At 45.0% G+C, this 140008-nt stretch overlaps 2 protein-coding genes across 2 annotated transcripts; both read left to right on the forward strand.

The window, feature by feature from the left end:
• The first annotated feature begins 62846 nt into the window (after positions 1-62846).
• On the forward strand, positions 62847-103271 carry LPCAT4 (lysophosphatidylcholine acyltransferase 4). The gene is made up of 14 exons (XM_075829011.1): positions 62847-63143; positions 79575-79717; positions 79856-80073; positions 81214-81326; positions 81476-81536; positions 81625-81683; positions 82423-82457; positions 82785-82839; positions 86154-86236; positions 87233-87358; positions 89530-89671; positions 101034-101132; positions 101945-102095; positions 102544-103271. Exons 1-14 carry the CDS (start codon positions 63030-63032, stop codon positions 102702-102704), a joined length of 1560 nt encoding a protein of 519 aa, XP_075685126.1. The 5' UTR covers positions 62847-63029; the 3' UTR covers positions 102705-103271.
• Positions 103272-119093: 15822 nt separating this feature from the next.
• NOP10 (NOP10 ribonucleoprotein) lies at positions 119094-120424 on the forward strand. Its single transcript, XM_075853190.1, has 2 exons — positions 119094-119274; positions 120106-120424. The coding sequence occupies exons 1-2, from the start codon at positions 119221-119223 to the stop codon at positions 120244-120246; spliced, it is 195 nt and encodes a 64-aa protein (XP_075709305.1). The 5' UTR covers positions 119094-119220; the 3' UTR covers positions 120247-120424.
• Positions 120425-140008: the final 19584 nt, after the last annotated feature.

Raw genomic sequence — 140008 nt, forward strand, 5'->3', positions numbered from 1 at the left:
CCCATATGTCTACTTTAGATTGGCATCGTTTTTTGAACATTCTTTTATTTTTCTTGGACGTTACAAGACTTAGAACATAAACAGCAATTTCTCATATTTTTAAGAAAATCCTTTTTTTTAAGCTACCTGTTCAGTACTGAAGTGGCTTTGAGCGGCATATGTATTAGAAACCCCCGTAAAACACCCCATTTTAAAAACTAGACCCCTCAAAGTATTCAAAACAGCATTTAGAAAGGATTTTTGTAACCCTTTAGGCATTTCACAGGAATTAAAGCAAAGTGGAGGTGAAATTAGCAAATTTCATTTTTCTTGCTTAATTTCAATTTTATTCTATTTTTTTCTGTAACACTGAAGGTTTTACCAGAGAAACACTACTAATTATGTATTGTCCATATTCTGTAGTTTTTAGAAATGTCCCACATGTGGCTCTAGTGTGCTTGTGAACTAAAACACAAGCCCCGGAAGCAAAGAAGCATGTAGTGCATTTTGGGGCCTCTTTTTTTATTAGAATATATTTTAGGCAGCATGCCAGGTTTGTTGTTACCATTTTGACTCCACAGTATTTTTCACAGCGCGTATTTAAATTGGGCTGGGAAATTAAAAAAATTAAATGTTTCCAATAAGATGTCATTTTTGATCAAAATTTCTTATTTTCACAGGGAATAAAATGCCCCATTTTGTTGCCCAATTTGTCCTGAGTGCGGCAATACCACATTTGTGGAATCCCCCAAAAGTGACCCCATTTTGGAAGCTACACCCCTCAAGGAATTCATTTATGGGTGTTTTGACCATTTAGACCACACAGTTTTTTCACAGAATTTATTTGAATTGGGCTGTGAATTAAAAAAAAAAAAAATTCCAATAAGATGTAGTTTTGGCTCAAAATTTCTTATTTTCACAAGGAATAAAATACCCCATTATGTTGCCTAATTTGTCCTGAGTGCGGCAATACCCCATTTGTGGTGATAAACTGCCGTTTGGGCCCATGGGAGGGCTCAGAGGGAAAAGAACGCTATGTGTTTGTAATGTCCGTGGCTGCGGGCTGTCAGCTCCAGCCTCCCGCTGACAGCCGCAGCCACGAGTCGGCAAGCGCTGGCCCCAGCCTCCTCCTCAGGAGACGCCAGCGCTTGCATCCACTCACCTCCGCCGGAGCCCGCAGGGTGCGCGCGCACGCTCGTCCCCGATCTTAAAGGGGCAGCGCGCGCACCGGACATCTTGAACGACCTTTGACCCGTGAGTACCCTGGGCTATAAGAGGGGTCCAGCCCCCTAGTTCGATGCCTGAGCTTTGTTAGTTTTCCCAGTCTGTCTTGCAAATGGTCCCTTAGTGTTTCCCGTTCCTGTTGTTACCCGTACCTTGTTCCCCATTCCTGTTTCCCGTGCTTTGCCCTAGCATCAAGTCGTGCCACATCCTGTGTCATCTGCCACGTCCAGAGAAATCTGCCACGTCCTGTGTCATCTGCCACGTCCAGAGGAATCTGCCACGTCCTGTGTCATCTGCCACGTCTGGAGGAATCCGCAACGTCCTGTGTCATCTGCCACGTCTGGAGGAATCCGCCAGTTCGATGCCTGAGCTTTGTTAGTTTTCCCAGTCTGTCTTGCAAATGGTCCCTTAGTGTTTCCCGTTCCTGTTGTTACCCGTACCTTGTTCCCCGTTCCTGTTTCCCGTGCTTTGCCCTATTATCAAGTCGTGCCACGTCCTGTGTCATCTGCCACATCCAGAGGAATCTGCCACGTCCTGTGTCATCTGCCACGTCCAGAGGAATCCGCCACGTCCTGTGTCATCTGCCACGTCTGAAAGGAATCCGCCACGTCCTGTGTCATCTGCCACGTCCTGTGTTATCAGCCACGTCCGGAGGAATCCGCCACGTCCTGTGTTATCTGCCACGTCTGGAGGAATCCGCCACGTCGGGCACAACTTGCGGCTCCTGTGTCATCCGCCACATTTGGCGCTATCTGCTGCACCCATCTCATCTGTGCCAGAGCTGCGGCCACCATCTGGACTATTCAAGTACCCTTGTGCGGGACATTGTATTTCTGGGGTGTCCTGTTGTTTGGCCAGCTGCCTCCCCGCTGCGGCGGTATGGCCTAGTGGGTCCACTAACCAGCTCCGTGACAGTACGTTCAGGCCATAGACCCCGCTGGTCAACCTGAGACGTTGACTACACAAGCCATGCTGGCTGAGATAGAGGATCTCTAGTCACGACAAGACCAGCTCCTCCTGTCGGTGAACGCCATAGCCCATCGGCTGCTTGCTCCAACCACAGTCATCACCGCACCCGTTCCTGCGGTTCCGCCTGCTACACTTCCTGTCTGTACCGGTACCAACCCCCTGTGTTTCTTGCTGCTACCTCCATGCTATGACGGAGATCCGAGGTCCTGCAGGGGATTTTTGAATCAGTGCCTGATCCATTTCAGACTACATGCCAGGTCCTTCTGTTCGGATGACGTCAGGATCACCTTCATCATCTCTCTCCTTACCGGCAAAGCCCTGGCATGAATCCTCTGTGGGAACATCAGAGACCAGAGACCCGGGACTTGCAGTGCTTCTTACAGACCTTCCGCTCGATCTTTGAGGAACCTGGGAGAGTTTCTTCGGCTGCTGCATCCTTGCTGACCCTACACCAGGGAGACCTCTCCGTGGGCGAGTATGCCATTCAGTTCCGTATACTGGCTGCTGAATTGACCTGGAACAACGAGGCTTTGGTGGCTACATTCTGGCAGGGACTGTCTTCAGGGATCAAGGACGAGCTGGCTGCTCGCGATCTGCCATCTACCCTGGACGATCTTATCCTACTCGCCTCCCGTGTCGACATGAGGATCCGGGAACGTTCCCAAGAGGTTTTCCGGGGGAGAGAACTTCCCAGGCTGGATTCTGCTGTCCCGCAATCCTCCTCAGTCGTCCCACCAGAGGACCCGATGCAGAGGTAATTATGTTAACTTGTCTACCCAGGAGAAACAACGCAGACGCACTTCTGGACTTTGTTTGTATTGCGGCCATGGAGGCCATATTGTGCATCTGTGCCCCCAGAGGCCGGAGAGACCCCATTGCCTAGGATTGGTTGGAGAGACAACCCTAGGTGGAACGGAATCTAACAGAGGATTCGCTTCCAAATTGACTATTCCTGTGACCCTGGTATCCGGCGACAGGACGCATCAAGTCTCTGCCTATCTTGACTCAAATTTCATCCAGAAAGAGCTTGTGGATCATCTTCAGCTGCCCACAGTTCCCCTGGAGACATCTTTGGCTGTTGCCTCAGTTAATGGACTGCCTCTGCCTGATCCCATTATCTCTAAAACCAAGCCGTTGAAGCTCCAGGTTGGAGTACTTCATTCTGAATTTATTTCGTTCCTTGTTTTGCCCAAGGCCATCAATCCTGTTCTGCTGGGCCTGCCTTGGCTTCGACTACATGCCCCAGTCCTGGACTGTAATTCTGGAGAGGTTCTCCAATGGGGCTCCAAGTGCCATGGTCGTTGTCTGTTGCAGATCCATCCTGTCAAGCCTTCTCTGCCTCAGTCGCTGTCGGGACTGCCTCCCCATTTTGCTCAGTATGCAGATGTTTTCAGCAAAAAGGAGGCTGAGACGCTGCCTCCACATCGCACCTATGACTGCCCCATTGAACTGGTTCCTAATGCCTCTCTTCCCCGTGGATGGGTATATCCTCTCTCCTTGCCTGAGTCTCTATCCATGTCGGCCTATATCAAGGAGAATCTGGAGAGGGGTTTTATACGAAAATCTTCCTCCCCGGCCGGGGCTGGATTCTTCTTCGTTAAAAAGAAGGATGGATCCCTTCGTCCCTGCATTGACTACAGGGGCCTCAACCTGATCACAGTCAAGAACAAATACCCGTTGCCACTCATCTCTGAGCTATTTGATCGCATACGAGGGGACAAAATTTTTTCTAAGCTAGACCTGCGTGGGGCTTACAATCTAGTCCAGATTCGCCGGGGTGACTGATGGAAGACGGCATTTAACACCCGGGACGGGCACTACGAATACCTGGTGATGCCCTTCGGACTGTGTAACGCTCCCGCAGTGTTTCAGGAGTTCGTTAACGACATCTTCCGAGATCTACTCTATGTCTGTGTTGTTGTTTATCTCGATGATATTTTGATTTTCTCCCGAGATCAGACGACTCATCGGAGGCATGTCTGTCAGGTTCTACTACGATTGAGGGAGAATCATTTATACGCCAAGCTGGAAAAGTGCGTCTTTGAGAAGAGTTCTCTGCCATTCCTGGGCTACATCATCTCGGATCAAGGCCTCAAGATGGATCCTGAAAAAAGTAAAGGCTGTCCTGGAGTGGCCACGTCCCCAAGGCTTAAGGGCCATACACCGGTTCCTGGGATTCGCCAATTTCTACCGGCAGTTTATTCCTAACTTCTCTTCTCTGACGTCTCCCATCTTGACCCTTACCAAGAAGGGTGTGAACGCCAAAGTGTGGACTCCAGAAGCAGAGTCTGCATTTAATAGCCTGAAGAGTGCCTTCACTTCAGCCTCGATCCTCCATCATCCTGACGTATCTCGGCAGTTCTCACTGGAAGTGGACGCTTCCTCTGTCGGTGCAGGTGCACTTCTGTTATAGAGGAGCTCCAAAGGAAAGGCAGTAGTATGTGGCTAATAATCTAGACTGTTTTCTTCTGCTGAGCGCAATTACTCCATTGGAGATCGGGAGCTGCTGGCCATCAAATTGGCTCTGGAGGAGTGGAGACATCTTCTGGAGGGCGCTGCTCACCCCATCCTGATCTTCACCAACCACAAGAACCTCACTTACCTTCAGTCCGCTCAAAGACTTAATCCTCGTCAAGCCAGGTGGTCGCTGTTCTTCACCCGTTTTCTGTTTGTGCTACACTACCGTCCCGCTGACAAGAATGTGAGGGCCGATGCCCTGTCCAGATCGTTTGAGACAGAAGACACGGTGGAGTCTCTTCAGACGATCATAGACCCGTCCTGCATTGTCACTGCCAATCCTCTACAGGTTAGAGACATCCCTCCTGGGAGGACTTTTGTTCGGTTAGCAGACAGGAGAAGAATTCTCCGCTGGGGACATAGTTCTAAGTTTGCTGGGCACGCCGGTGTCCGTAAAACCCGAGACCTGATTGCTCGTCACTTTTGGTGGTACACGCTACCTAAGGATGTTCTGGACTTTGTCTCTTTTTGCATGGTGTGTGCCTCTAACAAAGTGACTCACTCCAAGCCTGCCGGTCTGCTTCAACCTCTGCCTGTACCCAATGCCCCCTGGCAGCCCATTGCGATGGACTTCGTCACATACCTCCCCCCCTCAGCAGGATGTAACACTGTCTGGGTGGTGGTGGACCGGTTCTCTAAGATAGCTCATTTTATCCCGCTGACCGGCCTACCTTCTGCTCCTCGTCTGGCAAGTCTCTTCATTCAGCACATCTTCCGCTTGCATGGCTTGCCTCTTCACATTGTGTCCGACCGGGGGGTTCAGTTTACCTCAAGGTTCTGGAGAGCCTTCTGTAAACTCCTGGATGCGAGATTGGACTTTTCCTCTGCCTATCACCCCCAGTCCAATGGGCAAGTTGAGAGAATCAACCAGATCATGGAGAATTATCTCCGCCACTTCATCTCTTCACAGCACGATAACTGGGTACAGCTTCTACCATGGGCCGAATTTTCTTACAACAACCACACAAGTGAGTCCACCACTTCCACTCCGTGTAATGGCAGGAAGGAGGTGAAGGGAAAGTGAGCCCTAATCTACCCACCGCCCTGTCCCTGCCTACTTGCAACGACCCGCCCTAGGCGACGAGGTACAACTGGGCGGCGGTCCCTACGCTGGCTAAGTGCACAGGAAGACAAACAGGGAACACGCAAGGGAAGGGGCAGTAGCCACGGAACGCCACGAGGAAACGGGGCGGCGAACGAACAGTCAGGACCAGGACGAAGTGAGTACACCCGAGCAGGCACGGAGACAGAAGCAAGCCAGGGCAAGCAAGCAGGTCAAGCAGAACTGCAGCAAGGCAGAAGCACGGCAGAAGCAGGCTGGAGCAAGCAGCAGTGGGGCCAGGAATCCAAAAGAATTACAAGCACTGAGGGAGAGCACAGGGCAGGTAATAAAGGGCAGGGGGCGGAGCTAACTCCGAGAGACCAGGCCGCGATAGGCTCTCCCACTCCTGAGCCTGCCACCCTGGTTGGTGGGAGATGGTGTCAGTCGAGCAGGTCTGGCCTCAGGTGTGGATTGATTAATCCCAGGAGTATAGCTAGATGAAGTACCTGGCAGATCCCTAACAGTACTCCCCCTTTTATGAGGGGCCACCGGACCCTTACTAAGGGGACCCGGTTTAGTGGGGAAGAGGAGGTGGAACCTCCTGATCAATACCCCAGCGTGAACATCACGGGCAGGTACCCAAGTCCTCTCCTCCGGCCCGTATCCTCTCCAATGGACCAGGTACTGGAGGGAGCCCTGGACCATCCTACTGTCCATAATCTTGGCCACCTCGAATTCCACCCCCTCAGGGGTGAGAACGGGAACAGGAGGTATCCTCGAGGGGGACCAGGACGGGGAGCAGCGTTTAAGGAGGGAGGCATGGAAGACGTCATGTATGCGAAAGGATGGGGGGAGCTCCAGACGGAAGGATACAGGGTTGAGGACTTCAATGATCTTATAAGGTCCAATAAATCGGGGAGCAAACTTCCTGGACGGGACCTTAAGGCGCAAGTTCCTGGACGACAACCAGACCAAATCCCCGACGACAAACCGGGGGTTAGCAGAACGTCTACTATCCGCCTGAATCTTTTGTGCGCTCTGGGACGCCTCTAGGTTCTTCTGAACCTGGGCCCAGACAGTGCACAGTTCCCGATGAACCTCCTCTACCTCAGGATTATTGGAACAACCAGGGGAGACGGAGGAGAACCTTGGGTTAAACCCGAAATTACAGAAAAACGGGGAGACCCCTGACGAGTTACTGACCCGGTTATTCAGGGAAAATTCAGCAAGGGGAAGGAATGAGACCCAATCGAATTGACAGTCAGAGATGAAACACCTTAAATATTGTTCCAGGGATTGGTTGGTCCTTTCCGTTTGGCCATTAGTTTCGGGATGGAAGGCGGAGGAGAAGGACAGATCAATCTCCAACTTTTTACAAAAAGCTCTCCAAAATAAGGAAACAAATTGTACCCCTCTGTCAGAAACGATATTGACTGGGGCCCCATGGAGACGCAGGATGTGTTTCACAAACAAAGAAGCTAACGTCTTGGCGTTAGGTAGCTTCTTAAGGGGCACAAAGTGGCACATCTTGCTGAAGCGGTCGACTACCACCCACACCACCGACTTGCCCTGAGATGGAGGCAAATCGGTGATAAAATCCATGGAGATATGGGTCCAAGGTCTCTGGGGAATGGGCAAGGAACGTAGTAGGCCCGCAGGTCGGGACCTAGGGGTTTTGGACCTAGCGCAAACCTCACAAGCGGCGACGTAAGCCCTAACATCTTTAGGCAACCCAGGCCACCAATAGTTTCTGGTAATGAGGTGTTTGGTGCCCAAGATGCCAGGATGACCAGATAGAGCGGAGTCATGGTTTTCCCTGAGTACCCTCAGCCGGTATTGCAGGGGAACAAACAGTTTGTCCCCAGGGACGTTCCCGGGAGCTGCACCCTGATCAGCCGCGATATCAGAAGCTAAATCAGAATCCGTGGCAGAGACGATTATACCAGGGGGTAAAATACAAGCGGGATCCTTCTCGGAAGGAGGATTGGCCATGAAACTACGTGACAGAGCGTCAGCCTTAATATTCTTGGACCCAGCCCTATAGGTAACCAAGAAATTAAATCTGGTAAAGAATAGTGCCCACCGAGCTTGTCTAGGATTAAGCCTCCGGGCCGATTCTAGGAAAACCAGATTCTTGTGATCCGTAAGGACCGTTACCTGGTGTCTGGCCCCCTCCAGGAAGTGCCGCCACTCCTCAAAAGCCCATTTAATGGCTAGAAGTTCGCGGTTACCAATATCATAGTTACTCTCCGTGGGCGAAAACTTCCTAGAGAAGTAAGCACAGGGGCGGAGATGGGTGAGGGAGCTGGTACCCTGGGACAAGACGGCCCCCACTCCCACCTCGGAAGCGTCAACCTCCACAATAAATGGCTCCTCTTGGTTGGGCTGAATCAGCACGGGGGCCGAGATAAAGCACTTCTTGAGAGTCTCAAAGGCCTGGACGGCCTCAGGGGGCCAATGGAGGACATCGGCACCCTTGCGGGTAAGGTCCGTAAGAGGCTTAGCGACGACCGAGAAGTTGGCAATAAATCTCCTGTAATAGTTGGCGAACCCTAAAAAACACTGTAACGCCTTAAGGGAGGCAGGTTGGACCCATTCCGCCACAGCTTGAACCTTGGCAGGGTCCATGCGGAATTCATGAGGAGTGAGGATTTGCCCTAAAAATGGTATCTCCTGTACCCCAAAGACACATTTTTCAGTCTTAGCAAACAGATTATTCTCCCGAAGGACCTGGAGCACCTTCCTGACATGCTCCACGTGGGAGGACCAGTCCTTGGAAAACACCAGTATGTCATCAAGGTACACAACAAGAAAATTACCCAGGTACTCTCTCAGGATTTCATTAATAAAATTCTGGAAGACAGCAGGGGCATTACACAACCCAAAGGGCATGACCAGGTATTCGAAATGACCCTCGGGTGTGTTGAACGCAGTTTTCCACTCATCCCCCTCTTTGATGCGGATAAGGTTATATGCCCCCCGTAGATCGAACTTAGAAAACCATTGGGCTCCCTGAACCTGATTAAAAAGATCCGGAATCAAAGGAAGTGGGTACTGGTTCCTTACGGTGACCTTATTCAGGTTACGATAATCAATGCACGGCCTAAGACCACCATCCTTCTTCCCCACGAAGAAGAAGCCAGCACCTACAGGAGAAGTCGAGGGGCGAATGAAACCCTTGGCCAGGCATTCTTGGATATACACCCTCATCGCTTCACGTTCAGGACATGAAAGATTAAATATCCTACCCTTAGGAAGCTTGGCACCAGGCACCAAATCGATAGCGCAATCGTAATCTCTATGGGGGGGCAACACCTCGGAGGCCTCCTTAGAAAACACATCGGCGAAGTCCTGAACAAACTCAGGAAGCGTGTTTACCTCCTCCCGGGGAGAAATAGAGTTAACAGAAAGACATGACATAAGACATTCATTACCCCATTTGGTGAGATCCCCAGTATTCCAATCAAATGTGGGATTATGCAACTGCAACCAGGGAAGACCTAATACCAGATCAGACGATAATCCCTGCATCACCAGTACAGAGCACTGCTCCAAATGCATGGAGCCAACCAGGAGTTCAAAAACAGGAGTATGCTGAGTAAAATAACCATTAGCAAGGGGGGTTGAGTCGATTCCTACTACAGGGATGGGATAAGGTAAATCAATACAAGGCATCTTTAGAGACATAGCAAATTCCACAGACATGATATTAGCAGATGAGCCAGAATCCACGAAAGCACTGCCCGTGGCAGACCGGCCAGCAAACGAGACCTGAAAGGGAAGCAAAATTTTATTGCGTTTCACATTAACGGGAAATACCTGTGCGCCCAAGTGACCTCCCCGATGATCACTTAGGCGCGGAAGTTTTCCGGCTTCTTATTCTTGCGCCTGGGACAGGTGTTCAGTAGATGCTTGTCGTCCCCACAGTAGAAGCAGAGACCATTCATTCTGCGAAACTCCCTACGTTGTCGAGGGGACATGGAGGCCCCGAGTTGCATAGGTACCTCCGAGTCCTCCGTGGAGGGGCGAGGAGACGGGACCTCGGGGGGAATCGCAGAAAAGTCAGAGGGGAGCACACTGAAGCGTTCTAGCTGACGTTCCCTGAGACGTCGGTCAAGTCGTACTGCTAGGGCCATAACCTGGTCAAGGGAGTCAGGCGAGGGGTAGCTAACCAGCAGATCCTTCAGGGCGTCAGATAATCCTAACCTAAACTGGCACCTTAGGGCCGGATCGTTCCACTGAGAAGCTACGCACCACTTCCTAAAATCAGAACAATATTCCTCAACCGGTCTCCTACCCTGACGTAAGGTCACCAGCTGACTCTCGGCTAAAGCAGTCCTGTCAGTCTCGTCGTAAATGAGTCCGAGGGCAGAGAAAAAACGATCAACAGAGGAAAGTTCAGGGGCGTCAGGAGCCAAGGAGAAGGCCCACTCTTGGGGCCCTTCCTGGAGTCGGGATATGATGATACCCACCCGCTGGTTCTCGGAACCTGAGGAGTGGGGCTTTAGGCGGAAATACAGTCTGCAACTCTCCCGGAAGGAGAGAAACGTCTTACGGTCCCCTGAAAACCGGTCAGGTAACTTGAGGTCGGGTTCTAGAGGTGAGGTGAGGGGTACTACTAAAGCAGCGTCACCCTGATTGACCCTTTGGGCCAGGGCCTGGACCTGTAGGGAGAGGCCCTGCATCTGCTGGGTCAGGGTCTCAAGGGGGTCCATGATAGCGTCAGCGTAGGAGAAATGGTAGACTAGGTAAGGGCTTGTAATTATGTAATGGCAGGAAGGAGGTGAAGGGAAAGTGAGCCCTAATCTACCCACCGCCCTGTCCCTGCCTACTTGCAACGACCCGCCCTAGGCGACGAGGTACAACTGGGCGGCGGTCCCTACGCTGGCTAAGTGCACAGGAAGACAAACAGGGAACACGCAAGGGAAGGGGCAGTAGCCACGGAACGCCACGAGGAAACGGGGCGGCGAACGAACAGTCAGGACCAGGACGAAGTGAGTACACCCGAGCAGGCACGGAGACAGAAGCAAGCCAGGGCAAGCAAGCAGGTCAAGCAGAACTGCAGCAAGGCAGAAGCACGGCAGAAGCAGGCTGGAGCAAGCAGCAGTGGGGCCAGGAATCCAAAAGAATTACAAGCACTGAGGGAGAGCACAGGGCAGGTAATAAAGGGCAGGGGGCGGAGCTAACTCCGAGAGACCAGGCCGCGATAGGCTCTCCCACTCCTGAGCCTGCCACCCTGGTTGGTGGGAGATGGTGTCAGTCGAGCAGGTCTGGCCTCAGGTGTGGATTGATTAATCCCAGGAGTATAGCTAGATGAAGTACCTGGCAGATCCCTAACACTCCGTTTCACATTGTGTACAGTCAACATCCCAGAGTCCCTCTTCCTGTGTCGACTTCATCTCAGGTTCCCGCTGCTGACTCTGCATATGGGGACTTCCTGCAAATCTGGCAACAGACCCGGTCCTCTATTTTGCTGGCAGTAGATCGCATGAAGCGAAAGGCAGATACTAAGAGAAGAGAGCCGCCTCAGTATCTTCCGGGGACTAAAGTCTGGCTGTCCTCTCGGAACATTTGCTTGAAGGTGCCCTCATACAAGTTCGCTCCCAGGTTGCTTGGACCATTCGAAGTCCGGCAGCAGATCAACCCTGTCGCCTACAAGCTGCGGCTGCCTCCTACCCTCAGGATTCCCAACTCCTTCCACGTCTCCCTCCTGAAGCCTGTGATCCTAAACCGCTATTCCAAGACTCCCAGCTCTGCGGTTGCTCCCAGCGGCTCCTCGGACATCTTTGAGGTCAAGGAGTTCTTGGACACCAAGAGAGTGAGAGGAAAGACCTTTTATTTGGTGGATTGGAGGGGGTTTGGTCCCGAAGAGAGGTCCTGGGAGCCAGAGGAGAACCTCAATGCCCCTACTCTTCTAAAGAAGTTTCTCTCTCGCTCCGGTCCCAAGAAGAGGGGGCGTAAGAGGGGGGATACTGTAATGTACGTGGCTGCGGGCTGTCAGCTCCAGCCTCCCGCCGACAGCCAGAGCGACGAGTCGGCAAGCGCTGGCCCCAGCCACTTCCTCAGGAGACACCAGCGCTTGCATCCACTCACCTCCGCTGTAGCCCGCAGGGTGCGCGCGCACGCTCGTCCCCGCTCTTAAAGGGGCAGCGCGCGCACCGGACATCTTGAACGACCTTTGACCCGTGAGTACCCTGGGCTATAAGAGGGGTCCAGCCCCCTAGTTCGATGCCTGAGCTTTGTTAGTTTTCCCAGTCTGTCTTGCAAATGGTCCCTTAGTGTTTCCCGTTCCTGTTGTTACCCGTACCTTGTTCCCCGTTCCTGTTTCCCGTGCTTTGCCCTAGCATCAAGTCGTGCCACATCCTGTGTCATCTGCCACGTCCAGAGAAATCTGCCACGTCCTGTGTCATCTGCCACGTCCAGAGGAATCTGCCACGTCCTGTGTCATCTGCTACGTCTGGAGGAATCCGCAACGTCCTGTGTCATCTGCCACGTCTGGAGGAATCCGCCACGTCCTGTGTCATCTGCCACGTCCAGAGGAATCTGCCACAACCTGTGTCATCTGCCACGTCTGGAGGAATCCGCCACGTCCTGTGTCATCTGCCACGTCCAGAGGAATCTGCCACGTCCTGTGTCATCTGCCACGTCTGGAGGAATCCGCCACGTCCTGTGTCATCTGCCACGTCTGGAGGAATCCGCCATGTCCTGTGTCATCTGCCACGTCTGGAGGAATCCGCCTCGTCCTGTGTCATCTGCCACGTCTGGAGGAATCCGCCACGTCCTGTGTCATCTGCCACATCTGGAGGAATCCGCCACGTCCTGTGTCATTTGCCACGTCTGGAGGAATCCGCCTCGTCCTGTGTCATCTGCCACGTCCTGTGTTATCTGCCACGTCTGGAGGAATCCACCACGTCCTGTGTTATCTGCCACGTCTGGTGGGATCCGCCACGTCTGGTGCAACTTGTGGCTCCTGTGTCATCCGCCACGTTTGGCGCCATCTGCTGCACCCATCTCATCTGTGCCAGAGCTGCGGCCACCATCTGGGCTATTCAGGTACCCTTGTGCAGGACATTGTATTTCTGGGGTGTCCTGTTGTTTGGCCAGCTGCCTCCCCGCTGCGGCGGTACGGCCTAGTGGGTCCACTAACCCGCTCCGTGACAGTGTTCTTTGGAGTCCAGATTTTGCTGGATTGGTTTTCGGGTGCCATGTCACATTTGCAGAGCCCCAGAGGTATCAAACCAATGGAAACCCAACAGAAGTGACCCCATTTTGGAAACTACAACCCTCAAGGAATTAATTTATGGGTGTTGTGACTATTTAGACCCCACAGTTTTTTCACAGAATTTATTTGAGTTGGGCTGTGAATTTTAAAAAAAATGAAATTTTTTCCGACAAGATGTCGTTTTCTCAAAATTTCTTATTTTCACAAGAAATAAAATACCCCATTTTGTTGCCTAATTTGTCCTGAGTGTGGCAATACTGGTGCTAAGTCATTTATGCAGAAGACCCTGAGGTACCAGTACAGTTGAAACCCCCGAGAAGTGACCCCGTTTTAAAAACTACACCCCTTAAGACATTCATCTAGAGGTGTAGTGAGCATTTTGATCCCACAGGTATTGTGTAAAAGATAATGCGCAGCAGATGGTGCAGAGTGAGATTTACAAATTTCTATACATATATGCCATTTCAGTGTCCGATATATTGTGCCCAGCATGCGCTACCGGAGACATACACCCCATAAATTGTAATGTGGGTTCTCCCAGGTACGGCAATACCCTACATGTGGCTGTTAACAGCTGCCTGGGCACACAGCAGGGCCCAGAGCGGAAAGATGAAGGGGATAAGCTGTGCGGAGTGCATCAGCGTAAGTAAAACTGGGGTAGATTGAAAATCAAGGGATGTATGATAAATTTTAAAACACTTTCATACAGAGCCCTGTTTTTTCAGAACACGTGTCACATTGATATATTGTGTTTTTCCTTATCTCCCTCTTATAGCAGACTCTGCACCTCTTTTGACTTTTTCCCTTCTTGCCAATTTGGGGAATTTCTCCTGGAAAGTGTTGCCCTGGTACGATGCGTGTGGCCTCGCTTCCAGAAGTACTGGGTGCCCCCCTTCCAGGTCCCTAAAGATTAGGTTCTTGATAACCACCTCTTGAAATTTCTGGAAAGTTCCCGTCTGGCCTGTACATCGACGTAGCACTTACGCATTTTACAATGCCATCTGTATGATGTGCACGGCCAGCTTCTTATACCACACCGCATGGCGCTGTAGGGCTTCAGGACTTGATCTGACAAGTCCACCCCTCCCATGTACCTATTGTAGTCCAGGATGCAGTCTGATTTGGGGGTCTCTGTACTGGTACCTCGTACAGATACATGGGTACTGGTGTGGCCATGTATTGTTTTCAATACAAGGACATCTCTCTTGTCCTTGTACTTGAAACACAATATGTTGCTGCTGGAATGTGCCCTGCTCTCACCCCTTCTTGTTTGCCCAAGCAGAGTCTTAGGGAGGCCTCTCAGACTTTTTCTAGCAGTGCCGCATGCCGCAGTACTTCTGGAAGCGAGGCACTTGAAGAGTGGGACGCTGGTATAAAAATTATCCAGGTAGAGGTGGTATCCCTGGTCCAGCAGTGGGTGCACCAAAACCCACACAATTTTTGCGTTAATTCCCAGTAAGGGGGGGGCATTCTGGAGGCTGAATACTGGTGTCCTTCCCTTCATATATCCTAAATTTGTAAGTATACCCTGATGCACTCTCGCACAGCTTATACTTATACTATATACTATATCTTCACGCCACACCTTGCCCTCTTACTCGGCAGGTACTGGCGGAATTGAAGCCACCCATTAAAATGTACCAAGGACTCATCAATAGAAATACACTTCTCGGGGGTATATGCTTGGGAAAACCGGGCACTGAAATGGTGTAATAGGGGTCTCCGTTTATACAAACGGTCAAAACTGGGGTCATCTCGGGGTGGGCACTACTCATGCCCTGCATGCATTAGGATTAAATCAAAAAACTTCCCTGCTCTTAGTCTATGCCCCGCGGTGGACCTCTTCATTAAATCAGTAACTCAAGAATTTCATAACATCCCAAGATATATCAAATGCGATAATCTAACTTTGCTAGAGAGAAACAGCTTAAAACAATTGAAAAAAATCAAAGATGTGGTATTCAAGGCAGCAGATAAAGGGGGTAATGTGGTAGTGTGGCCATGTGCCATGTATGAGGCGGAGGCAAACAGACAGCTGAGAGACAAACATTGCTACAAGAGGTTGACCTTCAACCCTCTGTCGGCCTTTAAACGGGAGTTGCAGGCCAAACTTCTCCAGGCAGTGGAAGATAATGTCATCTCCAAAGAACTTAACTTGGCACTCTCAATTGATGAACCCACAATTCCCACCCTTTATCTGCTGCCTAAGATCCACAAAAATGAGAGGATTCCACCAGGGAGACCTATCATCTCAGGTAGGGGCAGTCTCACTGAAGGGATATGCAGATTCATTGACCACCATTTAAAAAACCTGGTGGTCAATTTACCATCGTATATTCGCGATACTGCTGATCTTTTGCAGAAGATCAGCGGTATCAGCATTGATGGTGACATGCTCCTAGTTACCATCGATGTAGAGTCTCTCTATACATGCATTAAGCATGAAGATGGTCTGAGAGCAGTCCAGTACTTTTTGTCAATATCAGAACTTGACAAATCACTATGTGCATTTATTGCACAGATGCTTGAATACATCCTAACACACAATTTCTTTGTGTTCAATGATTACTTCTACCTACAGCTCCAGGGAACAGCCATGGGGGCAGCGTGTGCACCATCTTACGCTAACCTTTTCCTGGGGCTGTGGGAGAGGACTCTTTTCTCAGATGACCGGGAGGAATCAATGGCGCGGGTCCTCTTTTGGGCCCGCTACATTGATGACATTCTGGTCATCTGGAAGGGCACACATGCAGACCTGGATTCCTTCATGGTTGGGCTCAACATGAATGATATAAATCTTAAATTCACCCATAAAGCACATCCTAGTTGTGCGGACTTTTTGGATGTTAAGATTTTTACTGATGAAAAGGGCTTCATACATAGTGACGTTTTCCGCAAGGAAACCTCTGTGAATGCACTGCTCCACTCTTCTTCATCTCATCCCCCACAGACCATTTCAGCGGTCCCCATTGGACAATTTTTACGGATCAAGAGGATATGTTCCTCTGACTCGTTATTTGAGAAACAGGCGGCAGATCTGAAACATCGTTTCCTAGAGCGAGGATATAGTGCTAGATCAATCAAAAAAGCCTATCGTAGGGCAAAAGGGACCTCTAGGGATGATCTGCTTTTCCCTAAAAAGAAGGTAGAGAAACAGAACCAGGTCAGGTTCATTACAGGATACCATTCTCGATGGCCTCAAATGAAGGAAATCCTTAAAAGATACTGGCCGATCCTCCTGACCGATCCCTCCCTAAACAGATTCATCACAAAATATCCCTCCGTGACTGCAAGACGATCTAAAAATTTAAAAGATCATCTTGTAAGAAGTTTCTATGACCCAATAAAAACTAAATATCCATTCGGGACCAAGGGTCCAAGATGGGGATGTAAGCCTTGCGGAAGATGCGTAGCGTGCCCCAATGTAGAAGATGTCACTACTTTCACCGATGTATCTGGCAGTAAAACTTTTAATATCACTCATTCCATCACATGTACTACCAAAGCCGTTATATATTACGCTGTATGTCCGTGCCCGAAGATTTACATTGGTCTCACTTCCAGAGAGCTGAAGGTGCGGGTACGTGAACATATGGCCGATATAAAGCGAGCAGCAGGGGCAGAAACTTTGGAGATGTTGAAACCTGTGGCCCGACATTTTAGAACACACCACGCATGTGATCCCTCTAAGCTGAAGGTGAGAGGGATTGATCATATTATATGCGGTACGAGAGGCGGGGCCACTAAACAAAAACTCGCACAATGTGAGTCTCGTTGGATCTGGACCCTTGGGACAATGTCTCCACATGGATTAAACGAATCTTTGAGCTTTGTTTCGTTTTTGTAACCATTGACTCCTTGTGGGTCTTGGCTTTTATCTTTTCCTCATCCCTGTTGTCATTTTTTTAAAAATTAACTACCTTCTCTTGTTGTGTTTTCCTTATATACAGAATTATGATATTCTTCCATTGAGTTCATCTGAGGAGGTGTCTTGCGGTCCATTCTTCGCTTCTTCTAAGAGGAAACTAGATACACTATACTGCGCTTTATATATATTTTCTGCATTGGTCATTATATATATATGGTATCATTTGTATCACATATTACTTATCTACTATTTATTTCCATCTTGTATGGATCATTCCGATCTTTTATTTTGTATAATTCACTTCCAATACGTTATTTTTGTACGTTGCTATAATATGTTCTTGTGTATGTGTTCCTTATTAATTTATTTAGTGCTACTAGTAGCATTTATTAGGTACAATTATATATGTTTTAGTCTTTACAAACATAGAGAACTTAAAGTGATATATATACTGCCTGCTGTATGTATAGATATTGGTTTGTATTGTATTTTTGTACCAATACATGTGGCTTCAATATTATGGTTTTTCTAGACTTAATATTTAGGTGTTACCCAGTATTGATTTTTATAGTATAATCGTGTGTCCACTACACTTGTATCTTTACACACACATTAACCGGATTTTCTTATTTTCACCATGTCTCATCACGTTCCCAGTACAATTCACCAGTATCACATTTCACATTTGTCATCTCATTCATAATTTCATCAGCATTCACATTCATCATTTTTTACATTCACAAATTTTCATTTTCAAGTTTCCACATTCACATTCTGTATTATATCTTTTCATCTCACTATTGCCAGTGGTGTATTCATTTATTGCTTTACATCACAACTAACCCCCTCTTCCCTCCCCCCCCCCCCTTCTTCTTCATGTTACACATCACACAATTTACACCATAGGAAGCCGTTTTTATGCTACTTTTTATTTCCAACTATACATAATACCCTGCAAACCATTCGTATCGTAAGTTATTTTCCTTGTTTCCTTCTGGCACATATCGCTGATGGATTGCGCGCTGGTGTTCATAACATCCTGATCAGATGTTTATGTCCGAGGGGGGAGTGGCCCTGGCCTCTTCCGACCGCTGTCTAGACTCGGAGTAGGATGTGTGGGGGGCGTGGTTAGTCCGCGCCGCCCCACATCCTCTCTGATGACGCGGACCGGAAGTGGGGCAGCGCCATCTTGGTACCCCGCACCAGACGCCGTTTTTTGTCACTTGATTCTGCCTCCTCCTCTTCTTATATTGCAAACACCTGAGCTACGCCCCATATATAGGTAGATTTTAGCAGTTTGACCCTAACCCCGGACGAAGGCAGTTGCCGAAACGCGCGTCGGGTCCAGACATCCTCATCATGTCCACTGGTATGTTGTACAGCTATCACTGACTTTCTTGCTTGGTATTGGCCTGGTACCTTTTTGTGCGTTTATGCACATTGCTGTATGTTACCTGCAGCACTGATCCTGTAATACACACTATGGCGTACATTAGGCTATCATGCATGTACAGACAATCACTGGATTCAGGTATCTGCATATAATTATTGCCACACATATACTCTCGTGGAGGCAACTCAGGCAGTACATACATGCATTTTATCCCTTGTTGACCTTCTTTTTGCCATCATTTACTAGGCTTCATTAGCTACAGGTCCGCATAGGCACGTATACCATCCTATTTTGCTGCATTAACGAATAAACAAGCTTGTATAGATTTATGTCACATCTACATCTAGTACATGATTGTTTTCGATGTCTTTTTATTGAGTGACTCATCCCCTGTTCCAGTTTTAACCTTTGTCATGGTTTCATGTTAATAAAATTTTGTATTTTTTGCTATCAATTTGTTGTGCTTTAGTCGATCATTTTCTTTGTTGGATTCAACTACTCATTATCAGTATAATGTAAGAAGAGAAGTATTGCCTCATAACGCATCCTGGACACGGCCATGCAGTATATCGGGGTGTGGTATAAGAAAAAGCCTCTGTTAAGGATCTGCCAGGCACAGCTTCTGTATCCACGCCCATAGGTAATCAGTCTGCACCTGCTTCTATGTCTGTGAGACTGACTCCATCTTCCACCACTCAGGATGGCAGGCTTAGGAGTGGGAGAGCCTATCACAGCCTGGCCAGACGGAGCTAACTCCCGCCTTCTGTCTATTTATACCTGCCTTTCCTGTTCCTCCTTGCTTGTGATTCTTCTCGTTAGGTTTCCTGACCCTGCTGCAGCTTCTTGAACCATTTGACCCTGCTTCATATTGACCCTGGCTTACTGACTACTCTCCTGCTCTGCATTTGGTACCTCGTACACTCCTGGTTTGACTCGGCTTGTTCACTACTCTCCTGCTCTGCGTTTGGTACCTCGTACACTCCTGGTTTGACTAGGCTCGTTCACCACTCTGTTGCTCACGGTGTTGCCGTGGGCAACTGCCCCTCTTCCCTTGCTTCTGTGTACCCTTTTCAGTTTGTCTGTCGTGCACTTATTGAGCGAAGGGACCGTCGCCCAGTTGTACCCCGTCGCCTAGGGCGGGTCGTTGCAAGTAGGCAGGGACTGAGTGACGGGTAGATTAGGGCTCACTTGTCTGTTTCCTTACCCCCATCATTACAGCCTCTTTTTTTTTTTTCAAGTTCCAGTTCTGAAGTGGCTTTGAGGGGCTTGTATATTAGAAACCCCTATCAAACATCCCATTTTAGAAACTAGGCCCCTCAATGTCTTCAAAACAGCATTTAGAAAGTTTAGTACGTGTTTCACAGGAATTTAAAGCAAAGTAGAGGTGAAATTCACATATTTCATTTTTTTGTCAGAAAATCCTTTTTATTCCATTTTTTTCTGTAAAACAGTAGGTTTTACCCGAGAAATGCAACTCAATACTTATTGCCCAGATTCTCCAGTTTTAAGAAATATCCCACATGTGGCCCTAGTGTAGTAAAGAACTGGAGCACCGGCCTCCGAAGCAAAGGACCACCTAGAGGATTATGAGGCCTCCTTTTTATTATGTACAATGTCCGGTTTGAAGAGGTCTAGTGGTGCCAAAACAGTGGAAACCTCCCAAAAGTGACCCCATTTTGGAAACTAGACCCCTTGAGGAATTCATTGTAGTTTTCATGGGGTGCATGCGACTTTTTGATCAGTTTTTGTCCTGAGCGTTGTTAGTCTTTCCCAGTCTCGCAAATGGTTCCGTAGTGTCTCCCGTTCCAGCTGTTACCCGTGCCCTGTTACCGTTCCTGTATTCCGTGTTGTTCCTGTGCCTACCCGCGTTCAAGTGTCTTCTGCCCCGTCAAGTGCCATCTGCCACGTCAAGTGCCATCTGCCACGTCAAGTGCCATCTGCCACGTCAAGTGTCTTCTGCCACGTCAAGTGCCATCTGCCACGTCAAGTGCCATCTGCCACGTCAAGTGTCTTCTGCCATGTCAAGTGCCATCTGCCACGTCAAGTGCCATCTGCCACGTCAAGTGTCATCGGATACTGCCCGCCACGTCTGGCGGCACTTGCCGCACCTGCCTCCATCCGTGCTGAAGCCACAGCCACCGCCCGGACTATTTCAGGTACCCAAGCATACTGTCTGCCATTTACTTCTGCTTAGACTGTGACCTGGTCAGCTGCCCCCCCGCTACGGCGGAGCGGCCTAGTGGGTCCACATACCCTGTGCCTGTGACAGTACGCTCAGGCCATGGAACCCGCTGGCCAGCCCAAGACCCCAGTACAGAAGATTCAGACAGAGATGCAGGACCTACGCACACGTCAGGATCAACTCCTTGAGGCGGTGAATTCTATCCTGGTCCGCCTGGATCTACTCGCTGTTCCACCCCCGGTTCTTCCCCCTGAAGCTGTTGCCGTGCCACTGCCTGTTGCTCCCCCTGTTTGTTCCGGATCCTCAGTTCCTCTGCCTCTTCCTCCTCGCTACGACGGTGACCCCAGAGCATGTAGAGGATTTCTCAACCAATGCACAGTGCATTTTAGGCTACGGCCTCATCTCTTCCCCTCCGAGGAGGCCAAAGTGGCATTTATTATCTCCCTCCTCGCTGGCAAGGCCCTCGCATGGGCAAACCCAATTTTGGAGCAACAAGGACCTGTATCCGCGGACCTAGCCTTGTTCCTGCAGTCCTTTCGTGCCGTGTTCGAGGAGCCGGGTCGAACATCCTCTGCCGCAGCCACTCTGCTGACCCTCAAGCAAGAGGGCTCCACAGTAGGGGAGTATGCTATCTCCTTCCGTACCTTAGCAGCCGAGCTGGCATGGAACAATGAGGCACTGGTGGCGACCTTCTGGCAGGGACTGTCCTCTCACATCAAGGACGAACTGGCAGCCCGCGACCTTTCTTCTACCTTGGATGCCCTCATACTGTTAGCCACCCGGGTTGACATAAGAATCCGGGAGCGCTCTCAAGAGGTTCGTCAGGAGAGCCGGGCCCACAGACCAGCACCCTCTGCCCAGAGACCACTATTGTCCACTCCTAGTGCGCTACCTGAGGAACCCATACAGGTAGACAGAGTCCGGTTATCTGAACAAGAAAAGCAGCGCAGACGCTCCTCTGGACTTTGTATGTATTGTGGCCTCAAGGGTCATTTTGTGCGCCAATGCTCACAGAAACCGGGAAACTCCAGTACCTAGGGTTGATTGGAGAGGCAACTCTAGGTGGAACGTCTCCAAACGTTAAAACCTCTTCCAAATTGTCGATACCTGTGGCCATCGTCACCGGACAGGCATCACATCCTTCCTCCGCCTATCTTGAGTCTGGAGCGGCTGCTAATTTTATTCACCAGGATCTAGTGGACCGGTTTCAACTACCCACAGTCCGTCTGGAGAGACCCCTGGCAGTTGCTTCTGTGAATGGTCTACCGTTGCCTGATCCAATCATGCTCATCACTGAGCCGTTGACACTACGGGTCGGAGCTCTTCACTCGGAACAGATCTCCTTCCTGGTACTACCCAAGGCTATCAATCCTATCCTGCTGGGCCTGCCATGGCTCCGTCTACACGCCCCGACACTCGACTGGAGTTCTGGAGAAGTTCTTCAATGGGGTTCCAGATGCCATAGCCATTGCCTGTCACAAGTCCGTCCTGTTGTGCCTCCTCTGCCTCAGTCACTCTCTGATCTACCTTCTCAGTATGCCAGTTTTGCGGATGTCTTTTGCAAGCGAGAGGCTGAGACGTTGCCTCCACATCGGAATTACGACTGTCCCATTGAACTGGTTTCCAATGCTTCTCTTCCCCGTGGACGAGTATATCCTCTCTCCTTGCCAGAGACTTTATCGATGTCAGCCTATATCAAAGAGAACTTGGAGAGGGGTTTTATTCGAAAATCTTCCTCCCCGGCCGGGGCAGGATTCTTCTTCGTTAAAAAGAGAGATGGATCTCTCCGACCCTGCATTGATTACCGTGGTCTCAATCAGATCACGGTCAAGAACAAGTACCCATTGCCACTCATTTCCGAGCTGTTTGATCGCATACGAGGAGCCAAAATTTTTTCCAAGCTAGATTTGCGGGGGGCCTATAATCTAATCCGGATTCGCCGGGGTGACGAATGGAAGACGGCATTTAACACCCGGCGATGGGCACTACGAATACCTAGTGATTCCCTTCGGACTGTGTAACGCTCCCGCAGTATTTCAGGAGTTCGTTAATGACATCTTCCGAGATCTCCTCTATACGTGTGTTGTAGTTTATCTCGATGATATTCTAATTTTCTCCCCAGATCTGATGACCCATCGGAGGCATGTTCGTCAAGTTCTTCTGCGACTAAGAGAGAATCGCTTGTATGCCAAGTTAGAGAAATGCACCTTTGAAAAGAGGTCTTTGCCCTTCCTGGGCTATGTCATCTCGGATCAAGGCCTTAAGATGGACCCTGAGAAGCTAAAGTCTGTCCTGGAATGACCACGTCCTCAAGGCCTAAGGGCCATACAGCGGTTCCTGGGTTTCGCCAACTTCTACCGGCAGTTTATTCCGAACTTTTCTTCTCTGACGGCCCCCATCTCTACCCTTACCAAGAAGGGTGTGAACGCCAAGGTGTGGACTCCAGAGGCAGAGTCTGCATTCATTAGCCTCAAGAAAGCCTTCACCTCAGCTTCAATCCTCCATCACCCTGACGTATCTCGGCAGTTTTCACTGGAAGTGGACGCTTCCTCTGTTGGTGCAGGCGCACTTCTGTTCCAGAGGAGCTCCAAAGGAAAGGCAGTAGTATGTGGCTACTACTCAAGACTGTTTTCCTCTGCTGAGCGCAACTATTCCATTGGAGATCGGGAGCTACTGGCTATCAAATTGGCCCTGGAGGAGTGGAGACACCTTCTGGAGGGCGCTGCTCACCCCATCCTGATCTTCCCCGACCACAAGAATCTTACTTACCTTCAGTCTGCTCAACGACTGAATCCCCGTCAAGCCAGGTGGTCACTGTTCTTCACCCGTTTCCAATTTCTGCTCCACTACCGTCCCGCTGACAAGAATGTGAGGGCCGATGCCCTGTCCAGATCATTTGAGACGGAAGACACGGTGGAGTCCCTTCAGACGTTCATAGACCCATCCTGCGTTGTCACCGCCAATCCTCTGCAGCTTAGAGATATCCCTCCGGGGAGAACTTTTGTTCGGTTAGCAGACCGAAAAAGAATTCTCTGCTGGGGACACTGTTCTAAACTGGCTGGGCACGCTGGTGTCCGTAAAACCCAAGACCTGGTCGCTCGTCACTTCTGGTGGCCTACGCTACCTAAGGATGTTCTGGACTTTGTCTCTGCTTGCACGGTGTGTGCCTCCAACAAAGTGACTCACAGCAAGCCTGCCGGCCTGCTTCAACCCCTGCCTGTACCCAGTGCCCCCTGGCAGCACATTGCTATGGACTTCGTCACGGACCTTCCTCTCTCCCTCAGCAGGATGCAACACCATCTGGGTGGTGGTGGACCGGTTCTCTAAGATGGCACATTTTATCCCGCTGACCGGCCTACCCTCTGCTCCTCGACTGGCAAGTCTCTTCATTCTGCACATCTTCCGCTTGCATGGCTTGCCTCTTCACATTGTGTCCGACCGGGGGGTTCAGTTTACCTCCAAGTTCTGGAGAGCCCTCTGTAAACTCCTGGATGTGAGTTTGGACTTTTCCTCTGCCTATCACCCCCAGTTTAATGGGCAAGTTGAGAGGATCAACCAGGTCATGGAAAATTACCTCCGCCACTTCATTTCTTCACAGCACGATAACTGGGTACAGCTTCTTCCATTGGCAGAGTTTTCATACAACAACCACACAAGTGAGTCCACCACTTCCACTCCGTTTCACATCGTGTACAGTCAACATCCCAGAGTCCCTCTTCCTGTGTCGACTTCATCTCAGGTACCCACTGCTGACTCTGCATATGGGGACTTCCTGCAAATCTGGCAACAGACCCGGTCCTCTATTTTGCTGGCGGTCGAACGCATGAAGCGAAAGGCAGATACTAGGAGAAGAGAGCCGCCTCAGTATCTTCTGGGGACTAAAGTCTGGCTGTCCTCTCGGAACATTCGCTTGAGGGTGCCCTCATACAAGTTCGCTCCCAGGTTCCTTGGTCCTTTCGAGGTCCTGCAACAAATTAACCCTGTCTCCTATAAGCTGCGGCTGCCTCCTACCTTCAGAATCCCTAACGCCTTCCATGTGTCCCTCCTGAAACCAGTGGTCCTGAACCGCTACAGCAAGACCACTAGTTCCACAGTTGCTCCCAGCGGTCCTTCTGATGTATTTGAGGTAAAGGAGATCCTGGACCGCAAGAGAGTAGGAGGAAGGACTTTCTATTTGGTGGACTGGAGAGGGTTTGGTCCTGAGGAGAGGTCCTGGGAGCCAGAAGAGAACCTCAGTGCTCCTGCTCTTATTAAAAAGTTCCTCTCTCACTCTGGCCCCAAGAAGAGGGGGCGTAAGAGGGGGGATACTGTAGCGCCCATGGCCGCTTGCCGTCGGGTTTACTCACCTCCCGACGCCCGCAGCCATGGATCTGTGAGCGCTGGCCTCCGTCTCCCTCCTAGGAGATGCCAGCGCTCACTTCCGCTCCGTTCGGCTGGATCCCTTAAAGGGCCAGCGCGCGCAATTAGGAAATCGTCATCACCATCAACTGCCACGATTTCCTGGTCTATAAGAAGGCCCCTGGCCTTCTAATCCTTGCCTGAGCGTTATTAGTCTTTCCCAGTCTGTCTCGCAAATGGTTCCGTAGTGTCTCCCGTTCCAGCTGTTACCCGTGCCCTGTTACCGTTCCTGTATTCCGTGTTGTTCCTGTGCCTACCCGCGTTCAAGTGTCTTCTGCCACGTCAAGTGCCATCTGCCACGTCAAGTGCCATCTGCCACGTCAAGTGTCTTCTGCCACGTCAAGTGACATCTGCCACGTCAAGTGCCATCTGCCACGTCAAGTGCCATCTGCCACGTCAAGTGGAATCTGCCACGTCAAGTGCCATCTGCCACGTGAAGTGTCATCGGATACTGCCCGCCACGTCTGGCGCCACTTGCCGCACCTGCCTCCATCCGTGCTGAAGCCACAGCCACCGCCCGGACTATTTCAGGTACCCAAGCATACTGTCTGCCATTTACTTCTGCTTAGACTGTGACCTGGTCAGCTGCCTCCCCGCTACGGCGGAGCGGCCTAGTGGGTCCACATACCCTGTGCCCGTTACAGCTATAAATGACATATTCACTTTATTCTGCGGGGTGATACGATTACGGCGATACCATATGTTTATAGTTTTTTTATGTCTTATGGCGTTTGCACAATAAAATACTTTTTATTAAAAAAACATGTACTTTTTGTTTTGCCATATTCTAAGAGCCATAACGTTTTGTTTTTTTCCCATCAAGAAAACCGTGCGAGGACTTACGTAACGAACTGTAGTTTCGATCAGCACCATTTTTAGGTACATGCAACTTTTTGATCTCTTTTTAATCCATTTTTTGGGAAGTGACCAAAAAATTGTGATTCTGGTATGGTTTATTATTATTTTCTTTTACAGCTTTCACCGTGTGGGATAAATAACAAAATACCAATTATGTATAGTTTATTTTTTTATTTATTTATTTATTTATTTATTTTTATTAATAATAAAGGACTGATAAGGGAAAAAGGGAGATTTTTACTTTTATTACTTTTAAAACTTTTATTTTCTTATTTTTACACAACTTTTTTAAACTTTATTACTTTGTCCCACTAGTGGACTTGAGGGCAGGAGGCCCTGATCGCTATTCTAATACACTGCAATACATGCGTAGTGCAGTGTATTAGAGCTGTCAGCTACTCACTGACAGCAAGTCAGGACCCACTAGGCTTCAGTAGATGGCATAGCCGGACACCATTGTTAGGCGTCCAGTTGCCATAGCCACCATCGCCGGCCGCTATCGTGTAGCGGACCGACGATGGTAGCTTAACCCCTAAGAAGCCGCGATCACTATTGAACGCAGCTTCCAAGGGGTTAATCAGCGGGGACACAGCGATCGGTCCCCGCTGAAGGAGCTGCGGCAACTGCTGTACGAGACAGCAGCTGTCACAGCTCCTGTATGTGTCGGGAAGACGGCCGAAATGGCCGTTACCCCCGCGACGTACTATTCTGGCGCTGAGCGCGAACAATGCACTTAGCACGATGGAATAGTACATCGCTGAGCGACAAGGGGTTAAAGAGAACCTTTCACCTGCCCATACATGTGCAGCTGAGTGCAGCATGTAACAGGCAGGGCTGCAAAACCCCAACAGCTTGGGAAAGAAGAGTGTGTGCATGTGCTCGAGCCCGCACCCATACACGCACAGCTCCGATGACGCTGCCAAAGATACTCCCGCCGCCATTGATCAGCAGAAGAAGAATAATTCACATTATTCATCTTCTGTTCCGTGGTGGCGGCAGAGCTGCACGCGCGCGCACACATTCTCCCTCTCCTCTCTACAGCTCTTGGTGTGACACTATCCGTAGCTGATTGGACAGTGTCACAGTGATGTTGCACGCCCCCTTGCCAATTACACGCCCCATTGACAGTTGAGGGGGTTATTTAAGTATCGATCTCCAAATATAACGGCACCTATATCTAAATAACGGAGGAAGATAGGAATTTTTTTTATAGTGAGACAGGTTTTGTACAGCCCTGCCTATTACATGCTGCACTCAGCTGCAAATGTATTGGGTTCTCTTTAACTGGAGCCTGTGAAAATCACAATATACTGCAATACATTAGTATTGCAGTATATTGTGCAAGTGATCCAATGATTGCTGGTTTAATTCCTGTAGGGGGACTAATTAAAAAAAAGTGAAATAAAGCTGTTTTATATATATATATGTATAAATATTGAAAGTAAAGAATAAACCTTTTCCGATTTCTCCCAAAAAGCTGTGTTAAACAAACTAAAAACATTAACATATCTGGTATCGCAGCGTCCATTAATGTGTAAGCTATTATAATATAAAAAAATGTTACCCGCTTGGTGAATGCAATAAAAAAAATTAAAATGCCAGAACCACTGTTTTTTGGTCACTTAGTCTCCTACAAAATTTTTTTTACAAAAAGTGATAAAAATTCATATGTAGCTCAAAATGGTACCAATAAAAACTACTGCTCGTCCTGCAAAAAAACAAGCCCTCACACCGCTTAGTCGATAGAAAAATAAAAATGTTATGGCAGAATATAGCAACACAAAACAAATTTTTTCTTTGTATAATTAGTAAATCATAAAAAAACTATATGAATTTGGTATCGTCTTAATTGTAATTACCCGCAGAATACAATTAACATGCTGTTTTTACCGCAAGGGGGGACCGTTAAATCTAAACCTCAAAAACAATGGCAGAATCACTTTTTTTTTTTCCATTTGATGCTGCAAAGAATTTTTCTCCAGTTTTCCAGTACATTATATAATACAATAAATGGTGCAGTGAAAAACGACACCTCGTCCTGCAAAAGACAAGCCCTCATACCGCTATATCGACAGAAGAATAAAAAAGTTAGGGCTTTTGGAAAATGGGGAGGAAAAAGCGAAAATGAAAAACCGAAATATGGCTGCAGAGGGAAGGGGTTAGTTCCGAATCCCTGACATTGCACATCTGGCCACCGCGGTGCAGCAGCAGCAAAACCTCCAAATCCAATCTCCAAATAGTATCCATACTCTAGTCTAAAGCAACTGGAATAGATGTAATAGTTCCTGTTAAGCAACACTGAAATGGCCCATGATTAGAAATATGGTCTGATCAATAGCTGGTCAAAGGGTAAAAAACCTCCACGGCATCTTCCTCGGCAACTTCAAAATGAGATCCAGATCTCCTTTTTGGCTTGGATATCACTGGTCTGACATTATACAGTGAAGGAAATAAGTATTTGATCCCTTGCTGATTTTGTAAGTTTGCCCACTGTCAAAGTCATGAACAGTCTAGAATTTTTAGGCTAGGTTAATTTTACCAGTGAGAGATAGATTATATATTTTAAAAAAAACTGAAAATCACATTGTCTAAATTATATATATTTATTTGCATTGTGCACAGAGAAATAAGTATTTGTTCCCTTTGGCAGACAAGACTTAATACTTGGTGGCAAAACCCTTGTTGGCAAGCACAGCAGTCAGACGTTTTTTGTAGTTGATGATGAGGTTTGCACACATGTTAGATGGAATTTTGGCCCACTCCTCTTTGCAGATCATCTGTAAATCATTAAGATTTCGAGGCTGTCGCTTGGCAACTCGGATCTTCAGCTCCCTCCATAAGTTTTCGATGGGATTAAGGTCTGGAGACTGGCTAGGCCACTCCATGACCTTAATGTGCTTCTTTTTGAGTCACTCCTTTGTTGCCTTGGCTGTATGTTTCGGGTCATTGTCGTGCTGGAAGACCCAGCCACGAGCCATTTTTAATGTCCTTGTTGAGGGAAGGAGGTTGTCACTCAGGATTTGACGGTACATGGCTCCATCCATTCTCCCATTGATGCAGTGAAGTAGTCCTGTGCCCTTAGCAGAGAAACACCCCCAAAACATAATGTTTCCACCTCCATGCTTGACAGTTGGGACGGTGTTCTTTGGGTCATAGGCAGCATTTCTCTTCCTCCAAACACGGCGAGTAGAGTTAATGCCAAAGAGCTAAATTTTAGGCTCATCTGACCACAGCACCTTCTCCCAATCACTCTCAGAATCATCCAGATGTTAATTTGCAAACTTCAGACGGGCCTGTACATGTGCCTTCTTGAGCAGGGGGACCTTGCGGGCACTGCAGGATCTTAATCCATTACGGTGTAATGTGTTACCAATGGTTTTCTTGGTGACTGTGGTCCCAGCTGCCTTGAGATCATTAACAAGTTCCCCCCGTGTAGTTTTCGGCTGAGCTCTCACCTTCCTCAGGATCAAGGATACGCCACGAGGTGAGATTTTGCATGGAGCCCCAGATCGATGTCGATTGACAGTCATTTTGTATGTCTTCCATTTCTTACTATTGCACCAACAGTTGTCTCCTTCTCACCCAGCGTCTTACTTATGGTTTTGTAGCCCATTCCGGCCTTGTGCAGGTCTATGATCTTGTCCCTGACATCCTTAGAAAGCTCTTTGGTGTTGCCCATGTTGTAGAGGTTAGAGTCAGACTGAATAATTGAGTCTGTGGACAGGAGTCTTTTATACAGGTGACCATGTAAGACAGCTGTCTTTAATGCAGGCACCAAGTTGATTTGGAGGGTGTAACTGGTCTGGAGGAGGCTGAACTCTTAATGGTTGGTAGGGGATCAAATACTTATTTCTCTGTGCACAATGCAAATAAATATATATCATTTTGACAATGTGATTTTCTTTTTTTTTTTTTTTTAGATAATCTATCTCTCACTAGTAAAATTAACCTAGCCTAAAAATTCTAGACTGTTCATGTATTTGACAGTGGGCAAACTTACAAAATCAGCATGGGATCAAATACTTATTTCCTTCACTGTATATGCCAACACTGTAGAGCCCTAATATATAGTAAGATTTTCTGTACCTGTGGTTTGGGAGATTTCCTATGAACTCTCAGCTTAAAACTGTTCTGAAATAACATGATGAAGAACATTTGTTACAGAACAAATGTTACCCTGTGATTGAGGTCATGAACCTTAGTACAAGCAACCTTTGTCGAGATTATTTTCTTACTGCTGACCAATTATCATGTGACATCTATTTAGCTGGTAAGGCTGGCCAGACACCCAGGTTATACAACCAATACAACCAAAAACCAGTGCTTCTAAAACTGTGAGGCACCCCCAAGTTGTTGGTGAGACGCAGCTGGGGGGGCATCTTACTCCCGCGGGCTTTAAGCTAAAACTGGCATATGAAACATAAGTCTTATTAAATCTTCCCCATAATGTTAAAAGGGTATTCCCATCAGACATTTATGGCATATCCACAGGATATGACATAAATGTCTGATAGGTGCAGGTCCCAGCATGGTAAAGCAGATGCTGGCCGATGCATCCAGGTGGAAACTGAGTCAAACTGCTGTTTCCATAAGTCCGGTCACTTCTCCACACAGTCTCCATCTATATGCGGCTGTCAGTGGCAGGGTTGGGGTCGGGGACCCCGATTTTGGGATAGGTGCCTGTCCCAGCAGTCTTGCAGTATATGATCTGCCTGCATTTCAGTGAGAACTGAGAGGCATCATGGTGGTATGGAATCTGTTGGAGGTATCCGTCGGAGCTATATTTTAGGAAATCCTCTCGATATCTCTGATGCACACTGCAAACTTGCAGTGTAAAGAGATCCTAAAGCAGGAAAAGTAGTTTTGTTTTTTGGAAGAAGCTAGTTTTCCTGGTTTTCTAGGTTCAGACAGGATTTCTTTTTTAAAAAACACTTCATGCTTTCTTTGGAGCTATATTGAAAAGTCTATTAAATTTAATGGAGAATATTCCAGCGAAATGGCAGTCCTCTGAGCCTCCATCGATTAGACAATGGTTGAAGCGGGTTCATGACATTCGGAGAATGGAGGAGTTGCTTCATTTCTCTCCTGAACAAGCAGGTAGATTCCGGAAAACATGGTTCTACTGGCTCGAATTCTGTTGTTCGGACAGGTACAAAGGGGCTATGGGCGAACAAAATGGGAATGATGTTGGGAGTTCTTAGAATATCTGGTTCTTAGGGATGTGCTGCGGGGGGGGGGGAGAGAGAGCTGGGAGAGATGACTCCCCTCTTCCCTCATATCTTTTAATCTTTGCTGTTTTCCTTTTTTCTCCCCTTTCTTTCGTACTTTTTCTGTAATTTGATTCCTGACTATCTAAACAGATAGTTTACTGCTGTGGGGTGACAGTAGGGATTTGGGAAATGTCGGATAGAGGCGTCAATTTATTATACAAGTCTCTCTATATTGACACTGGATAGATGAGAGAAGTGTCTCACAATATTGGTATTATTGGAAATCAAACAGACTTATTGAGTTAATTGTAGAAATGTCGCATTGTGCTCAGATTTTGTTTTTGTACCCTCGTCATCCTTTTTTCCTTCTGTATCCTTAATTTCTTTGTTGAAAATAAAAATAATTTGAAATACAAAAAAAAAATAAAAAATTAATGGAGAAAAATCGCAGAAAAAATGTCAAATTGCTGAGTTTTGCAAAACAAATGCCACTAAATCACAAAAACGCTAGAAAACCACAATTTTAGCCTATTAAAAAATTATTTAAAAAAAATGCAAAAAATGCACCAGAACATTGCGTGTAAAACCGACTTAATATGATCCAATCCATTTTTGGAGCAAAATATATGACTCTCACACAGAGTGTGAGATACAAATGTGTTAGGCCTCATGCATACCTCCTTCACCGTTTTATCAGCCGTTTTTGACGGATCCGTTTGTTATCCGTGTGGTTTCCGTGTGCACTCCGTGTTTCTGTTTCCGAGCGCCGAGCATGGTACTGTCCAGGGTGCTGAAAGAGCATGGTTTTTCAGCGCTAGTCACTGTACAGGGTGCTGAAAGAGTTAATGGGCTGCATTGATCGGCGGTAACTCTTTCAGCACCCTGGACAGTGACTAGCGCTGAAGAATGACCATGCTCGGCGCTCGCAAAATACAATTCTAATTAAATAAAAAAATCAGCTTTTTCCTCCTGTCCGGCCTCCTGGGATGACGTTTCATCCCATGTCACCACTGCAGCCAATCACAGGCTGTAGTGGCGGTCACATGGGATAAAAGTTATAACAGAAGGCCTGACAGGATGACGTCAGAAGGCCAGCCTCCTGGGATGATGCTTCATCCCATGTGACCGCCTCTGCAGTCAATCACAGGCTGCAGCGGCCACATGGACTGCCGCGTCATACAGGAAGGTCGGACTGGAGGAAGAATAGGGACTCGTCACCAAGACAACGACCGGGGTAAGTATGAACTGCTTTTAATTTTATTTTTATCAGCAGCCTCTTCTCTCTATCAGTGCTGGATAGAGAGAAGTGGCTGCTGATTAGTGTAATTGTAATGACAGGGTAGGGAGACAGACAGGTGAGCCCTAATCTACCCGCCACTCAGTCCCTGCCTACTTGCAACGACCCATCCTAAGCGACAGGGTACAACTGGGCGACGGTCCCTACGCTCAGTAAGTGCAAGACAGACAAACAGACAAGGGTACACAGAAGCTAGGGAAACGGGGCAGCTGCCCACGGAGACACCATGAGCAATAAGAGTAGTGAACGAGCCGAGTCAAACCAGGAGAGAACGAGGTACAAAACGCTGAGCAGGAGAGTGGTCAGAAAGCCAAGGTCAATAACAAGCAGAGGATGAGTAGTACAAGCAGCAGCAGCAAGCCAGGAAACAAGCATAGAAGAATCACAGGCAAAGGAGGAACAGGAAAGGCAGGTATAAATAGACAGAGGGAGGGAGCTAGCTCCGTCTGGCCAGCCTGTGATAGGCTCTCCCACTCCTAAGCCTGCCATCCTGAGTGGTGGAAGATGGAGTCAGTCTCACAGACATAGGAGCAGGTGCAGACTGATTTCCCACGGGCGTCGACACTGAAGCTGTGTCTGGCAAATCCTTTACAGTAATATCTCTAATGTACTTCTGCCTGCCCGGCCGTTGCTAGGCAACGGCTCCATCACACACGGACGGCACATGGATGCCTTCCATGTGCCTTCAGTTTTTTTGACGGCCCCATTGACTTGCATGGGCCTCACCGTCACAGAATCTCGGACCAAAGTAGGACATGCTCTACTTTTGTCGGAACAGAGCAACGGGACCGTCAAAAAAACTGAAGTGTGCATGGCCCCATTGAAATGAATGGGTCAGGGTGCTAGCCATCAGAAAAACGGTTAGCACCCTGAAGGAAAAGACTGAAGTGGGCATGAAGCCTTAAGGTGTATTAATATGGTGTGCGTTTTTTTACTGCACAGCCGAAAACCGCACTGGAAAACACATGCATTTTAACCTCAATTTTCAAAATCTTGGCAAATTGCAGTAAACACTCGTGCGGTTTTTGATGCGATTTTCGGCTCCGCGACAAAACTGAATACACCCTTAACAAATTAATTTAGGCCTCCTTCACACACAGAATTATTTTTGTGTTTTAAAATGCATCATAAAAAAGCTTCTAAAAATGCCAGCGTTATTAAAATGTAACATTCATTTTTTAAGCTGTTTTTTCATTTGGTGTCATTTTGTACATGCTTTTCTGATGTTTTTGAAGCCTATGTCAAAAACGCCTGAAAAACTCCATACCCAGAGCGTGCAGCGTTTGGAAAAAACCCCACTGACAATAAAATTGCCTCAAAAACGCCACAAACAAAAACGCTTTGTGTATAGTGCATTTGATATTTCGTCATAGACTTTAATGTAACATCTGGCCGCATTAAAACACGCTGCAAAAACGCCATTAAAAACGCCATGAAACGCAGAAAAATGCAGCAAAACGCTGTGTGTGAATCCAGTCTTATTGATATAACGCCATATTTAAAGTCACCTTAATATATGTTTATATATTACCTATAAAAACTGGAAAACACCACAGGAATATTATCAAATGAAGTAAAACTGTATGCGGAGAGCAGCGCCACTGTCTGTAAAGTCTTTGGGTATGTGCACACACACTAATTACGTCCGTACTTGACGGACGTATTTCGGCCGCAAGTCCCGGACCAAACACAGTGCAGGGAGCCGGGCTCCTAGCATCATAGTTATATACGATGCTAGGAGTCCCTGCCTCTCTGCAGGACAACTGTCCCGTACTGTAATCATGTTTTCAGTACGGGACAGTTGTCCTCCAGCGAGGCAGGGACTCCGTTAGCATCGTACATAAGTATGATGCTAGGAGCCCGGCTCCCTGCACTGTGTTCGGTCCGGGACTTGCGGCCGAAATACGTCCGTCAATTACGGACGTAATTAGTGTGTGTGCACATACCCTTTTAGTCAAGTAAGAAGCAGCTATTTTTTGTCCTGTAGTAACCTCACTGGAGAGTGCAGCCCACAGAAGGAATACAATGTGGGCATGTGATCATGGGCTGAGATGGGAGTGGAAGTGGGTATGGTTTTATATTTAACACTATAGTTGCCAACACTAGACAGACCAGTGCTAATTGTAAAGATACTTACCAGAAAAGCAGAGTTGTCCTATCTGGACGGGAAGTTTACAACCATCCGCTACTATATGCAAGGCGCTCAATTCAAATATTTAAGTCTGAGTGGCTCTTGTCCTGTTTTTCTTTCATGGGGTTGTCCTGGCACGGGGCAGGTTTTCATACTCATGACCTATCCAAAGGATAGGTCATCAGTATATGATTGGTGGGGGTCCGACACCTGGACCCCGCACTGATCAGCTGTTACACTTGCCTTCGGCACTGTAAGTTATGCAGTGGTGGTGACGGAAGCAGATGGCTCCGTACACTGTATAGTGGCCGTGCTGCAGTCCTATTTTTTCCTGTCGTGTGAATGTAGACTTATGCCCCATCCAGACATAGCGGATTTGCGGTGTGTGTATTACACACCACAAATCCGTGGCAGGTATTTTAGTTTAAAGCTCAACACCTAGTAAATGCTTGGTTTGAAAAAAAGATCCATTGACCACATTGGGCAGATTTACTGAGACTAGTGTTTCATACACCAGTTTTATGCTATGTTCACAAGGCGGATTTTGCTTGGCGGGTCTAAACACGTTTCTACTGTTGTTGAATGGGAAAACTGTATGTGCAAGATATTGCTCTATGAAAAAAATTACTATTTTTAGAGTGGGAAACTTGCCTTTTTTCTTGCTAGTTGGAAACCCTTTTTGGGTTTCCTTCCTCATAATAAGAAAGTGTTGTTTGATTGACCTAAGTCATTATAACGTTTTGTATCTCTCTTTTTTTTTCCTCAAGGGGTGGGTGATGGGGGTAGGGTATATGTGGCTGATTTTGTAAGTATTTTTATGATCTTTTTTGTCGTATTTGATAAAAAAGAAAAAAGAAAGAAAAAATATGAGTTTTGGCCTAAAGGAGAACCTATCAGTTCTCAGGTGACTAAATTATACGATTTTTTTTTTTCTTTATCTATCATTAGCTGCACAGGATTTTCCTCAATATTACAGGAAACAGTTTCTACTTTTATTTCAGCAGAGTGTGGTCCGAGATTTTCTTCTTCTCTGGGAGATACCAACTGTGTCGGAAGAGCTAATTCTATACAACATGTGAATGGAAAAGGGAGGCCTTGTACTCAGACCTGGTCAGGATTAGGGGTGAAAGAATCAATTTGCTTGTTTGCTATTTTGTCTATTTCCTGGTCAATAGAATACAATGGGAGAATTAATTCCACTGTTTGTGTCATAAATTCACCAAAAGCGGATCTCACCTGGTGAATTAATTTCCCCCATATCTTATAATGGGTGGCAAATCAGTGGAACACAAATCAGGCAATAGATTTCCTCCCCTCCAACCAGGAGCCCGAACATTACTTCATACAGAATATTGTTATTTTATCTGCCATGTAATAAGATTTCCTTGTGTATTATGCAGCCTTGCAAGAGGAGGAGGACACAGCTGCTTGTAAATGGTTAATCTGCTAGAGATGGAGACAGCTGCTTGTGAAGGGTTAATCTGCTAGAGGAGGTGGAGGAGATAGCTGCTTATAAAGGGTTAATCTGAGTCTCTCACTACATGCACGAAGATCTAGCAGCAGTCACACACTGAGGAGAAAGCTGTCACTGGTTTTATCTCTGCAGCTTCTTCTAGCCTCCTCCTCCTCCATAATACACAGGAATCCATCTTACATTACAGCTAATATAACTACATCCAAAATGAGGTAAGCTAGCAGCAGAGATAACAAAAACGCAATTTCCAAAAAATGCACACACCTCAAGCCGAGCCGGTAAAGACAGGTAAAGTCCAAAGTACCTATAAAACAATATATAAAATGTGTACTTTACCTCTCTGACCATGTGTATTAGCACAAATCAATCTCCTCCGATTTTTAGTTGTTGTAATCCGAATTCAACCATCGAGTAGACGTACAGCTACATCCTTATCGCTCCATGTGAATTAATGTGGTTCTATCCAGATACTCCTTCCAGATACAATGTCCACTTCTAACATTAGTGTGTCATGGACCTTTAGAGATCAAGGGTAGATAGAGCGGCACTGCGAGATCGTTATCCACATAAGAAAGGTGTCATGATCTGTGGGTATGTGGACCCACTGGGCCGTACCGCTGTAGCGGGATAGCAGCTGGCCAGTGTACCAAGTCAATGCCTATAGTCCGAGTAAGGGTACCTGTGCTAGTTCAAACAGTAGCGATGGCTAGGCTTGGATGGGACCTTGGCAACAGACACCAGGCGTGGTGTAACACAGCAGATGTGATTGGTGACACAGCACGACTCCAACTCTCTAAGGCACAGGAACAAGGTAGCACGGGATACAGGATACAGGTAGCAGGAACGGGAACACCGAGAACTAGAAAACCCTAAGGGACCATTTGAAAAGACTAACATGGGTAAACACAAAAATTCCCAGGCAATGAAGGAAGGGGCAGGGCCCTTCTTATAGTCCAAGTTGAGTATGGGCTAATTAATGATTCCTACGGGACACAGCAGAACAAAGCGTAAGTGAGCGCTTGCATCTCCTGAGGAGGAGATGCGGGCCAGTGCTCACGGATCCATGGCTGTGGCCATCTTGGGGTGAGTAATCCCGACGATCCATGGCCATGGGCGTTACAAAAGGTTTAATTATACTCACAAAGGTAAAATGTTTAACAGGCACATCTAAAAACAATTAGCATGGGGCACACCAAGTAGTTAGCCCGATCCAAGATTTCGCCGTTCCAGCTTCCTCCGGGGCATACATGATGTGTCAAGTTCACTCCTATTTAACTAGCCGCTCAATATACAAAATGCAAGTTAAAAAGCTGTTTACAATAAAATAAAAAAAATCTAATAAACAGTAGATCATAACCATGTACCACCTTATCCTCAATACATGCTATTTGTAACACATGTAGCTACTTATTTATTTTAATCTAACTTAAAGCAAAAGTTAATACAGCATTATTTATTTTTATACTATGTTAATTCCCCATCTTTCTTTAAATATATATATATATATATATATATATATATATATATATATATATATATATATATGCGGTAGTTTGAAACGTAACATCATATCTAGATATATGTATAACGAATTTGAACATATTGTTCCAATCACGTATTAGATTGTGACCTATAGGTATACCTATGGATTGTAGTGCAAACTGCATATTAAATCAGAACTAATAGGTTCGACGTGTGTTTTTAAATATGAGTCACATCACGCTATGTTCCGAAATGTTCTCTTCCTCCCACATTTCGCTACAATGTGATAACACTCTCCCAAATCTGAATGTACAATATGTACAGGTATTGTAACGTCCGTGGTCGCTGACCACGAACTCCTTCCATCCAATCGACGCCCTTCTCTCCAGAGATGTCTGCAAATGCGACAGTCCTGTGTTAAAGAGAACTTGGAGAGGGGCTTCATACGGAAGTCTTCCTCCCCGGCAGGAGCCGGGTTCTTTTTCATCAAGAAAAAGGATGATTCTCTGGATCCTTGCATCGACTACGGGGTCTCAATCAGATCACGGTGAAAAATAGGTATCCGTTGGCATTGATCTCTGAACTGTTTAATCATATATGTGGTGCCAAGATGTTTCTAAACTAGACCTGCGTGGGGCTTACAACCTAGTCCGGATTCGCCAGTTCATTCCAAACTTCTACTCACTGACATCTCCTATCTCTGACCTCACCAAGAAAGGCATGAACGCCAAGGTGGCATGATCTAGCAGGCATTCACTACAGGCAGACCTGGGGGCCTTTATTAGGCCCCTGACTGCCATCGGAGACACAGACACTCGGCGATCTTATTGCCGGGTGTCGGTGGGATGAGAGGGAGCTCCCTCCCTCTCTCCAAAACCACTCAGATGCGGTGCACGCTATTGAGCACCGCATCTGAGGGGTTAAACGGGTGAGATCGATACTTATATCGATCTCACACGTTCGAGCAGGGACGCCCCCACCCCTCAGCTACCTCTGGCAGTTGAGAGCAGGAAGATTTGACAGCTCCCTGCTCTGTTTATTTATTCTGATGCAGCGACGTAAAAAGTCTATTGCATCAGAATAAAGCCCGTTAGTGACCGACGTAAAAACACTATGGGGCGGTCACTAACAGGTTAAGGCCGGGCCCGAGCGCATGCGCACGTTAACAGTGCGAGCAGGACCAGCCAGCCTCGAGTGCTGGCGTCTCCTAGGAGGGAGACGCCGGCAGGAAGCCAACGGACTGTGGTCGCGGGCGAGCCAGGTTCGGAACGGCGGTGGTCCACGACCACGGCCGTGACAGTACTCCCCCTCTTCTTAAGTCTGAAGCTCAAGAGGAACTTCCTAATGAGGGTAGGAGCATTGAGGTTCTCTTCCGACTCCCAGGACCTCTCCTCAGGACCAAACCCTCTACAGTCCACTAGATAGAAGGTTCTTCCTCTTATTCTCTTAAAGTCCAGAATCTCTTTTACCTCGAACACATCAGACGACCCGCTGGGTGCAACTACAGACCTAGGAGCTTTACTGAAGCGATTTAGAACCACAGGCTTAAGGAGGGACACGTGGAATGAGTAGGGGATCTTGAGAGTGGGAGGCAACCGAAGTCTATAGGATACAGGGTTAATCCGTTGCAAAACTTCGAAAGGACCGAGGAACCTGGGAGCAAATTTGTGGGAGGGCATCTTGTGACGAATGTTTCTAGAGGATAGCCAGACCTTGACTCCAGGAGAGAACTGAGGAGGAACTTTTCTCCTTTTATCGGCATGTTTTTTCATGCGGTCCACTGCTTGGAGAATCGCAGACTTAGTCTGCTGCCAGATATGAATAAACGTCCCAAAAGAAGAATTGGCTGCTGGTACCTGAGTTATGGCTGGCACAGGGAGAGGAACTCGAGGATACTGGCTGTACACGATGTGGAGGGGAGACGAGCCAGTAGACTCACTTGTGTGATTATTGCACGAGAACTCCGCCCAAGGTAGAAGTTGCACCCAATTGTCGCGTTGGGCAGAAACGAAATGGCGGAGATAGTTCTCCAAAATTTGATTGATCCTCTCCACTTGACCATTGGACCGTGGGTGATAGGCAGAGGAGAAGTCCAGCTTTACATCTAAGGGTATGTTCACACACTAGACTAAAAACGTCTGAAAATACGGAGCTGTTTTCAAGGGAAAACAGCTCCTGATTTTGAGATGTTTTTTAAGCCACTCGCAATTTTTGTGGCATTTTTTCGGCCGTTTTTGGAGCTTTCTTCAATAGAGTCAATGAGTAACAGCTCCAAAAACGTCCCAAGAAGTGTCCTGCATGGACAAAATTAGGCCGTGTGAACATACCCTAACAGGTTGAACAGGGATCTCCAGAACTTGGAGATGGATGTAAAATGGATGTAAATTGTACTCCCCGGTCCGAGACAATATGCAGAGGAAGGCCGTGCAGGCGGAAGATGTGTAGAAAAATCTAATTTGCCAGGCGAAAGGCAGACGGAGGCCAATCAGTGGAACAAAATGTGCCATTTTTGAGAAACGTTCTACCACTAACCAGATTGTAGTACATCCAGCAGAAGGAGGAAGGTCAGTGATGAAGTCCATCGCAATATGCTGCCAAGGGGCAACAGGAACAGGCAGGGGTAATAGCAGGCCAGCAGGTTTGGAGCGGGTAGATTTGTTCGAGGCACAGTTCGTACATGAAGAGACATAGTCCGCAACATCACCAGGCAGAGTAGACTACCAATAGTGATTAGCTATTTAATCCTGTTTCTTACGAACACCAGAGTGCCCAGCTAGTTTAGAGTTGTGGACCCATCAGAGAATTTTCTTCTTGTCAGCAAGATGGACAAAAGTATTTCTAGGTGGAATGTCTCTGATTTGCACCGGGTTAGCAGCAATAATCCTAGAAGCATCTATGATGTTTTAAGGAGTCTCCTCAGAGTCATTGTTTTCGAAGGCGCGAGACAGGGTGTCTGCCTTCACATTCTTCTCTGCAGAACGGAAGTGAATCAAAAACTGAAATCGGGCAAAGAACAACGACCATCTGGCCTGGCGTGGATTTAACCGTTGGGCCGACTGTAGGTATGTGAGGTTCTTGTGGTCTGTATAGATGATAATAGGATGAATAGCACCCTCCAGCAAGTGTCTCCACTCCTCTAAGGACAACTTGACGGCCAACAATTCACAATCCCTGATGGAAAGTTGCGTTATGCTGGGAGAATAATTTTAAGAAGAAGCCACAAGCCACCATCTTGCCTTTGGAATTCTGTTGGCACAGTAGTGCTCCCGCACCTACGGAGGAGGCATCTACTTCCAGAAGAAATTGCAGAGAAGCATCAGTTTAATGCAGGTGAAAGCGCTCTTGAGATCAGAAAACGTAGATTCTGCCTCTGGAGGCCAGACCTTGGCGTTCACCCCCTTTTTGGTGAGGGCCGAGATTGGAGCAGTCAGAGATGAGAAGTTCGGGATGAACTGCCAATTTAAGTTTGCAAATCCCAGAAATCTTTGTATGGAACGAAGACCCTGAGGTCGTGGCCATTCTAAAACGGATCTCACCTTCTCAGCATCCATCTTGACACCACGGTAAGACACGATATAGCACAGGAAGGGCAAAGAATTCCTCTCAAACACACATTTCTCGAATTTAGCATATAAATGGTTTCCCCTTAACCGCAAGAGAACTTGGCGAACGTGCTTCCGATGTGTCAACAAATCAGGTGAGTAAATCAGGATATCGTCCAGATAGATCACCACACAGACAGGCAGTAGGTCTCGGAAAATGTCATTCACAAATTCCTGGAACACAGCTGAAGCATTATATAGTCCAAAAGGCATTACGGGGTATTCATAATGGCCGTCTCGGGTGTTAAATTCGGTTTTCCACTCGTCACCCTTGCAGATACGGATCAAGTTATAAGCTCCTTGTAGATCCAGCTTTGTGAACACCTTGGCCCCACCAATTCTATCAAAAAGTTCAGAGATGAGTGGTAGGGGGTACTTATTCTTGACCGTAATTTGGATCAGACCCCGGTAGTCGATGCCTGGATGAAGAGATCCGTCCTTTTTCTTCACGAAGAAGAATCCGGCTCCTGCCGGAGAGGATGACTTTCGGATGAACCCTCTCTCGAGGTTCTCCTTAACGTAGGCAGACATGGCTATGGTCTCTGGCAGGGAGAGAGGATAAACTCGACCTCGATGTGGCGAGGCGTCAGGAAGTAATTCAACAGGGCAATCATAGATACGATGGGGGGGAAGCGTCTCTGCCTCCTTTTTACTGAAGACGTCCTCAAAACTGGCATACTGTGATGGTAGATCAGAGCGTGACTAAGGCAGTAGTGGCAAAACAGGACGAACCTGTGGCAGGCAGCGGGCAAGGCACTTGGGACCAGTGTTCCCTATAAGGTGCGCGGTGACAAACGGAAACCTTTAGCAACGTTTCCGTCACCATGGAGATCAATTGTGAGGGAAACGGAAGTGGAGGTTTCAGTTTGCCTTTCTATTGAGGGGTTAACCCGACGGAACCCCTCAACGGAAGGGCAGCGGTGATGTAAACAGGCCCTTACTAATGTTTTATTTTGTGTTTTTTTACAGTTTCGGTCATTGGACTACGTCAGATTCGAGGACTACTTCGATGACGGCTTTTTTAAATGGTTAATGAGGGTTGTGTGGTTTTTTTTTATTTCAATAAATCTATTTTTTCTATGTCTTTGTATTTTTTTTAAACTTTTTCGCTACCACCTTACTAATGGCCGCTGACTTATTGACAGCGTCCATTACTAAGGCGGGGCTTAGTGTAACCAGTGAAAAGGCTAACACTAACCCCCATTACTACCCCGGTACCCACCGCCACTAGGGGTGCCAGGAAGAGCCGGGTACGATCCAGTACCCAACCATCTGTATTGATGGTTGGCCACTGGAGCGGCCGCCGGCTGGTATTATTAGGCTGGGAAAGGCCAAAAACAGTGTCCCTTCCCACCCTGGTAATACTAGGCTGCTGCTGCGTTGTATCTGGGTGGTTATGAAAATGGGGGGACCCCACGTCATTTTGTTTTATAAACAATTGGACAGCACGATGTGGGGTTCCCCCACTTTTATAACCAGCCGTATACAACATAGCAGCAGCAGCCTATTAATACCAGCCTGCGGCCGCCCCAATGCCCTCCGTCAGATGGTATACTGGATCGTACCCGGCTCTGCCCGGTACCCCTGGTGGTTTGGGTACCAGGGTAATAATGGGGGTTCGTGTTAGCCTCTTCATGTCTAACATTAAGACCAGACTTAGTAATGAGCGTTGTCAATCAGCCAGCAGTCATTACTAAGGTGATAGTAATAAGTTTAAAAAAATACAAAGACATAGATAAAACATTTTATTGAAATACAAATCCCACACACAATCCTCGTTATCCATTTTATTGAGAATAAAAAAAACACAGTTATCGAAGTAGTCCTCGACTCTGAAGTAGTCCAACAACCGAACTTGTAAAAAAACCACAAACACACAAAAATAATTTGTAACACATAAAAAAGGAAAATAATTCTTATACTTACCTTTCCTGGTTCCAGTGCTGGAGCTGCAATGTCAGCGAGCTGGGCCCTATATGTAATCCTATCATGTGTGATACTGTCTGCTGAGCCACTGTATCTAATCTTATAATGTGTGATACGGTCTACTGGGCCCTATAACTAATACTATCATGTGTGATACTGTCTGCTGAGCCACTGTATCTAATCCTATAATGTGTGATACGGTCTGCTGGGCCCTATATCTAATCCTATCATGTGTGATACTGTCTGCTGAGCGACTGTATCTAGTCCTATCATGTGTGATACCGTCTGCTGAGCTACTGTTTCTAATCCTATCATTCGATATACAGTCTGCTGGGCCCTATATCTAATCCTATCATGTGTGATACAGTCTGTTGGGCAGCTGTATCTAATCCTATAATGTGTGATACTGTCTGCTGGGCCCTATATCTAATCCTATCATGTGTGATACTGTCTGCTGAGTGACTGTATCTAATCCTATCATGCGTGATACAGTCTGCTGGGCCCTATATCTAATCCTATCATGTGTGATACAGTCTGCTGGGCCACTGTATCTAATCCTATAATGTGTGATACTGTCGGCTGAGACGCTGTATCTAATCCTATCCACAGCTATAGGTTCGTATTGCTATAGATATGCTGTCTCATATATATATATATATATATACACACACACACACACACACACACACACATATACATACACGCACACATTTTGTTGAGGGGTCACATATGTATTGGCTATTTCCCCATACATTTTAAGTCCTTAGTGACGCCCCTGGTTGCTAGTGTTGCATTGTTGGATCACTTAGGAGACCCAGCGATGCAGCTGAAAGTTTGGGGGGGGGCAAGAAGAACCTTTGCATCGGGGCCCATGAGCCTTTAGCTACGCCCCTGTATAGACTCCAGGCCACGTTAAGCCTGCAGCCTATAAGGCGCAGGCCGGCGTGATGGCGTCACATCACGCCAGTCTGCGCGTGAGTGTCGCCGGAGAGGCAGTGTAGCGCTCTGTCTGTCGCGAGAATGGGGCAAGGTAAGTACAATACTTTTTTTGTTTAAGGAGCTGTGGGGGAGAGGGGATGTGTAGTGCTAAATACAGTGGAATTGCTGTGTACCACTATATACAGGTGGGATTGCTGTGTGGCACTATATACAAGGGGGCTGTGTGGCACTTTATATACAAGGAAGCTGTGTGGCACTATATATACAAGGTGGCTGTGTGGCACTATATATACAAGGGGGCTGTGTGTGGCACTATCTACAGGGGGTCTGTGTGGCACTATCTACAGGGGGGGTCTGTGTGGCAGTATCTACAGGTAAGTCTGTGTGGCAGTATCTACAGGGGGTCTGTGTGGCACTATCTACAGGGGGTCTGTGTGGCTCTCTGATTTGTAGGGTCAGTAGTTTGGTGATAGGATCGGGCAATGGTAGTCCATTTACAGTGGCAACAGCCAGGGGTCTCTCTAGATGAACTGTGGGTAGATGTAGATGATCCACTAAATCCTGCTGGATGAAATTTGCAGCTACTCCGGAATCAAGATAGGCAGAGGAGGAATGTGATGTCTCTCCAGAGATGATGGTCACAGGAATAGATATTTTGGAAGATGTTTTGACGCTTGGAGCCCTCCCCCCTAGAGTTGCCTCTCCAACCAACCCTAGGTGCTAGATTTTCCCGGCTTCTGTGGACATTGGCGCACTAAATAACCCTTAAGGCCGCAATACAGACATAAACCAGAAGAGCGACTGCGCTATTTCTCCTGCTCGGACAACTTGACTCTGTCTACTTGCATTGGTTCTTCAGGTAGCGCAACAGGGGAAGGCAATAGTGGTCTCTGGACTGAGGGTGCTAGTCTGTGAAACCGGCTCTCCTGTCGAACCTCCTGAGTGCGCTCTTGGATCCTCATATCGACCCGGGTGGCCAACAGGATGAGGGCATCCAAGGTAGAAGGAAGGTCGCAGGCTGCTAGCTCGTCCTTGATGTGTGAGCAGCGCTGCTGTGGCAGAAGATGTTCGGCTCGGCTCCTCGAAAACGGCATGGAAAGACTTCAGGAACAAGGCTAGTTCCGACGACTCAGGTCCCTGTTATTCCAAGATGGGTTCACCTATGCGAGGGACTTGCCAGCGAGGAGGGAGATAACAAATGCAACTTTGGCCTCCCCAGAGGGGAAGAGATGAGCTCATAGTGTAATGATGGGGGTAGGGAAACGGACAAGTGAGCCCTAATCTACCCGCCACTCTGTCCCTGCCTACTTGCAACGACCCGCCCAAGGCGACGGGGTACAACTGGGCGGCGGTCCCTACGCTCAGTAAGTGCATGAGAAAAACAGACAAGGGTACACAAAGCCAAGGGAAATGGGTAGTTGCCCACGGTAACACCGTGAGCAACAAGAGTGGTGAACGAGCCGAGTCAAACCAGGAGTGCACGAGGTACCAAACGCAGAGCAGGAGAGTAGTCAGTAAGCCAGGGTCAGTATGGAGCAGGATCAAATGGTTAGAAGCTGTAGCTGGGCCAGGAAACCACACGAGAAGATCACAAGCAAAGGAGGAACAGGAAAGGCAGGTATAAATAGACAGAGGGCGGGAGCTAGCTCCGTCTGGCCAGGCTGCGATAGGCTCTCCCACTCCTAAGCCTGCCATCCTGAGTGGTGGAAGATGGAGTCAGTCTCAGAGACATAGACTCAGGTGCAGACTGATTACCTATGGGCGTATACACAGAAGTTGTGCCTGGCAGATCCTTTACAGTACCCCCCTTTTATGAGGGGCCACCGGACCCTTTCTAAGTGGACCTGGTTTATTGGGGAAACGAAGGTGGAACTTCCTGACCAATACCCCAGCGTGAACATCCCGGGCGGGTACCCAAGTCCTCTCCTCAGGCCCGTATACTCTCCAATGGACCAGGTACTGGAGGGAGCCTTGGACCATCTTGCTGTCCACAATCTTGGCCACCTCAAATTCCACCCCCTCAGGGGTGAGAACGGGAACAGGAGGTTTCCTCGAGGGAGCCAAGGACGAGGAGCAGCGTTTAAGGAGGGAGGCATGAAACACGTCGTGTATTCGAAAAGATGGGGGCAACTCCAGTCGGAAGGAGACAGGATTGAGGACTTCAATGACCTTATACGGCCCAATAAACCGGGGAGCAAACTTCTTGGACGGGACCTTAAGGAGCAAGTTCCTAGACGATAACCACACCAGATCCCCGACCATAAACAAGGGGTTAGCAGAACGTCTTCTATCAGCCTGAGTTTTTTGTATGCTCTGGGACGCCTCTAGGTTCTTCTGAACCTGGGCCCAGACTGTGCACAGTTCCCGATGAACGACCTCTACCTCGGGATTGTTGGAACTACCAGGTGAAACGGAGGAGAACCGTGGATTAAACCCAAAATTACAGAAAAAGGGGGAGACCCCTGACGAGTTACTGACCCGGTTATTAAGGGAAAATTCGGCGAGGGGAATGAATGAGACCCAATCATATTGACAGTCAGAGATAAAACACCTTAAATATTGTTCTAGAGATTGATTAGTCCTCTCAGTTTAGCCATTAGTTTCAGGATGGAAGGCAGAGGAGAAGGACAGATCAATCTCCAACTTTTTACAGAAGGCTCTCCAAAACAATGAAACAAATTGTACCCCTCTGTCCGAAACAATATTGACAGGGACCCCATGGAGACGCAGGATGTGTTTGACAAACAAGGTAGCTAACGTCTTGGCATTGGGTAGTTTCTTGAGGGGCACAAAGTGGCACATCTTACTGAAGCGGTCTACTACAACCCACACCACCGACTTGCCTTGAGATGGAGGCAAATCGGTGATAAAATCCATGGAGATATGGGTCCAAGGTCTTTGGGGAATGGGCAAAGAACGTAGTAAGCCCGCTGGTCGGGACCTGGGAGTCTTGGACCTAGCACAAACCTCACAAGTGGCGACGTAGGCCTTAACGTCTTTAGGCAACCCAGGCCACCAATAGTTTCTGGCAATGAGGTGTTTGGTACCCAGGACGCCTGGATGACCAGATAGTGCAGAGTCATGATTTTCCCTAAGTACCCTTAGCCGGAATTGCAGGGGAACAAACAGCTTGTCCTCAGGAATGTTGCCGGGAGCTGAACCTTGATCAGCCGCAATTTCAGAGACTAAATCATAATCAATAGAAGAAATGATTATACCAGGAGGCAAAATACAAGCAGGATCTTCCTCCGAAGGAGGGCTGGCCATGAAGCTACGGGACAGTGCATCGGCCTTAATATTTTTAGACCCAGCCCTATAGGTAACAAAAAGTTGAATCTGGTAAAAAATAGCGCCCATCGAGCTTGTCTCGGGTTTAGCCTCCGGGCAGATTCTAGGAAAACCAGATTCTTGTGGTCGGTAAGGACCGTTACCTGGTGCCTAGCCCCCTCCAGGAAGTAGAGCCACTCTTCAAATGCCCATTTAATGGCTAAGAGTTCGCGGTTGCCAATATCATAGTTACTCTCAGTGGGCGAAAACTTCCTGGAGAAGTAGGCACAGGGACGGAGATGGGTGAGGGACCTGGTACCCTGGGACAAGACAGCCCCCACTCCCAACTCGGATGCGTCAACTTCCACGATAAATGGCTCCATTTGGTTGGGCTGAACCAGCACCGGGGCCGAGATAAAGCACTTCTTAAGGACCTCAAAAGCCTGGACAGCCTCAGGAGGCCAGTGGAGGAGATCAGCACCTTTGCGAGTGAGGTCTGTAAGAGGCTTAGCGATGACCGAGAAGTTAGCAATAAATCTCCTGTAATAATTAGCGAACCCCAAGAAACACTGTAACGCCTTCAGGGAGGCAGGTTGGACCCATTCCGCCACAGCCTGGACCTTGGCAGGGTCCATGCGGAATTCATGAGGAGTGAGGATTTGACCCAAAAATGGTATCTCCTGTACCACAAACACAGATTTTTCGGTTTTCGCAAACAGTTTGTTTTCCCGAAGGACCTGGAGCACCTTCCTGACATGCTCAATGTGGGAGGACCAGTCCTTGGAAAACACCAGTATGTCATCAAGGTACACTACAAGAAATACCCCCAGGTAATCTCTTAAAATCTCATTTATGAAATTCTGGAAGACCGCAGGAGCATTACACAACCCAAAGGGCATGACGAGGTATTCGAAATGACCTTCAGGCGTGTTAAACGCAGTCTTTCACTCATCCCACTCTTTGATGCGGATAAGGTTATACGCCCCCCGTAGATCAAACTTAGAGAACCATTGGGCCCCCTGAACCTGATTAAAGAGATCAGGAATCAAAGGAAGGGGATACTGGTTCCTTACAGTGACCTTATTCAAGTTACGGTAGTCAATGACCACCATCCTTCTTCCCTACGAAGAAGAAGCCAGCACCTACCGGAGAAGTAGAGGGGCGAATGTAACCCTTGGCCAGGCATTCCTGGATATACTCTCTCATGGCTTCACGTTCGGGACAAGAAAGATTAAATATCCTACCCTTAGGGAGCCTAGCTCCTGGTACCAATTCGATAGCGCAATCGTATTCTCTATGAGGAGGTAACACTTCGGAGGCCTCCTTAGAGAAAACATCAGCGAAGTCCTGAACAAACTCAGGTAGCGTGTTCACCTCCTCAGGGGGAGAAATAGAATTAACAGAAAAACATGACGTCAAGCATTCATTACCCCATTTGGTAAGCTCCCCAGTATTCCAGTCAAATGTGGGATTATGCAACTGCAACCAGGGAAGGCCTAAAACCAAATCGGACGATAATCCCTGCATCAACAGTACAGAGTACTGCTCCAAATGCATGGAGCCAACAAGGAGTTCAAAAACAGGGGTATGCTGTGTAAAATAACCATTAGTAAGAGGAGTGGAGTCGATACCCACTACCGGGACAGGTTTAGGCAAATCAATCAAAGGCATAGCTAGAGACATAGCAAATTCCACAGACATGATATTAGCAGAAGACCCTGAATCCACGAAGGCACTGCCGGTAGCAGACCTACCACCAAACGAGACCTGAAAGGGAAGCAAGATTTTATTACGTTTCATATTTACGGGAAATACCTGTGCGCCCAAGTGACCTCCCCGATGATCACTTAGGCGCGGAAGTTTTCCGGCTGCTTATTCTTCCGCCTAGGACAGGTGTTCACTTGATGCTTGTCATCCCCACAATAGAAGCAGAGACCATTCTTCCTGCGGAACTCTCTACGTTGTCGGGGGGACACGGAGGCCCCGAGTTGCATAAGTACCTCCGAGTCTTCCGTGGAAGAGCGAAGCAACGGGACCTCGGGAGGCATCATGGGGGAGTCAGAGGGGAAAACACAAAAACGTTCAAGTTGTCGTTCCCTGAGACGTCGGTCAAGTCGTACCGCTAAAGCCATAACCTGGTCTAGGGAGTCAGAAGAGAGATAGCTAACTAGCAGGTCTTTCAGGGCGTTCGACAGACCCAACCTAAACTGGCACCTTAAGGCAGGGTCATTCCACCGAGAAGCTATGCACCACTTCCTAAAGTCAGAACAATACTCCTCAACAGGTCTCTTACCCTGACGTAAGGTCACCAGCTGACTCTCGGCAAAGGCAGTCCTGTCAGTCTCGTCATAAATGAGTCCGAGAGCAGAAAAGAAACGATCAACGGAGGAAAGTTCAGGGGCGTCAGGAGCCAAGGAGAAGGCCCACTCTTGGGGCCCTTCCTGGAGCCGGGAAATAATTATACCCACCCGCTGGCTCTCAGAACCCGAGGAGTGAGGCTTTAAGCGAAAGTAGAGCCTACAACTCTCCAGAAAGGAGAGAAAAGTCCTCCGGTCCCCTGAGAACCTGTCAGGCAACTTGAGGTGGGGTTCAAGAGGTGAGGTGAGGGGCACTACCATGGTAGCGTCAGGTTGGTTGACCCTCTGAGCCAGGGCCTGGACCTGTAGGGGGAGACCCTGCATTTGCTGGGCCAGGGTCTCAAGGGGGTCCATAGTAGTGTCAGGGACCAGGGTAGACTAGGTATATGGGCTTGTGATTATGTAATGATGGGGGTAGGGAAACGGACAAGTGAGCCCTAATCTACCCGCCACTCTGTCCCTGCCTACTTGCAACGACCCGCCCTAGGCGACGGGGTACAACTGGGCGGCGGTCCCTACGCTCAGTAAGTGCACGAGACAAACAGACAAAGGTACACAAAGCCAAGGGAAATGGGGCAGTTGCCCACGGCAACACCGTGAGCAACAATAGTGGTGAACGAGCCGAGTCAAACCAGGAGTGCACGAGGTACCAAACGCAGAGCAGGAGAGTAGTCAGTAAGCCAGGGTCAGTATGGAGCAGGATCAAATGGTTAGAAGCTGTAGCTGGGCCAGGAAACCACACGAGAAGAATCACAAGCAAAGGAGGAACAGGAAAGTCAGGTATAAATAGACAGAGGGCGGGAGCTAGCTCCGTCTGGCCAGGCTGCAATAGGCTCTCCCACTCCTAAGCCTGCCATCCTGAGTGGTGGAAGATGGAGTCAGTCTCAGAGACATAGACTCAGGTGCAGACTGATTACCTATGGGCGTATACACAGAAGTTGTGCCTGGCAGATCCTTTACACATAGTCTAAAATGAATGGTGCATTGATTGATGAACCCTCTACAGGCTCTAGGGTCATCGTCATAGCGAGGAGGAAAAGGGAGTAAAACTGTGGATCCGGAACAAACAGGAGGAGTAATGGGCAGTGGAACGGCAGCAGTCTCTGGAAGAGGAACTGGAGGTGGAACAGGGAGTTTATCCAGTCGGGCCATGATGGAGTTTACAGCCTCAAGGAGTTGATCCCAGGGGTGGGATCCGGTCGGTTTGCCCCGGTTCCCCTGAACCATTTGTTAAAATTACAGCCGGTTCACCGAAAGGGGGTGAAGCGGGAAACCGGAACCGGTCCCCTGCACTCCATTGTATTCGCATCCTCAGGACGCGGATACAATTGAGTTCACTAGCGCTGCCCTGGCGAGGCACATGATAACTCACCATTCGGCGCTTTAGTGATGATGCAGTTGGTGCGATGACGTCATCGTGCTGCTGTGTCGTTCCGCTGGAGGAGGACTGACGTCGCTTGAGGATGGCGCGGCAATGGGACAGGTAAGCATGTTTTCCTTTTATTGTGGGCAGTGTTAGGGACAATAACTACAGCGGAGCACTATATAGGGGACAATAACTACAGGGGAGGACTCAATAGGTGGCACCAACCACTACGGAAGTCTATATAGGGGACAATAACTACAGGAGAGCACTATATAGGGGGCACTAACTACAGGGGATGCCACAGGAAGCCCTATCTACAGTGGACACCACAGGGGGCACTATCTATAGGGAACAGTAATAATAATAACGCCACAGGGGGCCATATCTACAGGGAATGCTACTATCTACTGAGGGCACTACGGGGAGCACTATCTACAGAGGACACTATGGGGAGCACTATCTACAGGGGGCTCTATGAGAGGCACTATAGAGGGTTTTACACTGGGCAACTATCGGGCAGACAATGTTCATAGAATGCTCGTTGCCGATAATTGACCTGTGTAAACAGGGCAGCGATCAGCAGATGCTCGTCCCCATCCATAGCTCCGTGTGACAGGATGTATCGTTGATCGGCGCTTGCTGCATCAGCCGAATATTGGCAGGTGTAAAAGGCCCTTATCTACAGGGGGCTCTATGAGCGGCACTATCTACAAGGGGCACTGTGTGTGGTGCATTACTTTACAGTGTTTGACACCATTTTATTCATGGAGACAGTGTATAGTACTATTATATTCAGGAGTGCAGTGTATGGTACTATTATATTCAGCACAGTGTGAAGCGCTATTATGTTTGGGGGCACAGTGTATGGTACTATTATATGCGGGGGCACAGTGTATGATACTATTATGTTCGGGGGCACAGTGTATGGTACTATTATATTCAGGGCACAGTGTGTGATAATATTATGTTCGGGGGCACAGTGTATGGTACTATTATATTCGGGGGACAGTGTATGATACTATTATGTTCGAGGGCACAGTGTATGGTACTATTATGTTCGGGGGGGCACAGTGTATAGTACTATTATATTTAGGAGCACAGTGTATGATACTATTAGATTTAGGAGCACAGTGTATGATACTATTATATTCAAGGGCACAGTGCATGATGCTATTATATTTAGGAGAATATAGTGCGGCACCATGAGAATTTTATCTTCGTTTATAGGTGCGGAAATGTTGGAAAAGTGAGAAGCTGTAGACATCTGAGCAGCAAACTGCAGAAATGGGTCGTGGCCGGGAGAAGTCATCATAGAGAACCAGAGAAAAAGAACGACTCCAATCTGAGAAGTCGTCAGCGGTGAGTCACTAATTGTAAATGTTTATTGTCACTGATCAGTACTATCGTTCTTTTTTTGTGAAACAACAACTCCCAGCATATCCTTACCATCATTCTGGCTATACCGGGAGCTGTAGTTTTATGCCGTACAAACTTATATGACAAGGGTTAAACTGAATTTGCAAATTATCTCTGTACTGAGCTGCATTTGTGCTTGTGCTGTATTTATATACTGAGCTTAGTTCTGATGCTGTATTTATGTACTGAGCTTGGTTCTGGAGTTATATACATCATAACAACCAAGTTCAATACATATAAACACCACCAAGGAGAAGCTCATAACATATACATGGCACCAGAACCCAGCTCAGTACATATATACAACTCCAGAAACAAGCTCAGCGCATATATACAGTGCCAGAACTAAGCTCAGTACATACATACAGCTCCAAAACCAAGATCAGTACATAAATACAACACCAGAACCAAGCTCGGTACTTATATACAGCACCAGAACCAAGCGACCTGAGGCAAGCTTCCAGGTTTGTAGAGCTTCCAGGTTTGGAGTGGAAGAAAACCCACTCCAAGAAGACTTCACAAAGATGCACTCCTCCACTTTAAATCCGCACTCACTTCTGCTAAGCAAGACTATTTCATCACTGTTCTTCTCTGATCCCCAAACCCAAAGAATTATTCAACACTTTTATTTTCCTACTCCATCGTCCGATGCCTCCTTCCACACCTCTTATTGCATCTGAGGACTTTGCCACACATTTGAAACACAAGATTGACAACATTAGAGAAAGCTTCAACCTACATTTCCTGCAACTACTCTCCATAACTGCTCAGTGCTCTTCCCCCATAACCTGCTTCTCCACCATTACTGATGAAAGGCTTTCCACCCTACTGTCCAACTCAAACCTCACCAATTGTGAACTTGACCCAATCCCATTTTATCCCTAACCTTACTACTATCCCAGCCCTAACCCATCTCTGCAACCTATCACTACCCACTGGCATCTTACCTTCTTCATTTAAACATGCAACCATCACACCCACCCTTAAATAGAATCTATCGACCCATTCTCTAAGTCCAACTATCACCCTATTTCATTACTCCTCTTTGCTTCAAAACTCCTTAAACATGTTCACCTTAAACCGTCCACTCATCTCTTATCGAACTCTCTTTTCAACCATCTATTATCAGGCTTTAGACCCCACCTCTCTAATGAAATGACCCTAACCAAAGTGACTTATGATCTTTCAACTGCCAAAGCCTCACGACACTTCTCTGTGCTCTTCCTTCTAGACCTGTCCTCTGCATTTGACACAGTCAACCACTCCCTCCTGTTAGAAATTCTCTCATCTCTTGGTTTCACAGGCCTGGCCCTGTCCTGGATTTACTCATACCTCACTATCTGAACATTTAGTATCTCCCACCCACACACCATCTACTCATCTTGCCCTCTCTCTGTTGGTGTCCCTGAAGGCTCTGTCCTGGGACCCTTGCTCTTCTGCATCTATATTTTTGGCCTGGGACAGCTCTTAAAATCCCATGGATTTCAATATCAATTATTTTCTGATGACACACAAATGTATCTTTCTGGCCACGATGTCACCTCTCGACTTTCCAGAGTGTCTAATAGCTATATCTTCCGTCTTCCCCTCCCACTTTCTAAAACTCAACATGGAGAAAACGAAATTCATCATCCTTCCACCATCTTACTCAACTTTCTTACCAGAACTATCAATTACAGTTAATGGCTCCACACTTTCTCCAGTCTCACAAATCTGTTGCCCCGGGATAATCTTCAATTCTGCCCTGTCATTGAAACCGCACATCCAAGCACTCACCACCTCCCCCTCAAAAATATTTCACGAATCTGCAGATTCCTCAACCTCGAGTCAGCAAAAATGCTTGTACATGCCCTTAACATCTACAACCTGATTTCTGACTTCTATAAAGAACTCTTAAAGGAGTTGTCCAGGATCAGAAAAACATGTCTGCTTACTTTAAAAAAAAAAAACAACAAAAAAATAAATAAAAATAAAACCACAGCTGTTCACGGGTTGTGTATGGTATTGCAGCTTAACCCCATTCACTTCAATGTAATGTAGCTGAGCTGCAACAGCAGACACAACCTTTAGACATGCGTGGCACTGTTTTTGGAAGAAAGCAGCCATGTTTTTCAAAACCTGGACAACCCGTTTAAATTACAAGCTGCTCCAAACCACCCCTATTAACTCCTTCACCATCTCAAATCCCCTGGAATATTAGTTGTTTACCCGTAAACTATCCTACACATCCAGGGATATTAGAAATTAACCCATAACCACCATAGATCCCCATGCAGTAGCATAGCTATAGGGGTCACAGCAGTCAAAATTGCGACCAGGCCCCAAAGCTAGGGGGGCCCACAGACCCCCACACCATGTCTATTAAAAGCTACTATAGTAACTGGGGCCTATGTAATAAACTACATAGGCCCCTGTTACTATTCTAACAGTATACTTACCCTCCTCATTCCCGAACGAAGCAGAGGTCCTGACGTCTCTATGCGTCATGACGTCTCTTTGCGTCATGACGTCACAATGATGTTGCGACGCAGGATAGCGTTAGGACCTCTGCAGCGCCCAAAGCCAAAGAGTAGGGTAAGTATAAACATTGCTGTCTGCTGGGGCCCTGTATCTAAGCCTACCATGTGGTAGGCTTAGTTACAGTGCCCATCAGACAGGATCACACATGGTGTAATCCTGTCTGCTGGGCCCTGTATCTAAGCCTACCACATCGTAAGCTTAGATTCATGGCCCATGTCTGATCCTGTCTAAGGATCCTGATCCTGTCCATGTTAGGCTTAGATAAATGGCCCATGTGTGGTTCTGTCTAATGGGCCCTGTATCTAAGCCTACCACATGCAAGGCTCCAGCAGACAGTAATCTTATACTGTATAAAATTACTGTATGCTGGGCCCTGTAACTAAGCCTACCTTGTGGTAGTCTTAAATACAGGGTCCAAAAGAAGGTATCACACATGGGCCCTGTATCTAAGCCTACCACATGTGTTGCTAATGTTTTTTTTTGTGTTTGTGCTTTTTTTACAGGTTCGGCTGTTGGAATACGTTAGATTCGAGGACTACTTAGATGACAGCTTTTTTATTTTCAATTTTCTTTTATTTCAATAAAATATTTTTTCTATGTCTCTGTATTTTTTTTAAACTTTATTACTACCGCCATAGTAATGGCCGCTGGCTGATTGACAGCGTCCATTACTAAAGCAGGGCTTAATGTTAGCCTGTGCAGAGGCTAACACTAACCCCCCATTATTGCCCTGGTACCCACCGCTACCAGGGGTGCCGGGAAGAGCTGGGTATGATCCAGTACCCAACCATCTGTAGTGATGGCTGGACATTCGGGCGGCTGCAGGCTGGTATTATTAGGCTGGGAAAGCCCAAAAACAATGGGCCTTCCCACCCTGGTATTGCTAACCTGCTGCTGCTATGTTGTATCTGGCTGGTTATGAAAAACTGGGGGGACCTCACGTGATTTGTATTTATTTTTTTAAAGAAATAATTGGAAAAAACTATGTGTGTTGCCCCCATTTTTCATATCCAGCCAGATACAACATAGGAGCAGCAGACTAGCACTAACAGGGTGGGAAGGGCCAAGGTTTCTGGCCTTTCCCAGTCGAAAAATACCAGCCTGCGGTACCATCTGTATCACTACAGATGGTCGGGTACTGGATCATACCCAGCTCCTCCCAGTACCCCTGGTGGCGGTGAGTATGGAGTAATAATGGGGGTTAGTGTTAGCCTTTTCACCACCGGCTAACATTAATCCCAACCTTAGTAATGGATGCTGTCAATCAGCCAGCGGCCATTACTACCGTCAGGGGCCCGGCCACAATGATGAAAAAAGGGGCCTGCCCGCTTCTCAGCTACTTTACACATTTGAATGAGGGCCCCAGTGTTAGTTACTTGGAGAAAGGAACGGACACTGCAATTTAATAGGGCCCGTTCCTTACTCTGAAGTAACTAACGCTGGGGCCCTGAGAGGACTTACAGAAGTGGAAGATGCAGCATGTAAGGAGAAGCTCCGTGTGGAGAGAGCCGCCCACCACACACGTCCTTCTCTACACAGCCGACTGGACCTGCAGGCTGGTAAGCGATTCCCCCCTTTCCATTCTGCTTCACATCCCTCCTGACCCCACTTAAGGATTATAAAAAGTACAGTATGTTTAAAAAAAGATAAAAAATAAAATTGTTTCCCTAACACTTTTTTGCCACGATTTTCGTAATCGCGACCAAAATGACGCAGTTTTGCAGCGATTTTTTAAAAATCGTGGCAAAACCGCGTGATTTGTGCCGCGATTACGAAAATTGCATAAAAAAAGGGTACAAAACAGGATAAAACAGTGCTGTTAGGCTATAGTCGAAGTTTGGTAACATCAAGTTTTTGCCGCGAATTTGCAAAAAATGGCATTTGTAAATAGACTAAGGCCTTTTTGAGACGGCCGTGCTTTGGTCCATTTAATATGGACCCTGTATCAGCCATATTTCCCAGACCGACCACAGTTCAGGGAGCCGGGCTCCTAACCACATAGTTATCTATGACGCTAGGAGTCTCTCCGTGGGAATACTGTCCCATACTGTAATCATGTTTTCAGTACGGGACCGGGGACAGTATTCTCGCGGAGATACTTCTAGCGTCATAGATAACTATTTTGCTAGGAGCCCGGCTCCCTGAACTGTGATCAGTCCGGCAAATACAACCGACATATGGTTCGTATATCAGAGACCGAACACAGACGTTTGAAAAAGGCCACTTCAGAAGTGGCGGATTTGTCTCCTATTTCTGGTGCGGATTGTGCACTGAAAATTCACTACAAATTACAATATAAGGCTATTCTCGACGAACGTGTGCGAAATCTGCCATTAATAATGGATGTTTTTCACTGCCAATTTGCACCCGTGTGGGACCCGGTTTCACGGATCTCTCATAGACTTGAGTCTATTGAGGGATCTGTAAAAACAGACATAAATAGGACATGTCCTATTTTTTAGGGCCCTTCACACAGTCCGTTAAAACAACGGCCGTGTAAATAGCCCCATAAAAATACATGCAACCATAGTGACGGCCGTCACATGGACATTTAAGGCTATGTTCACACGCTGTGTTTTCAGATGTTTTTTGGGGCGTCAACGCCTCGAAAAAACGGAAGCTGAACACCTCCAAACAACTGCTCATTGATTTCAATCGTTTTGTTTAAACAGGGCATTTTTTTATGTGACCGTTTGAAAAAAAAAAGTGCATGTCACTTCCTGAGCCATTTTTGGAGACGTTTTTCATTGTGTTAATAGAGAACAGGTCCAAAAACGCATCAAAAAAACATTTGATGCTTTAAAAACAGCTGAAAATCAGAGGCTGTTTTCCCTTGAAAACAGCTTCGTATTTTACAGCGGTTTTTACTTTAGCAGGTAAACCCTGCACCTAAGGACTTGTCCACACAGAACGGAATTGCTGCAGAAAATTTGTACAGCAATTCCATTGAAAGTAGCAGACTTTCCGCTGCGAAAAAAACACAATTTTTCTGCGTTTTTCACAATGCTGGGAGATGGTGACATCTCCTCTGAAAAACGCAGCAATTCAGTCCAGTTTCTACAGCAGGAATTGACATGCTGCGGTCTGAAAAAACGCACCGGAGGTCAATTTCTGGTCGGAATTTTATGCAGCATGTGGATGAGATTTGTTAAATTTCACCCACTATGCTGCTACTGTATTCTGCTGCGTTTTTTCCGTCCGGACGGAAAAAACGCAGCAATTCCGCAAAGTATGGACAAGCCCTAATAGTGCATTCTTAGGTGCGGTTTTAGATTTTGATGTAGAAATACAGTAGGTGCAGGTTCTATGCTGTTATGTTATTTATTTTTTTAAACTGGTGAGATAAGATTTGCAAGTGGAAACGCAAGATAAATTGACATTCTGCGGATTTTAAAATACGCACCGCAGGTAAATTTATATGCAGAAAAAATCTGCGAAGTGTATATGAGATTTTTTGAGATCTCATTTACGTTGCTGGTACTGTATTACGCTGCGGATTTGGCACACGAAAATACATGCGGCAAATCCACACGTAATATGCATCGTGTGCATTTGGCCTAACAGAGGTTTTTTTAACTCACCCTAAGGCCCCGTTCACACGTGTTGGATTTGATACAGATTTCGATGACAATCTGCATCCCATGCATATGAGGTTTCCGCAACCCAGTTCACCTGCTACGAAAAATTTTCCATGTGTATTTTTGTCCGCACCATGAAAAAAAAATCCAGCACAGCAATAAGTTGCATGCAACTTATTTTGCGAGGATAAGCACCTTTGAATGACCATAGGACTAGTTCTCGTGCGGATATGTTACACGCTTGTGGCACATCTGCGGCAGAAATCCAAGGGAAGCCTCAGATTTTTGCTGCGTAAAAACATATTTGACTTTAATGGCAGAGTAAGAAAGTTAGTGCTCCTTATATCCTCGCAAGTGCTTCCCCCTCCCTTAACGCCCCCTTCACATCGTGCTATTGCACTACGTTTATCGTAGAGAAAATCTCCGAACATACACTATAAACAAACAAAAATTTACAGGGCTCCATTATGTCCTTTGAGCCTCCGTCGGGCTGGTAGACGTCGGTATACCTTATTTTTGAAAGACGGAATAGCGTAGTAGACTTTGTTATTCCATCCTGAGAGATCCCACAAAAAAAACATATACCGCTCCTGACATTACTATGTGGACAGTGACGTCAGGAGCTTCCCAATGCCAGAGTCACCAGACAGAGCATCACAAGTGCTCTACCCGTGGACTTTGTCCCTGGGAAAGCTCCTGACATCACTGTCCATATATGTAAAGTGATGTCAGGGGATTCTCCAGGGCCGGAATCGCTAGCCAGAGCGTTGCCCACTCTCTGGCTATGGACTCAGGCTTTGCAAAGCTTCTGATGTCACTTACGTATATGGACATCAGGAACAGCGCCAAAGTCTCTGGGCAGAGCGCTAGTAGAAGCTCCGGGGACTCCAGCCCTGGGAAAGCTCCTGACAACACTCTCCATTTATGGACAGTGAATTCAATGGTTTCCCCTAGACCATTCCCTGGGCGACATATCCCACTGTATGCCATACAGTCGGATATGTTTTGGATAAATAGATCTAAATCCAGAGCATTAACCGGTCACTGCCGGCTCCATGGTTTCATTCACTGTTATTGACATCGGCACCAAAATCAGTTAATGCGTATAACGTACAAACGTGAGTGACACACTTTCCGTTGTCCAGCCACAGTAATGGAGGGGGGGGGGCCCAGACAACTTGGCTGTATGGGGCTCAGAAATTCCTCATGGCGGTGGTGATAAAGTTTTAAAAAAATACAAGGACATAGAAAAAATATTTTATTGAAATAAAAAGCCGACAAAATCCTCGTTAACCATTTGATTGAGAATAAAAAAACGCTGTCATCTAAGGCAGGATTCACACGAGCATGTTCGGTCCGTAATGGATGGAACGTATTTCGGCCGCAAGTCCCGGACCGAACACACTGCAGGGAGCCGGGCTCCTAGCATCATAGTTATGTACTGAAAACATGATTACAGTACGAGACAGTAGTTCCACAGAGAGGCAGGGACTCCTAGATTCGTACATAACTATAATGCTAGGAGCCCGGCTCTCTGCAGTGTGTTCGGTCCGGGACTTGTGACCGAAATACGTTCTGTCCTTTACGGACGTAACATGCTCGTGTGAATCCAGCCTAAGTAGTCCTCGAATCCGACGTAATCCAACAACCGAACCTGTAAAAAAACACAAACACACAAAAAAATTAGCAACATAAAAAAGCAAAAAAATTTTTATAATTACCTTTCCTGGGTCCAGCACTGGAGCCGCAATGTCAGTGATCTGGGCACTATATCTAAGCCTATCATATGGGATACTGTATCTAATCCTATCATATGTGACACTGTCTGCTGGGCCACTGTATCTAATTCTATCCAAAGCTATAGGGTCGTAGTGCTATAGATATGCTGTCTTATCTATCTATATATACAGTGGAGGAAATAAGTATTTGATCCCTTGCTGATTTTGTAAGTTTGCCCACTGTCAAAGTCATGAACAGTCTAGAATTTTTAGGCTAAGTTAATTTTACCAGTGAGAGATAGATTATATTAAAAAAAAAAAGGAAATCACATAGTCAAAATTATATAGATTTATTTGCATTGTGCACAGAGAAATAAGTATTTGATCCCCTACCAACCATTAAGAGTTCAGCCTCCTCCAGACCAGTTACACGCTCCAAATCAACTTGGTGCCTGCATTAAAGACAGCTGTCTTAAATGGTCACCTGTATAAAAGACTCCTGTCCACAGACTCAATGAATCAGTCTGACTCTAACCTCTACAACATGGGCAAGACCAAAGAGCTTTCTAAGGATGTCAGGGACAAGATCATAGACCTGCACAAGGCTGGAATGGGCTACAAAACCATAAGTAAGACGCTGGGTGAGAAGGAGACAACTGTTGGTGCAATAGTAAGAAAATGGAAGACATACAAAATGACTGTCAATCGACATCGATCTGGAGCTCCATGCAAAATCTCACCTTGTGGGGTATCCTTGATCCTGAGGAAGGTGAGAGCTCAGCCGAAAACTACACGGGGGGAACTTGTTAATGATCTCAAGGCAGCTGGGACCACAGTCACCAAGAAAACCATTGGTAACACATTACGCCGTAATGGATTAAAATCCTGCAGTGCCCGCAAGGTCCCCCTGCTCAAGAAGGCACATGTACAGGCCCGTCTGAAGTTTGCAAATGAACATCTGGATGATTCTGAGAGTGATTGGGAGAAGGTGCTGTGGTCAGATGAGACTAAAATTGAGCTCTTTGGCATTAACTCAACTCGCCGTGTTTGGAGGAAGAGAAATGCTGCCTATGACCCAAAGAACACCGTCCCCACTGTCAAGCATGGAGGTGGAAACATTATGTTTTGGGGGTGTTTCTCTGCTAAGGGCACAGGACTACTTCACCGCATCAATGGGAGAATGGATGGAGCCATGTACCGTCAAATCCTGAGTGACAACCTCCTTCCCTCCACCAGGACATTAAAAATGGCTCGTGGCTGGGTCTTCCAGCACGACAATGACCCGAAACATACAGCCAAGGAAACAAAGAAGTGGCTCAAAAAGAAGCACATTAAGGTCATGGAGTGGCCTAGCCAGTCTCCAGACCTTAATTCCATCGAAAACTTATGGAGGGAGCTGAAGATCCGAGTTGCCAAGTGACAGCCTCGAAATCTTAATGATTTACAGATGATCTGCAAAGAGGAGTGGGACAAAATTCCATCTAACATGTGTGCAAACCTCATCATCAACTACTAAAAATGTCTGACTGCTGTGCTTGCCAACAAGGGTTTTGCCACCAAGTATTAAGTCTTGTTTGCCAAAGGGATCAAATACTTATTTCTCTGTGCACAATGCAAATAAATATATATAATTTTGACTATGTGATTTTCTTTTTTTATAATCTATCTCTCACTGGTAAAATTAACCTAGCCTAAAAATTCTAGACTGTTCATGTCTTTGACAGTGGGCAAACTTACAAAATCAGCAAGGGATCAAATACTTATTTCCTTCACTGTATATCTATATCTCTCGACCTGGGTCACGTAGGAGACCCAGCGATGCAGCTTAAAGCTGCGGGCCGTCGGCCATGAGAAGATGGGGGGGCCCCAAGAATGACTTTTGCACCGGGGTCGATGAGCCTTTAGCTATGCCCCTGTCCCCATGGATAATGAATACCACCATTAACCCTTTCATTGCTGTAAGTAACCAGAGATCATAGCTATAACTCCTAAGGTCAGGATCACACAGTTTTGATGCAGTGATTGTGGCAGTTTCCGGGTCAGGTTTCTGAGCCAAATGTAGGAGAGGACACAAAAGAAAAGATTCAGCAGTCTTTTCTTTATCCTTTCCTTCCTTTTGGATCCACTTCTGGCTTTGGCTCAAAAAGTTAAGCCAAAAGCTGCCACAATACTGCGTGTGTGATCCTGACCTAAGACGACCAGAAATATTACAGGAATCCAATCACTAACCCCTAAACCGCTCTATGCACGAATGTTCGATGTAATGCATGTAAGGAAACTGGCAAAGTGACCGTTGTAGTAGCGGGGGACGTCGTGCGCTTGCATTGGCCTCAGCTTGTACGCTGCATAACGCGGTGGAGAACTGCAATGTGCGCACTGCACCACCACCGCACTACTCCGCGACCTATGAACTTTATTAGGCCGGGGTCACACACACAGTTTTGATGCAATGTTTGTGCCAGTATTTTTTAAGCCAAACACAGAATTGGACACAAAATAAAGGAAATGCATCAGTCTTTTCTTTATACGTTTCCTTCCTTTTTGAGCCACTTCTGGCTTTGGCTAAAAAATATTGAACCAAAAACGTCGAGAGTGATCCTGGCCTAAATGGTGCACAGCCCTCATAGCTATATCCTCCAGGAATGAGAAAAAAGTTGAGCAACGTGAGTCATATGAAAGTCACACAGTGAGGGGTTAATAGTTGTGGGTACCATGAAGAAATGGAGCCAGCTGTAGGTTTCCATGAATGTTCTGGATTCATGGCAGCCAGTAAATGTGCTGAGGGCAGTTGTCACCACCCCTCCCCCACAGGGCAGTGACTTGGCATCAGTTATATACATGCACATAAAGAGAAATTCATGAATAAAGGGGCGTTCTCCAGCAGCAGAACGGGTTCATCTTGTCTGCTCAGCCCTGAAGGTGATCAACTCCCGCACATGACAAGAATCACGGCGCAGTGTGCGGGCACCAGCAGCGAGAGGGTTAAAGGCAGGGAAAAAGGCGGAAGATGAAGCTCCTCCCACATCCTATGAGCCGTTCCTACCCGGGCCCAGGCTAGTACAGCTGTCCTGCTCCCATCCGAGCAGCCGTGAGCATGGACGATGATGTGGTGCCCAGGGACAAAGTGGAGGACGGCGAGGAGGAGGGCACCCCTTTTAACCCCTTCCTGCACGAGTTCCACCCGGAGGGGTTCTGGCAGAAATTGAGGGTGAGCTGGAATAAAGGAGGAGAGAGGATATAGGAGGCCACCTAGAGAATATGGGGAGGGGGGATGTGAAAGGATTTGAGTGCTGGCACAGGGCACTGCCACGGGTATAAAGTTGTGCAGTGGGTGTGGGGGGAGAGGAGCAATGCAGAGAGAGACCCGTGTAAACTCTGCAGCAGGGAGGCTTGTGTGTGACTAGTGTGTATACGCCATACAGTATGTATATGATATGTGCGTCATTCTGGAGGCACATATACAACTATAGGTCTTCTACCCTACAGCTTTACATGTGACGTTTCTTTACGTGACTCCTTCAATATTGTGCTCCTGGACTAGTGCAGGCTAAAAGGAGACTGGATTCTCCTAGCAACCAATCAGATCACTGCTTTCATTTTTTTTTAACCCAGGAAAAGTGACCGCTGGAATCTGGTTGGTTGCTAAGGGCAACTGCTCCACTTTTACTTGCATTAGTTTTTATACACCAGGTAGATGTAGATTGGCTTATCAGAAATGTAAGGAGGTGACGGGACCTACGTTTATCTGCCTGGCACTGTATACTGGGCATTGCGGTGTTGCTATGAAGTCCAGGCTGTGTTTGGTTTCTTGGCTGTGACATATTTAGGTCACTACAATAGAGCACACCCGTTTATCTATCAATCTTCACAGCGGCTGGCGTTCACCGGGGGTTAGAACATAGACGGCCTGTGTTCATGGAAGGCTCGCTCACCTTAAACATGGCCCCTGGCCCGCAACAAGAAGACAGCAGTGTTTGTGAGTCTGGGTAACAGGCCTAACTGCTAATTAGTAACCACGGAAACATGGACGTCTCTGGCATGTAACGTCTCCGCTTATACAAATAGCAGTGTATATAGTGTCGTTGACCACATGTTTACAGAAGTGATGTGTATATATAGACCAGAGGCCTGGGCTCATCCATCATTTATTGTATGGCACGCTCTCCGCAGAGAAGCTTACCGGCATTGGAACCAACTGCGTGCAAGCCGGAATGTAATGTATAGTATCGACCTCATATATCGACGTATACATTATTAATATTGCCGATTGACTGGGTCACCTGACTGCTATAAATAGTCTTCTATGACAGGTCCGGCTTCTGTCAATGAGATGCTGCACATATTTCTGAACTCCCTTTAACAAACAGTCTCCGAGATGTTGTTGTGCCTGGTTTTTCTAGCACTAATAGATCGCAGAGCTGTACAGAATGGCCGTCCCCAGTGGAGTTTACAATCTTATTTATTTTTATATACAGTACAAATCTTTTAGTAAAGAAATCCAGGAAAACTTTTTTGGGTAGAACGTATAACTTATTTAAAGGGGTTGTTCGTTGACTGGATGATTTTTCATACTGATGACCGATCTACAGGATAGGTCATCATTATATGATTAGTGGGGTCCCAACAGCCGGACCCTGCACCGATCCGCTGTGCCGGCTGCCTCCGGGCCCCAGATGTTATGCAGTGGCCAGTGTCGGAAGCAGATGGCTCCGTACACCGCGTAGCGGCCGTACTGCAACTCTGCTCCTATTCACTTATAATGTGGTGACAGGGCCTCTTTAAGTGCCCTAAAAAAAAAGTGCCAAGGCTTGTGGTATGCCAGTATTAATAAATATGCCCTATCACGTGTGTCATGCCGTATCATATGCTGTGTGTAAATGATATCCAAAGTGGCTTGCTATAGACGTTTTATGGATTAAAGTATTGGGACACCTACACATTACACCTACAGGAGCTTTTATGACATCCCATTCGAAATCCATAGCTATTAATATGGAGTTGGTCCCCACTTTGCAGCCAAAAAAAGCTTCCACTCCTCTGGGAAGGCTTTCTACAAGATTTTGGAGTGTGGCCCCATGCACACGTCCAGTAAATACTGCACGGAAGGGCCGCAGAGTGTCATCCGTAATAAGTATAAGACCACGGTCCGTAAATGCAAAAAATAGAACATGTTCTATTTTTGTGGCTCATCTCTACGGCCCGGACAATCACTCGTAAATATACGGGAAGGTGTCCGTGGCCCATAGAAATGATTGTGTCCGTAATTGTGGATAAAAGCTACGGACGTGTGCATGGGGCCTGTGTCCGTGGGAATTTTTTATTCAGAAGAGCATTTGTGAGGTCAGATACTGATGTTGGATGAGAGGGCCTGACTCACAATCTCTGTTCTAGTTCATCCCAAAGGTGTTCGACGGGGTTGAGGTCAAGACTGTGTGTACCGGTCAGGTTCTCCCACCCTAAACTTACCCAACCATGCCTTTATGGACTTTGCTTTGTGAACTGGGGCACAGTCATGATGGTACAGAAAAGGGCCTTCCTCAAACTGTTCCCACAAAGTTGGAAATGTACAATTGTCTAAAATGTCTTGGTATGCTGAAGCATTGAGATTTACCTTCACTGGAACTAAGGGGCCTAAGCCAACCCCTGAAAAACAACCCCATAGCACTATACCTCCTCTACTAAAATTTACGGTTGGCACAATGCAGTCAGGCAGGTAACGATCTCCTGGCATTTACCAAGCCCAGACTTGTCCATCAGACTGGCAGACAGAGAAGCGTTCTACTGCTCCAGAGTCCAGTGGTGACGTGCTTCACACCACTCCATCCGAGGCTTGGTGATGTAAGGCTTCCATGGAAACCCATGCCATGAAGCTCCCGGGACATTGTTTTTGGTCAGATGTTAATGCCAGAAGAGGTTTGGCACTCTTCAGTTATTGAGTCAGCAGAGCATTGGCGACTCTTCTACACTATGCGCCTCAGCACTCGGTGACCCGCTCTGTAACTGTACGTGGTCTGCCACTTCGTGGCTGAGTTGCTGTGGTTCCTAAACGCTTCCACTTTGCACTAATACTACAGTTTATTGTGCAATATCTAGGAGGGAAGAAGTTTCACGAGCATCCTATTACAGTACCACGCTGGCATTCGGTGAGCTCTTTAGTACGTCCCATTCTTTCAAAAATGTTTATAAAGGCGACTGCATGAAGAGGTGCTTGGTTTTATACAACTATAACTATGGGACTGACTAATGATTAAGAGGTGTGTCCCAATACTTTTGTCCATATAGTGTGTTGGCATGAACACCCATAAGAGAGTCCCTGTGTCCGGCTCATCACTAGCAGCTGAATTATGGACATCTCCGAAACAGAGGAAAATGTAGGTATGTTCCAACACATGTTACTTTGCCGTGAACATTTCTATCTGACACTTGATGGTATATTCGTTATTGACAACAAGATCTGCCTCCATATTTGTTGTCTTTCATTCGCTTCCCAACAACTTCCTACAAATTGTCACTCTGTGCCACTTTATCAGTATATCTGTTGCTGCCAAACTAATGCAAAAGTGGCAGCATCTAAAGAAAAATGCTCGCTGTAATGGAAAAGAAAAATGGCTGCATAAAAATAAAAAACCTTTTTATGCTCTGACGGTGGATCTGATTTATTAATATGTGGCCGTTTTTCATCTTAAAACTTCCAGATAGATATTTTTGTCCCCTATAGTTTGTTTTTCTTGCACATGTGATAATAAATTGCCAGTAAAAGTAAAGAATAAGCTTTTGATACATTTTGTTTATGCCGACCTTCTAATACCTAAAACTGCCATAGGTCCTAGGATATATACTTTGGGCAAAACTGGACTATCCTGGGCATAAACTGTTCAATATTTCAGTCGAAGGCCTTATTCAGTCAGACGTGTTCAGTCAGTGATATACGGACCGTATGTCGGCTGCGTTTCCCGAACCGAACACTTCAGGGAGCTGGGCTCCTAGCATCATAGTTATGTACGATGCTAGGAGTCCCTGTGTCCCCGCGGGAATACTGTCCCGTACTGTAATCATGTTTTTAGTATGGGACAGTATTCCCAAGGGGAGTCAGAGACTCCTAGCATTATAGATAACTATGATGCTAGGAGCCCGGCTCCCTAAACTGTGGTCGGTCCTGGAAATATGGCCGACGTACAGACCGTATCCGTCGGACCGAACGCGGCTGTCGGAATAAGGCCTAATCGGATGATTAGGTCGAGAATCACGCCTTTTGTTGTGAGCCGTTAAGTACTAAGGCCAGGTTCACATATTACGTAAATGTTTTGCTGGTGAACCAGTCTGAAAATCGGAGGCGAAATGCATGTGTTACCTGTGGATTTTGTTCTGCATACAGTCGCTGATTTCACTCATTGGATTGCAATGAATGAAATGCGGCGTGAAAATCTGCTGCACGTGTGCTCGACTGACCGTCCATGTATTTTCAATGGGGAGAAGGGAGAAAGCCGCTGCCAGGATCGGGCATGTTTAAATTCAACATGCCTGACCCTTTTCTCCCCCGACATCTGCCCTTGGGGGAGAGTCGGGATACCACTATCAACATTAGATGGTCGGCCGGTTCGTTCAACGTACGTACATCTAATGTGTGTGGACAGCCCAAGGGCCAATGAAAGGTGTAAGTCCTATGTCTGGCTTTACAAGTGCATCAGGTTTTCTGGGAGTAACAAATGATTGCATGGCTTATTAGTTATACTTATCTACGTAACCATAAACCTTAAAAGATAATCTACAATTCACACCCTTACCTCCTCTCTAGCTATAGTGAAGCTGTAAAGTTCTGATAACGCTGAACTTTTTGATAGATAATGAAATATAATCGATTATGAAACACTGTAGAGTCTACACATCAATGGAGAGTCTTCTTTCTTGAGATCTTTAAATTAAGTGTCGCTTCTGTTTCTACTCCTATTGTTGGTGCCCACACTGCCTACAGTATTGGTGGCTCCTTGAATTATCTACATTAGGTTCTGTGCAGACCGCCGATGGTTCCATGCATGAACTATATATTTAGCTTTGGGAAAAAGCCTTTCGTCATAGGACGAGATCTGATTCCATCATTCCGTAAAAATAAGGATCATGCACAGAGCTTTAATACAGCCGCATGTAGTCTGAGGGTATGTTCACATGCCGTTTTTCCGGCCGTGAACGCCTCCAAACATTTGCCCATTAATTTCAATGGGAAAAACGGAGGTTTTTTTACGCGCAGTTTGTAAAAACGGCACGTAAAAAAACGCCCTGTAAAAAAGAACTGCATGTCACTTCTTGCGCCGTTTTTGGAGCAGTCTTTCATTGGGTCAATAGAAAAACAGCTAAAACGGCCATAAAAAACGCTTGATGCTGAAAATCAGAGGCTGTTTTCCCTTGTAAACAGCTCCGTGTTTTATAGACGTTTTTTGTGAAGCGTGTGAACATGCCCTCACTTGGTGGAGCAAAGTACTGTTTCTGATGCGCTGAATGCAGAATTCCTAATGGAGGGGAATGTGGCGAATAGATTGTGCAGCTGGGGAGTAAACAACCATGCTCGGCTGTGTTTGAACCCTTGACGCACCGGTACGTCATGGTGCTGGGGGTGATGTTTGGAGCGCTCTCACGCGCTGACCACGCTCCATATGCTGCGGGAGTTGGCTGACAGCCGGGAACAGCAATCGCGCTGTTCCTGGCTGTTTAACCCCTCAAATGCTGTAGTCAATCGCGATCGCAGCATCTGAGGCGTTGAAAAGAGGGGGGCGGCCCCCTCTGACAGCTAATCGCCCCCCCCGCAACGAGATCGGGGGTTGATGGTTGTTATGGCAGCCCAGGGGCCTAATGAAGGCCCCCAGGGCTACCTTCACTCTGCCTCTTAAGCCCAGCTGGTGGCACGGCTTAACAGATGTCTGTAAAAATTACGATATACTGCAATACATTATTATTGCAGTATATTGTACTAGCGATCAAACGGTCGGTGGTTCAAGTCCCCTAGGGGGGCTAATAGAATGTGTAAAATAAAGTTTTTAGTAGTGCAAAAAAAATAAAAAGTTCAAAAGACCATTCCTCAAGTAATGTAAAAAATAAAAGTAAACAAAATTGGTATTGCTGTGTCCGTAAAAGTCTGAACTATTACAATATAGCGTTATTTAACGCGCACGGTGAACGCCAAAAAAAATAAAAATTGTTGATTAAAAAGTCGTATGTGCCAATAAAAACTACAGCTCGTCCCACAAAAAATAAGCCCCCACACCGCTCAATGCACGGAAAAAGAAAAAAAAGTTATGGCTCTCAGAATGTGGTGAAACCAAACTTTTTTTTTTTTAACAAAGTTTTGGTTTTTTAAAAGTAGTAAAATATAAAAACATCTATATAGATTTGAGATCACCGTAATCGTATTGAGCCACAGAATAAAAAGTTAAGTTTTTTTTACCACACGGTGAAAGACGTAAAAACGGATCCCAAAATATAAATGGAGGAATCGCAGTTTTTTTTTTTCCAATTTCAGCCGGCAGATAATTTTTTTTCAGCTTCCGAGTACATTATATGATCCTTTAAATGCTACCAATAAATACTACATGTCACGTAGGGTTCGTGGACCCATAGAGCCGTACCGCCTTGGCGCTATGGCAGCTGGCCAACAGGGTGCAGGTCAGAGCCCATAGTTCATATAGGGTACCTGTGGCAGCTCGGACAGTAGCAAGGCAGGCTTGGCTGGGACTAGGCAGCAGGTAGACGTCAGGCGTGGAGTAGCAGGACAGGCGTGGTATACAGCACGGCAACAACTCGACACTGCACTAGATCAGGATACAGGAACAGGATACACTGGGAGCAGGAAACACTAGGGGACCATTTTCAAGACAAACTTCGGATACGACAACAACGCTCAGGCGTGGGAGGAAGGGTCTGAGACCTTCTTATAGCCCAGGGTGCTCTGGGAGCAATCGGCTCAATCTCCCACACGCATGCGCTCTGGCTTCTTGAGTCTGGACTGAGCTCACGAGCGCACCCTGGTGGTCACTGGAACAGGACGGCCGTAATGTGCAGACATCTCTGGAGGGAAGGGCGTCGACTGGATAGAAGGAATTCGTGGTCAGCGACCACGGACGTTACAGTACAACTCCTCCCTCCCGCAAAAGATAAGCCCTCACACCACTCTATTGACGAAAAAATAAAGACGTTATGTCTCTTGGAAAGTGGAAAAGCGAAAATGAAAAATCAAAAAATGGCTTGGACCTTTAAGGCTGGGTTCACACTGAGTTTTTTGCAGGCGGAAAATGTGCTTCAAAATTCCGTTTGGAGTTTTGAGGCAGATTTTCCTCTGCCTGCACGCCGTTTTTCGCCTGCGGCCATTGAGCGCCGCGGGCATAAAACGCAGCGAAATATGCTTTCTCTGCTTCCAATTGATGTCAATGGGAGGTCAGAGGCGTAAGATGGGGCATGTCCCTTTTTCCCGCGAGCCGGTTTTTCTGCTCTCGGGAAAAAAAATGCCTCTGCCTCCCATTGAAATCAATGGGAGGCATTTTGGGCCGTTTTTTGGCACATTCTGTGGAGTGGTTTCCGCGTCAAAAAACTTGCCAAAAAAGTCAGTGTGAACTCCCCCCTAAGGGGTTAAAGTCCTGGAGAACACCCCCCCCCCCCCTTTTTTTTTTTTTTTTTTTTTTTTTTTAAAAGAAACTGTTGTAGGAAAATGTTTCTAGAGCTGCTTCTATGTAAAATTGCATTGCGGTACCACATGTTAAAATGTGTAATACATTTTTCATGTAGTTTTTTTTAATCCTGTGGCTTTCCTTATTCATTTAAATGTGAAAACTCCGATATGATCTGAAAGCCAAGCAGGCTCTGCAGTTCTCTGACCGATGCACCTGAAAGCACCAAGATGCAGCTTCTATGTATAGTGAATGCATAGAAGCTGCATCTCGAAAAGTAAACTCTATTTTTACAACTGTGGTTTTTTTATCCATACATTTTGTAGAATTAAAAAAAAAAAAAGCCCCCCAAAAGTTTGCAGATAACACTAAATGAAGAAAACACACACACACACACACACACACACACACACACACACACACACAAAAAAATTCCCAGCAATTCCTCCTACTTATATCCTTCTTTCATTTAATCCCTTTCTCATCATTTTAATCAAAACTGAAAAATATATAAATAATTCATCTATGTGTCTCAGGAGATCAGGCATTCTCCCTTCCCACAAAAAAAGTTTTTGGGGGAGATTTCATTAGACAGACGCTTCATATGCCTGTCTAAAACAAAAATACGTTAGAGTAAGATGCGCCAAATTTATTAAGAGGCACACCACTTAATAAATTTGGCGCATCTTTGGCTGTCTGTGTGTCAGCAATTGAAACCTACACTTGCTATAAGCAATTCTATTGGATCGATGGTGTCCCTACCGCCTCCTGATCAATTCCACCCCCTTTTCAGCAAGAAGTGGCAAGTTATTGCACGAAAGTGGCGTGTGCCATAATTTGCAACTTTTCAACGCCAGAAATGTGGTGCAAATTTGATAATACATGCATTCAGATGGCTAAGTTTTTTTAGGTTTTTTTTTTTTATTTATTTTTTTCCTTTCTGTCAAGCTAGATGTAAGAGGACTGTTTTTTTTGGGGGGATGAGTTGTATTTTTCAATGGCATAATTGTGGGTTTTAAATTTAGATGTCCACCATACTGCGTACATAACGTGTTACCTTTATTCTATGGATCCGTACGATTATGGCTATACCAAATACGTATAGGCTATTTTATGTTTTTCTACATTTGCACAATAAAAACTCTAAACAATAACTTTTTATTTTTCTGTTAATGGAACCTTATGAGGGCTTGTTTTTTGGGAGATGATGTTGTTTTCATTGGTACCATTTGAGGGTACATAGGACTTGTTTTTAATTGAAGTTTTATAAAAAAAATAATTGGGGTGTGAAAAAAAAAAAAGCCTTTCCACCATTTACCCTGTGGTTTAAATAACGTGTTGCCTTTATTGTACGGGTCATTATGATTGCAGTGATAATAGATATGTATGTCACTTTTTTTTTTATGCTGTTACAAAATAAAACCACTTTTTTTTTAGTCCCACTAGGGGATTTCACTATGCGATTTGGTGATCGCTTCTATAATGCTTCGGTATACACAGTATACCAAAACATTACTACCTGTCAGTGTAAGCGTAAGGCCACACAGTGCGTCGTTGTTGAGGTTGAAAACGGCATGCGGTCAACTGCATGCGTTTTTTGTCTCTCTAATGCTCTGTAGTGTTGCGTTTTTAAAGGAAATAATTGATGGACATAGTTTTCACCCGTGTTTTGTTAGGCGTATATATAGCTCATTGCAGAACTGTTAGGCTGGATTCACACGAGCATGTTCGGTCCGTAAAGGACGGAACGTATTTCGGCCACAAGTCCTGGACTGAACACAGTGCAGGGAGCCGGGCTCCTAGCATCATAGTTATGTACGATGCTAGGAGTCCCTGCCTCTCTGCAGGACAACTGTCCCGTACTGTAATCATGTTTTCAGTACGGGACAGTAGTTCCACGGAGAGGCAGGGACTCCTAGCATCGTACATAAGTATGATGCTAGGAGCCCGGCTCCCTGCAGTGTGTTCGGTCCGGGACTTGTGGCCGAAATACGTTCCGTCCTTTACGGACCGAACATGCTCGTGTGAATCCAGCCTTAGGATATGTTCACACGACCTATTCGAGCGTATTACGCCTGAAAAACCGGCTCAAATACATCTGCCCATAGCTTGCAATGGGTTTTACGATGTTCTGTTCCCACGAGGAGTAATTTTACACGTCGCTGTCAAAAGACGGCACGTAAAAATACGCCCGCGTCAAAGAAGTGCGTGTCACTTCTCGGGACTTTTTTGGAGCCGTTTTTCACTGACTCCATTGAAAAACAGCACCAATAACGTCCGTAAAAGACGGCGTGAAAAACGCGAGTACTTGCAAAAAACGTCTGAAATTCAGGAGCTGTTTTTGCCTGAAAACAGCTCCGTAATTTCACACGTATTTTGCTACTGCGTGTGAACATACCCTTAACCAAAACACAAGCCGTTCAGCAACAACTTTGTCAGCGCGGTCATTAACTGCATGCGGTCGGACATTATGAAGATGCAGTTACTGCACAAAACACACATTGTAATATAACAGCAGCATTATAGATTCATTACACACAGAGATTCTACTTCCAGCATTTTTTTCTTTTAATGTTGATGATTAGGGCTAAGGGTATGTTCACACACAAAATCAATAATGTCTGAATATATGGAGCTGTTTTCAAGGGAAAACCGCTCCTGATTTTCAGCCGTTTTTTTTATTCAAAGTCGCATTTTTCGTGGCGTTTTTGGAGCTGTTTTTCTATACAGTCAATGAAAAACAGCCTCAAAAACAGCTCTTTTTCGCGGGCGTTTTTTTTACGCGCCTGTTTTCCAAAACGGCCACGTAAAAAAACGCCCCGTCGTAACAGAACGCTATTTTTCCCATTTAAATCAATAAGCAGATGTTTGGAGGCATTCTGCTTCAGATTTTTCGTCCGTTTTTATGGCCCGAAAATAAGCGGTGTGAACACACCCTAAGGGTATGTTCACACGAGGGCGTCCGTAACGGCTGAAATTACGGGGATGTTTCAGCCTGAAAACATCCCCGTAATTTCAGCCGTACCGGCATGTGCAGGCGCTTGAACGCCGCGTCAATTACGGACGTAATTGGCGCTGCTATTCATTGGAGTCAATGAATAACGGCTCCAATTACGGCCAAAGAAGTGACAGGTCACTTCTTTGACGCGGGCGTCTATTTACGCGCCGTCATTTGACAGCGGCACGTAAATTACGCCTCGTGTGAACAGACAAACGTCTGCCCATTGCTTTCAATGGGCAGATGTTTGTCAGCGCTATTGAGGCGCTATTTTCGGACGTAATTCGGGGCAAAAACGCCCGAATTACGTCCGTAAATAGGCCGTGTGAACATACCCTAACAGTTAATGAAAACCCAAAATTTAGTCTCCGAAAACTAGAATATTATAGAAGCCCAATTTCAAAAATTATTTTTAATCCCAAAATGTTGGCCTACTGAAAAGTATGTACAGTATATGCACTCAATACTTGGTCGGGGCTCCTCTTGCATGAATTACTGCATCGATGTGGCATGGAGGCGATCAGCCTGTGGCACTGCTGAGGTGTTATCAATGTGGCGTGGCATGGAGGCGATCAGCCTGTGGCACTGTGAGGTGTTATCAATGTGGCGTGGCATGCAGGCGATCAGCCTGTGGCACTGCTGAGGAGTTATGGAAGCCCAGGTTGCTTTGATAGCGGCCTTCAGCTCATCTGTATTGTTGGGTCTGGGGTCTCTCCTCTTCCTCTTGACAAGTAGGCGACGTATTGGAGCCGTTTTTTCAGACGTAATTCGAGGCGTAAAACGCCTCCATTACGTCTGAAAGTAGGTAGTGTGAACCCAGCCTTAAAGAAAAAAATGCTGGAAATGGATCACTGTTTTCACTTTCGAAGGTGTGCATAGCCTTTAACCCCTTCTCGTCACAGACATTTTCTGGATTTAAATTTTTTCCTCCCCACCTTCCAAAAGACTAACTTTTTTTTTTCTCCTATATATTTTTCTCCGTCGATAAAGCCATGAGGGGTTGTTTTTAGCGGGACGAGTTGTAGTTTCACTGCACCATTTGTTGTACCATATAATGTATTGGGAATCTGGGGGAAAAAAATCTTTGTTTTACTGCTTTTACAAGTAAGAAACTCATTGTTAAAAATGTTGTTTTGTCGCCACATTCGTAGAGCCATAACTTTTTTTTTTTTTCCTTGGATTGAGCGGTATTCGGGTATGTGCACACGTAGTTTTTTCAGCTGTTTTTCGGGCCATAAACGTCCCAAAAAATGGCTGAAAAATCGGAAGCAGAACGCCTACAAACTTCTGCCCATTAATTTCAATGGGAAATACGGCGTTCTGTTCCGACGGGGGTTTTTTTACAGGGGCGATACAAATTTTGTTTTTTACATTACTTTAGAGGAAAAATTGGAAAAGGGATTTTTTTTTTTAAGCATTTTAGCCATTGTTAGATCGCTGGTACAATACTAATGTATTGCAGTATATTGTCATTTTTACAGGCTCCCGTTAAGCCGTGCCAGAGACAGGAGATGAAGAAAGGCAGCCCTAGGGGCCTTCATTAGGGCCCTGGGCTGCCATAACAACCATTGGCGCCCCCTGATAGCTTTGCGGGTGGGCGATGAGCTGTCAGGTTGGTGCGCGCCCCTGTTTCTAACGTCTTAGATGCTGCGATTGTTTTTAATCGCAGCATCTAAGCGGTTAAACAGCCAAGAACAGCGCGATCACTGTTCCTGGATGTTAGTCCCGGGTGTCAGATATAATACACAGATGACACCCGCTGCTTACGGAGCGGGCGCTTCGGGTGAGCCTGCTCCAAACATCACCACCCCCACTACGATGCAATAGTACGTCGTGGTTCGGGGCCATGGCTTTATTGTTTTGCTGAATTTTTGGAGCTAATTTTCCATTTAAAACTATGAGAAACGCCTCAAATAAAAAAAAAAACCTTCATTTTCCCTTGAAAATCGCTCCGTAAGTTATCAGCCACTTCTTTTTGTACTTGTGAATATGCCCTTAAAGCCCCAGTTCACACACTTTTTTGACGCGGAAACTGCGTCTGAATCAGCGCTAAAAATGTCCAAAATCTTTTTTTTTTCTTTTTTTTTCAGCCGCTCACGGCAGTTCTGTCTCTGACCTCCCAATCAAATTAATGAGGCAGAAAAGGCGTTTCTTGCTGCATTTTTTTTTTTTTTTTTTTTTGCCCGCGGTCCTCAATGGCGTTAACGGCGGCAAAAAAAAGCACAGGCAGGTCGGATTTTTTTCTGCCTGCAAAAAAACTCAGTGTAAACTAGGCCTTAGGCCCCATTCACATGAACTTGCTTTTGCGGCCAAAATTCCCCCTGAAAATCCATGGGAGAAATGCCATAACTATGATGCTAGGAACCCGGCTCCCTGCAGTGTGTTCGGTCCGGGACTTGCGGCCGAAATACATTCCGTCCATTATGGACGTAACATGGTCGTGTGAACCCAGCCTTAGAGTTCAGTGCAGACGATAGTCCAACAGCACTAGTACTACTGGTTTGATTGCCGGGGCAACCTCTGCATGGAGTTTAGATGTTCTCCTGGTGAGTAGGCGTCCTCCAGACACACCTGCTTCCTCCCACACTCCAAAAACATACAAGTAGGTCAGTCATCTTTCCATGGAACCAGGCCCTTATCTTTGTGTGTGTTTATCATATGGAAATTTGGCTGTAAGTTCCACTAAGGACTAAATTCTGTGTACAGTACTAAGGAATAGGTTGCTACTATATATATATAATACCAAAATAGCAAATAAATACAAAAATAAGATGGGTTCTGATTGTTTATATGTTTAATTACCATCTCTCTATTTTGTTTTGTTTTTAATCCTGTGACTTGAACATGGAATATCTTTTTTTTTTTCATCTTAAAATTTCAATAAAAATTTATTGTCAGACATGTGATAATAGAAAATCAAGATAGCAATAATGAAAAGCATACAGCCATACAGAAGGGCAGGAATAAACATAAACGGCTGGATATAAAACAAATTAATCTGGAAAAGAAAGAATCCGGAAGGGAAAGGATAAGGAGGGGAAGGAAAAAAGGGTCCAGAGAGATGTATCTCATACACATCATTCACTAAAGTTCTTGGACCAGGGTTCCCAAAAAGCAACAAAGGATGAATATCTGTTTTATCTTAGGTAAAAAAGCCGTTCATATATGCAATGCGTTGACACCATGTTGATCACCTCAGTACAAGTAGGGGACGTAGAGGATTTCCAAGCTTTGGCTTTGAGAAGTTTTGCGGAAAGCAAAATATGGCAAACTAAACGTCTAAACTCTATGGGTATCTCCTCTACACCCAACGACCGTAGTGCCAGTGCAGGTTTTTTTAGAAATGGCAACCCCTAAAATATTTGTAATGAGGCAGAAGATTTCTTGCCAAACTGATTGAAGTAATGGGCAACCCCAGAAAATATGGTGACATGGAATATATCTTAAAATACCCATTGTACCATAGCTCAGTAAAAAAATCCTTTCTCCAGATTTAGTAATCTTTGTGGTTTGGATAGACAATTTTTTTATTTTTTTTTTATCCGGACACGCGTTGCTAGGTTAGGCCGCATGTAAACGGCCATAATTTTGATCAAAGTGCTGAAAACATGATTACAGTACGGGACAGTTTTCCCACAGCGACGCAGGGACACATAGCTTCATAGATAACTGACGATAAGAACCCGGCTCCCTGCAGTGTGTACGGTCCGGGAAATACTGCTGACACACGGTCCACGGTCCGTATATCACGGTCCGAACACGCTCGTGTGAATCCGGCCTTATACGGTTGTATGCGCCTTTTACAATAATGTCTATTTGTAGAGCCATTTTTGAGGCTATATTGAAAAGCCTATTAAATTCTATGGAGAAAATGCCAGAAAAAAAACACTATCTTTTGCATGCTGCGTTTCAAAAAACAGCCACTGACCACAAAAGCGCCACAAACCAAAACGATGTGTGTAGACCTTTTAATGATATGCTATAGACACCTAGCAAACCTCTTAGTGCAGCATTTTTTGCCAAACAAAATAAATCTTCTGAAACAATGAGTGTCAGACCAGCCTAACATCTCTTTCTACTCGCGTATGAAGATTATTATTATGGTACTGGTCAATGAGCGTGGATCGCCACAATCTCTAGAACAATAAGGCTGCGGTGCATTAGCAAGTCTCAGTCTTATGACCAAGTCATTCGGGATGTTAATTGAAGGTACACAAACACTTCAGCCCTGCAGGATTTGATTATATTCGTCATTGCTGTGGTATATTGGCATATTTTGTCATAGCAGTTTAGGAATTGGTTAAGCAGAACAACTTTGATAAAAAAAATAGTGTTCCAGCCAAAAAATGTTGGCATATCTGTAGGGTTTAGGAATCCCATAATCCCATTTTGCTTTAGAAATGGACAGGCAGCGGCTGCTAAAAATGGGGAGATGCGGGCAAGCGTTGGCACTAGCTGTCTCCGATATACTCTATGGGAGTTCAAGAAATTGCAGAGCAAATGCTCCAAGCCATACAAGGAGATCTCCAACATGCTGGAAAATCTTTCTGTGAATTCTAAGCTTCTATTCTTAGGTGCAGGCATCACTAACAACTTAAAGGCTATGTAAACCTTTGAAAGGCATTTTTTTTTTAATAAAAAGGTTAGTCCGTGTGATTGGTGCAACTTTATAAATAGATTTTTATAAAAAATATTTTTTATTTTTTTTTTAGATACAGCTGTTCTGTATTCTCTATACAGAGCAGCTGTATCTAGCGCAATTCACTGAATCGGTCAGTCCCGCGGACCTAAAGGGATCAGTGTTAGTGGGTCCTGCATGTCTCTGACACACAGGATCCACTTGTATTGTAATCTATCACATCTAAGTTATGAACTGCGATGGATAACAGGTGGATCCTGCGTGTCCGAGACACACAGGACCTTCTTTCACTGAACCCATCAGTCCCGCAGACCTGGATCCCACGGTCCCAGGAACAGGATTTAGCAAACTATACAGCTGCTCTTTATAGAGAATACAGAGCAGCTGTATCTCAAAAAGTAAAAATAATTTTTAATAAGAACTTTTCATAAAGTTGCACCAATCACACTGATTCAAAGGTTCACATAGCCCTTAAAAACACATAATGCTTAAATATTGATTATGCTTTATACGTGCAGACTAGTTTTTGGATTGCAGACATTACTAACTTTACGTATGCCCATAATGTTAAATGTGTATCTGGCTGCTGTTAGATCTTGTGCGTTGTCGTTCTATCAGTCTCCTTTTCAGTTACTCCAAGCTTTCTGTCCATGTCTGTCGCTGTTTGGGCAGTAATGACTAGATTTTAAGTCTCATCACGGACTGTTCTCGTAATCTTTGGCTTGTGTAGTTCTGGCTTCAGTCCTAAAATGCCAATTAACCGGATGTTTACATGGATCTCTAAATAGGACTTCCTAGGAAATAGGCTTCCTCCCCGCGTTAGACCAGTTCAATGTCACTGGACAGTCTTTTTTAAAGGGAGCATACTTAGCGAGAGCAGACGAGACGTTTTCACGATTACAGTATATTGTTTATCAGGATACAGATAATCCGCTAGATTTCGAGAGGGGAACTGAACATGTGCCCATCACACCTGCTATAAAGGCTTCTTTATTAAAGCAGGAATCCATATGGCTTCAAATGAGTGCACTTAGAAATGCCCAGTAATGCAGCATACCATTACATGTCAATTTTGCCTCCAAATAAACACTAGTATTGCGTTGTGAGACCGGAGTAGTTACCAGAATCCGCTAACCGTTCTGGCACTGCACTAGCTGATACACTTGCCTACTTATCTTTAGTAGGACAAAAAAAAGCTGGGTCTTAACAGTAGACCTTTTGTTAGTGTGAGCTTTTGTTGATCTTTGTAGGGCAAGGGTTGCAGTTATATAGTTGATTATATAACCATGTTAATCAGATTCTGTGTTATTTAGTTTACTGTTTTCTATTTTATTTATTTTTTCTGTTTAGTTCTATGTCCTGGGTCCAATTCTATTCCCCTTCCGGTTTTTGCTGGCTGCCATCTTCCTCTTTCTGATGTGGCCAATTGCCGCTCTTCGGGTAGCTGGGATGACAAAGGAAGATCTCAGCCGACCAATAAGATACAGACGCACGTAAGTCCAAAGCCAATCACAATGGTTATAGTGGAAGTGTATAGAGGTATATGTCCTCATTATACAGATCAACACGTTCATTTATTCCCATCTCTCCCCCCTCCATTTCCCATTCCATGTGTCTCCTTATGCACACAGCATTCTACATCACCTGATTTACCTTCTAAGCCGCACTATGTTCTTCATGTGTGGTTTCCACTGGATCACCATCCGTGGACGCCGCGCCTCCAGCTCTGAGGCCCCACTTCTGGTTGTGGCCCCTCACTCCACCTTCTTTGATCCCATTGTTACTGTGGTTTGTGACCTTCCATCCGTTGTGTCCAGAGTGGAGAATCTCAACATTCCTGTAATTGGAGGTGAGCAGAATAAATACATTTCATGAAAATCCCTGTGCCTTTAGAAATAATTCCAAGTATTCAGACACTTAAAGGGAATATTCACTCAAACGTGATCCTCTGGCATGTCATTGATATACATCAGAAGATTATATTCGTAAAGCCTGCAAACATGGGCCTTCACCATTTTCTAAAATGATAGCGTACCAAACCCATTCTGAAAATTCTCGCCACTGGTGAAAGTAGTTCTGTAGAAAGTTTCGTCCCCCCTGTTCCGGCGATCACTGTTGGTCTGAGCTCACAAATTCTATTAACGTGATCTCCTGACATACGCATCTAGGACATGTGAGCAGATCATTTATGGCTGGATTTTTACATGCACTCTAATGTGATATATACAAAACCCTTGTCTTTGGCCACATTTTAGTGTCAATTTTTTGATCAGACTGAAAGGTGTCACCCTGTCTCCAGTTGGCATGTCTTTCTCGTAACAAGTGTACACTAACCGTTTTGTATTTTTAACCTTGTATTTGGTCTGACAATAAAAGAGAGGCTCTTCTGCCATTAGTCAATTTCTAATACAGGCATTCGTTGGAAAGAGGCTTTGCCAAGCAAGCACCTATATGAAACAGTTGACCCTGGGTTTTTAAAGGTGGCTTTCCTTGCTAAATGCACTGACTCCTGTCCTGAATTCTTCCTTTGCTATGCCAGCTGGGCAGGAGTATTGGAAAGAAAGCACTTTAGGTTTACAGTTAACAGGTGAAGGCCTTTCTAGGGTTGCACAGGTTCCATTATTCCTGTGTCCTGTTGACCTGTCTATGTTCTACATGCATAGGCACCTCTCAGAAACTGGTAGAGGATTTGAGGATAATTTGTAGGAACAGGAAAAAGTCATGCTTGCAGTATCCATCATGTGGCCAGAATGCCTGAGAAAATATCCATGTGGACGGAATGACTATTTAAATAAAACGGAAGGTAATTATGCATTGACGCTTACAGAGAGATGTCGTTTGTATCCTGTGGCAGCCATACCCACTCCTGCTTACATACAAGTTTGTTGAATCCTTTCAGTAATATGGCTTTTGGAGTTATTGTAAAGGAATTCAGAAATGGTTATAATTTGAACCGAATCTTGCTACAGTTTCGTCATCTCTCCCTCAGCTCTCCTTCGATTTAATCAATCTATTATGGTATCCCGTCATGACCCGGCATCGCGTAAAAAAGTGGTGGAGGAGGTGAAGAGACGAGCAACCTCAGATGGAGAGTGGCCTCAGGTGAGAGTTTTTATCTGTTCATTAGAACACTCTATTACCTGAACGCAATAACTCCTTTCCTCCGTTTTCCTTTTGTTCTTCCCTATTTCTGTATGTTCCTCCATTGGGCTTTCAATACTTGAGTGGATGCTCTTTTTTTGTCTCTGTAGGTTTTGTTCTTTCCAGAGGGCACGAACGGTAATGGAGAAGTTTTGTTGAAATTTAAACCTGGTAAGTAAACCCTACAAGGGTCCATTTGATAGTAAATGAAAATGTGTTCTGGCATGCATACTCAACTAGTTTTTCCCTACTTTTGCAGGTGCCTTTGTGGCTGGAGTACCTGTACAGCCAGTGTTGATGAGATATCCTAACAAACTGGTAAGTGACGTGATATTGAAGATAAATAGAGACCTGAGATTGGTAACTATTTTATAAAATAAAGGATCTGTTTATATTGTTATATTTAATTTCAGAGCTTTATTAGTTCATTTTCAGAATAAGCTGTCATGTGTGTACATGTGGAATAACACTATTTCTGACCATTTATATTGCTTTTATTCTGAATTATTTTTATCAGTTTTCCCCTTTGCAGGCTCTATCTCGAATTCTCAATTTCCTTTGCGCTAGTGGGTGGAGCCTAATGACTATCATGTCATCTATACACTGCAGACATATAGAGATAAGAGAGCATAAATCTCCTCTTCTCTATTATTATTTTATATATATATATATATATATATATATATATAATGCAGCATCATAGAGGTTATACAGCAGGACTGAGTAATGTAGCTGTGAATCCAGCACTTGGGTGACATAAAAAGCTTACCAGGAAGTTGCAGCACGTCTGCGTGTGTCTCTTACTCGGCTCCCTCCTCCCCCTCCCCTCTCCATACACTTCTATGGGCAGCTGTAACTTAATCCCTCAGTCTGTCTCCTCTTGAGGAGATGGAAAAAGCGGTAAATTTAGAGAGAGTGAACAGTTAGACGGATGGGGGAGAAGAGTCTGAAGAAAAAGGCACTTTTTTTTCTAATAAGATATTACAAAGTTTCTTTTGTTCACTTGTACTAAAGCTAGTGTCCATTTAACCCTGTAAACATCTTTCTTTATCTCCAGCCGGCAACAATTTGGACTTGGAAAGGGAATGGAGTGTAAGTAATGTCTGCTTTGTATATTAATTTGTCACACATTGGTTTTTCACCTTGTTCTTCGGACTGAACCAGACAGGTTGTAAGCAGTCTTGTAGAGGCCCTGGAATGCTCTGTATCACATACAAAACTTTTTGCATTGTTTTTTAAAAAATAAAATAAAATTTGAATCTGTGGCGCGTAGCCACAACTGTGGTCTTTATTGACTAAACTTTTCCATTTCTCCGACATACATAGGGGTCTAGGGAGTTCTTCCTATTTTTGATAATTTTGTCCAATTTTTCTTGTCCACATCAATCCTTTGTCAGTATTTACTGTATCTTTTTACAGACTAAAGGTCCTCTGGCTTACAATGTCTCAGTTTTACATCAACCTGGAGATTGAGGTAAGACACTGATGCTTTTTTTATTCTGGTCTTTGGACGTATGATTTTGTTATGCCTGGCAGTATTTGTTGAACTGTTCTGTGCGGATTTGCTGACCTTTTAGATTACACAATGAACGTGACTACATAAGAAAAGTGAAGTATAAGTCTCGTAATTCAGACTTTATCAGTTAAAATTAACCATTCGTGATATGGTTTCCATTTTCTTTCTTTTTTTTAGGTGGTGCATTAGGCCAAAATTAATGATCCAAATATTGCTGCAAGTTGTAAATTGCAGTAAAATAGTCTTGGGTTGCAATTGCAGATATTTAATATATAGTCCTTTTTCTCTTTGGGAGTCCGGTCTGTGAGGTTCTCTACACCCTTGGTTCTCAACCTGTGGTACATGTACACTCCATATCTCTTGAGATACTCACACAGTGTTCATATTGTGCTTTTAGTAGGCAGAATGGTTTATGTTCATAACCTTCGGGATACTTTGATGTAACCTATTTGAATAGGGGGTACTTGACTTACAAACATTGAGAAACACTTCTCTTCACAACCCTTCTCTTCTTCCATTGACTTATCTAGTTTTAAAAACTGAAAGCTGATCCATCTCATGTACAAAGTACATTTCATGGCACACCATCCCTAGTCCCCTTAACTGATAAACACTAGGCTACGTGCATACGTTGTGGAATTTGGTGCAGAAAATTTTCCTCAAAACTCTGCAGGTAAAATCCGCACCTAATGCTTCATTCACATCTGCGTCGGGGTCCCGTTCTGACTTTCCGTTGGAGCTTTCCATCGGAACGGAGCCCTGACTGAAAACAACGGAAACTACAGGTGACAGATCCGGTGCGAATGGTTTCCGTTTGTCTCAGTTGTGCAAGGGTTACGTCGTTTTGAGAGAATAAATACCGTAGTCGACTGCGCTATTCATTCTGTCAAAATGACGAAACCCTTGCATAACTGAGACAAATTGAAAGCATTGGCACCAGGTCTGTCACCATTGAAATCAATGGTGATGGAAACGGAAATCGGGGGTTTCCGTTTGTTTCAGTCAGGGCTCCGTTCCGATAGAAAGCTCAGTCGGAAAGGAGCCCTGACGCAGTTGTAAACAAAGCCTAATAGTGCAGGTTTTTTGTTTTCAGGTGTGGTTTTATGCTGCGGATTTTGGGTTGGTTTTTTTTTTTTTGTTTTTTTTAATTATAAACTTGTCAGATACAATTTGCAAGCGGAAACGCAAGATAAATTGACATGTTGCGGATTTTAAAATACGCACCGCAGGTCAATTTACGTGCAGAAAAATTCTGCAATGTGTAGATGAGATTACTTGGGTTCTCATTTACTTTGCTGGTACTGTATTACCCATGGATTTGCCACTGAAAAATATGCGAGGTGAATACGTACGTAATAAGTATCGTGTGCATTTGGTCTTAAGGGGAAGAAGGTTGTTTAGTGGGATCAGATGCTGGTTAACTTGTGTTTTTAGAAATCATAACATGAACCTTTTAAATTATTTAAGAGATATTAAAATGTTTGTTCAGTATTTGAAAGCTATAGCTGCTCATAGAAGGAATTATAGATCAATAGTAGCAACTAATAAACTGGTTGTGTGACAATCTATATTTATGGGACTGTTCGTTCTTAAGGCATTTCATATCTATATAATGTTATTTTGATCTAAGCACAGAAAGGTCTACAAAAAAGTGTTAAAGGTAATGTGTCGCTAGAAAAACATTTTTTTTTTTTTTTTAGTTAAACAGTTAGTGTATAGGTGATTAGACATTGTTCTAATTTTATTTTTTTCACGAGTCCGGAAATATTATAAATTAGATTCTAATTTAAAATATTTCCCAGTGCTGGTCACTAGATGGAGCAATTCCCAAAATTGCAGCATTGGCATGTGGTAAAGCAACCACATTGCTTTATGCTGCAAAATTTGAGAATACTCACTCGCTCTAGTGAGCTCTCAGAATCCCCCCTCCCTTATCCTGGCTAGTGCCGGGAGAAACGAGGGGTTTGAACGGTCTAACCTCCTACACTGTGTGTCGCCATTTTTTGAGCTAACACACAGTGTAGTAGGTTAACATACAGTAGTAAACACACAGTAAAACACTTACATACACAGACATAACTTACCTGCCCCTGCCGCCGCCTCTCCCTCCGGTCCATCCGCTCCGTCTGCTGCCGCTGCTCCATGTGCACAAGTGCGGAAGCCGCGACCGGAAGTAGTAATCTTACTGTCCGGCCGCGACTTCCGGTCCACAGGAAAATGGCGCCGGACGTCCCACAGTTCAACTTGGACTGTGTGGGAGCGGCGCATGCGCCGTTCCCACACAGACGGCGTACAGCATAGTGGATGGAACGGGCCCCGTTCGCATTCACTATGGGACTGTAGCTGCCGTATTCCATGTCTGTATGTGTTGTTAATCGACACATACAGAAATGGAAAAAAAAATGGCAGCCCCCATAGGGAAGAAAAAGTGAAAAAATAAAAAAAAAAGTAAAACACAAACACACAAATAAATAAAAAAATGTTTAACACACTAAAGTCAAATTGATCTAAAAATTTTTTTCCCCGTGACACTGGTCCTTTAAGTTCTGTTGAATATCCATTGATAAATACATCATGGCCTAAATATATAGTGTGTAAATAACACAAAACCGTATAAAATATCAATAGATATTGTAAATAATTGACAGAAGTAGTGGTTCCAAAAATGCTTGGCATAAACCATTAAAGGGATTGGGTCACCACACACCTATTTATGGCATATCCACAAGATCTACCATAAATGTCTGATAGATGCGGATCCCACACCTATCTCCTTATCAGGGATCCCCCAACCACTGTCGCACTTGGTGAGGCGGTCGCTAGCCGCAGAATCTAGGAGGAGCATAGATGCACGAGAGGAAGGGAATCTGGAAACTGTGTAGCTAGATAAGCTATGCTGTTTGCATGATTCCCATAGACGTGATTCCCTTAGAAGCTTGCTGTGCTACGTGGTTTCCGTAACTCTCATTGAAGTGAATGGCGTTCCTGTCATGTGGTACATCTGTGCTCCGCCTGCTAGCCGCTGCCTCACCAGGCGGGATGGGGGTTGGGGGACCTCCATTCTGCAGATTAGTGCGGGTCCCAAAATGTGTGTGGTGACTGGATCCTATTAAATGAGCGATCTGCATTACCAATGCACGAAATACGATACTATATAATAGACTTCTAATGAAACTCACTTTTATACAATAATTCTTGTGTTCAATTAATTTTTGGAAGGTCTTAGAAGTTTTCATCAATTCATTTTTAATATTTTCTCTCTTGTTTTGCAGTTTTTGCCAGTTTATAATCCTAGTCCAGAAGAGAAAGCAGATCCTGTGTTGTATGCCAACAATATACAGAAATTTATGGCGAAGTATGTGAGTGGGAGGAAAGTGTTAGGGTAGGAACACAGCGTGTTCAGGGCGGATACGCTGCGTCAAGCTGCACATCGTATCCGCCCTGAACGCCGCAGGAAATGCCTTCCGAAAAACCGCACCACATATTTTTCAGGCTGAATTTCCGCTGCGGAAAGCAGCGCCAGGAAAAAAACCAAACTTTCATACTTACCCCCCTTCCTCTCTTCTGTGTGTAGTTGAGCAGCACGGTGGCTCCTGGGGATCAAATCCAAGGACACATCTGCATGGAGTTTATATGTTCTCCCCGTGTTTGCGTGGGTTTCCTCTGGCTTCCTCCCACACCCCAAAGACATACCAATAGGGAACTTAGATTGTGAGCCCCGATGGGGACAGTAAGTGAGGACCTATGTACAGCGTTGCGGAATAGGTTGGTGCTATATAAGTAACAGAAATAAATAGTCTGGCTTCCTGGGATGACTACGTTGCAGGCCATGTGATCGCTGCAGCGGTCACATGGGATGATACCTCATTCCAGGAGTCCGGACTGGAGAAGAAGCGGTGAACTCTGGGTAAGTGTGACTTTTTTTTTTCTTTTTTTCTCTTACTTGCGATTTTTGCGTCGGAATCACTGTGATTACGCCGCAAATGTCGCAACACACACCACTTTGTTGCGGGTTTAGGCACCCCATTGAACTCAATGGGGAAAAAACGCAATACAAGAACAGTGATTCCGCAGCATTAATTGACATGCTGCGGCTGAAAAAAATGCACCGCAGGTCAATTTATGTGCGTTTTTTTCGGTGGCTTTTCTCCGCTGTGTGGGGATATTTGTTGAAATCTCATCCACCTTGCTGCTACTGTAATACGCTGCGTATTTTCCGCAATGAAATCCGCAGTGTTTATGCCTAGTGTGTTCCTACCCTTAGAGTTATGACCACCAGTGAAAAGTGCCTTTATTTTTTTATATATTGTACATAGACTTCAATGGAATTTTCCCATCTGTTGGTTTTTAGGGCACTAGGAAAACCAGCTACTGAATTTGAGCTGATTGGAGACTCACCAGTTTCACCTGTGGGACACCTAAAAGTTCCACTGGACCCCAAAATCTGGGAAATTGGAAAAATTCTTAAGAAGGCTGGGTAAGTGAAGTTTTCTTAGCCCATGACTTAAAGAGACTCTGTCACCGCATTATAAGTGGCCTATATTGTACATCATGTGAACGGTGCTGTAATGTAGATCACAGCAGTGTTTAATTTAGAAAAACGATCAGTTTTGACGGAGTTATGACCTATATTAGCTTTATGCTAAGGAGTTTCTTAATGGACAACTGGGCGTGTTTTTTACTTTTTGACCAAGTGGGCGTTGTGGAGAAAAGTATATGACGGTGACCAATCGGCGTCATACACTTCTCTCCTTTAATTTACACATAGTAGGAGTAGGATGTGGGGGGCGTGGTTAGTCCCCGCTGCCTCACATCCTCTCTGATGACGCGTCACCGGATGTGGGGCAGCGCCATCTTTGTACCTCGCATCAGACGCCGATTCCCTTCATCCGGTCCTGCCTCCTCCTCCTCTCTCTTCTCTTATTTTAAAAATCTCTGTACACCTGTTCTATGCACTATATATGGGTGGACATTAGTAGTTTGACCCTAACCCCGGACGAAGGCAGTTGCTGAAACGCGCGTCGGGTATAGACGTCTCTGCCACGCCTCCACTATGTCTACCGGTATGCTCTTTATTTCCCTCTTGTTTGGCAGCTGCAATTGAGTTTCATTTGTCCTTTTCGGTTACTTTTTGAGCCTAGGTGCATTTGACATTTCAGTGTTTATCTTACAGCATCCACATCATGGGTTGCGGTTCATGTTAACCCTTTCACGCTTACCCAGAAATTGTCATACTTATACTTAACATCTTTATATACCCAAACTTAGGTGTGTTGGATCATATATATCTGTTGGATTTCATTTGATACATTTTTGTTACAATTTACCTCGGCTCCATTGGACACAGTTTTTGTATGAGAACAAACACATTCTCTTTTGCTGCTTCAAAACATGTACACTGTCTACATATTTATGTAATATCCATATCCGGTCTTTGATTGATTTGACGTCTTTTTATTGAGTGACTCATTCCCTATTCCAGTTTTTAATTGTTTCATGTTTTTATTCAATAAAATTTGTATATTTCTCTATAACGTTATGTGCTTCAGTCGATCATATTTTCTTGGATTAATCTTTAATTTACACAGCAGATAGTGTTCTTACTAGATCACTATGTGCAGCCACATACACACACATTAACGTTACTCAAGTGTCTTGACACCGTGTCCTTTTCATAGTTAATATACATTACCTCCAGCCAGGACATGATGTCTATTCAGAATCCTGACCACTTCTGTAGCGTCTGTGTGAGATTTACAACAAGGCAAGCGTAATCTCGTTTTAAATGACAGGTTACATCATAATCTCGCGAGATTACGCTTGCCTTGCTGTAAATCTTACACAGACACTACAGAAGTGGTCAGGATTCTGAATAGACATCACGTCCTGGCTGGAGGTAATGTATATTCACTATGAGGACACTTGAGTAACGTTATAGTGTGTTTATGTGGCTGCACATAGTGATCTAGTAAGAACACTATGTGCTGATTACATGAATGGAGAGAAGTGTATGACGCTGATTGGTCATTGTCATACACTTCTCTCCACAACGCCCACTTGGTCAAAAATTAAAACACGCCCAGTTGTCAATTAAGAAACTCATTAGCATAAATCTAAAATAGGTCATAACTCCGTCAAAAATGATCGTTTTTCGAAATAAAAAACTGCTGTAATCTACATTACAGCGCCGATCACATTATGTACAAGATAGGGCACTTATAATCTGGTGACAGAGCCTCTTTAAATCCGATTAGGTGAATGTTTATACATAGCTCAGTCAGATACTACAGAGTTTAAGGAGCAAATTAAATATTAAATGATTTAGTGCATGAGGACTGGTACAGAGTCCAACTACAGCAGAGTCAGAGCTGAATAATCAATCGCTTCACAACAGGAGAGGGGGAAACCGGACCATGTCCCAGAGGAAGTAGCATGAAACTATGTTCTGATCCTTCATTCACTTTCATTAAAACATACAGGGGCATAAGGTGACCGAGAGGATTTTTAAGTCAAATGGTGGTGGTTGGGGGAGTAACCCTCTCACAAGTGTTACTATGTAATGCAAACCTCTTTAATAGTGAGAACATCGAACACTGCCATAGTAAATAGAGCCTGGATTTATGATGAATATGTTCCCTTGTTTCACAGGTTCTCATTTGACAGTGTACAGGGACTGATTGATCTTTGCTTGGAGGGGGTTTGTTCACGTGTAGGATTGGATGAGCTGGCAGAGAAGCTGGGTCTTACACAGACTGATGTCATTTCCCGAGTCTTCAGTTACTTTCACAAGGTGGGGATTTGGTGCTCATGGTGGCATGATGAAGGGAGGTGGACTGCTGTTGTCACTATCTTTAATGTCTTTAAGCAAATTTAGACATACTTGGCTTTATTCACATCACACTTGGGGCATAACCTTGAGGTATCGTATTACGTACTGCAAAACGTGCTACCCAGTCGGCATGCGTTTAAACCCCTTCCCGCCCTGCGCCGTAATAGTACGCCGTGGTGAGCGGATCGATTACCACAAAACGGCATACTACTATGGAGCCTTGACTGTTCGGGCACAGGAGCCGTGCCTGCTCCAGCACTTGCAGGTTGAATGTATTATACAGCCAACACCCCGCTATAGCAGCCAGGACCGTGGCACCTAAGTGGTTTTACAGAGGGAGGGAACGAAGCCCACCAGCACCCCTGTGATGCGATCGTGAGGTGCCAATGAGTTGCCATGGCAGTCCTGGACCTAACAATGTCCTCCAGGTTTGCCATGTATGAGAGCCTATTACAGAAGTATGCCAATGTATTTTACAAGCTATCAGGAGATCGGATATTCAAGCCCTCAAAAAAAAAATATACAAAATAAACGTAAGTAAAGTTTATAGAAAAATGTAAAAAAAATCAAGAAAAAAATAAACACTTTTCCCTTACGAATTTATTTTAGATTGAAATAAATAAATAAATACACATAATTGGTATCACCATAACAACCCATAATCTAAAAATAAAACGTTATCTATCTGGCACGTGAACTCCATAAAAACAAAAACAAAATTATATAAAAACAATGGTCTTCTCACCTCCAAAGAAAAGCAAGAACATGTAATCAAAAAGTCGTATGGACCCCAAAATGGTACCAGTTGAAGCTACAACTCATCCTGCAAAAAATAAGCCCTCGTGAAACAGTCAACAGTAGGAAAAAAAATGATGGCTTTCAGAATTTGGGGAAACAAAATATTTAAAAAAAAAAGGTGTTTTTATTTTGAAAACCATAAAACATTAAAAAAAACTATTAGGGCCTGTTCACATCAGCGTTGGCTTTCCGTTCCAGGGTTCCGTCGGAGGTTTCCGTCGCGTGAACCCCGCAACGGAAAGTCAAATTGAAACCACAGCTTCCGTTTCCGTCACCAATTATATAAATGGTGACGGAAACTTTGCTAATGGTTTCCGTTCGTCACCATTCCGGTTTCAGTTTTAATGACGGAATCAATAGCGGAGTCGAATGCGCTATTGATTCCGTCAGAAAAACGAAAACCTGCCGGAATGGTGACGAACGGAAACCATTAGCAATGTTTCCGTCACCATTTATATCAATGGTGACAGAAACTGAAGCTTTTTGACTTTCCGTTGCGGGGTTCACCCAACGGAAACCTATGACGGAACCCCGGAACGGAAAGCCAACTCTGATGTGAACAGGCCCTTAATTTGGTATCGCCCTAATAGTAATAACCTGCAGAATTAAGATAACGTATCGTTTATAGTGCACATAAAATCAGTTTGCAAAAAACCATTGCGGAATTGGCAGCTTTTTTTTTTTATTATTTTTTTTTAAGTTGGCCAATACAACTTATCCCGCAGCAAATAAGCCCTTCTACAGCTACATTGACTGAAAAATGAAATAGTTATGGATTGAAATAAAGATTAAAATTTTTTTTTGAAAAATCGCTGGGTCTTAAAGGCCCAAACCAGGCCGCGTCCTTAAAGGGAACCTGTCACCTGTTCACCTATTGAACTCTACTCACCCCTTGCTGGCCGCTGCTGTCAAAAGTTCATTGCCGTTATCCTAAACTCCTCCTAACGTATATAACGGTCTGCAAACGTTTTGCGCCTTTTATGGTAATCAGCAGTCTCGCTCGTTCCTCTTCTGCTGCCAAAATCTGGCCCACCCTGAATGCTGTCAATCAAAGTAAAGAGGCGGATTAACTCTGAAAGGCTTGAGGAATGAAGATATGACTTTTATTCTCATTAGCATACGAGACGGGAACACTACAAAACTGAATACTAAAGGTTCAGAGACTACTTAGAAGGTAAGTATTAGTTACACAAAAATGATTTTCCACCCACTACCACCAGTTATTGCTGGTTTAATAGGTGAAATGCTGGTGACAGTTTCCCTTTAAGGGGTTAAAGTGAATGGCTTTTTTTTATTTTCATAAGAATCCGACCACGTACTGTGCAATTGCATATCTATATGTCTGGATCAATCATCTGCTTTTGAGATTGATCCAAGTCTAACCTTGCATCTCCAGTGTAATTGAGAAGATGCTGTTATGTTATTTACTGGTGTTTCAGGAAACTTGTGTTTTTACATATATTAGGGCTTCTAAATGTTTTCTACTGGGGTCTCACAAGCCAGAACATGGATATGTCTGGCTTCATAAGTCTGGAGAAAAATTAAAAGTATTGCTAATTTGTCTTAACATTAGAATAAGCACATGAGTCAAGTATGTTCCCGACCACGGGTTTGAAGACCCAAACTAATAGCATTATAGTTAGGCATCAGACCCTAAAAAACAATAGTAGAATTGCTGTTTTTTAGTCACCACGCCTCTTACAAAATAGAATAAAAACTGATCAAAAAGTCGCATGCACCCTATGAAAACTACAATGAATTCCTCAAGGGGTCTAGTTTCCAAAATGGGGTCACTTTTAAGGGGTTTCCCCTGTACTGGTACCTCAGAAGCTCTGCAAATGCGGCATGGCGCTCAGACCAATCCAGCAAAATCTACATGCCAAATAGCGCTCCTGCCTTTCTGAGCTCTGCCGTTTGTCCAACTAGCAGTTTATGACCACGAATGGGGTATTGCTGTAATCGGGAGAAATTGCTTTTCAAATGTTGGTGTGCTTTTTCTCCTTTTTATTCCTTAAAAAGGTACAAATGTTGACATTTTTACATCTGAAAAATGTGTGATTTTCAATTGCAAAGCCTAATTCCACAAAATGCAGCAAGACCCCTGTGGGGTATAAATGCCCACTATACCCCTCGATAAGTTCCTTGAGGGGTGCAGTTTTCCAAATGGGTCACTTTTGGGGGGTTTTGGCACCACAAGATCTTCAAACCTGACATGGTGCCTAAAATATATTCTAATAAAAAGGAGGTCTCAAAATCCACTAGGCGCTCCTTTGCTTCTGAGGCCGGTGCTTCAATCCATAAGAACACTAGGGCCACATGTGGGATATTTCTAAAAACTGCATCTGGGCAATAAATATTGAGTTGCGTTTCTCTGGTAAAACATTCTGTTTTAAAGAAGAATAAAAAGGATTTTCTGCGGGGGGCGTGGCCTGCAGCCAAGATGGAAGGACGTGCATGAGCTGAGCTCCCGGGGACCGTAACTCATCCTGACATCATCCTGACCCGATCTGGTGCTGCACTGTCACTGAACTCAACGTCTCCTGCGATCCTGGACTACGAGGACGGGCATTTGGAACGGCATCACTCTGTGCTGCTCGTGGGCTGACCGCGTGGTGTTCTGCGGCCTAGCGGTATGGAGCTACATACCTCCGTCCCTGACATCCAGTGCCTGAGCCATCAAGTGCTGCTGTGTGGGTGAGCGCCTGCATACCCCTGCCATTTGCCTGTTTGTCGGCACCGGAGCTGCGCTGCTGGCGCCTGAAGATATCCTCTGAAATGAGCAGGTAGAGGACATTCCTTGCTGGGAAGTTCTGCACACAGCTGAGTTGAGACTCTGCCTTGTGATTGCAGGGGGTGAGCTATGTGATTGCTGGCGGCAGCCATTTTATATGACTATTTACCTGGACATCTCGAACAGGTAAAATTGACGAGATAAAGATTGATGTCAGCCTGCTTCGTCAAGACATGCATAATGTTAGAGGACGCATGGGAGAGTTGGAGGATAGACGTTCTCGGGTGGAAGTTGGCCCTCTTGCTTTTACCCTAACAGATACTTAGAGTAAGGTGGAAGCTTGCCAGTCTAAAACTGACGATTTGGAGAATCGCTTACGCCGTAATAACTTACACATCATTGGCTTACCTGAACGGGCTGAGGGCCAGTCTCCTGAAACTTTTATTGAACAATGGCTTAAAACCTAGGGGAAACTGTTTTCTCCACTTGCTTCGTGGTTGAAAGGGCACACCGTGTCCCAGCTATAGGCTGCCACTACCAGGCGCCCCTCCTAGTCTGCCTGCTCAATTATCGGGATCGTGACATGGCTTTGCGTCAGGCCAGACTGAAGTTTCCGTTGATATTTAACAACTCTACTGTTTCAATTTTCCCTGACTTCTCAGTGGATCTCCAGAAGTAACGTGCCACCTTTACGGAGATCAAGCGGAAGTTCAAAGACCGTAACATACCCTGCTCGTCTCCGGATTGTTACCGAGGGAAAGGTGATCCTCTTACACAGCTGTCAGAAGCTAATGGCTGGCTGCAGATGCATCCTCCATTGGTTTGATGAACTCGGACCGACTGTCTTGTTTGCGGCTCGTCGCTTGGATTCTTATGGTGAATTGTGATCCTGTCAATGACGGCTGATGCCTGGTGACATGATATCCTTTTGATATTTCTCTTTCAGTCAGCTTAGAAAAAGCTCATATTTCTGTTACCTTATTTTTTTCACAGGCCTGTCTGTCCTCTATCTATCAACCTATGCTGTCTGGTGAACGTATTATTTCTCACTTTATGCTTTGTTCTAACTTCAACAGGAAAAGCAACAAACTGTTTTTCTAGTATAATGGACGGTACCAGATCGTATACCTGACTGTTCGATTGTTAGATATTCCCCGTTTTCTTTCAGTGACCTGAATGTCGGTCCTGCTCCTATCTTGCTATAGGATTGCTTTCAGGTTTATACTGCAAGTTACCATGTTTAGTTTTGTGGTTGTAACTACATTTGTCTATGCCGTAAACTTAATCATTCATGCTTCTATCTGCTCATGCCTCTTTCTCCTCTGCTGTACTGGCGCCCTCTTGTGGCAACTAATCCTGAATAATATATTTCAGTTGCTGAAGACATGGCGATATCTTTGAACTGTGTTTCATGGAATGTACGAGGCCTGGGGACTGCGTCCAAGCGGACCTCCGTTTTTTCCCATCTTAAAAGATCTAATCCTCATCTAATTAGCTTACAGGAAACACATCTGGTTGCTGATAGATCTGACTGTTTGAAGAGGCCATGGGTCCAATGGGCATGTCATTTATATCACACCACTTATTCTAGAGGAGTCTCGTTATTGATACACAGATCTCTGAGGTGGAACCCCATGCAGATTCGTAGAGATCCTGTAGGCAGATTTGTGTTTGCTCATGCTGAAATTGACACCAAATTGTGTATTTATAACCCACCACAGGCGAACACCTATGTCCTCCAGGCTGCTATTGCATTTACCTATCAATTCCCTCATTCCTCTGTTTTATGTATGGCCGACTTTAATCAGGTGATGGATATTAATATGGATCGCTTTGCACAAGGCGTTTCCCTGTCTGACTCCTCATACTCTGCTCAGTCCATTAATGAATGGTGTGGGTTGGATAGATATGTGGAGGTACCATCATCCCCAAGATTTAGAATATACCTGTCATTCGGTTGGGAGACATACTCTCTCAAGAATCGATTTTATGTTTTTTGCTCACCTAATTTGTCGCTGTCTGTTGCTTCGGTTTCGCAAGATCGAAGAGGGATTTCAGACCATAGTGCCCTTGTTGTGAGATTAGAGTTTCCGGGCCGACGCCTGCTACCTACTTGGAAATGACAACCATTTTGACTAAAACAGATTGGTTCCTCTGGTCGTATCCCAGACCAAATTACTAAATTTTTACAGGTTCATGACCTTCCTATTGCACATAACTTGAAATGGGACACATTTAAATAAAATCATGACACCTTCCCTTATATTGCTTTTAATATGATATTAACATACATTTTATTTATTTATTTGTGTTCTCATGTTCTACTTTTTACTGTGTTCTTACTTTTACTTCTCTATGGGGGCTGCCATTTTTTTTTTAATCTCTGTATGTGTCGATTAACGACCCATACAGAGATGGAATACGGGCACATACAACCCTATAGAGAATGTGAACGCCTCTGCCGGACAGTCAGATGACGACTTCAGGCCGCGGCTTCCGGCCATATGTTCAGGCGCAAGGAATAGGAGCGTAGACCAGCGGAGGCGGCATGTAATTTATGTTCGTGTATGTGATGTGTGTATTATGTTCGTGTGATACTGTCTGCTGAGCCCTGTATCTAATCTTCCTACACTGTGCAGTCGCTCAGAAAATGGCGGCACACAGTGTAGGAGGTTTGAAGACCTTCAAACCCCTCCTGGCACTAGCCAGAAGAAGGGAGGGGGGATTGTGTGAGGACACTAGAGAGAGTGTGTCCACCCCAAATTTGCAGCATAAATGAATGAGGTTACTTTACCACAGTGACCATGCAGCAATTTTGGGAACTGCTCCCTCTAGTGCCCATCACATGGAAATGTTATAAATTAGAATCTAATTTATAATATTTCCTGACTTGTGAAAAAATTAAAACAATGTGTAATCACTTAAATAATAATTGTTTAACTGAAAAAATATATATAATAATTCTAGCGACACATTCCCTTTAAAGCTTACTTTCGTGGTTGTCTGAGATCCACTATTTCCTATATTAAGAAAACTATGGCTCACTCAGAAAAGGATTTAGAGAGTAATTTGGCTGCTGCGGAGTCTGTATGTTTCTGACCCCTCAGAGGCCCATAAATCTGCTTGGTTGAGTTTCTCGCCTGGTATCAACATCAACTTCATTTAAAAACTAAGCGTAAACTCTTCTTTACAACACAATATTATTTTGAAATGAGTAACCAATCTAGTCATTTATTAGCCCACTTGATTAAACAAGATAATGCTACTAGCTCTGTCTTTAAAATTAGAGATTCTGAAGGCCTTGTGCTAACGGAGGGTGATGCCGTTGCTGCTGGGTTTAGGGAATATTATGCCGATTTTATATAGCTCTTCTACTGATAGTGATGCAGATGACGTCCTGGATTATCTGCAGGATCTGACCTTCCCCACTTTAACGCAGGAACAGGTCACGTTGCTTGATGCCCCTATATCTATGGAAGAGGTCCAGGAAGCCATGCGTGATATGGCATCTAATAAATCTCCTGGCCCTGACGGACTTTCTATTGAGGTCTACAGGAAATATCAGGAGCATGTTAACCCCTTATTGTTAGAGACTCTCCGTAAAGCTATTGAAACTCATTCTCTCCCCTCCACCTTTTATGACGCCTCTATTATAGTTCTATTGAAACCAGGTAAAGATCCGGAGTGATGTAGCTCGTATAGACAGATTTCCTTGGTTAATGTAGATTATAAAATCTTAACAAAAATACTTGCTAATAGGCTAAATCAGGTTATTTTGACAATTCTACATCTGGATCAAACTGGGATCATGCCTGGAAAATCTACCACTATTAATATTAAAGGGGTACAGACCATCATACAGGTAGGTAGGGCACACAATATGCCATGGGCTATTGCCTCATTGGATACCATGAAAGCGTTTGACTCTGTTGAATGGCCATTTTTGTGGGCCTGCCTTCGCTGTTTTGGCTTTGGACCCCAATTTATAACCTGGATTCAGATGCTATATCAGTCTCCTAGGGCTAATGGCATTCCTTCCCCCTTGCCAGGGGAACAAGACAGGGTTGGCCTCTGTCGCTGGCCTTATTTGTGATCGCTATAGAGGCTATAGCGATTAGTCTACGGTCTACCCCTATGATAACGGGTGTGCAGTGGAGGGGGGGGTTTATTAGTGTGGTGGGTCTATATGCAGATGACATGGTCCTTTTCCTACGTAATCCTACTGAGTCCTTTTGCCTTGCTGTTAATTTACTTGACACTTTCTCCAGATTTTCAGGGTTAAGGGTAAATTGGCAAAAGTCAGCTATAATGTATACAGCCTCTACTCCACCGATAGATCCGATAGTGTCGCAATGTGGTTTGCAGGTTTACATATTTGGGAATTGAGATGGTTCTGGACCACAATGGGGTGATGGCTGCATCTATAGATCCGCTACTAACTCACATAAACCTGAAACTGAAGTTGTGGTCTAAATTACCATTGTCGATTGCTGGTCGGATCAACTTGATTAAGATGGTCATCCAACCTAAATGCTTGTATATACTGCAACACATGCCAGTTCCTGTCCCTCAGTCATATTTTCGTTCATTGCACTCCTTATTCATTACATTCATCTGGGGCTCCTCTCGTTCTAAACTTAAACTCGCTACCTTACAGTGCCCCAAAGCAGCGGGAGGAATGGCACTGTCTGACCTGCACATTTATTACTTAGCTGGCCAGTTGTGAGGCATTAGAGATTGGTTTCTAGATGAACCTTTGTTGGACTCCACTAGTTATCTGGCCTCTCTAGTGGCGGGTAACCCTCTTATCAGGTACTTAGAGTACCCTCATTTTACGCGACCTGCCGAATTGCTTCCTTTACATAGAATGGCTTTAAAAGTATGGAGTGATGCAAAAAATGTATTGCATTATACTGATGTTCTCCCGGAACTGCCTTTATGGAAATATCCTTCACTACTTAATATAACAGACCCGGGTTTTTGGCAGGACTTAGGTGTAGGGAGGGTTTGAGACGTTTTTGCTGAGGGCTCCTTTGGCACACTCCTGCAGTTAAGAGAAGCTCATGACTTCCCACACATTCAGTGGTATAGATACTTTCAGCTTCGCCATGCTGTCCACTCCCAGTTTCCGCCAAATATTAGTGTTCTATCTGACACTCCCGTTATTGGAATCTTGAAATCACAGGGACCTAAGGGCCTCCTATCAGCACTGTACACCAATCTACTCTCTTCCAAGCTCACTTCGGTGCCGTTGCCTGTATTTCATTCCAGATCTTACATTGGAAGATAAAGATGCAGTGTTTAGCTCTCATATGTCGGTTTCTCCAGCGATAAATAATAAATTGATACAGTTGTATATTGTACACCAGCCTTATTTGACCCCTATGAGACTACGTAAAATGGGTAGAATACCCATAACGGGTCACAGATGCCATTGTTTGGATGCAGATTTCTGGTATCTTATGTGGAACTGCCGATATATATCTGACTTTTGGGCACAAATATTTAACTTCTCTCTTTTACCGTCCCCTGTGCCCATTTCCCCTAAGGTTGCTTTATTTGGTATCTTAGAGGAAGAAATTTGGCCACACTACATGCGAATTTTCTTTAAAAAAAACGTTGTTTTTGGCTTGGAAGGCCATTGCTATTTGCTGGATTGCTGATAACACGCCCTCGATTGCTCAGTGGAGAGGTCTTGTCAATACAGTCATAACATATGAACGATTAGTATATCAACATAGAGGGTGTCCGGATACATTTTTCAAGCTATGGGGTCCCTGGTTAGATACTCCAGAGACTTTTGATGTAGAGGAACTTTAACTTTTGTTTAATGATATATGTCCTTAACCTTATTCGGTTATTATATTACCTATTACACACGCTCCTCATATATTTGTGATATTTTCACGGCATAGACAATAGGTTTTATTGTTTACAAATTATTGACAAATTTTATAAAAGTTTTGAATGTTGCTATTTACCCCTTCCCTTTTTTTTTTTTTTTTTTTTTTCTGTATCCCATGTGATGTAACATATTTCTTTTCTTGGTGCATTTGTTTGCCCTTCATCCTGTCTGCAACATTTTTAAATTAAACTAATTTAAAAAAAAAAAGATTTTCTGCATAAAAAAGGAACTTTGTACATTTCACCTCTACTTTGCTCTAAATTCCTGTGAAACGCCTAAAGGGTTAAGAAACTTTCTAAATGCTGTTTTGAATACTTTGAAGGGTTCAGTTTTTAAAATGGGGTGTTTTTTATGGGGGGTTTTAATATGTAGGCCACTCAAAGCCACTTCAGAAGTGAATTGCTACCTAAAAAAAATAGGCTTTTGAAATTTACTTCAAAATATGAGAAATTTATGCTTCTGTTCTAAGCCTTGTAGCGTCCTAGAAAAATAAAAAAATGTTCAAAAAATTATGCCAACATCTAGTAGACATATGGGAAATGAGAACTAGTAACTATTTTGTGTGGAATTACTATCTCTTACAAGCAGATCCATTTAAATTCAGAAAAATGCAATTTATTTTTTTTTCAAAATTTTCTATAAATTTTGCTATTTTTCACAAAAACGCCAAATTTTACCAGTAACATAAAGTCCAGCGTGTTACGAGAAAACAATCTGAGTCGCTTGGATAGGTAAAAGCATTCCAGAGTTATTAACACATAAAGTAGCACATGTCAGATTTGAAAAATGGGCTCGGAGCCTTAAAGGCATGGTGTTGCCCTAAAAACATGTTTTTTTTTTAAAAATTAAACATTTAGTGTGTGGGTGATTAAACATTGTTCAAATTTTTTTTTTTTTTTTGCACGAGTCCAGGAAATATTATAAATTATTTCTAATTTATAATACTACCCATTTTTGGTCACTAGATGGAGCTGTTCCCAATGTTGCAGCATTGCAACATTGGGTTAAAAGCCCTCGCTCTAGTGAGCTCTCAGCATCCCCCCCTCCTTTATCCTGGCTAGTGCCGGGATAAACGAGGGGTTTGAAAGGTTTAACCTCCTACACTGTGTGTCGCCATTTTTTGAGGTAACCCACAGTGTAGTAGGTTTACATACAGTAGTAAACACACACAAACACTAACATACATTGAAATGTCTTACCTGCTCCTGCCGCCGCGGCTCCCTCGGGCCCGTCCGCTCCCTTTGCTGCCGCTGTTCCATGTGCACAAGTCCGGAAGCCGCGACCGGAAGTAGTAATATTACAGTCCGGCCGCGACTTCCGGTCCACAGGAAAATGGCGCCGGACGGCGCCAATTTCGAATAGGACTGTGTGGGAGCGGCGCATGCGCAGTTCCCACACAGACGCCGTACACGGACGTGAATGGGACGGGAGCCGTTCACAGTCCCTATGGGACTGTGGCTGCCGTACTCCATGTCTGTGTGTGTCGTTAATCGACACACACAGAAATGGAACAAAAAATTGCAGCCCCCATAGGGAAGAAAAAGTGTAAAAATAAGAAACAGTAAAACACAAACACACAAATGAATATAAACGTTTTTATTACAGCACTAACATCTTTAACATATAAAAAAATTATTTGCCATGACACTGTTCCTTTAATGCCAAAACAGGCTGCGTCATTAAGGGGATAAAGTTTGCAAACATAATATTTTCCTTCTTTTATATTGTATCCTTTTTTTTTTTCTTTTTATACCAGTAGATGTGTAGTGTTGACAGTAGCTATGTTTCTTAGTCTACCCATATAAAGTTATACATTTCAGGATGTAAACTTTGTGTATAACTTTTTTTTTTTTTTTTTTTTTTTTTTTTTTTTTTTTTTTTCTCCTCAGGATGCCAGTGGCATGATTGATTTTCGAGAAGTCTCATTAGTTCTAGCAGCTCAGGATGCCACACGCTCTGCAGAGGAGTTGGCAAAGCTTGCGTTTGATGTAAGTTGTTGACACTCTGTGGGGCTTCTAGTACTATTTTTGAGAGTTCCATAGATCTTTTTTTTATCTGATCTGATTTTAAGGAGGACCTGTCACTAGGTTATATAAGTTGAACTGGTGTACTAACCTGAATAGCGCGGCCTCCCTGATTCCAGCTCTTGTTTTTTTGTTTTTTTTCTTTCCTGGAAACGCCGTTCCAGAGATATGGCCCTCTGTTTGTTTGTGTTGGCTCCCTATATGCTAATGTTCTGTAGTTAGCCAACAGGGTGGAGCTAGCTTCCATGCCTCTGATGCTGACCAATCCGCGCAAGACAGCATGAGGTTAGTTCACACCCTGTCGGCTAACTACAGCAAATTAACAACACAACAGTGGTCCATATCTCCGGAACGGGGGTTCCAGGAAAAAGAAAAACAGTGCTGGAGTCAGGGAAATCGTGCTATTCAGGTCAGTACACCAGTTCAACTTATATGACCTAGTGACAGGTCCTCTTTAAAGCAGATCGGTTGCCTGAATATGCTGCCCTAGTGACTGATGGGCTGCCATGTATACGTGCAGATACACAACGGCTCGCCAGTTACTGGTGAGAGGGGGGGGCGGTAGGAGCACTCCCCTCATGAATACTGTGGACTCCTAACTAGGAGTCTGCTTTATTCGATGTTAACTAAACGGCATCATATGCTTTTTGTGTGTTTTAGACTATTAGTACAGCGAACCTATCCCTGTAATATTAAGGTGACTGATCCGCTTTAAGTGTCAGCAATGTATTTTTATTGCCATGTACTGTCCTTTAATGTTCTTCTTTCCCTTCCAGCTCTTTTCTACCTGTGATGCTGATGGCTGCTTTTTACTCTCCGCTGACGGGTTTTCATCCATTCTTCGTTCACTTGTGGGATCACCTTCTGCAGAAAGTGGCAAAGTATATTCAGAACTGTGCCCACATGAGACTAGTGGCCTTACCCGAGGTGAGAAACATGTTGCTTCTCTGTTTATTACTGAACTGTCCACTGCTAGACATTTTACACAGCTATTGAATTTGGGGTATGTGAACGAAGCACCATGTAGTACACCTTATGCTCCAACTTTGTCCCCAAGCTTAGATCTCAGGTGCACTTTTACAGCTTCTATGAAAGCGGTGCATAAGCAAGTCTTTATGTGGACACTCTATTTACACTGCGGTCTGACTATGTGTGTAAAAACAAAAAGACCGCTTTGCCTAAAACCGCGGTCCCTAAAGTGTAATCTTGGGGACCAAATTTCCGCATTCTTTTTGTTACAAATCTGAAGTATGTTCATTGCTTAGGTATCTAAGATCAATATGGTAAAACTATAACACACACTTTAACAAGTGAGAGAATAATGTTAATCATTTAGAGAATTCAATAGCTATTTTTCTTTTGTTTTCTTTTTTAGATGGATTTATGAAATTTGCTATAAGCCATCCTTGTTATCGCCATCTCTTCTTGTTCTATCTGCGCCCCCCAGCATCAGGACGTAGGAAGCCATTACGTGTTCAGCAGAATGGGGACTGTGCCAGGAAGAATAATCCTGAGGACAGGCCCAAGTCAGACTGACACGTTAAGGGTTTGGGTTTTATTGGGGGGTGGGGAGGGTTTCACTCCAAAGGTTTCTTGGCAAGGGAGGGTTTTTTTGGTCATTTTACAGTTGCTGTAAGCATGCCCAGCTGCTCTATCATCGGTAGATAGAGAACATGCAATAAGATGGGCTTAATTGCATAATGGGAAAAATATTTTCACGAATTTCCATTAAATCCTTTGTCCGGAAAGCTGGGTGCAACAATTTAATGGGAAATGTAGTGAGCACAGTAACATGGAGCTTGGGTTTTTAGGAAGAATCCATTAAGAGGCATGCACTGAAATGGGACAGAACTTGATGAAGCTGTGCTGAAGGAGCAATATTCTGCATGTTTGTAGCCTGGATAGGTGCGGGTGCAGAGTGGGGGTGACATTTGCATCCCAAATATCTCAGCTCTCAGGGAAACAGCCTCCCTTCCCCCAAAGAATTTTAAATTTGTACCTTTATTTCAACATTTTATCTCTGATGGTCCCCCATGTATTACTGCTATTGTCATGTTTCTGAATGATATAATTATTTTTCATAAAAAAAACTGGTGTATTGTGGTTCTTGTGTAATCGCACAACATTCAAGTAGTATCTGGTATATGGCATGACTAGTGGCCCCGGGACTGATGGAGATCTCTATGATTTGGCTGAAGAATTATTGTTTTAGATTTGTATCCTTTCTTCACTTATGTAGGTAAGTTTGATTAATGTTGAAAAACAAAGCACTGAGACCAATCAACCCGTACATTAGACTATAAAGTTTACAGTGTCACAATGTTTACACGGGTGTATTGTGGGTCTATGGTCAGTGTTGTCAGGGTCTTCCCCAGAGCGGAGTCCCGGGCAGAGCGCTAGTATAGGATCTGCTCCGGGACTCTGTGGAATCCCCTGACATCGCTGTCAACATATGGACAGCGATGTCTAGGGCTTCTCCAGAGCTGGACAGTGATGTCAGGAACACAGCTGGAGTCCCAGGCAAAGTGCTAGAAGCGTCTCTGCTCCGGGACTCCATATATGGACACTGATATCAGGGGCTTTCCCAGAGTTCCAGAGCAGAGCCTATACTAGTGCTCCGCTCTGGGACACCGGGTCTGGGGTTGCCCCTGACAGCACATTCCAGGAGGATCGCCTGACGTCACGGTGTATGGACCGTGACGTCAGGGGCTCCTCTAGCAGAGGAAACCCTGCTCAAAGCGTTGGCAACGCTCTGGCTGGGGATTCCACTCCTAGAGGCAGCCCCAATGGAGCTATCTACAGGGGGTGTGTGTGGCAGCTGGTACCGAGGTCACCGTGGCAGCTGGTACCGAGGTCACCGTGGCAGCTGGTACCGAGGTCACCGTGGCAGCTGGTACCGAGGTCACCGTGGCAGCTGGTACCGAGGTCACCGTGGCAGCTTCTACCGAGGTCACCGTGGCAGTTTCTAAAAAGGGGCTGCCCAATCTTGACATGTGTGTCTGCCAAACGCTGCCAACTGAGCCGCCGGACTGCATTTAGCAACAATTAAGCTGTAAAACTGGATTGTTGAAATAAGCACGTGGAGAAAATGTACAAATTTCCGTTAAGTTTAAACCTAGCAGTATTATTATAGTGATGTAGTATTATTATTATAGTAATATAGTGTTCTAGTAGTTCAAATAACTAATTGATTAACATTAATTTTGTATTGTATCAAATTTTAAAGTAATGCGGCCCGTCGGCTTCACATTTTTTCTATATGTGGCCCACTTACCCGGCCGAGTTTGAGACACCTACTCTAGCATCTATTTTTGCTATGCGTGTATATGTATGTATGTAAAATATATATATATATATATATATATATACACACACATATACACACGGAGACACTTTTGGCATATATCTTCCCCATAGAAGTCTGAGTACTGCACAGTATATCTGTCTATAATTTTTTTTCAGTTTTCAGACATATACTGCCAATTGTATGGAAAAGCTTGGTGTGAACGGAGCCGAAAGTGTATTCGCTTAGAATCCAGACTGTTTAGCTCAAAAAGGTTATCCTTAGGCTCCATTCACAATACATTTATGGTGTGCTGTCGCTGTATAATCTCTCCGCATATACGCCAACATGCCCATAGACTTTAATGTGCAAATGTAGGCCAAAAGGGTGTCCTCCAACAAACTTTGTCGACTGCACTGTTTAAGCAAAATGATCCCACCGACTGTAATAAATGAATGCAGTGAAAATTTAACCCAGACTAGATATTTTGTATCAAGCTCTTAGTGGGTCTGTACAGGTTTTCACCTCTGCATGTAAAGAAGAATGTTCCCACTCACTCACACCAAGCAGAGGCCTTGGTGAGTTATTAAAACAAAGTATGTTACAAAGTTGCATAACGTTTCATTATAGAAGTTTTAACATAGAATCAGATAAGGCACTTTTATGACCATAATATTTCATTTGCCAATATGCAGATGGTAAAATTGGTGACTGTTTTAGATAGTGGAGTGTTGGGCTACATTCACACGTAGTAGAATTGCTGCAGATTTTTCGTATTCTGATTTGTGGATGTTAAATCTTAAGCGGTATACAGTAATAACAAAGTAGATGAGGTTTGAACAAATTTCATCCACACGCTGCTGAAATTTTCAGTGTGGAAATTGACATGTGGTCACATTTTTAAATCTACAGCATGTCAATTTCTCCTGCAGAGAGAGCAAAGATTTGATGCAGATTTTCCCTTCAATGGGGAATTTTAAAATCAGGGGATCCCATCCTGGTTTGAACAGGATACCAAAATAATTTTTTTCTAAGAGTAAATTCTGGGGGAGTTTTTGGTAACCATGGAAGATGTGTTCACGGCAGGGGCACCCCCAGAATCTATGAATGATGCTCTAATTTGTCTTCTTTTGAAGAAAGACAAAGATTTGCTCCTTGTATCCTCTTACCGTGCGATTTCTCTCTTAACCCTTTAAGGACACTGCCAATTTTGTCCTTGAGGACAGAGCAATTTTTTTATATTTCCTGCTTTGCATCCCGACGCTCACAACTCTTATTTTTTTTTTGTACGACGTAGTTGTGAGACTTTGTTTTTTGTGGGACGAGTTGCACTTTATGTAGGTACCATTTTTTGGTACAAATACATTAACGTTTAAATTGTATACATTTTTTATTTTGGCGAAAATGCAGAAAAAAAAGCAGTTCTGCTGCAGTTAAAATTATAATTTTTTTTTTACACCATACACATCAAAGTGCAGTCCCCCCTCCTTGAATGCTGCAATCAGCTTTCATCGCGGTATTCAAAGGGTTAACGGCGGAGAGTAGGTGTTTCTCTCCTCTCCCCTGTTAGGGCGGGGCCGTGGCTGTGTATTACAGCCGTTGCCCCGCTGTCTATCGTGCACACAGACGGCTGTCAAACAGGACGAGAATGCTCGTCCTAATGCGCCAAGTACCCGCCGCTCAGGACGAGCATTCTCGTCCTGTTTCGGCAACCAGTTAAACTGTGAAGTGAAATTGGTAGCTAAGGTCTTGGCGAATCAGTTGGCTTCTGTTATTGAGGATATTATACATCCAAACCAGACAGGGTTTAACCCGGAATAAACCCTATCAACTACAATTTGCATGAAGTTTTTACCAGTTTGCGATTATGTGTTGAAAGGAGGACTTCTCTCGACCGATGCATTATGAGCATTTGATTCCGTAGACTGGGAGATTTTGTGGGCAATTCTCCAGGGGTTTGGAGAAAATGTCTCCTGGACAGGGGCGTTGCTTGGGTCTTAAAAGATCAGGGTCACAAGTCCCGAGACATATCCAGAGTCCGTCCGTCCCCCCGAAATTATTATTGTTTTCCAACATACATATCGGAGATGGCATATCTAAAAGACTAAGGCCCCTATAGCTACACGACCGGATAGAGTTGGATGCGTTGTCTCAGCAGACTTTATCACACATGATAGGATTAGATATAGGGCTCAACTCGCTGACATTGCAGCTCCAGCTCTGGACCCCGAAAGGTAAGTATAAGAATTGTTTTGCTTTGTGTTACGCATTTTTTTTGTTTTTTTTACAGGTTCGGTTGTTGGACTACATCAGATTCGAGGACTACTTCGATGATGGCGTTTTTTCATTCTCAATAAAATTTGTTAATGAGGATTGTGTAGCTTTTTTTTATTTCAATAAAATATTTTTTCTATGTCCTTGCATTTTTTTAAACACTATTACTACCGCCTTAGTACTGGCCGCCCGTTACTAAGACGGGGCTTAATGTTAGATGGTGAAAAGGTTAACACTAACCCTCCATTATTACCCCGTACCCACCGCCCTCAGGGGTGCCGGCAAGAGCTGGGTACCATCCAGTACATGACCATCTGTAATGACTTTGGTACTGGGGTGGATGCAGGCTGGTATTATTGGGCTGAGAGCCTGAAACCAGTGGGCCTTCCCACCCTCGTAATGCTAGCCTGCTGCTGCTATGTTGTATCTGGCTGGTTATGAAAAATGGGGACACCCTACATTGTTTTTTCAGTTACGTTTGGTTCCCTCCATTTTTTATTTTTTTTTATAACGCCAGCTACAACATAGGAGCAACAGGCTACCATTATCAAGGAGGGAAGGCCCACTGTTTTTGGGCAGTCCCAGCCTAATAATGCCAGCCTGCGGCCGCTCCAGCACCTAACCTTCACTACAGATGGTCGGGTACTGCATCGTATCCGGCACCCCTGGTGGCGGTGCGTACCGGGGTAATAATGGGTGTTAGCGCTAGCCTTTTCACTGGCTAACACGAAGCCTTGTCTTAGTAATGGATGCTATCAATCAGCCAGCGACCATTACTAAGGCGGTAGTGTTAAAAATAAAAAAAATGCAAAGACATAGAAAAAATATTTTATTGTAATAAAAAAACACCCCACACAATCCTTGCTAACCATTTTATTGAGAATATAAAAAAAAACGACGTCATTGAAGAAGACCTCGACTGTGAAGTAGTCCAACAACAGGGTATGTTCACACGCTAGCTGTCACTTACGTGTGAAAAGACAGACTGTTTTCAAGAGAAAACAGCTGCCTCGTTTCAGACGTAAATGCTCCTCCTCGCATTTTGCGAGCCGTCTGAGACGCTCGTAAATCTTGAGCTGTGCTTCATTGAGTTCAATGAAGAACAGCTCAAATTACGTTGCAAAGAAGTGCCCTGCACTTCTTTGCCGAGGCAGTCAATTTACGCGTCGTCGTTTGACAGTTGTCAAACGACGACGCGTAAATTACAGGTCGTCTGCACAGTACGTCGGCAAACCCATTCAAATGAATGGGCAGATGTTTGCCGACGTATTGCAGCCCTATTTTCAGACGTAAAACGAGGCATAATACGCCTCGTTTACGTCTGAAAATAGGTCGTGTGAACCCAGCCTGAAAGCAAAAACACAAAAATAACCCATTAGTAACACATATAGTAGGCTTAGATACAGGCCCAATATGTGATGCTGTCTGTTAGACCTTGTATCTAAGGGTATGTGCACACACACTAATTACGTCTGTAATTGACGGACGTATTTCGGCCGCAAGTCCCGGACCGAACACAGTGCAGGGAGCGGGCTCCTAGCATCATAGTTATGTACGACGCTAGGAGTCCCTGCCTCACTGCAGGACAACTGTCCCGTACTATAATCATGATTACAGTACGGGACAGTTGTCCTGCAGCGAGGCAGGGACTCCTAGCATCGTACATAAGTATGATGCTAGGAGCCCGGCTCCCTGCACGGTGTTCGGTCCGGTACTTGCGGCCGAAATACGTCCGTCATTTACGGACGTAATTAGTGTGTGTGCACATACCCTTAGCCTACCACAAGGTAGGCTTAAAATACAGGGCTCCAGTAGACGGTCACGTTATACTTACCATCTGCTGCGTACCGAGCCGAAAAGGAGGTCCTGACACGCCAACGTTGCGATGTTGTGCACAGCCTCATGACGCGAGAAGACGTCAAGACCTCCGTTGCGCTCGGGAATGAGGAGGGTAGGTATATTGTTAGTACTATAGTAACGGGCCCGTGTAGCTTATTACATAGGCCTCAGCTACTATAGGAACTTTATCGGCAGGGGGCTTTGGGGCCTAGTCGCAATTGCGACCCCTATAGATACGCCATTATGTGGCAGTCGCCCGGGCCCCCAAAAGCCTGGTGCTAGCGACGCCACTGCTCCTGGATCAAGCTCTTATATATGACTCCCTGGGCTCAGTTGGGGGTGAGATAAATTTATTTTTTTGTATTCGCTGGAGGTACCTGACCGGGATGTCCTTTTAACCATTTTTTTTTTGCAATTGTTATTGAAAGTCTTGTGTTGAAGATAAGAGCAGACCCATGTATCAGGGTTTCTGTTCGGGGCTGAGATAAAAAAAATGTCCCAGTATGCGGACGACATGCTCCTGTATCTTATGCAATCGTCTGATGTGGAGCATGCCCTTTGTGTGTATCAGGAGTTTGGGGCCCTGATGGGCATCCAGATAAACTGGTCCAAATCAATGTTCCTCCCCTTATCGAGTGTAGATTCAGTCAATCAAGTGCAGGGAAATCTGCAAATTGTGGATCGAATTTGCTATTTGTGTATGTCTCTTCAAAACCAATTTGAGGATTATACATTTTTAAATATTCTCCCCCTAATAGGTACTTAAAGAAGTAAGGTAAAGACTTGGACTTTATTAGAAAATCAAGCTCATTCTTACCTCTTGCACTGGCTGGGACTAGACCCCTTCATGTGACGTGTAGGCATTGAGTGCTGCACAAAACCGGAGATGTGTTCAGTAAGGCCCTATGCACACGACCGTAAAAACCTCTATTTTTGCGGACCGCAAAAACTGACACCTTTCCGTAGCACTACAGAAGGGTGTCCGTACCGTGAAAATGTTCCGAAAATTATGGAACATGTCCGTTCTTTTGCATTTTGCGGGCCGTGCTCCCCATACTCTGTATGGGAGCACGGCCCGAAAATGCGGCTTTCAGTCGGCGGCCGGCTGTGCCTGCAACCGCGGGCCGTGATTGCGGGCACTGTCGTGTGCATGGGGCCTAATACTGAATTAGGGGATTGACCAAACTGAAGAAAATGGCTGAATTGAAAAAAAGAAAACGTTAATTTTGCTGATGTAGAAATTTAAATCTAGGCCACACATGCTTTTTCGTTTTTGGATGCGTTATCTTTCTTTTAAGTTGAAACTGTATTGGGTCAAAATGGCCAAACTATCTCCGTGCAGTTTTGATTAAGGTTTATAATTTCTTCTTCCACACGTGTATTGTACTGCAGAAAATATGCATGAAATTCGCAGGTGGGAACCCACCTAATCGTGCATTTTTCTGTGTGGTTATTCCGTTTTGATGGGTAAATCGGTGCGTTTTCATGCTGCGGTTTTGGAGAGTTTTTCCTTAGAACTAGGCAGATACAATTCATAAGTGGTAATGCAAGATAAATGGACATGCTGCAGATATTCATATAGGCACTGCAGGTCAATGTACGTGCTGAAAAAAAAAAACATGCAGCGTGTAAATGAGATTTCCTGAAATCTCATTTACTTTGCTGGTACTGTATTCTGCTCGTAATACGCATCATGTGCATTGAGCCTAATGGGGTTTTCCCACAAGATAGGGCATTACCTGTGTGATTGCTGGGGGTCCAAGTCCTGGGAATACCCAATGATGAGGAGAACAGGGGACAAAGTGCTCTTGCTTGGCAAGTGCTCCGTTCTTTCCTTTGGGACTTCCAGGACTGCTTTTTCCAGCTGCTCCATAGAAATGAATTCTCATGGAGTGCTTCGGTGGATTTTTCGGTCCAGAGTTCTCCTCACGGTCGCAGCGGTCAAACCCCCAGCGATCACACATGTATCCTCTTTCCTGCTTTGTGAAAGTTGCCTAAAGCCACAGGCAAAAGGCAATATTACAGCTCAATTTTGTATGAAGCGGACATAAAAAAAAATAATTGTGGTGTACTTCCTGGGCTGTATGGCGGTATCCTCTGCTAGAAGCAATGTTTCTAAGTTGCTCGTAGTGGCGTGTCAAAGCGTATTAAAGGAACACTCTGGTGAATTATTTTCATCGTGGCCCCCGTTCAGACAGTGCTCTCTATAAAATGTAGGGCAGGTTATACTTTTACCGGGCGCTTTGTTTCTGAACTAGCTCCTCAGATCCCAGTGTCTGCTGTGTGGACAGGAAGTAACTTTCAGGCTATGTGCACACACACTAATTACGTCCGTAATGGACGGAACGTATTTCGGCCGCAAGTCCCGGACCTGTAACCCAGCAAAAGGATTGTATGGCATTGAGAAATGGGAGGTTGTGGCCGGCCACTAGAGGGCGCTGTGAGGTTAGTACATCGACAGTGTTTAGTGTGTGGAGTGATATACAAGAGAGGTCTAGTAAGGAAGTGTCGGGGGAGAGGTCTGAGAAGCGCTGGACAGGAAGAGACAGAGACTGGACTGAGAGAGCTGTAGCAAGTAAGGAAGACATTGTGACTCAGATAACTGTAAAAGATAAAGAGCATTCTGGCCAGCAGCAGAGCATAAGTAATGTGAAGTATCAGACACGCATTTACTGGAGTTCCAAGTTAAGGAGATCCAGCTGAGTTAAGAGGAGAGTGTTTAGAGCAAGAAGCTGAAGACGCCATTTTTGAGCATAAGGTAACATAGAGCATTAAGTGCCGGATCATCAGAGAGTGCATTGTATTACATTGCCGGACCTCAAAGATCACATTACACTAAACCTGGAAGCTAAGAGACTTTATTATCCTAAGGCACAAGATAAAGAGAACATATTTTAATCATTACGGATTATAAGAGACTGTGTTATATTGAAGTGCCGGATAAAAAGCAGAGACTGTATTGTTTACCGAGCACCAGTTATATTTTGCCTAGAGCTCAAGTTTTCACTGTTGTCATATTTTCTGCATGTTCAGTAAAGACAAAACGAATATAATCCCGGTGTCAGTAATTATTGTCCTTAAAGTCATATTACAACTTGGCGTAGTGCGGCAGGATGGATGCAGATACAATGGACGAGACAACATTATCATCCAGTGTGACCCATCCAATGATACCGGTGGGAGCCCTCTTAAATCATTTGCCAAAGTTTAATGGATCTGATCTATTGTTGGAAGATTGGAGTGAACGGCTGGAAGGAGCGGCACGGCTCTGTAATGTCGCTCCACATTTAAAAGTAGAATTGGCGCTAAGTACCTTAGAAGGAGAAGCTAGGAAAACCGTTTTGTTACAGCCAGCACGACATCGACAAACCTTCGAACAAATTCGGCAGCTATTAGATGATGTGTATGGGGATACGTCCTCTGAGGGCATGATAAGGAAGCGATTCTTTGCCCGCCAGCAGAAAGAAGAAGAGACACTGGCGCAGTTTGCAAATGGATTACAGGAAATAATGGCAATGTTGCAACGTAAAGAAGAACAATCAGCCGGGTCCTTTACCAATGTACACGTAGTATTGCGGGATCAGTTTGTAATAGGTCTCAAGAATCCACCGTTAAGGAGAACTCTGAAGGAAAAGTTAAAGAAAGAACCAGATATGACGATTCATCAATTATTGACGGAAGCTATCGCATTGGAAAAAGAGGAATCGGCCAGCACTGATACGGTGGTCAGGCAAGCAGAAATTGTAACCAAGAAGAACCCCGAAATGGAGGCAAGGATGGAGTCATTGGAAGGTGCCATGAGAGAGTTGAAAGCCGCTATTACTAATAAGCCTGACCCTGGAACTCCAGTTCGATACTCACAAGAGAGACAGTCGTTTGCGGATAGAAGGAATCAAGGTAGGAATGCTCCAGACCCTACCATCTGCTATAATTGTGGCCGAGCAGGACACATTGCTAGAAATTGCATGCGTTCTCACTATCAGAGCAATCGCAGGAATTTAAACTAGAACGACCTGTAGTTGAGGGGCAAACTACAGGAGAGTCCACGGATACATGCCCTGTGTTAGATGCTACAGATATAGTGGGGGAATGTCCCGTCGTTGTAGCAAAATTCAATGGCGTTGAGTTGTCATGTTTAATCGATACTGGATCTCAAGTGACCACTATGGATAAAGTTGTGTTTGAAACTTATTTCCCTTCCTTGTTATGTGAGAAGAGTGACACTTGGATAAGACTCAAGGCAGCTAATAGTTTACCTATCCCTATCCTGGGAGTTATACAAATGGACATTTCAATATGGAATCGTGATTTGAACAAAAAGGGGGTTATCATAGTAGAAAAAGCTATGGACTCTGACATTCCCGTGATTCTAGGAATGAATATATTGCGGGACTTAGATGGAGTAATGTCACAAGAGCTGGGCCCAAAATACTGGAAACAAATACCCACTCAACGACCTTCTCAAATGGCTTTACAGCGCACTTTAAAACATTGTCGCATTAATGGAGAACTGTTAAATTGGCCTGGAAGGGTAGGACTGGTTAAGATACCAGCCTCTCGAAGTATACAAGTACCAGCAGGCCATGAAATGTTGTTACCCTTGCCAGTGGGTACTAATAAAGTGTTAAAGGGCACCACTGTGTTAATTGAATCAGCTCTGCAGAAAGAAGGAGTAGCCGTGGCCCGGTCGATATGCAAGGTACAGGCTGGACAAGTATTATTACGAGTGGTTAATATCACGAAACAAAATGTAACCTTATTTCCCCGGGAACTAGTAGCTGAAGTGTTTCCGGTGAGGGAGGAACAAGTGGAAAGCCGTTCAGATTGGCAAGTGAGTTATCCTTGTGAAAGTGTAGCTGTGGTTACAGTGTGTCGAGCCACCACTCAAGCTAATGACACCATTGGGAGGCGATTACTGGAGCAAATACCTTTAGAAGGAACGGATTTGACTACCAGGCAAATAGATGAAGTGGCGGGAGTGTTAGGAGAGCACTACAAGGCTTTTTCCAAGAATGAAGCAGACTTTGGGTTGACAACAACTTTAGAACATGAAATACATACGGGAAATGCTCACCCGGTACGAGAACGATACCGTACCATTCCGCCCGCTTTTTATCAAGAAGCCAAAGTGTTGCTAAAACGCATGCTAGACAGTCATGTTATCCGACCCAGTAAGAGTCCATGGGCTTCTCCCATAGTATTAGTAAAGAAGAAAGATGGAAGCTTGCGGTTCTGTGTAGATTACCGGCGATTGAATGCCTGCACCGTCAGAGATGCATACCCTTTACCACGAATAGAAGACTCTTTGCTGGCTTTGGGTAAGGCCAAATACTTCTCTACCCTGGATTTGGCCAGTGGGTACTGGCAAGTACCAGTTGCAGAAGAAGATCAAGAAAAGACTGCATTTATCACCCCTATGGGGTTATACGAATTTTTGAGAATGCCGTTCGGTCTAACCAATGCACCAGCTACATTTCAGCGCTTGATGGAAGTTTGTTTGGGAGATTTAAACTTTGAATGTTTGCTCATCTACCTAGATGACATCATTATCTTCTCAGCCACTTTCACAGAACATTTGGAAAGATTGAAAGTGATACTTACGCGTATCGAAGAACATGGTCTAAAACTAAAACCGGGCAAATGTCACTTGTTTAAAGAAAGAATTGAGTACCTGGGACACGTGGTTACTAGAGATGGTGTACAACCAATGGATGCCAAAGTACGAGCCGTGCAACAATGGCCGGTACCAAAGACAGTAACAGAGCTTAGAAGTTTCCTAGGACTGATTGGATATTACAGACGGTTCATACAGAATTTTGCTAAGGTGGCTGCTCCCCTATATGTGTTACTGAACGGAACCAAACCGGGAGTCGATCATAAGAGAAGTATCACTTGGGGAATAGAGGCTGAACAAGCCTTCCAAGAGTTAAAAAGACGACTAACTGGTGCTCCTGTCTTGGCGTATGCAGATTACTCTCTACCATTTGTTTTGTGTACCGATGGAAGTTTAAAAGGATTAGGAGCTGTTCTTTCTCAAGTGCAGAATGGACGGGAACGTGTCATTGCTTATGCCAGTCGGACGCTGAGAGATGGGGAAAAGAATCCGGACAACTATAGCTCATTCCGGTTGGAACTTTTGGCAGTCGTATGGGCGGTTACCGAGCGATTTGCAGATATCTTGCTGGGCGCAGAGTGTGTGTTATGGACTGACAATAATCCATTGGTTCATTTAGACTCGGCTAAATTGGGTGCTATGGAGCAACGTTGGCGAGCGCGACTTAGCAAATTTAAATTTACTGTAAAGTACCGCCCAGGACGAGCTAATGGGAATGCAGATGCCCTGTCCCGTAATCCAGTAGATTTGCCTGAAGGACTGACTGAAGAGGAGTTAGAGGAAACAGAGACTCCTAATTTCCTTGCCAATGAAGTACATGATCAGATGCCAGGTGAGAATATTCAAAGTGCTCCGGTGCATACTGTGGAGCCCATAAGAGAAACCATCGATCAATGGACTGCTGAAGAATGGAAGAAACAGCAGTTGCAAGATATTCAAATTCGGACTGTAAGAAGATGGGTGCTAGAGGGATACCGACCCAATCAACGAGAGCGATTGCGATTGTCTGGAGTGGGACAGAGAATATATCGCCAACGAGATAGATTGGCAGTAAAACAAGGGATATTGTACCGCCGAGTATTCCTACCGACCATGGAAGGACCCGTCTGGCAAGCTGTGTTGCCGGAGCGAGAGTTAGAAAGTACGGTTAAGTGGATGCATGAGAAAAAGGGGCATTATGGTCCTGAAAAGACTTTCCGTTGGTTGCAACAATTCTACTATCATCCTCTGCTGTTTGCAGTGGCACAGAAAGTGTGTCAGAACTGTAGAAATTGCACCCTGGCCAGAGCGGCTGAACAACAAGCCCCGGTGGGCCATATACAGACGCATTATCCATTACAGTTGGTCATGATGGACTATTTGACAGTAGATGAGTCTTTACAAGGGTACAGATATTTATTGGTTGTGATAGACCACTTCACCAAATTCACAGTGGCCGTACCTACCAGAGATCAAACGGCTGAATCTGCGGCACAGGGATTGTGGACTCATTTCATCTTACCCTATGGATGTCCTTCACAGCTTCACTCTGATCAAGGAGCTTGTTTTGAGGGGCGAGTAATAGAAGAATTATGCAGATTGTACCAGATTAAAAAGACCCGCACGACCCCGTATCACCCTCAAGGGAACGGGGCCTGTGAAAGGATGAATCGGACCATATTGCAGTTGTTGCGAACACTGGAAAAACAAAAAAAAGAGAGATGGCCTGACTACATTGCAGAATTAATCTGGATCTATAATAACACTGTACATGCCACTACTGGATATTCTCCTTTTCTGTTAATGTTCGGAAGAAATGGACGATGTCCCCTAAATTTAATGATGCCTATCCCGGAAGAACAAGAAGAGTGGATTCCGCAGACCTGGATGTGGGGTCATCGACGCAAGGTACAAGAAATGTATAATTTAGTGGCGCGGAGACTGGGGCCTCATGATCTTACAGTAAATCAGAAATTGAAGGAACTACCTTTGCAAGTGGGTGATAGAGTAATCGTGCGAAATCAGGGTGCAAGAAGAGCAGGAAAGCTGCAATGGAAGTGGGAAACCTTGGCGTATGAGGTGGTGCGTCAGCCCAATCCATATATTCCTGTATTTGTGATCAAGCCGGAGGGTAGTAGTGGCCCTTTGAAAACCGTACACAGAAATATGCTGAGACCCTGCACATTTATAAGTCGTGAACCAGAAGCAAACACTAGAGATCCTCCTGTTGCAACACCCGTTCCCATAGATGAAGGTTGGTGGAGTCCGCCGGTTCAAGTACCAGAGAGACAAGAAAGTACCAGTGAAGTACAAGAAGAGAATGTTACTCCTGTGGAAGAAGAGTTGTCGCAGGTACGTCATTCTCAACGATCCAATTTTGGAAGACTTCCTTCTAGGTTTGAAGGATTTGTGACGCCACAGCAAGTTGCCGGGACGGCAACTGATAAACCTGGGGGAAAAGATGTAACCCAGCAAAAGGATTGTATGGCATTGAGAAATGGGAGGTTGTGGCCGGCCACTAGAGGGCGCTGTGAGGTTAGTACATCGACAGTGTTTAGTGTGTGGAGTGATATACAAGAGAGGTCTAGTAAGGAAGTGTCGGGGGAGAGGTCTGAGAAGCGCTGGACAGGAAGAGACAGAGACTGGACTGAGAGAGCTGTAGCAAGTAAGGAAGACATTGTGACTCAGATAACTGTAAAAGATAAAGAGCATTCTGGCCAGCAGCAGAGCATAAGTAATGTGAAGTATCAGACACGCATTTACTGGAGTTCCAAGTTAAGGAGATCCGGCTGAGTTAAGAGGAGAGTGTTTAGAGCAAGAAGCTGAAGACGCCATTTTTGAGCATAAGGTAACATAGAGCATTAAGTGCCGGATCATCAGAGAGTGCATTGTATTACATTGCCGGACCTCAAAGATCACATTACACTAAACCTGGAAGCTAAGAGACTTTATTATCCTAAGGCACAAGATAAAGAGAACATATTTTAATCATTACGGATTATAAGAGACTGTGTTATATTGAAGTGCCGGATAAAAAGCAGAGACTGTATTGTTTACCGAGCACCAGTTATATTTTGCCTAGAGCTCAAGTTTTCACTGTTGTCATATTTTCTGCATGTTCAGTAAAGACAAAACGAATATAATCCCGGTGTCAGTAATTATTGTCCTTAAAGTCATATTACAGACCGAACACAGTGCAGGGAGCCGGGCTCCTAGCATCATAGTTATGTACGATGCAGGACAACTGTCCCGTACTGAAAACATGATTACAGTACGGGACAGTTGTCCTGCAGCGAGGCAGGGACTCCTAGCATCGTACATAACTATGATGCTAGGAGCCCGGCTCCCTGCACTGTGTTCGGTCCGGTACTTGCGGCCGAAATACGTCCGTCAATTACGGACGTAATTAGTGTGTGTGCACATACCCTCACTATGCATGGCTATGAGACAGATTCAGCGTCTCCATAGGAATGCGGCTGGGATTGGAGGAGATAGTTTGGAGGTCTTCGTCAGGCAGGGTGATCTCACCCCACAAGCATCCTGCACAACCTTATCAGCACTTTATTGTGGTGTTTAGTCCTGGTATTGTAGTATTTAGTTGTGTGGTAGTATTATTCAGTTACTGTATGGAGATATTTTCTTTTACTGGTTGGGCCTCCAACAATAATTATTTTCACAGCAGCACAAATGATGAAGGTCAATGGTAACTTTCCCTTCTTTAAAGGCCGGGTGTCGCGGAAATTTTTTTTTTTTAGATAAATTAGCTTTTAGTGTTTTATTAAAAAAAAGTTTATTTATTTGTGTTTTACTTTTTTTTTTTTAAACGTTTTCTTCACTTTGGGGGCTGCCATTTTCTTTTCATCTCTGTATGTGTCGATTAACGACACATACAGAGATGGAATACGGCTCATACATCCCCATAGAGAATGCGAATGGGAGCCATTCCATTCACTATAGTGTACGCCGTCTGTGTGGGAACGGCACATGCGCCGCTCCCACACAGTCCAAATGGAAGGTCTTCGGCCGAGCGACATCCGGTGCCATTTTCTTCTGGACCAGAAGCCGCGGCCGGACAGTAAGATGACTACTTCCGGTTGCGGCTTCCGGGCATGTGTTCAGAAGCAAGCACTAGGAGCGGCGGCGGCAGCAGCAGGAGCAGGTAAGTCATGTTTATGTATGTAAGCCTACTACACTGTGTATTCGCTCAAAAAATGGCGGCACACAGTGTAGGAGGTTTGAACATTCAATCCCCTCCTTTCTCCTGGCACTAGCCAGGATAAGTGAGGGGGAGATTCTGTGAGCTTACTAGAGCGAGTGTGTGTTTACACCAAATTTGCAGCATAAAGCAATGTGGTTGCTTTACCACATGCCAATGCTGCAATTTTGGGAATTGCTCCCTCTAGTGACCAGCACAGAAAAATGTTATGTGTAGAAATTTTTCCTTCCCTTGGTTGAACTTGATGGACATGTGTCTTTTTTCAGCCGTACTAACTATGTAACTATGTAAAAATAAGAATCTAATTTATAATATTTCCTGACTTGTGAAAAAATTAAAAAAAAATTATAACAATGTCTAATCATGTATACACTAACTGTTTAACTAAAAAAAAATAAAAAAATATTTCTAGCGACAGATTCCCTTTAACATTGGGCAATTATTGCTATGGTCACCCGAAAATGAGCTGTGTAAATAGGCTTTTAAGGGGGCATATTTAGTCTTAGGGATATTCCATAAAGTTCTAAGATGGAATATCCCTTTAAGCCTTTACCTTTTAAAAACGTCTTTCATGGTTCCACCTCCATTTATATAACATGATACCTCTTGTCCTTACATGAACTGTCTCAACAACTAACTACAAGGTAATATTACAGGCGTCGCTTTATTCAAGCTTCGTCCACTAATGGCCTGTAGGAGGCGCACTAGTAAAAGAGAGCGACTAATTTCCACGAGACCCGGGCCGGAAGTGACGTGAATATCGGAGGCGGAAGTTGTGCTGCGGAAGTGTCTGGAAGAATACCACGAGTGGCCTGGCGTGTTAGTGGAGTTGCTGTGCGCGGCAGACATGTTCTTGCAGTTTTATCTGAACGAGCTGGGAGAACGGGTGTACACCATGAAGGTGAGGCGTGACGGAGGGCTCCATAATAGTCATGTAGTCTCCCTATAACTAAGGCGCTCAGCGTTCTGTTGTGGACTGTATCTAAAACTGTCCTAGATATAGAATGGCTTCTAGTTCATGGCGACTGCTCTTATTTCAGCTATCCCGTTGTAAGTGCCTATAGGCCAATGAAATATGATCCGTATCTGTGAGACAGAAAACCGCAGCGGCACCGCTACTGCAATAGAAAAAGTACACAGAAAATATATCCGTGGGCAGAAGCATGGATGAATGACCACATTGTGTGATCGGGATCCTACTCTCTATGGTGTAACATCTCACCTTAACAAAGAAGGAATGTGTACAACTACAACTCCCAGGCTGCTGCATACTGGGAGTTCTACTTTAACAAAGGCTAGAGCCATAGGTTGGGGACCAGTGCCAGGCCATATCCACATCTGAAGGCAATATGGTGATGGGTAACTTTTTAGACTTTTCACTATATGGCAGGTTGAGTTAAAATAGAGGCCGGGGTCCTGATTGGGACCCTCTTAGAGCCGCTCTCACTCTTCAGTTTGTGTGTTATGTAATGTAGTCAGTGACTGCCCCTGATAACTGCGTATTTCTAGGGTTCCAGGCACAGGAGAAAGGGGTCTCCAGCAGGATCACCCCTGTATGGTGCAGTCTTGAGGGAATGGTGCTTGTTCTTCTGGTAATACACCTGTATATGGCTTCTGTGGGGTGCTAGTGCGGCAGCTTTGTTCCGCTAGGTTTGATGATCTGTATGTAATGTTGTGGATGGTGCCTGTAAGTATTGGGGTTTATGATGTGTTTGGTATTTTTGTGTTACAGAAGGTGTCTCCTGGTGGACAGCCGACCACCTCGGCTCATCCTGCTCGCTTCTCCCCAGATGACAAGTATTCCCGACACAGAGTCTCCATCAAGAAGAGATTTGGCCTGTTGTTAACTCAGAAGCCTAGACCTGTGTTATGAGACCATTGGAAGATTTTTCTGATGTAACGACTGTCTGGAGGAATGGCGGCTGGCCATGGACATACGTAATATTTTCTATTATCGCAGTCAGTTCTGTTGGACATTTCTGACTTGATCACTTCATCACACGCGATGTGTTTTCTGAGTTTTTTTATCAAATAAAGATCTATCAGTTCCAGTATTGGTCTGTATTTGTGGAGACAGCTGACGTTGGAGCGCATTGCAATTTGCAGGGTTAGGGAAGTAAGGCTGGGTTCACACGAGCATGTTCGGTCCGTAATGGACGGAACGTATTTCGGCCGCAAGTCGCGGACCTAACACACTGCAGGGAGCCGGGCTCCTAGCATCATACTTATGTACGATGCTAGGAGTCCCTGCCTCTCCGTGGAACTACTGTCCAGTACTGAAAACATGATTACAGTACGGGACAGTTGTCCCGCAGCGAGGCAGGGACTCCTAGCATCGTACATAACTATGATGCTAGGAGCCCGGCTCCCTGCAGTGTGCTCAGTCCGGGACTTGTGGCCGAAATACGTTCCGTCCTTTACGGACGTAACATGGTCGTGTGAATCCAGCCTTACGATATATCTATTTATTATTTTTTTGGTAGCACTACAGAACAGTGTTGGTTTTGGCACAGACTTTCCTCTTCACAGCTGTTATACCATGTGATGCCACAGAACTAGGAAGCCATTTTTTTCATCTTCATGTGGCTAGTTTATGGATTCACTTACATCTACTAGTGACATTTTCTCACCCCAGATAATCTTTTTCATATAGAAGCTGCTCAGTTGTGTCACAACCTCTGTCAGATGAATGGCTGTCCATGAAATGTATGGAATGTTCGAGTCTGTCAGAGCAAGATCTTCTGATTTTTAGCAGCTCTCTGTTTGGCTCATAGAGGGGCATCATCCCAAGTGGGGGGATTTCACTTAATGATGTCCATTTACTGTGACATGATGTCAATTATAGGGCATTTGGGCAGGGGCTTTTGTAAGTTGAGTGACCGCAGGTCCAGCACCCCCAGCAAACAGCAGATTTTGCCGGGGGAAGCCAAATCCAGACCTTTCACCTGGCCGTGAGCCACTCGGCAAAGACAGGGGACTCTCCAGGCACGGTGCCACTTTAAGGCCTCATGCATACGAATGTGCTTTTATGGCCGCAATTCCCCCGAAAATCCACTGGAGACTGGGGCCATGCACACGACCGTGGTTTTCGCTGTCTGTGCATAGCCCAGGAGCCTGGACCGCAGAAAGAATAGACATGTCTTATTACGGCCGTGTCCAGGCTCATTGAAAATAATGGACGTGGCTATGTGCACGGTCCGCGATTTGCTCGCGGGTGACACTCTGCTGCTGGCCGACCCGAAAATCACGGCCGTGCACATGGCTACAGTCGTGTGCATGTGGCCTAAATGATTAACATGGGAAAGCCCTTGACGCCACTGTTCATGTCAGGGCTTTCAACTATGGAGTCCCTGGCGACAGCAACGCATGCTCATCGGCTGGGGACTCTTGTGTTGGGAAAGCCTTAGATGTCACTGTCTATATATGGACAGTGTCATCAGTGGCTCCTTCAGGAGCGGAATCCACGGCCAGAGTGTCGAAAACACTCTGGCCGGGAAATCCATTCTAGGTGGAGCCCCTGACGTCACTGTCTATAATATTTGTTTCAAATGTAATACTAGATTTCACTTAAAACTACCGTTATTGATCTTAAAGAGGCTCTGTCACCACATAAGTGGCCTATCTTGTACATGTGATCGGCGCTGTAATGTAGATTACAGCAGTGTTTTTTTATTTAGAAAAACGATCATTTTTGAGTTACGACCTATTTTAGCTTTATGCTAATGAGTTTCTTAATAGACAACTGGGCGTGTTTTAGAGTTTTGGAGAGAAGTGTATGACACTGACCAATCAGCGTCATTCACTTCTCTCCTTTTGTGTAATCCGCACATAGTGATCCTGCGTTGTTCACTATGTGCTGTCACATACTCGGACATTAACGTTACTGAAGTGTCCTGAGAGTTAATAAACATCCTGACACTTTGGTAACGTTTGTGTGGGATTTACTGCACAGCAATCGTAGTCTTGCGAGATTACGCTGTAAATGACAGCCCAGCGTGATCTCGCTGTGCTGTAACACACACAAACGTTACCGAAGTGTCGGGATTGTGAATAGACATCGCGTCCTGGTTGGACACAATGTTTGACTCTCAGGACACTTCAGTAAAGTTAGTGTGTGTATGAGGCTGCACATCATTATCTAGTAAATTCACTATGTGCTGACTAAATGAATGGAGAGAGGTGTATGACGCTGATTGGTCACTGATTGGTCAGCGTCATACACTTCTCTCCACAACGCCCACTTGGTCAAATAGTAAAACACGCCCAGTTGGTCATTAAGAAACTCATTAGCATAAATCTAATATAGGTCATAACTCCGTCAAAAATGATTGTTTTTCTAAATAAAAACACTGCTGTAATCTACATTACAGCGCCGATCACATCATGTACAATATAGGCCACTTATAATGTGGTGACAGAGCCTCTTTAAGAAAAGCGCATAAGTGTATTTAAAAAAAACCAAAAAACATTAAAAGGGAATCCGTGATTATTTGAGCGCACCTTGGATTCACCACTGATCATTGTACTGCCCCTGATTGCGTCAAACCATCCACACTGTAAGTGTATGTGCACACGAGAACTGTCTTTTACGTCTGAAAAGACAGACTGTTTACAGGAGAAAACAGCTGCGTCGTTTCAGACGTAAAAGCTCCTCCTCGCATTATGCGAGGCGTCTTTGACGGCCGTAATCTTGAGCTGCTCTTCATGGACTTCAATGAAGAACGGCTCAAATTAAGTCTGAAAGAAGTGTCCTGCACTTCTTTGACGAGGCTGTTATTTTACACGTCGTCGTTTGACAGCTGTCAGACGACGCGTAAATTACTGGTCGTCGGCACAGTACGTCGGCAAACCCATTCAAATGAATGGGCAGATGTTTGCCGACGTATTGTAGCCGTATTTTCAGACGTAAAACGAGGCATAATACGCCTCGTTTACGTCTGAAAATAGGTCGTGTGAACCCAGCCTAACAAAGCCTCACTGCACCTGTTTTTTTTTTTTTTTTACGTAACGGGGCATGCCCATAACCATCGTTCCATGAAGGTACTCGTTTTCGTTTTAAGTGACATTCAAAACACTGTATCCCCTACATCACTCACATGACCTCACTGTCTTATAACCCTAGATGCCATACACACAGCGCTTCCTTCATATGTTTAACCCCTTCCCGCCGGATCACGTATATATACGTCATTAAAATCGGTGGCTTACCGCCTTTTCACGTAAATATACGTCATGGAGATGAAGCTGGCTCAGGAGCTGAGCCAGCGACATCACCACCGGGTGACAGCTGTATGTTACAGCTGGCACCCTAAGGTATCGGCCAGGACCGGAGCTAGCCTCCGATCCGACCGATTAACCCCTCACATGCTGCGTTCAATAGAGATCGCAGCATGTGAGGAGTTTATAGCCACCGGCACCCCAGCAACGTGATCGCTGGGTTGCCGGTGGCTGCAAAGGCGATCGGAGGGCTAATGCTTACCTCCCGATCAGCCTGTAACGGAATCCTCCTATGCCCCGTCGTCGGCGGGGCCCAGGAGGCTTCCGGTAACATCGGCAAGATGGCGCCGGCTCAGCTTCCGGCTCAGAAGCTGAGCCGGCGTCATCCGCAGTGGGTGTCCGCTGTATGTTACAGCGGACACCCCGATCTATCGCCAGGAACCGGAGCTAGCTCCGATTCCTGGCATTAACCCCTTCGATGCAGCGATCCATTGTGATCGCTGCATCCTAGAGGTTTGTAGAAAATCGGCAGCCTTGCCATGCGATGGCAAGGCTGGCGACTGCTACCATGGCAACAGGAGCCCTAACAATGGACTCCTGTCTGCCATTACGTAAGCTGATTAGGCCCCGCCCAGAGGCGGAGCCTAATCGGCTTGCTGTCAGTGAACAACTGACAGTTCCAATACATTGCACTACATAGGTAGTGCAATGTATTAGAACATCAAACAAATAGTTGGACATTCAAGTCCCCTAGTGGGACTAAAGAAAAGTGTAAAAAAAAGTGTAAAAAAAGTAAAAATAAAAGCTGGAAAACATACAATAAAAGTTTCAAATAATAACACAAAACACAATCGCCCTTTTTCCCTTATAAGTCATTTATTATTGAAAAAAATAATAAACCCATACATATTTGGTATTGCCGCGTCCGTAACTACCTGAACTATAAAAATATTATGTTATTTATCCAGCACAGTGAACGCCGTAAAATAAAAACTCAAAAACACTGCCATAATTACTGTTTTTTTGGTCACTGTCTTCCAAAAATTGAAATAAAAAGTGATCAAAAAGTCGCATGTATCCAAAAATGGTACCGATAAAATCTATAACTCGTCTCGCAAAAAAACAAGCCCTCACACCGCTCCATCGATGAAAAAATCTAAAAGTTATGGCTCTCACAACTTGGCGACAGAAAAAATACATTCTCTTTCCAAAAGTAATTTTATTGTGCAAAAAGTTATAAAAAAGTTCTATAAATTTTGTATCCCCGGAATCGTACTGACCCGCAGAATAAAGGTAACATGTAGTTTATAACGTACGGTGAACGGTGTATATAAAAAAAAAAGTGGCACAAGCTGGTCACGACATATTTGACACTGAATTGGCATATCTAGGGAAACTATTTAATTTGTACCTTCCGCAGCGCAATCATTTATGGAAAAGACACGTGGGGTGAAAATGCTCACTACACCTCTTAATAAATGCCTTGAGGGGTGCAGTTTCCAAAATGGGGTCACTTCTCAGGGGTTTCTTTTATTATTTCACATCAAAGCCTCTGCAATTGTGAACCAATACTTTATAAGTCGCCAAATTAGGCCTCAATTTTACATGGTACTCTTTCACTCCTGAGCCCTGTCGAATGTCCAGGCAAAAGATTAGGGCCACATGTAGGGTGATTCTAAAACAGGGAAACACCGCATAATAATTGAGAGCTGTCTTGTTATGGTGGCACAAGCCGGGCACCACATATTGGCGTATCTAAGGAAAAATTCCCATTTTCATTCTCCCACATCGTGTGCACACGAATTTCTGCAAAACACCTGTGGGGTTAACATGCTCACTACACCCCTAGGTGAATACCTTGAGGGTGTTGTTTCCAAAATGGCGTCACTTCTGGGGGGATCCACTGTTTTGGTCCCACATGGACTTTGCAAATGCAACATAGCGACCAGAAACCAAATGCAGCAAAATCTGTACACCAAAAGCAAATGGCGCTCCTTCCCTTCTGAGCCCTGCCGTGTGCCCAAACAGCATTTTACGACCACGTGTGGGGTATTGCCGTACTCCAGAGAAGTTGCTTTACAAGCGTTGGGGTTCTTTTTTTCCTTTATTTGTTGAGAAAATTAAAAATTTGGAGCTAAAGCTACGTCTTATTGAAGAAAAAGGATTTTTTTTATTTTCACTGCCCAATTCTAATAAAATCTATGAAACACCTGTGGGGGCAAAATGCTCACTACACCCCTAGATGGATTCCTCAAGGGGTGTAGTTTTCTCAATGGAGTCACTTTTTTGGCGTTTTCACTGTTTTGGTACCTCAGGGGCTTTGCAAATGCGACATGACCTCCGCAAACCATTCCTGCTAAATTTGAGCTCCAAAAGCCAAATGGCGCTCTTTCCCTTCTAAGCTCCGCCGTGTGTCCAAACATCCGTTTATAACCACATGTGGGGTATTGTTTTACTCGGGAGAAATTGCTTTACAAATGTTGTGGTGCTTTTTCTCCTTTAGTCCTCGTGGAAATTAGAAAAAATTAGCTAAACCTACATAATCTTTGAAAGAATGACGATTTTTATTTTCACGGCCTACTTCCAATAATTTCTGCAAAAAACCTGCGGGGTCAAAATGCTCACTAGACCCCTAGATAATTTCCTCAAGGGGTGTAGTTTCCAAAATGGGGTCACTTTTGGTGGATTTCCACTGTTTTGGCACCGAAAGAGCCCTTGAAACCTGACATGGAGCCTAAAATATTTTCTAATAAAAAGGAGGCCCAAAATCCACTAGGTGCTCCTTTGCTTCTGAGGCCGGTGCTTCAGTCCATTACCACACTAGGGCCACATGTGGGATATTTCTAAAAACTGCAGAATCTGGGCAATAAATATTGAGTTGCATTTCTCTGGTAAAAACTTCTGTGTTACAAAAAAAATAGAATAAAAATGAATTTCTGCAAAAAAAAAATGAAATTTTCAAATTTCACCTCTACGTTGCTTTAATTCCTGTGAAACGTTTAAAGGGTTAAGAAACTTTCTAAATGCTGTTTTGAATACTTTGAGGGGTGAAGATTTTAAAATGGGGTGACTTTTTGGCGGTTTCTAATATATAAGGCCCTAAAAGCCGCTTCACAACTGAACTGGCCCCTGTAAAAATAGCCTTTTGAAATTTTCTTGAAAATGTGAGAAATTGCTGCTAAAGTTCTAAGCCTTGTAACGTCCTAGAAAAATAAAAGGATGTTCAAAAAACGATGCCAATCTAAAGTAGACATATGGGGGATGTTAATTAGCAACAATTTTGTGTGGTATAACTGCCTGTCTTACAAGCAGATACATTTACATTTAGAAAAATGCTAATTTTTGCAATTTTTCACCAAATTTTGGTGTTTTTCACTGGTAAATATTGAATTTATCGACCACATTTTTCCACTATCATAAAGTCCAATGTGTCACGAGAAAACAATCTCAGAATCACTTTGATAGGTAAAAGCGTTCCGGAGTTATTACCACATAAAGTGAAATATGTCAGATTTGAAAAAATGGGTCTGGTCCTGAAGGCCAAAATGAGCTTGGTCCTGAAGGGGTTAAGGGCTTAATAACATTGTTATATAAATACGCCCGCTTCGATATATAACCATTACATGTCCCATACACCGTACCCCTCTCCGCCGTCCATAACTTTAAGGGTTTGTCCAGTTTCATGGATGTTGTATGGCCACAGTTGTTACGCCACAATTGGGGTGCACAGCCAACCGAAAGATCCGACACGTTTATTAAAAGGCGTTTGCGTGTGCTGCCAGTTTTTTATAAATCTCCCCCGATGAGCCATCATCATACTATTGTTTCTTCTGGTCCACGTGACTGCTGTAAGGCAGACCACTAAGGGCTCATTCACACGAGCGTGAATCTCGTCCATGTGCTGTGCGTTGAAATAATGCACAGCACACGGACCCCTTGATTTCAGGGGGGCCATTCACACATGCAGGGGTTTTCATGCAGCAAGAGTCTGCTGCGTGAAACACTGCATGTCCTATATTGGTGCGGTTTTTTACGCACCCATCCGTGTGCTGTGTGACTTGCGCATCAACTCCATTAAAAAAAATCATGTACAAATAATAGATTAAAAATCTACAATCCGAAAAAAAAAACGTAAGAAATAAAAAACGAATATATCTCCGACATACAGAGCACCAAATTGCGGTACATAAAGTCCCTGTAACATGGAGCTGCAGGGGTTCTGGTTTACCAATATACAGTCTCCTACGTGACTTTGCTGTGTGCATGAAGACTTAAGCTGTGTTCACATGAACTATTCTAACGTGGTATTTGCTGCGGTTTTTGCCACGTTTAATTGAAAAAATGTAAAATATGTAAGTTCCGCTCACTTTTACAAAGAAAGGCAACAAAACCCAAGGAAAAAAAATAATTTCTATTGGTTCTTTTTCAGGTATCTGAACATGTACCAGGCCATGTCATCAGGTCTATTCAGCAGGGTTGGCAAGTTTATTATTTTTTTTTAGAAGACCTGTAGAGTGATGAGAATTATAATCCCAATAACTTGCACAAGCTCCTCCAGCGTCACATAAATCACAGGCGTAAACACTGAACAAAGGTCTCCTATTTTAGTAGCCTGTCCATGAATTTACAGACGGCTGGCAGCCCTGATCAGTATACCTATATGATATATCTCATGTGTAACAAGTGAGACTTGAAGGGAATAAATAGGACAGCAGGGGGCACCATAACAAACAAATCACAGAAAATGGGATAACACCACAGAAAAAGGCCAAACTACTGCCTCCCACACACGAGCGCGTTTGGTCCGTATGTCGGCTGCGTTTCCTGGACCGAACACAGTGCAGGGACCCGGGCTCCTAGCATCATAGTTATCTATGACACTAGGTGTCACTACCTCGCTGCGGGACAACTGTCTCATACTGAAAACATGATTACAGCACGGGACAGTTGTCCCGCAGCGAAGCAGGGACTCCTAGCGTCGTACATAACTATGATACTAGGAGCCCGGCTCCCTGCAGTGTGTTCCGTCAGAACGGAGCCCTGACAGACACAAACGGAAACCATAGGTTTCCGTTTCCATCACCATTGATTTCAATGGTGACGGATGCAGTGCCAATGGTTTCCATTTGTCATCATTGTGACAGGGTTCGTTTTGACGGAATCAATAGCGCAGTCGACTACGGTATTGATTCTGTCAAAACTAGGGAACCCTTGCACAACGGAGACAAACGGAAACCATTGGCAATGGATCCGTCACCATTGAAATCAATTGTGATGGAAACGGAAACCTATGGTTTACGTTTGTGTCTGTCACGGCTAGGGCTCCGTCGGAACGGAGCCCTAGCCGGGAATGAAACCTTACTAATACACGGGTAGGTTAAAATCCCAGTTTCCAGCAGAATGCAGAAAAGCCTTAATGTAATATTAATATTCCTTTAGTTTTTAATGATTTCAAATTAACAAATGTTATGTTTTGCAAGATTTAACAGAGAAATGTAATATTTAATTAACCCTTTCATGCATATGGACATAACTGTACGCCCATTTTGACCATGCCTTAACGCAAATGTGAGTACAGTTACGCCCTGAGGATGAAGTCAACATCCCGCTGCAGCAACGACGATGATCACATTATCTCTGATCGCCGCCGTTTAACCCTTTAAATGCTGCTGTCAATAGCAACAGCGGCATTTAAAGAGGCTCTGACACCACATTATAAGTGGCCTATCTCCTACATAAGGAGATTGGAGCTATAATGTAGGTGACAGCAGTGTTTTTTATTTAGAAAAACGATCATTTATGACCTATATTAGCTTTATGCTAATGAGTTTCTTAATGGACAACTGGGCGTGTTTTACTATATGACCAACTGGATGTCCTGGAGAGAAGTGTATGACGCTGACCAATCAGTGACCAATCAGCGTCATACACTTCTCCCCATTCATTTACACAGCATATAGTGATCTTATTACATCACTATGTGCAGTCACATAAACACACAGTAACGTTACTGCAGTGTCCTGACAGTGAATATACATTACCTCCAGCCAGGACATGATGTGTATTCAGAATCCTGACACTTCTGTAGCGTCTGTGTGATATTTACAGCAAGGCCAACGTAATCTCGTGAGATCACGCTGTAAACTGTCATTTAACACGAGATTACGCTTGCCTTGCTGTAAATCTCACAGTAACGTTAGCGAAGTGTCAGAATTCTGAATAGATGTCACGTCCTGGCTGGAGGTAATGTATGTTCACTGTCAGGACACTGCAGTAATGTTATAGTGTGTGTATGTGGCTGCACTGCAAAATCCAAATGGTGCTCAGTCCCTTCTGAGCCCAGCCGTGTGCCCAAACAGCAGTTTTCCAGCACATATGGGGTATTGCCGTACTCAGGAGAAAATGCTCTACAAACATTGGGATGCTTTTTCTCCTATAGTCCTTGTGAAAATGAAAAATTTGAGCTAAAACAACATATTATTGGCGAACATTTTTTTTTATAGTTCAAACATAATAAATTCGCTGAAACACCTGTGGGGTCAAAGTGCTCAATACACCCCAGATGAATTCCTTAAGGAGTGTGGTTTCCTAAATGGGGTCACTTTTTGGGTGTTTGGACTGTTTTGGTACCTCAGGGGCTTTGCAAATGCGACATGTCATCAAAAAACATTCCTGCAAAATCTGTTCTCCAAAAGCCAAAATAGTGCTCCTTCTCTTCTGAGCACTGCCGTGTATCTAAACAGTAGTTTATGACCACATATGGGATATTGCCATGCTCATGAGAAATTGCCTAACAATTTTTGGGGTGCTTTTTCTCCTGAGCTAAAGCTACATAGAATTGGAAAAAATATATATTTTTTATTTTCACGCCCCAATTCTATGGAAAACCTGTGGGGTCAGAATGCTCACTACACCCCCAGATACATTTCTTGAGGGGTGTATTTTCCAAAATGGGGTGTTTTTTGCGATGTATTTAATGTTTTGGCACCTCAAGGCCTTTTCAAACATGAAATGTTGACTGGAAAACATCTTAATAAAAAGGAGGCCCTAAAATCCTCTAGGTGCTCCATTTGTGAGGCCTGTGTTTTAGGGATGTCACGATACCAGAATTTGGACTTCGATACCGATACTTCGTTTAGTATTGCGATTTCGATACCAATTTCGATACTTTTGCCAACAGTAATAAAAAAAAAATTCTAATGTGCGAGGTACATGATGGGGTTAATTACTATTAATGTGAGGAACATGGAGGTTAAATTCATCGCACCTCGCGCCTCACATTAATAAGTGAATGAAAGCCGTGTTTATTTCATTTTTTTACAGCGTACACATCATAAATGATGCAAAAAAAACTGCGCGCCATTACTGAATGTGTATATTTTATGTATTGAGACTTATTTGAATGTTTATTGTAAAAAAGGTGAATGTGTATTTTTTTTTTTTCTTAACAATACTTTGTTTTTACTTTATTTTTAGACTTTAATGTACTGACATATATCAGATATGTGCCAGTACATTAGCCTGTGGACAGATAGCACACAGGCTGTTGTTAGGACATACTTGGGTATGTCCTAACAACATGAAATATGGTAAGACAGCCCTGGGGTCCGTCAATAGACCCTGGGCTGTCTGCCCATATATGGTATGGCCCTCGATCGCGTCACAGGAATTCCCTGTGACGCGATCCAGGGGCATCCCCCCTTCTCACTTTCCCCTGAATGCTGCAGTCAGCTGTGATCGCAGCATTCAGGGGAATAATGGCGGAGATGAGAGGTTTCTCTGATCTCCGCCGTTATAGAGCGTGGCTGCGGCTGTGTAATACAGCCATTGCCCCGCTCCTGACAGGAAGTGCGTGCGCGGTCAGCATGAGGTGATGCGGCCGGCGCTGCACTAATGAGCGGCAGTTCAGGCATTGAGGACAGAACATGGGGGTGTTTGCAGTGCGCCCGCCATGTTCTGTCTCCAGTACCGCCGCTCATTAGTGCAGCGCTGGCCGTATCACATCATCCTGACAGCGCGAACTTATCATGACTCAGGAGCGGGGCTGTGGCTGAATTACACAACCGCAGCCGCGCTCCCATACATTCATGTATTACTATACTGAGCTGTGCGGCCGCACAGCTCAGTATCGAAATACAGGAAATAGCGGTATCGAACCGTTTAGGGATGCACAGTATCGAAGTTTCGATGCACCGTGCATCCCTACTGTGTTTGAATCCAGTAGCACACTAGAGCCATGTGGAATATTTTTGAAACCTGCAGAATCTATGTAATAAATATTATGTTGTGTTTTTCTGTTAACACCTGCTGTGTTACTGAAATAAATGGCTTAAATTGAAACCTGCCCGAAAAAATGAAATTTTACCTCCACTTTGCTTTAATTGCTGTAAAACACCTAAAGTGTTAACAAACTTCCTAAATACTCTTTTGAATACGTTGAGGGGTGCAGTTTAAAAATCGGGTGACTTATGAGGGGTTTCTAATATATAGACCCCGCAAAGACACTTCAAAACTGAAGTAGTGCGTAAAAAAATGTTTTGCGAATTTTGTTGCATATTTGAAATACTACTCGTAAACTTATAAACCTTATAACTTCCTGAAAAAATTGTAATTAAATAAAAAAAAAATGATGCCTACATAAAGAAGACATATAGTAAACCTTATTTATTTAGTAATTTGTGTGGTACCGTTATCCATTTTAGAAGTAGAGGATTTCAAATGTAAGAAAATGCTAATTTTTCAACATTTTTTTAATATATTTTTTTTAAAAATAAAGGGTAAACATAGCGACGAAAATTTAACATAAAGACCAATGTGTTACAAAAAAACAATCTCAGAAACACCTGGATAAGTAAATCATTTCACAGTTATTACCACCAGGGCTGGATTTAGGCAAAGTGTGGCCCTGGGCAAGGTTAAAAGTGGGGCCCCAAATGCTGAATTAGGGCCTGTTCACATCTGCATTGGGGTTCCATTGATGGCTTCTGTCCTACCTTTCCGTCAGGGGAACCCATGAACGCAAATCAAACGGAAACTATAGCTTCCGTTTGCATTACCATTGATTTCTAATCTGGCCTTTCTATTATTGATTTCAATGGTAATGTTTCCGTTGAAAATGGTTTCCGTTTGTCTCCGTTTCGTAAGGTTTGTTATTTTGGCAGAAACAATAGCACAGCCGACTGCGCTATTGATTCCGTCCAAAAAACGGAAACTTACGAAATGGAGACAAACGAAAACCATGTCTTAAGCAAGTGAAATGCAGCTCGATCAGGTTGAGATCTGGTGATTGACTTGGCCATTGCAGAATATTCTACTTCTTTGCCTTAAAAAACTTGTTTTGGGTCATTGTCCATCTGTACTGTGAAGCGACGTCCAATCAACCTTGTTGCATTTGGTTGAATCTGAGCAGAAAGTATATCCCTGAACACTTCAGAATTAATTCGGCTGCTTCTATCTTCAGTCACGTCATCAATAAACACTAGTGACCCAGTGCCTTTGGCATGCATTTCCATGCCATCACACTGCCTTCCAAGCCTTCTCCATACTTTCTTCCTCCCATCATTCTGCTACAGGTTGATCTTCGTTTCATCTGTCCAAAGAATGCTGTTCCAGAACTAGGCTGGCTTCTTCAGATGTTGTCTGGCAAAGTCTAATCTGGCCTTTCTATTTTTGAGGCTGATTAATGGTTTGCCCCTTGTGGTGAACCCTCTGTATTTGCTCTCATGAAGTCTTCTCTTTATGGTAGACTTAGATACTGAAGCACCTACTTCCAGGAGAGTGTTCTTCACTTGGGTAGTTGTGAAGGGGTTTTCCTCCACTATGGAAAGGATTCTGCGATCATCCACCACTGTTGTCTTCCATGGATGTCCAGGCCTTTTGGAGTTCACTAGATCACCAGTGCGCTCTTTTTTTTCAAGAATGTACCAAACTGTTGATTTGGCCACTCCTAACATTTGTGCTACCTCTCTCTGATGGATTTCTTTATTTTTTTCAGCCTAACGATGGTCTGTTTCACTTGCATTGAGAGCTCCTTTGACCTCATGTTGTGGGTTCACAGCAACAGCTTCCACATGCCACACATGGAATCAACTCCAGACCTTTTACCTGCTTAATTGATGATGGATTAACGAGGGAATAGCCCATGCAGCCCATTAAATAGCTTTTGAGATAATTGTCCAATTACCTTTGGTCCCTTGAAAAAGAGGCAGCTACATATTAAAGAGCTGTAATTCCTAAACCCTTCATCAAATTAGGATGTGAATACCCTCAAATTAAAGCCGAGAGTCTGCACTTTAAGCCCATATTGATTATATAACTGTATATTCAATATGTTTTGGTAAACAGCTAAAATGCCAAAACTTGTGTCATTGTCCAAATAATTCTGGTCCTAACTGTACATATTCAGTTATTAACCCCTTCCCGCCGCAGCCACTTTTGGACCAAATTTCATTTTTAAAATCTGACGTGTTACTATATGTGGTAATAACTCCGGAATGCTTTTACCTTTTCAATCAATTCTGAGATTGTTTTCTCGTGACATATTGTACTTTATGATAGTGAAAAAATTTGGTCGATAAATTCAATTTGTTTTTGCGAAAAACACCAAAATTTAGAGAAAATGTGCAAAAATTAGCATTTTTCTAAATTCAAATGTATCTGCTTGTAAGACAACTATACCACACAAACATACATACATGACAACATGCAAACATACATACATGCAAACATACATACATACATGCAAACATACATACTAACATGCACATATATACATACATGACTACATACATACATACATACATGACAACATACATACAAACATACATGCACACATATACATACATGCAAACATACATGCATATATGCACATACATGACAACACACACACACACATACATACATGGCAACATGCATACATACATACATACATGCACATATATACATACATGACAACATACATACATACATGCAAACATACATACATGTAAACATACATACTAACATGCACATATATACTAACATGCACATATATACATACATGCCAACATACATACATGCCAACATACATACAACATGCATACATACATGCACACTGTGATGCTTCCAGTGTATAAAGGTAATTTTGCACGGCCCCGATATGGGCCTGTAAAAACGATCGACGATACAGCTCGTTGCTTGTTTGCTCCTTTCAAAATGAGCATTGATCAGTTATGTATGGTGATGAGCGATTATTACTATGATCGTTCGTTCCCATACATTTCCACCGTGTCTACAAGCGACCATTTTATTAGCTGAATAAACAAGATTATCAGCCTATGAACGAGTGTTTGCTCGTCCATCACTGATCGTTGCCCTGTTTAAGCAGGGCAAAGATCAGGCATTTGCACGATCATTTGCCTGTGTAAAAGGGTCTTGATACTGTCACCAAAGCAGTTGCAGAATCCTAAATTGGTTTTCTTTAGCACAGGCCGGACTGACCCTGGCACAGTGGAGGGTAGGCCAGACATGATGGGGATATGAGGGAGGATTACAGGCCCAGCATGAGGGGGCAGGGTTAGTGGAGGGGATGGCTTCACGGGAAGGGAGGGATCTGTGGGGTATTTGAGGCCGTGCTGCTGATTTCCCGTTTTTTTGGACGGGTGCAGCACGCTATTTAGACATCAAAGACATCCATCCCAGACTTACCTGAGGTTAGAAATCCCCAGTATGGCGTCAGTGCAGATGTTCATTGAGCAGTTGCGCGCTGCTGCCGCTGCACTTGGCCCCTCTTGGTTGGAGGAGGAGGTAGCGGCGGTAGTTAATGCTCCTGCTCCATCAGCTGTCTCTCCCGCACGCCGCGCCAGGCGTTCCTGCCCGCAAGGCTGAGCCCTGCCATGGCTCCGAGGACGAGGCGCCGCAGGGGGAGCCCCTCAAGGGACCCTCCGTCTCTGGCAGCTCTGCTCCTGCAGCCAGGGCCGGGAGGAATCCCGCTATGCGGCGGAGTCCAGCAGAGGTGGAGGGGTTGAGGCCTACACTTCCGGTCACCCCTCCACTCTCCAATTCTACCCTTCGTTCAACGGGCCGGACGGCCGCCCCGGTGATGTGCCGGTTGGGGGTGGAACCCCACGCGTATCGAGAAATGGAGATAGCAGGGGGCCTGCTTTAGGCCGCAGGCCTCGGTCATCTGTGTCGCAGGTGACACACGAGCGGCCAGCTCTCCTGCAGTTGTCAGCTGCCGGACTCGGAGCATTGTGGTCCGCCCCTCCCCCACCTCGGTTCCGGCTGTCGTGCACTCCTGTGCGTGCTGCCATGGATCGGGAACCAGACCTGCAGAGGACTTGGAAGACGGTGAGCTTCGTGAACAGGACGTTCCAGCTGATGGGTCCACAGCACCTGTGCTGTCTCCTCTTTCTGGGGTGGGTTTGGGGGTTCCGGGTAGTGGGGAAACTGTGCATGATGGGGGGTCTGGGTTGTTAAATGTTGTGGGAGGGGGTGATAGTCTGCGAGATTTGGTCGGTTGCGTTAAAGAATTGTTAGGCCGGTTGGACAGAACGGGTGTTTTCAGACAACCTACCCTGTCACCTGTGGCGGCGTGGGTCAGTGCGTCCAGGGAGGGTGACGGGGGTGCCCTTATTGCTCCGGTGGGGGGTGCAGGTGGTTTAGGCGGGAATATGGAATCGATGGCGGTTTCCGTTTAGACTGACTCGGCGGCGGCGGTCGATGGGGTTCGTCTGGATGACAAAGCAAGAGGGGAGGTTTAGGAACGCATTTAAAACAGGAAGTTAGTGAAAAAATTTGGAAGGATGAATATGTGGAGATTTTTTCCTTACTGCACCTTGAAAAATGTAATCTAGATAAGGGAAAACGTGACGAAAGTAAGAAGGAGGAGGAGGAAAAGCGTCGTTATCGCCTTATACCAAAGACTTTTGTTAACTGGCTACAGGCGTTCGCCATTTTAGCCAGTGTCATAGGGGAAAATGTTCCCTCCATTTTTGCTATATTGATTGGTGAGGCACATAGGGTTTATGGCGGTTTGGCCTGGCTGCGTTATGATGAGCAATTTATACAAAGGAAGGCTGTTCGGCCCAGTATTAGGTGGGATAACAAGGATATTGCCCTTTGGTTGCGAGTCACGGCTCCACTTAGACCGGGTCAGTCCTTTCCCAGGAGCGGAGGGTCAGCGGGTCAGTTTTCAATCTAGTTCAGTAGGTAATACCAAACTCGGTCTTTGCTGGCAATACAATGAGGGCCAGTGTAAATTCGGTACATTGTGTAAATTCAAGCACATCTGCTCCCAGTGCAATGGTTCGTCACACGGGGCATCTAAATGCTTGCGTAAGGGAACACGAGACGGGGGAGGGGGGCTTTAATTCCAGTCATGGGAGTGACACCGGTGAAACTGGAAAGGATGGTCAGGTTTCTAAATAGTTATCCTAATAGGCCCAAAGCGCAATTGTTGTTTGATGGTTTTAACGTGGGTTTTCGTATCCCACCTCCCCCTCATATGGTCCCCTTTTCAATAAAAAATTTGAAGTCCGCTTACCAATATCCCGAAGTGATTAGGGACAAATTGACTAAGGAGGTGGAGTTAGGGCGTATGTGGGGGCCATTTATTTTCATTCCCATACCGGGTTTGGTCATCTCTACGATGGGGATGGTCCCTAAAAAGGAGGCAAACATATTCCTATTGATTTACCACTTGTCTTATCCGAAGGGCGCTTCGGTTAATGACGGGATAGATCGTGACCTTTGCTCAGTTAGGCTGGAGTCACACGAGCATGTTCGGTCCGTAAATGTCGGAACGTATTTCGGCCGCAAGTCCCGGACCAAACACACTGCAGGGAGCCGGGCTCCTAGCATCATAGTTATGTACGACGCTAGGTGTCACTGCCTCTCCGTGGAACTACTGTCCCGTACTGAAAACATGATTACAGTTCGAGACAGTTGTCATGCTCGTGTGAATCCAGCCTTATATATACGTCATTTGATGCGGCGGTGCACTGGGTGCGTTACCACGGTACAGGGGAGTTAATGGCGAAGACGGATGTCGAGGCGGCTTTTCCACTTACCAGTGCATGTGGATAGTCAACGGTTGTTGGGATGTTTTTGGTGGGGTGGTTTTTACGTTGATCGCTGCCTCCCTATGGGCTGTTCCATTTCTTGTGCGTATTTTGAGGCGTTTAGCTCGCATTTGGAATGGGTGGTCAAATCAGTTGCGGGGGTTGATTCGATCATACATTATTTCGATGACTTCTTGTGCGTAGGGCCGGGATGGTCGAAGGTGTGCGCGAATTTGTTGCACGCGGTACACAGTGTGGCGTGCGACTTTGGGGTTCCGTTGGCTCAACGACTACCATTGAGTTTTTGGGCATTACTATTGACTCGGTGACGATGGAATGCCGACTCCCGGTTGACAAGTTACTGGCGTTGCCATCAGAAGTGGCCAGGGCATGTCTTTAAAAAAAATTACCTTGAAGGAACGCCAGTCCCTTCTGGGGTAACTGAACTTTGCGTGTCTCATAATGCCGATGAGCAGGACTTTTTGTTCGTCGTCTGGCTGCAGCTACGGCGGGCGTGCGTGAACCTCACCATTTTCTACGGCTGTCAGCGGATCTTAAGGCGGATTTGAGAGTGTGGGGGGGATTTGCTGGAGCGCTATAATGGCTATTCCTATTTAATGGGTTCCGTGGTTGATAACCTTGATGTGGATTTATTCACGGATGCCAAAGGTGGGTTGGGTTTCGGGCTTTCTGTCATGGGCAGTGGTGTAACGGGACTTGGCCGGTTAAGTGGGTGGAATCGGGACTCACGAGGAATTTGGCCTTGCTCGAGCTGTTTCTCATCGTGGTGGCAGTAACCATTTGGGGTGACAAGAAAATGAGGTTCCATTGCGATAACTTGGGGGTGGTCTTGGCTATTAACAATATTTCGGCTTCTTCTCCGGATGTTACACCTACTACGTCATCTGGTGTTGGTGTGTTTGGATTTGAATGCTTGGGTTGTGGCAGTACATGTATCGGGTGTTGATAATTCCATAGCTGACGCTCTCTCTTGTTTACAGTGGGATCGGTGGGTGGGTATCGCTTGTCCGGGCCATCTATGGGAGTTAGTGTTCGAGCAGCGGGAGCATTGATTAGGCGTTCGTTGGCATACAGCACGTGGCAGCGTATACAGCTAACTAGAGGTATTGGGAGGAGTGATTGGAATCGTTGGGTGACGTCGGGTCAGAGGAGGACAGGTTGGTGGCTCTGCTTTTCCTTTTAGGCCATGCGGCTGAATCAAAATGGTCTGTCGCTCTGATGGCAGCGCTCGCTTTTGGTTTTAAATCGCGGGGTTTGAAGGACGTGACAAAAGAGTTTTTAGTGGGTCAGGCATTAAGAGGTTTTCGCAAGGGAACGACGAAAAAAGACTAGGCGCACGGTATTATTTCAAATGTACAATTGAGTTTCACCTCGCTTTTCCTTTAGTGTTTTTCGGGGCCCTCCGGATTGGGGAACTAGTTTCGCCCAGCTCTCGGCGCCCCGGGGGTCTTTTGCGGGAAGATGTTGATTTGTTTGAGGACAGGGTTGAGTTCAGATTTTGTTGTTCAAAAACAGATCAATTTGGCAAGGGTAAGCGGGTGGTCATTTTTGAGGTTCCCGGGAGTGAGGTCTGCCCTGTGCGTTGTTTAAGGGCCTTTGGCGAGGCTGCTGGAGATCAACGGGCACCCATGTTATGTCATGGGGATGGTACATTTTTGTCAAAATTCCAGTTCACGGCTGTTTTTAAGAAATGCCTGGTGGTTGGGGGCGTTGACACGGATAACTTTTCATCCCATTCATTTCGTATCGTATGTGCGTCCTCACCTGTTATCGAATGTGTAAGTTGTATAATGCTATAATTTCGATGTATGGTGTTGTCTGAGTATGTTTGTGTGTGGATGTTTTTTCTTAACTATTGGTTTGTTTGTTATCTTGTTTTCTAGGTACCGGACCTGGCCTTATTTGGATCCTGGGGCATTCTTATGTATATTGGGGTGCTCGCGGGGCTGATGTTAGGCCAAATGGCAGGCAGCTGGGGATCCCACGTGACACCGCGGCTATACATTGGTTCGGTTTCCGTGGGATGCCATGGTGCCGGGTATTGCACGAGTTCCACATCTATGCGCAGTTGGATCGCCCCCCAGACATCCTTGTCCTCCATGTTGGGGCAATGACCTCGGGGGCCAGCCCATTCCGTGAGTTAGTTTGGGATATCAAGCACGATCTGTTGCACCTGTTATACCCGAGCTTGATTACTGTGTGGTCGGATATTGTGCCTAGGAAGTCCTGGCGCTTGGCACAGTCAGTGGAACGTATCAACAAAGCCAGAGTAAAAGTTAACAGGGCTGTGTCTGCATTTGTTGCTCGGAATGGTGGCATATGTGTTCGGCATTGGGATTTGGAAGCTGGAGTGTGTAT

Source organism: Rhinoderma darwinii, chromosome 1 (assembly GCF_050947455.1).
Source record: "Rhinoderma darwinii isolate aRhiDar2 chromosome 1, aRhiDar2.hap1, whole genome shotgun sequence".
Classification (NCBI taxonomy): Eukaryota; Metazoa; Chordata; class Amphibia; order Anura; family Rhinodermatidae; genus Rhinoderma; species Rhinoderma darwinii.

Excerpts from the sequence above, each read along its gene's own strand:
- LPCAT4 (XM_075829011.1), top strand. The coding sequence starts at position 63,030 with ATGGACGATGATGTGGTGCCCAGGGACAAAGTGGAGGACGGCGAGGAG. Across the intron at positions 81,684-82,422 it reads TGAGATATCCTAACAAACTG|CCGGCAACAATTTGGACTTG; the intron begins GTAAGTGACGTG and ends CTTTATCTCCAG. Across the intron at positions 87,359-89,529 it reads AAAATTCTTAAGAAGGCTGG|GTTCTCATTTGACAGTGTAC; the intron begins GTAAGTGAAGTT and ends CTTGTTTCACAG.
- NOP10 (XM_075853190.1), top strand. The coding sequence starts at position 119,221 with ATGTTCTTGCAGTTTTATCTGAACGAGCTGGGAGAACGGGTGTACACC. Across the intron at positions 119,275-120,105 it reads AACGGGTGTACACCATGAAG|AAGGTGTCTCCTGGTGGACA; the intron begins GTGAGGCGTGAC and ends TTTGTGTTACAG.